Raw genomic sequence first — 144,179 nt, 5'->3', positions numbered from 1 at the left:
TCATGTAGAAGTTCGAAATTCCACTACAGTGAAAACACAAGAAGTATCTATGCTACTTCGTAATTAAAAAATGGATTCAAATACATACATACATACATATTAAAGGTTACACACATAACCATTACGCAAGGAGCAAACTCTACTTCAGATCTTTAAGAGAACTTTTATAATTAAAATACGATCCAAATAAGCTTAACTTGCAACGTGACAGTTACATAAGGAGCGGGTTGATTGCATAGAACATGACGAAAAATCAAACGACATCAAATCTAGTGGCCAAAATAATAAGCATCTGAAAAACTTAGGGAATCTAGAATTGACAGATATGAAGCACAGTTTGAAGGCAAGTACAGGTTGTATAATGTATGCTTATTAGGCTGAATTCAATCAGTACACACGGCAGCGCACGCCACATAATAACACCTGCAGTCCCGCTGTCTCCAGTTTCTGCTTCGGTAACAGCTAGCCAGATAGCTCTGAAGCAAACTGCGCCGAGTCTCGCCGTATTGAAAGTCCCCAGCCAACGTCCTGTTCCTTGCTGTTGCCGTCCACCACGACAGCCTCGCCGTGCCGTTAAACCCAACGGCCGCTTCCACTATTGAGCTCTGGCCCCGGTAGATACTCGCTCGCCGACCAAAACCAGATTCGTACTGCTAGCCTATACTGCGAAGGTTCGCTCGGTGGCGCCTGTATCGTGATCCACGAAGCACAACGCCGCCATCGGGCTGCTCAACCATATATGCCGCGGGTTTTAACATGTGGCGGTTGCGTGACGTCTTCTGGCGGCACATATACAATGTATTTCTATGTTGGTATCGTGAGCTATACTAGGAGTCGGCTGAAACAGGTTATCTGTATAAATAAACTATTTTAGCGATTTTGACAGTTGAAAATTTATGCAGTGTTCAGTAAGTCTTGTTTCGCTATGTTGTACTGTTCACTAAATTAAAGGGGTCTTAAATGTTATGCGACTCACTCTCTATACGCAACATAAAGTTTACAGTAGACAGTAATTCTGTAGCAAATTACACTGAAGCGCCGAAGAAACTGGTATACGATGCGTATTCAAATACAGAGATATGTAAACAGACAGAATGCGGCGCTGCTGTCGGCAAGGCCTATATAAGAGAAAAAGTCTCTGGCGCACTTGTTCGGTTACTGCTGCTACAGTGGCAGGTTAAGAAGATTTAAGTGAGTTTGAACGTGGTGTTATAGTTGGCGGACGAGATATGGGACCAGCATCTCCGAGGTAGCGATAAAGTGGGGATTTTCCCGTACGACCAATTCACGAGTATATCGCGAATATCAGGAATCCGGTAAAACATCAAAACTCTGACATCACTGCGGCCAGGAAAAGACCCTGCAAGAACGGGACCACCGACAACTGAAGAGAATCGTTCAACTTGACAGAAGTGCAACCCTCCCGCAAATTGCTGCAGATTTTAATTCTGGGCCACCAACAAGGGTCAGCGTGCGAACTATTCAACGGAACATCATCGACGTGAGCTTTCGGAGCCGAAGGCCCACTCGTGTACCATTGATGACTGCACGACACAAAGCTTTACGCCTCACCTGGGCTTGTCAACACCAACATTGGACTGTTGAAGACTGGAAACATGTTGTCTGGTCGGATGAGTCTCGTTTCAAATTCTTAGAGCGGATGGGCAAGTACGGATATGAAGACAATCTCATGAATCCATGGACCCTGCGTGTCCTCAGGAGACTGTTCAAGCTGATGGAGGCTGTGTAATGGTGTGGGGTGTGTGCAGTTGAAGTAATATGGACCCCTAATAAGTCTAGGCACGACTCTGGCACGTAACACGTAGGTAAGCATCCTGTCTGAGCACCTGCATCCGTTCATATCCATTGTGCATTCCGACAGACTTGGGCAATTCCAACAGGACAATGCGACACGTCACACGTACAGAATGGCTACAGAGTGGCTCTAGGAACACTCTTGCGAGTTTAAACACTTCCACTGGCCACCAAACTCCCCAGACATGAACATTATTGAGCATATTTGGAATGCCCTGTGACGCGCTCCACCCCCTCGTCCTCTTACGGATTTATGATGATGTTCAGATGTGTGTGAAATCTTTTGGGACTTAGCTGCTAAGGTCATCAGTCCGTAAGCTTACACACTACTTAAACTAAATTATGCTAAGGACAAACACACACACACACACACACACCCATGCCCGAGGGAGGACTCGAACATCCGCCGGGACCAGCCGCACAGTCCATGACTGCAGCGCCTGAGACCGCTCGGATAATCCCGCGCGGCACGGATTTATGGATACCGCTGCAGGATTCATGGTGTCAGTCCTCTCCAGCGCTAGTTCAGACATTAGTCTAGTCCATGCCTCGTCGTATTACTGCACTTCTGCGTGCTCGCGGCAGCCCTACGCGATATTAGGCAGGTGTACCAGTTTCTTTGTCTCTTCAGTGTATAATAGCGAGTCCTGCCGTAAATACGACCCTACTCAGGTCGTCCACAATCACTTTGTGGCGCTACCACTGACAACGGTTCACAGGTTATACAGTATCGTTACCTGGTTGATGCAATTTATATTTGATCTGCAATTCTCGATTCGAATATGAGTGCATCGTCTCTGGTGGACGATCACAAAACTTTCTCGTCCCTACCTGTAGTAGACAGATGGCGCCGTCCCATTCTCGAGCTGGAGGGAGGGAACGGAAAAAAAAGGTGGAGCCGACCTTGGGGAATCGTGCCGACCCTGGAGGGAACAGATTACTGCGAAAATGGCCGCCGGCGTCGTCCGGGGCCCGGCGCCCCGACATTTTCCGCCTGGCAGCGTCGAAGAGCGGCCGATCCGTAGGGCGCCGAGGAGGTCCGACGAGGGGTGATAGCTGGAATGGACGTGGCCAGTGGCTGCGAGATGAAGCCACGGAGGGGGCGACCGCCGCCCGCAAAAAAGGGAATCAATTCGCATAATGCGCAAGTTGTATTATGGAGTCCTTGGCAGTTTTTCAAAGGCGGATCGGCGGCTAGGTGCGGCGGCAGAAAGACCGGATAATTTGGCGACCGTCTGTATGCAGAGCGGGCCGGGATTGAATGGGCGGCTTAGGAGCCCGGCGCGGCAGAGGCGAGGGCGGACGCGAGACGGTAATCCGAAGGCCATTCAGACCGCGGGCGGACCGCGCGCCGGCCGCCTGCGTCCGACAGATAGCCGAGCAAGCGCCGGCGCCGGCCGCTACGACTGCGTGTGGCCTGCCTTCGCGCAGGTCATCGTCCTGTGTGGCGCTACTGCTGCTCTGCCGTACACTGCTGGACAAAAAATTATCAGCACTAAACAGTTCGTGACACTCCTGCCAGGGGCATCGATAACTCGAATGATACTGGAAGTGGGCTACTCAACGATCGTCAGAAACTCGGCATTCTCTCCTCGTCCGCGAGTCTCACAAAGCAGCAGATACCGCCGCTCAAGTTGATACCGCGTTCCTTGATCTCCTGAAGTGTTCGATACAGCTCCGCACTGCTGCCTAATGAACAAGACACCAGAGTACGGAATATCAGACCAGCTGTGCGACTGGATTGAAAAGTTTCTAGCAACATCCCCTACAGTTTCATGCAGTTCCGATAGGTGGCGCCGCTATACGTAGCCTTCCAAATAGCGTCTGTAACGAAGGTGCGTTCTAAGAAGAGAGCTGTCATAGTTTAATTTAGTGGAGAACCAGATCATAGCAGGTATTTATAGGCGCTTGCAGAATGTCCACAGAGACCTTCCAGTGAACAAAAGCACGGTGAGTCGGTGAATGAGGCGTGTGTCATCATCGCAACAAGGTTGCGCAAACCTGTCCGATCACCCGTGTGCTGGCCGGCTGCACACAGCTGTGACTCCTGCATTGTTGGAACGTGTGGACACTCTCATTCGAGGTGATAGTCGGATTACAATCAGACACCTCGCTACACAACTCGACGTCTCTGTTGGCAGTGCTGACACACTCGTCCATCAGTTGGGACACTCAGAGGTGTGTGCCCGCTGGATTCTTTGTCGCCTAACAGGAGACCATATAGTGCAATGAGTTAGCTCAATAAAGGATGCAGTGTTTTTTGTGTAGAACTGGGGACCTAGAAACGACGGAGAGGCTCTGTCCCCACTGTAGCCCTCAGTGGTTCACATCCCCACAACGGACTATAGCAGTCCACTCACCCCACCGCCGCCCCACACTGAACCCAAGGTTTTGTACGGTTCGGCTCCCATTGAACCCCCCAGGAAATGTCTCATACCAGAGGAGTGTAACCCCAATCTTGTGGTAGAGTAATTATGGTGTACACGTACGTGGAGACAGTGTTTGCACAGCAATCGCCGACACAGTGTAACTGAGGCAGAATAAGGAGAACCAGCCGGCATTCACCGAGCCAGATGGAAAAGCGCCTTAAAAATCATCGACAGGCTGGCCGGCACACCGGACCTCGACACTAATCAGCCCGGCGGACACGTGCCGGGGACCGGCACGCCTTCCTGCTCGGGAAGCAGCGCGTTAAATCGCGCGGCTAGCCGGGCGGGCGAGGATGCAGTACATGGATGATGGGGAGTTATTCATGCAGCAAGACATTGGCTCCAACATCGACCAGTAGAGTGGTACCAGGGGGCATACATGCCCTCCCAGTAAGGTGGCGACAACCCGTTGCGTTGAATGGAGATTATGTTGAAAAACAGAGTTTTGTAGCCAAATGAGTGGTGGGTAATATGGTGCATTGGAATCCTGAATAAAACCAACCTGTTTTCAGAAAAACAATATGTCACATTATTTACTGAACACCCATCGTACACCAGTGGAGTGTCATGGGATTATTAATTTTCACAGTATTTAGTGTGTTTGATTATTATAGGTACAAACAAAAGGATGCGAAGAGGATAATGAAACAAAGAAATAACCCTAACAGACCTCGGCCCAGAAGCCAATAGTTTCCCCGATATGACCTATGCACCATTGCAGTCGTGCCAATCTTGTAATATTGTTATGTCCTGTGGCTACGTTTTGGATGATGTTCCTTCTAGTAAAAGGAGGCGTTGGTACAAGCATGATGATGCACTGGAATACTTTCCTGTGGCTCTTCACGAATCGCAGCGTGAATCTTCGACAACAAGTGTATTGGTTGTGGCTCGGCAATATAACAGCCTCCCAGATCTTCCGAGTTGAACTAGTTGGATTATTTTTCTGTGGGGATATTAAAAAGCTTTCGTCTATTCGAGCCCCCTTGATAGTGTCGATAGACTGCAAGATCGCATTTTTGATGGTTGTCAGAGCATTTGGGATACGCCTGCACATCGATGAAGATACATGCTGAAGTCTCCCTTCACACGAACGTTTGCCATGTGGAACTCTTGTAGTAACTGGTGTGTCTTCAAGCGTATATCTGCAGTTTGGATCCTTCGGGACTCTGTTATGAGACGTTCATATATTCAATGTTAATAAGTCGGTCGGCCGCTGTGACCGAGCGGTTCTATGCGCTTCAGTCCGGGACCGCGCTGCTGCTACGGTCGCAGGTTCGAATTCTGCCTCCGGCATGGATGTGTGTAATATCCTTAGGTTGGTTAGGTTTAAATAGTTGTAAGTCTAGGGGACTGATGACCTCAGATATTGAGTCCCATAGTGCTTAGAGGAATTTGAACCATTTTTAATAAGTCGTGTCGGGGAAAATTGGATTCCTGCCCGATGTCAATTAGGATTGTTTGCTTGTTTCATTGTCCTCTTCTCCCTCTTGTGAAGGTGGAGGGAAGGGGGAGCAAAGATTGACCAGCAATGAGGACGCGATCACACAACAGCGGTTCTCTAATGGCTCCGTGATCAAAGAGCATATTTCTGTCTTCGAGAAGTTGAACGACTGGAATAGAGTTCGAGCGTCATTTACTGTGACTTGGTGGCTGCTTTGTATCACGTACCTAAGAAAACTTAAGGTGTAATACAGCATGCTATATAACTTACTTGGCTTGACATAATAATGTATAACTTACTTTTTGAAGTCCAGTCGTAACTTCGCAACGAACACAGCTTGTAGAGTTGGAGGGCAGTCATTATTACTGAGAACCAGATCAAGGAACTGGACTCGTCGTAGATGGTCGTCGCCCTGCTGCATTGCTATTCTAATCACACTGAAACCAATTATTTGTTTGTGATGTAAAATATTATTTCGACACATTCCAACCTGAACCGCACTAATAATTTCGAGGTGCTTTCTGTCTGCTGGCTGCACTGCGACACGATGATGCCAGGGTAAGCAGCTCACGTGATGTTCACAATCTCTATCTATGGTAACGAAACGTAATAATAAGTGAGTTCCCAAAAGCTCACTCGACCACGTGCTTGCTGGTCAGCCGTTGAGCCGCGCTACAGGTATTTACACACGCGCCACTGCGGTTATTTGACATTTCGTGTCGGCGCGTCCAATCAGGACTGGTACAACATTAATCAGTGGCGTGATGAAGCAGCTCTAGAAAAGCATTAACCAAATAAATCAACTTGTGTTTTACGGGCGATTGCTGGATTTCCGCAAATTCGCTCACATGCTTGTAGTGTTCCGTTCGTTTTCCTCCTTCCGAAACATTACAGAGTTGTATCCTCACGCAAACATACTTCGTTAACATGATGTACTGTATAAGAACTATAAAAGGTAATTCGAAACTGATAAACATCTAGAAATGTCAGTGATTACAAAAAAAAAAATGGTTCAAATGGCTCTGAGCACTACGGGACTTAACATCTGAGGTCATCGGTCCCCTAGAACTTAGAACTACTTAAACCTAACTAACCTAAGGACATCACACACATCCATGCCCGAGGCAGGATTCGAACCTGCGACCGTAGCGGTCGCGCGGTTCCAGACTGACGCGCCTAGAACCGCTCGGCCACACCGGTCAGTGATTACAGCTTAAGACACTGTACTCGTTAAACGGACGCAGTTCCAAGTGTTAACTGTAATAAAAACTAAATAAAATTGTCTCTGAATATGACGCAAGTTTTTTATAATGATTAAAGCAGCATAGTGGCATTACAAAGAACTCATGTGTCGATAGTGTCTAGAAATTCACTTCTACTTCTTAAAGCGTCTTCATGGGTCCAATATGTCGCTTCGATCTAACTCATCAGCTGAAATTTTAATTTCTTGTGCCCTTCAGCTGCGAAAACTAAATGTAATTCTTCGGTACGTAGTTATCTATTCATAAGAAAACAAAAGCAATATCTCGCGTGGGCAAGCTATAATATTCATATCATTATATTTGTGCTATGAATGTGATGTACATTAATGAAAATATTGCTATGACTTACCTATAAGAGTAAGTATAACCATCTTAGTTTAGCAAGAACTGGCATCATCTTTCTGCGCCCACAACGGAACCACTCTTTGGCAATGAGAGAGTTGTGCTGCAAGCACATTTATATTACGAGAAATCAGGTTTTCAGCTTCCTACATACATTGAAGGCTGAAAATTTGTGGCGGTTTGGGATTCGAACCCGGATACACCGCTTCCCTCGAAGGTTGCCTTAATCACCTCGGCCACCCGGACACACTTTCCGTCCAACCAAAATATAAATCTGTTACACAAAAGTAGTGCCCCAACCATTGGCTTTACTGCTCCTAGCATTCTCTAAGTCTCTCAGGGGTTCGGAGTATGTGGTACGTCGGCACCAAAAGCGACTAGAGCTGTCCTCGCTCATATGAACACTTATGTTTAAAAAAATATAAACATTGAACGACTAGAGATAGGACGTTCATATTCACAGGACATGCACATTACTGTGTTGTCCAGAAATGATTAGCTTTTGAACCACGTTGGCCAGCGGGTTCAAGGTCAACACCGATATCGCGGTGCGACACCAGCTAACGCCAAAATGTTCCTGCGGCGCTCGTTGTCGCTATAAACCGAACGTAATGAAGCAGTGTGACTTGAGCAGGCGTACACGATGCCTCGCAGATGTATGCGCGAACCGTACCGTCAAATCAGTGAGTTTGAAAGAGGACGCACTATTGGTATGAGAGAATGTGATGCATCCATCTGGGAAATAGCTGCTCGTGTGGGACGAAGTGTTTCGGCAGTGCAACGGGTGTGTGCAGAATGGCTCACGGAAGGCCATATAACACGACGAGATGGGTCAGGTCGCACCACCCAGACCACACCCCGAGAAGATCGATACCTCATCTGAATGGCACTGCAGGACAGATTTGCGCTCTCCTCAGCTCTGACGCAACAGTGGAACAGTGTAACACATCGTACTCTGTCAGCGGTGACAGTCCGTCGTTGTTTATTACGGCATGGGTTACGAGCGCGTCGTCCACTTCTCCGCCTACCTTTGATGAATGTGCAGAAAGATGCTAGACGGTAGTGGTATATGGAACGACGTCCCTGGGGAAAGGAATGGCATCAGATAGTGTTTTTGGACGAATCCAGTCTCTGGTTGTTTGAAAATGACAGAGGGAGCAGCATCACAGTGACTGCATTTGCACATACAGCACCAACTCCAGGCCTTATGATGCGTGGTGCTGTTGGGTACAACCACAAATCACAGCTGGTGTGTGTCCAGGGCACTGTGAGCTGTGCGACCTACGTGAATGACATTCTGCGACACGTAGCCATACCCTTTCTGCACAACACCCCACACGCGATTTTTCAGCAAGACAATGTACGACCGTATGTTGCTGCACGAACGCGTGCCTTCTTGGTGTCACAGGACGTCAGCCTTTTGCCCTGGCCCGCCAGATCACCAGACTTGTTGCCAATCGAAAATGTATGGTATATGGTGAAACGACGGGTGCAGCACTGTGACCCAGTGCCAACTACCACAGATGAACTTTGGTACAAGGTGAGTGCTGCACCATAGGACGCCATTCGCACCTTGTACGCGTCGATACCATCACGCATAAACAAGTTATCAGGGCCCCTGGCGGACCTTGTACCTACCAAGCAACAGCTTACATGCTGAACCAAGGTGACTGAAATGATAATTGTTTCTGCAGAACATACTAATGCACATTTCCTGTGAATATGAATGCCCTATATCCGGTGTTCAAGGTGTTCTGTTTTTTTGTTTTTTTTTTTCTCAACACGAGTGTAAGTTGATATGTGGTGTCGGCTCTGTCGGACATGTCCTACAGAAGACACCACGTATCAATATAAACATGAGAGAGAACGGCTCAAGGTATTTTCAGTGTGGATGCATCCCACCTTCCGAAACCCTGCGGGACTTAGCGAATGCTACGAGCAGTGTGGCCAACGGATCGGGGCGCTACTTACGTATGGCAGGTTGAGAAGTTGGATTGGACTGGAAGCGTGTACGGATGGCCGAGGTGGTTAACGTAACCGTTCTAGAGAAGCAGAGCATCAGGTTCCAGTCCCGGTCTGGTATAAATTTTCAGCCTTCCTCGTTTTGATTTATTTCAATGTCTGTACGCGGCTGTAGATGCTGTATCACCATTGGTATCTGTTCAGCCGCACGTGTCCGGCAGAATAGGCACCACATATCGAGATATGTGTTTCTCTGTAGGTGACTGTTAGAAAGAGCCTGTATCTGAGTTCCAGTAATATGAAGAAACTGAGAAGAATCCTAATTTATAGCAAGAAAAGATTTATACGAAAAATACAAACGGGCGACAAATGGGCAATGAAACGTAAAGGCTGTCGCCAAAGACAGGAATGCATCACACGACGACCACACACTAGGTGTGTGCCTCTAGCCATCAACGACTCTTTTTAAAAGTTAAACAACAGTGAAAGAAACAATTTTGAGAGTTGATTCACTGTCTAACGTCTTATAATTGTAACAAAATCTCGCGTGAGGCTTAGCTGCTGTAGGTGGCAAACGAAAACCTCCGCGGAACTTTTAACAGAAACGTTGTTGTGACAGAACCAAACCGATCACCCAGCGTTTATAGAAATAGCACTCTCTCGCAGAACAGAAATTCCAAAGTCATAAGGAGAACAAGAAGAGTAACTTCAAAATCCTTGATTCTTTTTCGGTCTCAAATCTGGATCACTTTCGGTTCGAATCTAATTGCCATGAAAGCTGATATAACGTCTGTTCGACATGGTACACTTTTCGATCGCTGCTGCAGTTCGAATTCCTCGCGCAGCGCAGCAATCAGTTCGCTAGTTTCATACGAGTAAAATGCCACGGATTGTTGGGGCGGTATTTTCGGCTCTGAAAATAGTTTCACAGAAAGGTATTGTGACTCAAAATAATTAAATGCAGCTTTGCTGTTCATATTTCATAATCTGGTAACAAAAATAAACGTATGCCATAATTTACTATAGACCCTAAAATTCCCGCAGTCAGTGGCGCGTTTCAAGTGGATGGCGATGACGCAGCGGAAAAATTATAATCGGCTTATGTGCTAGAGCTTGAAATATTTTTCTTACCGATTTTGCTGAGACGCTACTAAGTACGTTTGATTGCGATTCTGATCCTGGCGCTAACTTCTTTACAGAAGGATAAAATTCATTTCAAGCTAAAACTCTTCAGTGAGGTACAGTATACAAAGTGGGGTTAATGTGGTATCTAATATTTCATTGCTAGCCTGCTTTTTATGTTCTCTTTGCTCCCTTAGTCAAGCGTTATTTTGCTGCCTAGGTAGCAGAATTTCGTAACTTCATTTACTTCGTGATCACCTATCCTGACTTAAGTTTGTTGCTTTTCTCATTTCTGCTACTTCTTATTACTTTCGTCTTTCTTCAATTTACTCTCAGTCCATATTCTGTACTCATTAGACTGTACATTCCATTCAGCAAATCCTGTAATTCTTCTTCACTTTCACTGAGAATAGCAATATCATCAACGAATCTTATTATTGATATCGTTTCACCTTGAATTTTAATCCCAGTCTTCAACATTTCTTTTATTTCCGTCATTGCCTCTTCGATGTATAGAATGAACAGTAAGACCGAAGGACTACATCCCTATCTTACACCCTTTTTAATTCGTGCACTTCGTTGTTAGTCTTTCATTCTTATTCTTCCTTCTTATTGTTTATTACCCGTCCTTCCCTATAGCACATCTATTTTTCTCAGAATTTCGAACATCTTGCACCATTTGACATTGTCGAACGCTTTTTCCAGGTCGAGAAATCTTACGAACGGATCTTGATCTTTCTGCAGTCTTCTGCTGTATATTGTCAGCAACTTGGATGCATGACCTGTTAAGCTGACTGTGTGATTATTCTAGCACTTGTCAGCTCTTGTGCTAGTTGTGCAGGCAAAAAGGAGATTCCTGGCCAATATAAGTCGACTAGTATTAAATATAGGCCTTAATTTGAGGCAGAAATTTCTTAAAATGTACGATTGGAGCACGTCATTATATGATAGTGAAACATGGACTGTGGAAAAACCGGAAGAGGAGAGCCAGAATGAGGTTTTTCACTCTGCAGCGGAGTGTGCGCTGATATGAAACTTCCTGGCAGATTAAAACTGTGTACCGGACCGAGACTCGTACTCGGGACCTTTGCCTTTTGCGGGCAAGTGCCCTACCAACTGAGCTACCCAAGCACGACTCACGCCCCGTCCTGACAGCCTTTCGCGGGCAAGTGCTCTATCAACTGGGGTGTTGGTAGAGGCAACCAAACTTAACAGAAGTTTGGAAGGTAGGAGACGAGGTACTGGCAGAAGTAAAGCTGTGAGGACTGGGCGTGAGTCGTGCTTGGGTAGCTCAGTTGGTAGAGCACTTACCCGCAAAAGGCAAAGGTCCCGAGTACGAGTCTCGGTCCGGTACACAGTTTTAATTTGCCAGGAAGTTTCATATCAGCGCACGCTCCGCTGCAGAGTGAATTTCCGCGGCTTTGGCGAAGAAGGATGCCGCCGCCGGTGTCATTGTTGCTTGGCCTCAGGTGTAAAGTGGTATGCCCGGGTTTCGTCACCCGTGACAATTGAGTCCAGAAAATTGTCCTGTTCGGCTGCAAGGCGGTGAAGAAATGCGCGGGAAGCATCAACTCGCCGCATGTGGTCCTCAGTCAGCATGCGTGGCAGCCATCTTGCGCACACCTTCCGGTAGTTCAATGTTTCCGTTAAAATTCTGTGAGCGGTGCTTCGGGAAACCTCAGGAACCTGCGTACAGAGATCATCCAGTGTGATCCGCCGATCTTCACGCTTGCTTTGCTCAACCTCCAACACTGGCTCCTCAGAAATTGACGGTCTCCCGCTGCTTTGTTCGTCGTGAATTTCGGTCCGACCAGTTGCAAACTCTCTACACCACTTACGAACATTTTTGACATCCAAGCACGATTCACTATACAGTTCCGTCAATTGGCAATGGATTTAAAACGGCGCAGTGACCTTTGCGTTCAAAAACTTGGCGGTAACATCCAACGGGAACTCCATTCTCAACGGCTGCCAAGCCAAGACTGAGCGCCTCAGCGCGGCGTGCGCATATTTACACACAGCACGTGAAGCACTCTTCATAACAGTTCCCACACAAACAGAGTTCTGTACTTCTAAAAAAGTAGGAGACCTTACTTTTGGGATTACCCTCGTATTTAAGAAATATGTAGCCTATGCCCTTTCGACCGTTCATTAGAGTAACGTGTAAAAATTTTAAGCAAATCGGTCAAGAACGTTTCGATATTTTTGGTTATTGCTTTAAACAATGACTTGTCTTTGTACAGTAGCATGGATTATAAAAGTTCAACTACCATATACCCTTCTTCCTAAGTTCGTTTCGCCACACACCGTACGCTGGTTTGCAGAGTATGGGTATAGGTGTACTAGTTTTGCTTGTCAACCATAATTTACAATGAACACGTCACTTCACGCCACTACAATGGTTCCGGTTTTACAGGTTCCAGGACATGGCATTTGCTTCCGTTCTACGTCCTTTTTTCCCTTCAAAACGTTTCTGCACCGCACCTGCCTGCCAAGGGGACGGGACCTAATCCCCGTAATATTCTCCTTTGAAGACGGGCAGCGCTAGCACAGCAAACGGACAGTCCGTGGTCTGCCGGGGAGACCATTTAAAGCTGCACGCCTCAGCGGCGGTTCGTTTGCCGGAAGATTAGCGAACTCTCATTCCTCGTCTGGTTTCTTGCAGCCGAATCACTCACTGCCTTTTCTGCGACAGTGAAATACGCGTCTCTCAGCCATTGAATGTGACGCTACGACATTTATATACATACTCCGCAAGGCACCTGCTGGTGTGTGACGGTGCGTCCTTTGCGCATCCACAGTCACTTCTCCCCTTTCATTTGCCGGTCAAGAACGATCCGGCAGGAGAACGATTACTGATAAGCCTCCTATGAGGTTCAATCTCCCCAATTTTACGAGAATCGTCTGTTTGATACGCAGAAGGAAGCAATATATTGACTGACTCTTCTAGAAATGAACGCTCTCAGGATTTTAGCAATAAAACACACTGCGTGCAGAACGCCTCTCGTTTAGCGCCTGTCAGTGGAGGAATTGAATGAGCATCTTTGTGTCGCTTTCGCGCTTGTTAAATGAACCTGTGATGAAATGTGTTGCCCTTCTTCTCTATTTCCACTGCAAAAAATAAAAAAAAAGGCAGGGAGAAGTGAAAGCACCAGAACTGTTGCAGATTAAACGGAGATGTGGGGTTGACTATACCACATACATTATGTGATCAACAGTACCCGGACACCCCTAAAAACATAAGTTTTTCATATTAGGTGCATTGTGCTGCCACCTACTGCCAGGTGCTCCATATCAGCGACCTCAGTAGTCCTTAGACATCGTGAGAGCGGAGAATGGGGCGTTCCGCAGAACTCACGGACTTCGAACGTGGTCAGGTGATTGGGTGTCACCTGTGTCATAGTCTGTACGCTAGACTTTCACACTCCTAAACATCCCTAGGTCCACTGTTTCCGATGTGTTAGTGAAGTGGAAACGTGAAGGGACACGCACAGCACAAAAGCGTACAGGCCGACCTCGTCTGTTGACTGACAGAGACCGCCGACAGTTGAAGAGGGTCGTAATGTGTAATAGGCAGACATCTACCCACACCATCGCACAGGAATTCCAAACTGCATCAAGATCCACTGCAAGTACTATGACAGTTAGGCGGGAGGTGAGAAAACTTGGATTCCATGGTCGAGCGGCTGCTCATAAGCCATACATCACGCCCGTAAATGCCAAATGACGCCTCGCTTGGTGTAAGAAGCATAAACATTAGACGATTGAACAGTGGAGAAACGTTGTGTGGAGTGACGAATCACGGTACACAATGTGGCGATACAATGGCAGGGTGTGGGTATGGCGATTGCCCGGTGAACGTCACCTGCCAGCGTGTGTAGTGCCAACAGTGAAATTCGGAGATGGTGTTGCTATGGTTCAAATGTCTCTGAGCACTATGGGACTTAACATCTGAGGTCATCAGTCCCCTAGAACTTAGAACTACTTAAACCTAACTAACCTAAGGGCAGTACACACATCCACGCCCGAGGCAGGACTCGAACCTGCGACCGTTCAGCCGGCCGAGGTGGCCGAGCGGTTCTAGGCGCTACAATCTGGAACTGCGCGACCGCTGCGGTAGCAGGTTCGAATCCTGCCTCGGCCATGGATATGTGTGATGTCCTTAGGTTAGTTAGGTTTAAGTAGTTCTAAGTTCTAGGGGCTGTAGCGCCTAGAACCGCTCGGTCACCCCGGCCGGCTGCTGTGAGTTAACCGTCAACTAAGCAGTTCAACATCGCTTCGGAGCCTCATGGTGTGCTCACCATTGTATACCTCCAGTCTCGCCCCCTATTGCCGTTAGGAGCCAACATTGCGGTTGCATGGTAGACAATATGTGAGACTCGAATGCTGGAACATCATCGGTCTTTTCCGACCTCGCGCTCAATGTGATCCTTGTTAGATAAAACTGAGACTCAATATGTCGCATGAACATCAATTGCATATGAGGAATATGCAGCTGTTTCAATGTTTATGGCTGCATACGCATTTTTTTTACTGAGATGTTAAATGACAATACATAGACTGTAGCGGTAGTCTTCGACATCTCGTCGACAACTCAGTAGGCCTATAGAACCTGGTAGTTCGTACAAATGTGAACTGTTTGGCACGGAGAATACAGTTCTCGTCCATGTTCCTGAGGCGCAGGAAAGTGCCTTCTCATTGGCAGGGTTAACTTGCTGACTGCTGACAGGCGTCAGCTAATTTGTGCGCGGCTGGGTGGCGAGGGCGCCCTCGGTCTTGCTAATCTCCGGCAGGCAACTGTTTCTCGAGTGGACTTACGACCGGGAAGCAATATTGGACGGAAGAATAGCGAATTAATTTCGGGACACGGCTCTTCCGCAGCTTAGCAGCCGGCTAATATTAACCTCTCCCACCCACTCCGCGCTCAAGTGCCCTTTCCGAAGTAGCTGAGGCGGACGCTCCGCCTCGGAATAGCCAAACATTCGCGATGCCACCCTGTACGTAATATACGGTGTTACCTGCAGAAGTTTTGCAAGGAATATCTAATTCCATGACCCACGCCTTTCTCGATGACTCAAAATATTAGCATCATAACTTATAACTGTATCGATCTTTTACTCAATGATAGTTTATTTTACTTCTCCGACTACGTAACTGTACCTAGGTGACAAAATTGCATTCACATTATCGACACCCGTAAAATTTTAGAAGCTGTTATAGTTTCTGCTAGCTCATATTGTAATATGGGATGACGTTAATAAGCTTATAACTAGTTCCAAAGTGTTCTACCTGCAGCCTACAGTTAACTACAGGAGGGCATCGTCCACACGTTTAAATAGTGATGAGTGGACTTCCCATTATTAATATTGTAATTGCCAAATTAATTTGGCTAAATCTAATATTGTAATATGGAAGACGTTAATAAGCTTACTACTAGTTCCAAAACATTCTACCTGCAACGGAATCGACAATGCCAAACCAAAATATTTACCAATCAACGCTTCTGCTTATGGCTGGACATCCTATTGACAAGTAGGTGATAGATTACATTGACGGAATCAACAACGCCAAACCAAAGTGTTAACCACTCAACGCTTCTGTACAATTCTGAAAAAATATATCAACTGTCCAGTTACTTTCGCCTGCGAGTATGGTCCAATTTTTTTTTCCTCAATAAGAAAAGGACTTGTTTGTTGGTTCTTGTTATGCACAGACAATTGTTTGTTGTGTTCGTTATTGCTGCTAATGTTTTTCGATGCCCAGAGACACATGCAAAGATGTCTTTCCTACCTTGTAAGGTATGAAAATGTGGAATATGGTGCAGTTTCCGCCTTCGCTGATTTTATTTCGACGTGGTGGTACCTTTCGTGATTTTGCGCTAATATATACCAAAAAATGATTACTAACAATCGTGACCAACAAACTGACTTTATTCAAACAGCACTTCTGAAAAGTACAAATAATTGGGACACTATGTGTACGAATATCCACGTGTAACAACTATTCAATATCGTCGCTCATCCAACAGACAGCCCAGCCCGACAGCCCATAACTTCGATGATCTGACAGGAATCGGTGTTCCCTCTGCGGCAAGGCCATTCGTTCCTCGATTTAAAGTGGGAAAGAAGGAATATTAGGACGTATCTTCCCTGGTACATCTATCTACACATCGATACTCCGCAAGACTCCTTACAGTGTATGGCGGAGGGTACTTTGTGTACAGCTGTTACTTTCCCGATCCAGTCACAATTGGTTTGCGGGAAGAACAATGGCTGAGCTCGAATCTCTCCACTTTTGCCCTCATGGACTTTTCTCTATATATGCGCAGGATAACAATAAACCACACCGTGATGCAGAATGCATCTCTTGCAGTGTCTGAGATTGGAGTTGGGATGGATATTTTCGTGTCGCTTTCGCGCTTGCTAAATGAACCTGTAACGGAAGGCAATGCCCTTCTTTGGATCTTCTCCATTTTCTCTAACAATTATGTCTGGTATGGATCTCAGACTGAGGAACAATATTGAAGTATTCAAGTATACCGAACGAGGGTTTCTTTTAAATCTACCTTCTTTCTGGGTGGACATCACTTCCTCGGAATTCTTACAATGAATCTCAGTCTACGATATGCCTTATCTGCATTTACTTTATGTGGTCGTTTCACTTTAAATTGCTCCCTACTCATAGTTCCAGCCGTTTTATAGATGTAACTGCTCCCAGCGATTGTTCTGCAATCGTGTAATCATATAACGTGGGTCTTTTCTCTCTGTGTATGTGCAGTATATTACATTTGTTCATCCTGAGATTCAACTGGGAATCCCTGAACCAAGCGCCGATCATCTGCAGGTCTTCCTTCAACTCGGTACAATTTTCTAGCGTTGCAAAGTCTCTGTGTATAACAGCATCATCCGCGAAAAGACTCATGAAACTTACGGCGTTACAATTAGATCATGTATCTATGCATGTATCCATGCTATGAAAAACAACGGTCGTATTACATTCCATCGGGGTCCGCCCAAGTTACTTTTAGTGTTAAGATTTCTCTTCGTTGACAATCCATCGACGAAGAGGTCATTAGATATCGGTTGGACTTAATAACATGTGTCAGCAGTGACGTAGCATCTACGCTCGGCAGTCTCCAACACACTGTCGAATCGCTACACGGAATACCAACCCCACATTAATTACAGAAATTTGGGTACATCACAGAGCACAATTTATACGATATTTGGACCTACCTGCTCTGGATGTAGCAATCCCAACGGAACGTTTTCATTGTTATTCCTCCCATCGTGACGACAAATAATAAACAGCGTCGGACCTGCTAGTTATGAATACTTGCGTGCTTAGGTTCTGTAACTACCGGCGTTACATTCAGGTCACGAACTTTTACAAAGTATTTCTGGAGTAGCATTTCCTACAGAACGGGCACTAATACCGCGATAACAACCGCCATAAATTTATTCAATAATTCTTTCCTGTTGTGGTCTCAAAATATTAACCTATTTCTTCTATTTGGTGTTTCGTATCGGTAGATACGCATTTCCGTATCGATTCTTTTTACCAGTGATATACCTACAAATGCCGTAAAGCGTACTATCTGATCTGAGTCGTATTATGACAGATTTCAAGATAATAGGTATTACGTCTCGATGGCTCTGCGTCTGGCAAAAGTTATTTGTGCATCTGCTGCATGATGTACAGATATGTTTTTATTCCAAAAGCTATGTAGTCCAAAGAATCTAGCGCCAGTTTCAATTCTTTGCTTTACTATCTTATTCATATATGATGCTTGTCCATTTCTGTAGGTCCTCAATCACGGTCCACGAGCGATATGTATACGGAGGATGGCATCTTCTCTCACTTAGTAACCATTTCAGTTGGTAGTTATCGCAAGTACACAAACTATACTCAGGAACCAACGAAGGAGTTAACCCACATCAATGGATACTAACTCTCACTACTCCCGATGGACATAATTTTCCAGCCACATCAAAATATTTAACATTCATGTCATTCGGAATGGCCACTCGTAAATATGTGACCTCTGCGGTCCAGGTATTTTTAATGATCAGACTTTTTTGTCTAGTTAAGCTCTTTAGGTTACAAAGGTTCGAGTCCCGGTCTGGCACACAGTTGGAATCTACCTGGAAGTATCAAGATTTTTGTATTTGCTAGCACTCGACTATGTAATTGAGATTGCTCATAGCTTGAAATAAGTCTTGCCGCAAATGTTTCTGGCCGCTTCCGCTACTGTCATCGCTCTACTGAATTCAAACAGAAGAACGTGTCGCAAATGATCCGATTTCTCCACTTGACACTCCATTTTCTAACATCCATAGCTCCCTCACTATCTGCAAATGACGAAATGACAGTATGAAAACTCAGTTAACAAGAGTGAACTGTTGTTGTTGTTGTTGATGTTGTTGTGTTCTTCAGTCCTGGGACTGGTTTGATGCAGCTCTCCATGCTACTCTATCCTGTGCAAGCTTCTTCATCTCCCAGTACCTACTGCAGCCTACATCCTTCTGAATCTGCTTAGCATATTCGTCTCTTGGTCTCCCTCTACGATTTTTACCCTCTATGCTGCCCTCCAGTACTAAATTGGTGATCCCTTGATGCCTCAAAACATGTCCTTCCAACCGATCCCTTCTTCTAGTCAAGTTGTACCACAAGCTCCTCTTCTCCCCAATTCTATTCAATACCTCCTCATTAGTTATGTGATCTACCCATCTAATCTTCAGCATTCTTCTGTAGCAACACATTTCGAAAGCTTCTATTCTCTTCTAGTCTAAACTATTTATCGTCCAAGTTTCACTTCCATACATGGCTACACTCCATACAAATACTTTCAGAAACGACTTCCTGACACTTAAATCTACACTCGATGTTAACAAATTTTTCTTCTTCAGAAATGCTTTCCTTGCCATTGCCAGTCTACCCAAATAGCAAAACTCCTTTACTACTTTAAGTGTCTCATTTCCTAATCTAATTCCCTCAGCATCACCCGACTTAATTAGACTACATTCCATTATCCTAGTTTTGCTTTTGTTGATGTTCATCTTATACCCGCCCTTCAAGACACTGTCCATTCCGTTCAACTGCTCTTCCAAGTCCTTTGCTGTCTCTGCCAGAATTACAATGTCATCGGCGAACCTCAAAGTTTTTATTTCTTCTCCATGCATTTTAATTCCTACTCCGAACTTTTCTTTTGTTTCCTTTATTGCTTGCTCAATATACAGATTGAATAACATCGGGGATAGGCTACAACCCTGTCTCACTCCATTTCCAACTACTGTTTCCCTTTCATACCCTTCGACTCTTATAACTGCCATCTGGTTTCTGTACAAATTGTAAATAGCCTTTCGCTCCCTGTATTTTACCCCTGCCACCTTCAGAATTTGAAAGAGAGTATTCCAGTTAACGTTGTCAAAAGCTTTCTCTAAGTCTACAAATGCTAGAAACGTAGGTTTGCCTTCCCTAAATCTTTCTTCTAAGATAAGTCGTAGGGTCAGTATTGCCTCACGTGTTCCAACATTTCTACGGAATCCAAACGGATCTTCCCCGAGGTCGGCTTCTATCAGTTTTTCCATTCGTCTATAAAGAATTCGCGTTAGTATTTTGCAGCTGTGACTTATTAAACTGATAGTTTAGTAATTTTCACATCTGTCAACACCTGCTTTCTTTGGGATTGGAATTATTATATTCTTCTTGAAGTCTGAGGGTATTTCGCCTGTCTCATACATCTTGCTCACCAGATGGTAAAGTTTTGTCAGGACTGGCTCTCCCAAGGCTGTCAGTAGTTCTAATGGAATGTTGTCTACTCCCGGGGTCTTGTTTCGACTCAGGTCTTTCAGTGCTCTGTCAAACTCTTCACGCAGTATCGTATCTCCCATTTCATCTTCATCTACATCCTCTTCCATTTCCATAATATTGTCCTCAAGTACGTCGCCCTTGTATAGACCATCTATATACTCCTTCCACCTTTCTGCTTTCCCTTCTTTGCTTAGAACTGGGTTTCCACCTGAGCTCTTGATATTCATACAAGTGGTTCTCTTCTCTCCAAAGGTCTCTTTAATTTTCCTGTAGGCTGTATCTGTCTTACCCTTAGTGAGATAAACCTCTACATCCTTACATTTGTCCTCTAGCCATCCCTGATTAGCCATTTTGCACTTCCTGTCGATCTCATTTTTGAGACGTTTGTATTCCTTTATGCCTGCTTGATTTACTGCATTTTTATATTTTCTCCTTTCATCAATTAAATTCAATATTTCTTCTGTTACCCAAGGGTTTCTACTAGCCCTTGTTATTTTATCTATTTGATCCTCTGCTGCCTTCACTATTTTATCCCTCAAAGTTACCCATTCTTCTTCTACTGTATTTCTTTCCCCCATTCCTGTCAGTTGTTCCCTTATGCTCTCCCTGAAACTCTGTACAACCTCTGGTTCTTTCAGTTTATCCAGGTCCGATCTCCTTAAATTCCCACCTATTTGCAGTTTCTACAGTTTTAATCTACAATTCATAACCAATAGATTGTGGTCAGAGTCCACATCTGCCCCCGGAAATGTCTTACAATTTAAAACCTGGTTCCTAAATCTCTGTCTTACCATTATATAATCAATCTGATACCTTCTAGTATCTCCAGGGTTCTTCCATGTATACAACCTTCTTTCATGATTCTTAAACCAAGTGTTAGCTATGATTAAGTTGTGCTCTGTGCAAAATTCTACCAGGTGGCTTCCTCTTTCATTTCTTAACCCCAATCCTTATTCACCTACTACGTTTCCTTCTCTCCCTTTTCCTACTGACGAATTCCAGTCACCCATGACTATTAAATTTTCGTCTCCCTTCACAATCTGATTTCTTTTATTTCATCATACATTTCTTCAATTTCTTCCTCATCTGCAGAGCTAGTTGGCATATAAACTTGTACTACTGTAGTAGGCGTGGGCTTTGTGTCTATCTTGGCCACAATAATGCGTTCACTATGCTGTTTGTAGTAGCTTACCCGTACTCCTACTTTTTTGTTCATTATCAAACCTACTCCTGCATTACCCCTATTTGATTTTGTATTTATAACCCTGTATTCACCTGACCAAAAGTCTTGTTCCTCCTGCCACCGAACTTCACTAATTCCCACTATATCTAACATTAACCTATCCATTTCCCTTTTTAAATTATCTAACCTACCTGCTCGATTAAGGGATCTGACATTCCACGCTCCGATCCGTAGAACGTCAGTTTTCTTTCTCCTGATAACAACGTCCGGAGATCCGAATGGGGGACTATTTTACCTCCGGAATATTTTACCCAAGAGGGCGCCATCATCATTTAATCATACAGTAAAGCTGCATGCCCTCGCGAAAAATTACGGCTGTAGTTTCCCCTTGCTTTCAGCAGTTCGCAGTACCACAACAGCAAGGCTATTTTGGTTAGTGTTACAAGGTCAGATCAGTCAATCATCCAGACTGTTGCCCCTGCAACTACTGAAAAGGCTGCTGCCCCTCTTCAGGAACCACACGTTTGTCTGGCCTCTCAACAGATACCCCTCCGTTGTGGTTGCACCTACGGTACGGCTATCTGTATCGATGAAGCACGCAAGCTTCCCCACCAACGCCAAGGTCCGTGGTTCATGGGGTTACACATAAAAAACTACAGTCGATGAACAAAGCCATGACAACCGGAATACCAACCAACGTGCAAAACAAAAACTCTACCAATTCACGCACTAACCTAATAGATACAAGTGTAGATGCAGTTCCAGTGAAGCCAACAATGGACACACAGAGCTGTAAATCACCGCAAGGGAAACCGTCGAGGAGACAATTGTGCGGCAAGACTATTACTTTCATACGCAAGGAAATGCTGGCGCCAGAGGTATTAAAATGGGTCACTTCTGTGGCCGCTGTGTCAATGGTGGTGGAATCGCCGTCCACAGCTCTTCTCTTCCATTCGAAGGGGAGGGTGACAGAGAAATAGAGAGAAAAAGAGAGAAGAGAGGAAGGGGGTTGATGGGAGGGAGGAAGAGTTGGAGACCTCCGCAGCCGCGCCTGGTGCCAGTTGGCAGGGTGGCGACTCGGCTGCAGCGGGAGGCGCGGGCAGACAGCGTCAATTTGCAAAACTTGCAGTTCTGCCGCGGCGCCGGACGGCTCCCACCGGGGGTAATGCTGCTGCAAAAGCCAGATGAATGCTCGCAATGACTGTCGAAGGCAATTTTCCTAAACGAAGCTCTCCCAGTCTATCGTAAGCTATTCAGTCTCCGGAGGGTGAAAAGGAAACGTAAGCGGTTTTCCCTCCTCCTCCCAAATCTCCCCCACCTCTCTCTCTCTCTCTCTCTCTCTCTCTCTCTCTCTCACCCACAGTCGCTTGGGTCCCACCTCGTCTCTCTTATCCTACGGTTCTTCTTCTTTTTTTTTTAGCTCTCTTTTAATGCTGTTCTCGCAGAGCCTCTCGAAAGTACAGGGAGCGGCCACCGCTGCACCGGGGAACAAAGGGAATGGCCCAGGTTTGAAAAGTGCAAGAGCTGATCTTTGTGACGTCACGCCATGCCGCTGACGTCGCAGGCAGTAATTATAGGAGCGGCGGTCACCGCTACTGTCGCTCTTCGCGTAATCCGCGCCGAACCTGTCAGTCGTTGGAAACGATCGGCTGTCGCTCATTATCAGTTCTTCTCTTTCGCTTCTCTTTCCAATAATTCTCAACCTCTGGCCGTACACGCGGAATAAAAATATTTTGCACCTACAAAAGGTAGAGGTATCCCAGATTATTTTTAATGAAAGTGCAACTCTTCTTCTGTTTCGTTGCCTGCGCGTGTTTCTCAAATTCCATCGTAGCCCCATTCATTTTTAAAATTTTATTCGATGCCTAAAAATATAAATTTTAATCTAAAACAAGACCCGTACTTTGCTATCTGTAATGCAGTATTCCATTTCCTTTTTACTTTGCTTCTGGTTTTACCACATTCAATTGTTCCACTCGCACAACCTCATATTTCAAATAATTTGAGTGTTTCTGCATATAGGGACTGGACAAAAGTATGGACGTACCGCGAGAAATACATCCCTGAACATGAATGCTGATGCTAGGAAAGCCATTGACTGAGTTTGAGCAAAGTCCTCAATACACTGGAAGTATGAACCATGGTCAGAAGATTGTTGCCCGTAGTTGTGACCGCATTCTGTCGGACCTAAGTGAATTCGAACTTGGACAAATTGTTGGCACTCGTATGGTGGATGCTTCCGTAACCAAGAGAGTGAACTGTTTGATGTTTCAAGAAGCACTGTATCGAAGATTACTACCGGATGCAGCGAAAGCGCATAAATGTTATCCACTAAGTCACACTTCAGATGAAAGTGTGTGTTTGAATGATCGTGACGGACGGTCATTGATGAAGACTGTCACGAAAAATAAGAGGTCGATAGCTGCAGAAGTCACTGCAGGACTGATTCTGATACTCGCGAACACTTTCAGTACCAAGAGAGCTCCATAAGCATAATCACTCGTCAGTGATTCAGATGCCCGTAACAGGTAAACGTGGTGCCGAAGCCATAAGACCTTGCCTATGGAGCAGTGGAAGAAACTCATTTGTTCGAATTAGTCTTGGTTCACAACGTTTCCATATGCTGGCCGAGTTTACGTCCCTAGAATAAACCGTGGCAGGAGTTTGGTGATGATTTTAGCAACCATATCGCGCTATTCCATGGGCCACATTCTCTGAAAGGTGGCGTTACTGCCAAGGATTATGTCACTATTTTGGCTGATCGTGACCATCCCATGGTACAGTGTTTGTCCCCCAGTGATGCTGCTGTGTTCCTTCCTTCAGGACTGTTTTTGCGAGCACGAGGATCAATTGTCGAATCTCTCCTTGCCACCACAGTCACCGGCTCTCAAAGTTATCGAGCCTTTGCGGTCTGCTTTTGAGAGAAGGATACGTGATCCCTGTCCACCTCCATCATAGTTACCTGAATGTATCACTATTTTAAGGAAAAATGGTATAAGATTCGCTTAATAACCATACAGGTCCTGTATTTATCTATGCTCAGACGACTGAAAGCTTCTTGAATAATAATCGCTAGGCTGCTCTTGTAAGTAATTTATCTAAAAACTGTTTCGTATCCTAGAAGGCAGGTCATCGGGTTACATGTGTTAAGCTGTTTGAATGCCAACAGCTTTCATACACCGTATTAGGCATGGTAATGCGTGGTTTATGGTATTTTTATATTTTTGTCCAGCTCCTGTACGTATTCCGCAACTCGCCATATAGTGCTTGTACCAATCTTAGTCATTTCTTTTCCTGTTACAGTCGCAAATAAAGTGAGGGAAAAACTACTGTCTAGATGCTTTCGTACGAGCCCTGGTATCTCTGATATTGTCTTCGTGGTTCATAAGCAAGATGTATGTTTGTGACAGTAGAAATGTTTTGCAGCGTGTTCTCTAAACTTTCTCAACTATATTTCGCGACACCTTGCTGTCTGAAGTGTCTTAGAGCTCGATGGTGAAGTCGTAGGGAGGCACACTTTTGCACTAATACAGAGGAAGATTGTAGGCACCTTTGAGCCGACTTTCAAACTTCTGCAACGCAATGGGAGATAATTACGGGGTTTTCAAAAAAGTAATACTTTAATTGTGTCGCGCAGTGTAGCAGGTCCTCTAACCAACCTACTAACCAAGTGTGCTGCCTATTACTCTCCCCAGTAAACTGATAGAGCGATTTTCAAAAAGAAAACCTTAAGAATCAGTGTGCCTAAGCGGAGAAAGATATTTTAAAAGCGAAACAGTAACTGTAACTGGCTCGACCTATGCACGTCTCAGAGTGCTTGCGCCCGACCGCCTCTCAGGGAAATAACCAACACGAAGGACGCCTAGCGCAGTCGGGAAGCGTCAGCGAAAATTTTGTCTCTAACAAAAGTTATTCCTCGTGACGTGATCACCCACATATTTTTGATGTAAAGACTTCGAAACATCCTGCATAAACGCTTCTAGTACTATGTTCGTTTATGGGGTCATCACCACCATAATTCCCCCCTCCCCAAGGATCCGCACCCGAAGCTGCGAAACTTCTCTCACACAAAAGAACCAAGCCTAGTGTGTATGAAAGTGAATTTGTTTATGGCTGTAGTGAATGTAGCCGGTGACTTGCTCGAAATCACTCTTCATTAGAGTCGAACTCTACCAAAACTATGGTTCGCTGATTTTCGCACAGCATACAAATGACGTAGTAAATGTTAAGATTACCGTTAGTATTGGTAGGGAAAGAAACACAAATGAATGTGTGAAAGAGAAAGTGGAAGTCGAGGACTTGTGTTTGTTTTTTGCTTGTTTTGCACATACTTAGAACAACATGTTGTTCAGTGTTAGATAATTGTGTGTTTTATATCCTTACAAAATAATAACAGCTTTTTATAGGTAATAAAAATTAGTTGATCGCTTAACTTCTGCGCTTTTATGCATTCAAAGCAATTACTTTTGATGCAAGTACAGTTTACATGCACAAACATAAAACATCTATGCATCATAATCAAAGGCGAGAGTTTCCTGCTATTACCGATAAATGTAAAAGTTATTTACGAATAACAGAAACACTTTTTATAGAAACGCGACGAAATATGGAAGCGATGTTTGATATGTTTTTATTTTGCATTTTTTGTTTATTTGTTTACAACATGCTCCATTATTTATGATACTACACGTATGTAATGTGTGTGTGTGTGTGTGTGTGTGTGTGTGTGTGTGTGTGTGTGTGTGTGTGTGGTGCAATGTAAAGTTTGTACTGTATGATGATGTTGATGATGAGGATGTTGATGACCATGATGATGATGATGATGATGATGAGAGGAGGGAGAGAGTGAAACCCGGTGCCGGCACACAGCCTACTCCACGATAGTAGTACGAAAGATACCACCAATTTTAACGTCCCCATCCGACGGGCAGATCACAGTCAACAGCGTCACATGCTCTCATACCATGAGACACTGCGGAGACGTTTGGTATTTAAATCGAGACGTTGACGCAAAGTGATTAGGAACGCCACCACCTTTCCTCCCCTTGCCGTGCAAATACTGGCAGTAAGAATTTTTTTCACCACCAGGAGTCGAACCGGCTTACTCCCAGGACGAGCGCCACTGCACAAGGGTGCGTTAGCGACCTTTGCCACGGAGGCGTTTTTTTGTGTTTCTTTTTTTAATTTTACCCTTTTTTGAGGAAACTGCATTTTCCAACGCTTTATCATAAATGTGTACTGTTTCTTATTTTTACTACAACATCAAATGGTTCAAATGGCTCTGAGCACTATGGGACTTAACATGTATGGTCATCAGTCCCCTAGAACTTAGAACTACTTAAACCTATCTAACCTGAGGACATCACACAACACTCAGTCGTCACGAGGCTTACTACAACATCCCATACGTTTCAAATAAACGAATTTTCGAATTAAACGTGAATCAAACATTGAAAATTTCAATTTTGCTTTAAATTATTCCTAAGTAACACACAGGAGAACTACGTAAAACAAAAATGTTCTGTAGGTTACACCGGCATTTATGGATCCTCACTCAGTTTCTAGACAGTTCACAGCTTCTGGTTTCTAAGGGAATCTAGCAGGACATTGATCGCATACGCAAACAAAGCGATCGACATGTTGTAGCGCCCAATGCGTACACAGCACACCTAACGTTCAGGTAACTGACCATGGTCACTTGGAAAACTATCTTAGTGTACGCTTGCTTATGGTAGTCTACCATTGTTTACAGTAGTTTCACAACTCTCCGCTAAATTTTACCTATAGACTATACACGGATGCTACGGCTAGATCCTGCTGTGGGTACACATTGTGAGATCCTGCCGTATACTGAGGCGTGGCGCGTCAAGCATTTTCACGCTCGAGCCGCTTCAGCGACCGCGGAGGGCAGGCGCAGTCGGTGGGTTCGCGTGTCGGAGCGGGCACGACAACGCTAAGCATTCGGCAGGCAGCAGTAGTTGCGCCCGTTCCTCAAGTTCAGTGAACCATTAATTTCCGCCCGCGGGCAGCTTACCGCTCCCGCCGCCAATAAACTTGCAATTACCGGCGAGACGGGAACGTTTTATTTGAAGGGTTCTTTTCAGTCTTCGCACTGGAGCAGCGCGCGCCCGTGCCACCCTCTCCGCCGACCACCACCTAGTACGCCATGTTGCCGATAATTGTCGGTAAAAAAAACTGAAATTTGCTACGACAATCAGTTACTCATTTCGACGTAAAAACGGAAACGAAACGGGGAAAAAGAAGAAAGAAAGAAACCGTGCGGAATGGGAAAACCGGAACGGGAAGGAAGGTGGCAGTAGAGTTTCTTTCTGGAATCAAACTTCTCCTCTTAGTGCCATATTTTTAATGAGGCTGTGATCCGTCCCAAACCTTACGATAAGGTGCGGTATTTGCTGAGCTGAGTATTTAACAAATAATGGCTGGGATGAGTGACCGCAGCGCACTGTATGGGATTTTTCGTCTAGTGCCTCTGGGGTTTCAGAAGACTGCGCGAAAACTATAATACTCGTACATACAGAAAAATTATACGTATTAGTGGATAGAGCACCTCTCTGAAAATTTTGCTTCGTAATACCCGTCGTGACGTAGCTGCAGAGTGCACCACTAGGGGGCAACCGTGTCACACAATCTAGACAAATCATCCGCTCCGTACTGTCGCATCGAATAAGTTCACGCCTGAAGATAGGCAACCAAACGAACAAACTTCCAATCCGAGCTCTGTCGTTGCGCCTTTCCAGACGGCAGCAGCAGCGATTTCCATGAAATGCGTACACGTACTGACGTTTGTACGTCACAAACTGTGCCCGCGTTGAGCACCTACACTGCCCAGTCACGTTAATGTGATCATCTGTCAAAAGCCTGAATAACTGCTGCAAGAAGTTCTCGAAGAGAGTCAGGCTCGGGAAGGTACCTACAGGGATGTGAAGCCAGTGTCGTGGCCAGATGCTCTAGATTTCGCGGTTGAGGATCCATGGCACGAACAACTCGAGCGAGGCGATCCACAGATTCTCGGTTGAATTTAAATCCTGGGAGTTTGGTGGCCACGGAAACAAGGTAAACACATCTTGGTGCTCTTCGAACCAACTGCGCATACTGCGACCTGTATGACACATTGCACTGTCCTGCTGGTAGATGAAATCGAGCCGAGGTGGACATGGAGGGTGGACATGGCCCCAAAGGACAGATGCATACTTGTGTTGAGGAGATCATCCAGGGAATGCCTCGAAAACATTCCTCAGACTATAAGGCTTCCTCCTCCGGCCAGGACGCTTCCCACCATTGTTGAAGGATTTTTGCTTTCGAGGTTTCAAGCCTTACACGCCAACAGCCATCTGTCCGATGGAGCTTAAAACGTGAATCTTCTGAAAAGGACACCAGCCGCTACTCAGTGAATGTCCGGTTGACGTACTGGCGTGCAAATTACAGCCTTCGTCGCCGATGAAAAGCGGACGGGATGGATGCATCAACCAGGCGCTTACTGCAGAGGTCCATACGCAGCAACGTTCACTAAACGGTCGTTAAGGAGACACTGTTGGCAGCCCCTTGGTGCCACTGGGCGATCAGTAACTCAACAGTTGCGCGTCTATTCTCCCTTACATATCTCTGCAGCCGTCGTTCACCCCCGTCGCCTATGGCCTGTGATGCTTCGCCGACAATTTTGGAAGCGCCATTTTGCCTGCACGGTAATCTTTAACCACTGCGGCACGCGAACAATTTACAAACTTAGCCGTCTCGGAAATGTTTCCTCCCTTGCCCCGAATGCCAATGATCGTACCCTTTTGGATGACAGATAAATCGCTCCATCATTTCCGCATTACGTAAAGACTGGATTGTTTTCTTCTGCGCCCCCCTTCTCCAACATGCTTCATATACCCTCCACCGTTACTGCTGCTACCTGCCGTCTGTGAGTGGTAATTACATGTTGACGCCAACCACAGGCGGTGGTCACAGCAATGTGACTGCACCGTGTGTAATGTGAGTTAAGATCTCGGAGAGGTGTTCTGTCAACTGATATATATCTACATCGTGTAGTTTTCACTCTGTCTTCTTCTGAAACCCCAGAGTTACTTATGAATGACCCTCTACATCCATACTCGCGATGATAGCTCGAACAGGACTAGTCATTCATTGAGAAAATGATTATTTCCGTCTTCTCTCCCTATCACCTACTTCAGTTAGTCCTCGTACGTGGTGGTAAACTTACATCTATGTCTGTACTCTGCATACCATTGTGAAGTGTATGACAGACGGTACTCTGCATTGCACCACGAATTAGGGCTTCTTGGTATTCCATTCACGTGTGAGCTGTGATAATAATTACTAATAAAATGCGTCTGTGCGAGCTTTAATTAAGCTAATCTGCCACTCGCAATCCAGACAGAAGAGATACGCAGGGGACTGATTTCACAGCTTCCTCACCTAACACTGGTTCTTAGAACTTCGCAAGGAACAGTTGACATGCTTATATCAGTTCAGGTTCTTCAGCATTTTAGTGACTTTCTGGTATTGGTCGAACGAACCTGAGACCAACCGTGTTGCCTTTCTTTGTGTAAGTCGCTACCGCCTGTTTCGCACACTATTGACCCGCGTGATCATTTCATCTCATATCCCCACAAATTCTTACCCCCAGGCTCTTGTATGAGTTGACTGATACCATTTGTAGCCTATTGATATTGTAAAACATACATGATACAACATTTTGGAGTTTTGTATAATGCACAATTTTACATTTATGAACACACAAAGCAGGTTGCCGAACGCAGCAACAGTTTGAAAGCTTATCAAGATATGAGTGAATGTTTATGCTAGTTTTTGATATAGTGCTTCGTTATATATAACCGCACCATTTGCAAAACACCTCAGATTGCTATTAATATTGTCCGTCAGGTTATTAATTAACTGAATGATTAACATACCAAGTTCTTCACTTTTGCCACTAAGTCTGTTGCTCCGCCTCCCCGAGAATTAATAATGCGCAGATTTTCGTTTACAGTTTCCATCATTACCAAAACTTTGCTACAGGTAACTCGGACGTTAAGTCGTTTCGTCTCTGAAACATTTTAGGTAACATTTCTCGAACTTACTGAGCTTGTTGACGCATTTGTTAAGGTAATGCACTTGTATTCGGAAGCAGTAGGATTTAAATCCCAGACAGACCTGTGTAAGATTTTCCGTCGTTTCAGTTAGTCACGTCAAGTTCGTTTTGGAGTGGTTTCTGGGACAAGGCCACAGACGACATCCGTTTCTATCGTTCACCAATTCGAATTAATGCTCCTTCTTTAATGCCTCCATCGTCGACGGGACGTTAACAGAGCCTGGATGTGAACTGATAGCATTCTCTCACCATGTTTTGTGAATGCATTACCATTGATCTATAACGCTCAGGACGCTGTGGTTTCACGTCAACATTGCTTAAAATTAGGTAAATCAGCATTATATATATTTATCTGTGATATTTTAATCAATCACTACAACAATTTGTTTAGAAGATGAATTTTAAAAGCACGCTTAATTTTCAACGTCTTTATCTGGGACATCAAGCGTGTAATATCACTCAAACTGTGTCTGGCTTCTCTCAACGTTCACAGAAATATGTTACGGCTCACGTCTTGTAGTTCGGAATACAGCTGAGGAAATAACAAAAAACTTATTTCACCTAATCATTATATACTTTAAAAAAATACCTTCCACGGTGATATATAGCCTGCCACAATTTGATTGATATTACACGTATGATGCGGTAGATGATGTCAGCGAAAATTAAACGTGTTCTCAAAATTCATCTCGGAGGCAGACTGTAGTTAAAATTAAGCTGTCACACATAAGTAAATATAATTTCTAATACACCTTTATCTAATGTTATTCAGTGTTCACATACAACCGCACCGTTCTAGATGTTGTAGATCAAGATTACTTTATTGTCAAAGTATGGGGTGAAAATTCTTCCTCTTCACGTCCAGGTCCCCTTAAAATCTGGCCTTCACTATTTATTTCAGGAATTTCAAGGCGTCTTAATCTGATTCTTCGATGTTTCTGCGTATAATCTTGACTGACAGCAGACTAGGCTCGCTTGTTCCCCATCTCCGTGAGTGTAGAGCAGTATTTCTATTGACTCTCGACATTTTTCGGGCGATCGCTTAATCAAATTCCGCTCTTTCAATCTGTACTTCTACGCCTCATAAAATTGAACGCGCTCCCAATGAAGCCAGTCAATCGGCAAATTTACTTTGTTGGGTGATTCCACGAACGCACTTCCCGCGTAAGTAATTAGGTTTACAATAATTTGCGTAATTAACTCCTGAATTTCCGAGGTCGCATATCGGATGGATTCCTCACTACTAACACAACTGTTCGTGGAAATGTGGCGCCCTGCAAAAGTTCCTACGCACGCGGTTAACGAACGAAACGATGTTACCCATCGGTGGGATAAACGGTTGTGAATTATTATCGTATCGAATTGATCTCATGATGTTCGCAAAACAGGTAGCAAAGTGGATTTGCGAACTATTAGGCACCATCACAGAGTAAATCGCATTACCGTTAACTACGTCGAAAAATATAGAAAGAACTCGTCGTTTGTGTCAAATCTAATAAATCCAATTTACTCGGCTATAAAGTTTCGATTCGTTGCGTGTATTTTTGTCCTTAATTGGCGGACTGTAAACACGAATGTTATTTCCTAACACAGTTTTACGGGCTTGCAAAATGTAAATTGATGGGACGCTCTGTAATTTCGTTTAGATTATTACGTCCCATTATGTACTGTAAATCAGTTCCATATATTTTCTGTCGTTCGTTATTGATAATTTAATACATACTATGCGCGTTATTGAGTTTTGCCTCTGAGCAGCAACACAACAGTTGTCTTTGTTTGCTTTTTTAATTCGCATTATAAATAAGAAACAAAAAAACATTTTTAACACTTCGTCTATAATGTGTTTGGTTCGTAGCCGGAACTGACTACGAAGATTATTCCCTACGTATTTCTTTGCGCTCGTAGGCGTGCCTGAGTATGTAATGTACAAACACGATGGGAAGACGAACTTCCGTACTAGTAACTAAGAATAACAGTTTCGTGATAAGCGTTCAGAGGATATCGAACGTCCGAAAGAAATGAGCAAGTCTATCGGAGAGAGGAGGTGATCTCCTTGGCTTGGTAAGGAACGGCTCGGACGAGTGCATAAGTGCACACATAATTGCGTGAAACTGCCACCACAATATCTATCTCCAATTTCGTTTCATTTTTTTTCACACTTCTGTAGAAACACACAGAATATCTGGCAGGCTATGCAAGAGAGCACGAGGACAAAATTCAGAAAATAAAATTTAAAGGCCGGCCGGAGTGGCCGAGCGGTTCTAGGCGCTACAGTCTGGAACTGCGCGACCACTACGGTCGCAGGTTCGAATCCTGCCTCGGGCATGGATGTGTGTGATGTTTAAGTAGTTCTAAGTTCTAGGTGACTGATGATCTCAGAAGATAAGTCCCATAGTGCTCAGGGCCATTTTTTTCAAATTTAAATCTACAAGGCTGCGCTCCAAAGGACGTGGATAGATGTACTGATGTCACATTCAGTGTTTACGTAGTGGCAGTTTCTTCTTCGTCATTACTTTGGTTTTATTGTAATAAAATATTCAGTGATTCCCAGAACCAACAGTTCAGTGTCAAAGATTAAAATCGAAGCAGACAGGCAGTCGATCACCGATCACTGTCATTCGGTAGACTGTTCTCCCATATTATATTCGAGGAACGTGACTCGTGATAGATTATGGACGACTCTCACACTACTTCGTCTATTCCCAGCGGTGCCGTGAGGCGGTTTAGTAGAGAACGTTTTTCGTATGGGGTCAGTGGTTCGGTAGCTCAGTAGCGAAAACGTGCCTGTGAAAACTGAAGAATCCATATTCCCAGTGAACAGTTTTAATTTATCATGAAATTATGTTCGTTATCTAATAGTGGTGATGTAGGCCTAATGTTAACCGAGAGTGGTTGTTTCAGTCTTTCACTTGATAGAGAATTCGTAGTTTGATTTGTCTGTGTACCCTTTGTTCTAACTTGAAATCATTAGCGATCAGATCATGCCAGCGAGAGAGGTGGCACAGTAGTGACGTCACTGCATTTGCATTTGGGATGAGTAGGGTTGAAATCCCAGAATGCCGATCCTGATTCAGGTTTCCCCCCAGTCATCCTAAATGAGAGCACATGAATGTCGCGATAGTTCCTTTGTCAATAACGCTGATACGGTGAAGTACTTGATCGAAGCAAATACCAAATCCACATCAAACTGTAAGACTGCTGCAGTCCTTACGTAGTCGCGATTACAGAATTTGAGATAATGGGTAGCATTTTAAACACGAACTATACGCTAATCAATCAGAACATTATGACCACCGACATAATAGTCGGTATGGCCACTTTTGGCACGGAAAACAGTGGCGATGCGTTGTGGCAAGGAAGCAATGAGGCCTTGGCAGGTCATTGGAGGGAGTTGGCACCGCATCTACACACACATAAGTCACCTAATTCCCGTAAATTCTGGAGAGGCGAGGGAGCGATGAGCTCTGACGTCAGGTTCAGTTGCGTCTCATATGCGCCGGCCGGGGTGGCCGAGCGGTTTTAGGCGCTACAGTCTGGAACCGCGCGATCGCTACGGCCGCAGGTTCGAATCCTGCCTCGGGCATGGATGTGTGTGATGTCCTTAGGTTAGTTAGGTTTAAGTAGCTCTAAGTTCTAGGGGACTGATGACCTCAGAAGTTAAGTCCCATAGTGCTCAGAGCCATTTGAACCATCTCATATGCGTTCGATCGGGTTCGGATCTGGCGAGTCGGAGAGAGGGTGGGGGGTGGGGAGGGGGGTGGCAGTACATCATTTGGATTTCGCCGCTGTGTTCCTCGAACCACACCATCAAACTTATGGCCTTGTGGTGCAGCGCATTATCTTGTTGAAAAATGCCGCTGCCGTCGGCAAACATGATCGTCATGAAAGGATATACATGTTCTAGAACCAGTGTACGATACTCCTTGGCCGTCATGGGCTCCACTGCACCCATGGATGCCCACATGAATATTCCCCAGAGTATAATGAAGCGGCCGCCAACTTGGTCTCCACCCGCAGAACAGATTCCAAGGAGCTGAAGACGACGGATTCGCCCCCTCCCATCGGCATGATGAAGAAGGTATAGGGATTCATCAGAACAAGCAACGCTATGTCACTACGTCAAAGTACAGTGCCCATTTCAGTCGTAGTTGCCGATTTTGATGTCGTCGACTGCGGAGGCCCATCGTTAGAAGTTTTCGGTGCACTCTGTATTCAGACACACTCTGCCCAGGACTAAGATCTACCATTCTACACAAGGACAGCACGCTCACTGATACTACATGCACTGTGCATGTATCTGCTTAGCAGTCATTCCTCGCCAGGTGACGCTGCTATCGACTGGACGGGTTTATAACGACAGGAGGCCGGTGGTTATAATGTTTTGGATGATCGGTATATTTCGGCAGGACTTTTACTCTATAACTGTTCTCATATTCAACCGCAAGTGATCGCCGCCTAAGGAGCAGTTATGATTTCGCAGCGCTGAGCGCTCAGACCAGCATGGCGATCAGAACAGAGCAGGTCGAACAAAGTAGTGCCACTGTATATACAAACCAGAAGTAGCGAAGGAAGCAAAGTGACGGGAAAGAAACAGCTCAGAAATGCTGATAGAGATTTTTTAAGCACAGCGCAGAGAACTGAGTTTGGGACGGAGAGGGAGGTGAGGGGGCATGGAGTTCCTATGACGGAATACGGTGCTACGTTAGAGAGGATTAACAGTTTTTGTATCTGTCTAACGACTAAGAGCAACTTCCGAAAGCCTCTGCTGCAACTGGCGAGGCGGGAGGGGGGGGGGGGGGGGACGGAGGGGGGGGGTAGAGAAGGGAGGACTTAGAGCTATTCTAAAACCATCAGTTCGTAATGTGTGCATGTAGTGTTACTGACAGTGAAGTCGATGACCTGCTCGGTGGTTACTGCAGTCGACGTTATATACACTGCAAAAAAAGTATCACGTTCTCGAAGCCCCGTAATTGTCTCCCACTGCGACGCAGAAGTTTCAAATTTAGCTTAAATTTGCACTCAAACTTCCTCTGTAATGGTGCAAAAGCATGACGCCCTCCGACGTCAATCTCAAGCTCGACGACGCTCCGGACAGGCGTCGACATGTGCGAAAAAAGGCCACAAGAGTTCATGTGAGGTGTAAGGTAACCATGGTGTCATATTGGAATCCAATTTCACCATAATTCTGCCCAACGCCATCGTGGACGTGTGACTCGATATGAAGGTCGTCACACCCTCTCTTACTGACATTTCACTCCTTCTGTTGACACTTCTGTGATGGAGGTCAGAATCGCGACACCCAGAGTTGAAGACGCAATATTCTTTTTATACGTGGCTGAGGAAAACATTTCAAACACAGCACCACCTAGAACCGACACGAAAAGGCCTCAGATGAAGGCACAAAGGGCGTCAATGCAACCATCCAGATATTGATTTCCACATATCTTGTGGCCGAAAATAACAGTTGAGAGTGCGATGATCAACAGGGCGACGTTCTTGACGACCTTCGACATTAAACTTCCTGGCAGCTTAATGCTGTGTGCCGGGCCGAGACTCGAGACTCTAGCCATTAGAGCACTTGCCCCAGAAAGGCAAAGGTCCCGAGTTCGAGTCTCGGTCCGGCACACAGTTTTAATCTGCCAGGAAGTTTCATATCAGCGCACACTCCGCTGCAGAGTGAAAATCTCATTCTGGAAACATCCCCCAGGCTGTGGCTAAGCCGTGTCTCCGCAATATGCTTTCTTCCAGGAGTGCTAGTTCTGCAAGGTTCGCAGAAGAGCTCTTGGAAGATTGGAAGGTAGGGGACGAGGTACTGGCAGAATTGAAGTTGAGGACGGGTCGTGAGTCGTGCTTGGGTAGCTCAAATGGTAGAGCACTTGCTCGCGAAAGGCAAAGGTCCCGAGTTCGAGTCTCGATCCGGCACACAGTTTTAATCTGCCAAGAAGTTTCTTATCAGCGCACACTCCGCTGCAGGGTGAAAATCTCATTCTGGACCTTAGACATTGCTGACACACCCAGACGTTTCATCATTCACTAAGAACATTGTGGGGCTACATCCCCATTGAACGCTGTTGTAACATTTTGGAGTGTAGCAGGACCGTAATTTTTGCTCGGAACCAAGGGCGCTTATGCATTTTCAGCCTTCCTGTTTCGCACCCTGGCGTGATCACGGCGGTGTGCAACATTGACATGTGTGCGAATAAAATGCAAAGGGTCCGTCTAACAAACTGCAGTTTGGTAACACCCTCGGTGCCACACACACACCTTTCTTGAGAACATTAGAAATGTACCTGCCAGAAAGTGTGGCATCGCACCTGCCTTAGCACCTTGGGGCAGGCAACCCTTTTGACATCCATCAGCTGGGATTGCCGAGCCCCAGGCAACAGAGCAGCTGCAAGGCACCACTGAAGTGAATGGGTGTCGAAATTTGACAGGTACACTTTTTTTGCGCAGTGTGTAAATGGCTGTAGTGAGTACTATCTGGAAAGATTGTCCGCCCCCTGGTAGCTGAGTGGCCTGGGTTCGTTTCCTGGTTGGGTCGGAGATTTTTTCCGGTCAGCGACTGGGTGTTGTCTTGTCCTTATCATCATCATTTCATCCCCATCGACACGCAAGTCGCCGAAGTGGCGTCAACTCGAAAGACTTGTACCAGGCGACCGGTCTACCCGACGGGAGGCCCTAGCCACACGGCATTTCCACTTCCATCTGGAAAGATTAGGGAGGGGATTTCCTGGCAATTAGCTTACAATCATAAATGACACATGGCGGCTCGAAACTCCAACCACGCTTTTAGTAGTCTGTTCCATCGTTTCGTTGTGACACTGCCTATAGCCTCTACCCAGAATTCAGCTGTTGTTCGCCTTTTCATCACAGTTATCGAACAATCCCACCATCTTCTCGTGGTGTAGCCTTTCCGAAAGGACTCGTACCTAATCTTCCTATCACACCGTCTCCTCACCACTTGTTCCGCAGTGATTGCACTACCGACAAGTGTCTGTGCGATCTGTCAGTGTTCCTATATCTATCATACAATGGTTCTACCTTCCCCTAAATCATAAACATTCGTGATAATCTGCACGCGCACTTCCCCATGGCATTTTATGTTGCGACCTCGACCCGAAAAGTTCCAGTAACATTAAAAATACCCAAGAGAGTAGAGTACCACTTTGGCAGCGTTTGGCCAAGGTGTTCACGGTGTGAGAGTACACTTCTTTCCTGCAGCTCATCCGAGAACTAACAGCCAAATTATTCTCACTGGATTCTACTGCTAGGATATGCAGCACTGCAAGCCAGACGTTGACAACACAGGTATCGATGGCAACAGAAACAGCGCACAGCTGGTGCCCGTGGCGGGGGCAGCACTAATGAGGAGGCCCTGCTACTCCGTCGTCGAGGTTTAACGATGTCATCCCACGCTTGTTATTACTGCTGCCAGGACCAGACATCTTGCTCGTGATCCCTTTAATGGCGCGGCCCGCTGCTCCCGAAACAGCACACACTGACGTCTCACGCTACGGCCCCGTCGTAAACGGACACCAAACTCGTCATTCCGCATGGTGTTCTGCACCACGGACACTGCTGGAAGCAACGGAATTGAAAGCGCAGTAGGTATACTGCAATATGTGCCTGTAGCATTTGGCTCTGAGCAGGAAGCTGAAGCTTCGCCTGGGCGACAAGCAACTGCAGAACCTCGATGGATAAATACGGCGTAATACGTATCCCATACTAACGAAAGCTGTAATACCAATAAACAAGTAAGATTTCAAACGCATGCAAAACCCACTGTCCGAAAGTAAATAATTTATGCCGATAACTGAGTTGTAGCAAAAATTTATTTCATCAGCAGCAGGAGCAAAGCCCTTTGGTAACCACCGCTTGACGATGGTTTCCCCTTGATTTATACACACATTACTTTCAACAGTTTGTTGTTGTTGTTTTCTGTTCAAAGACTGGGTTGATGTAGCTCTCCACGCTAATCTATCTTGGGCAAGCCTCTTCAGAACTACTCCAGTCTACAACCATTTGAACTTGTATACTGTGGTCATGCCTTCGTCTCCCTCTATAATTGTTGCTACCACACTTCCCTCCATTATAAAATTTATGGTTCCTTGATACCCAATCATGCATACAGTCAATCGATCACTTCTTTTGGAAACATTGTCCAGTAATCTTATCCCCCCAATTAAAGTTAGTCCTCCCTCAGTATCGCCTTATTTGAATATTATATGGTTAAAATTTATTTTGCATATATTTGAAAAACAAAATAGAAAAAATTGTCTTCCTTTTTGACAAATAACACACGTTCACGACCAAAGATTTTGAAAATCAGCGAAGTGGAACTCATGTGTCCCACAAATCTAATTATATCCATGTTTTCTTGTGAACCTAGGATTTTCAGAGTTAATTTTTTTAATTTTAGAGCGATTTTATTAGAATGCCAATTATGGAAAAAAAGTGTAACAAATCGATAGCTAAACACATTTATTCTCCTGGCAATGAAAACATTATCGCACACATGGTTTCAACATAACATTTAATGATGGCTTTGACATACCACACACCAATGTTTTCTACAAGCTATGAAGTTTTCTGGGGCAGTAACGTCTCACCACATACAAATTACCTACAAACCAGCAGAATTACTGAGGTGCGTAGTAAAGTTTCAAAACAATGTCTATGATGTGTAAGTGAACACAGTTAGTCACTTCAGACATTCATGGATTGGAGAAGAGGTGTTTTAATCTGATTTTCGTAATACAGACACAATATAAACATACGCCCCTCTATTTGATCACTCTCCAAGTTACGAAAGCATGTCGCTACATCCTAACACTAGACAGATATGAGATATAGACGTCCCAACGGTCAAAACTGTGCATTGTTTTAGTGGGACATACGTATACCACCAAACACGAAAGGATAAATTCTACTAATTTTGTTACTCTTGTTGACATTCATTTTGTAACCTCTTTTGAAGACATTGTCTATTCCGTGCGATTGATCTTTGCTTTTCCCCTCTGTCACAGAATTACAGTGTATCGGAAAACCTCAAAGTTTTAATTTCTTCTCCGTGAATTTTAATTCCCTTTCGAAACGTATCCTTGCTTCCCCTAACTGCTGGCTTAATGCAAAGATTGAATATCATGGATAGGCTACAACCAAATCTCACTCCCTTGTTAACTACTGCTTCCCTTTCATGTACTTCAATTTTTATTTGTGTCATCAGATGTATGCATGCATGCTGATTTTGCATATTTTTAACGTCATCAATCAATCTTTCGTTAACTCGTCGTCTCAGTCTTTCACTAACTCTTGGTTTCCATTAAAGAATTTCCTTGGTCCATCTGCCACCCATTTTCGTAGCTGCTTGTCCCGTCCACTTGAAGTTAATTCTCATTACAGCCACAGTTCTGTCTTCCACTCCTGACTGCATTGGTATTGATTTGTCTGTCTCCCTGTCCGTCCTAATAATTCCCATTACATACCTCTCCATTGTTCGCTGAGTAAAACTCAGTCCCTGAATACTTTTCGCATGAAAATTCAGTGCTAAATCTAACTGCAAACTTCCCTTTTCAGACATAATGGGTACTTGCTTTTGGAAACCTTATTAATTTTATCAGGCTTCTGATTCTTTATTTTCTGTCCGTCCATTCTTCGTCTTAAGCTGCCGTAAATACAAAACTCATCAAGTACTTCTTAGATTTTATTGTTAATCTGTACAATTTTCTTCGACATATGAGTTGTAAGTTGATTTAGAATCATTACAATTTATTTTGAAGGCTACTTCCAAATTTGCTCTATTAAATTCTCCCATTCGTTACTGAAGTATATCTTAACTAGAGGAATAATGTGCGCTGTCAGAAAGTGACGAGAAGGTGGTTCTCATACGTTCCACTAACACGAATTCCTTCGTCGTTTTATAGCTTAAGAATCTGGAAATTCCTTCTCAGCCTACTGAGAATAGTTTTGATGATAAGGAATCTCCTTGTCGGAATTGTCATTCAGGTCTGAAGTTTTCACTATTCTCAAGAAGCCTAATGGAAGATGTAGTACTAGCGTACATTCTTGAGTATATTAACATAGGTTGAAACAATGTCTTATTTCTAAAGGATTGTCAGTATTGATTTCGTTGAAATGGCTTCAAAAACGTTCTTGAAATTTATCAGTTTAATAATTTGTATAATTTCGTTCACGACTTGCAAACGGTCAATGGAGTTATTTTTTCTGAAGCCTGTTTCTCCCTTTATCTGATTAAAATCTAATGATTTTCTTCATATGCGGTTGGTAATGATTTTAATAAATCTCTTGTACATTATGCCTGGGAGAGCTGTATGTACATCCATAGCACATCCAAATGATGCCATCGGCAGAGGATGTCACGGCAGTGGCATCATATGGCCCTCATGTTCTGAACACGGACTTCGTATCTTGTACATTAGAGAGAGCACGTTGATACATCTATAGCTTTTTATTTCTTGTCTGTGCTCTTTCTTGCGTAGGAGATGCTGTTTTTGCGAGGTATCTGTCAGGGAGGCATTTGGCAGACTTCTAAGATGTTGCTGTCTAGATCAGTGAGGTATACTATAGATCCAATTGCTTTCCTGTACAGTTTTTACAGGATATGTCAACCCAGCAAGTAGGACAGATCGAAATCACCACACTTCCGTGATAACGTATCCTTAAAACATGAATTTAATTATTTTCAACCTAACGAACATCGAATCTCTGGATACGAGCTTCATTCTAATGTTTTTCGTCTGCTTTCCCAACCGCTGTAGCGCCTCGTCGCAGCCTGGAAATGTCTTTACACTCTGGATTCTACAACAGAAGCGCCGAGAGAAGAAGAGCCAACGGTTTCTGCGTCTCATATGCAATGTACTGATGGACGCCACAGTACGGCGAAACAAAAATACTGCCGCATCTATCCTCGCCGTTTGCTTTGAATATCTAGACTAGAGTAACAATATTACAAATCAAAACACAATTATGTATGTCACAAAGAGAAGTTTTTGTTTTCTCTTCCTTGCATACTCACAATCATCCACAACAACGCGAACATAGTTCTGTGCAAACACTAAACACTATCATGTATGCGGCACACCTGTGACGCGTTATACACAGGTTGAACGAAGACAACGGTACGATTTGAACCCCGCCTTTCTATGCTATTTTAGTTTTTCCGTACAGTGTCTAAACCATTTCCACAAGAGCCTCACCAACAGAACAATGTTGTCTAATCTCGCGGCTCTTCTCCTCATCATCATAAGTCGTAAACAAATGTGTACACAACAGAGTAAATAAGAAAAGAAAAACTTTAGTGAACCTAAAAGAAGCAGTCACTATCAGATCAGTGGACTCGAGGGAACTTTTTTCAGAATGTACTTTATTTAGACGTCGTCCGAAACGAGTGCAACACTAACAAACATAGATTACAAACGGAATTTCACGGAAACATTTGCAAAGTCCTTGTGGTATAGCCTTAGGCAGTGAACTTTCCCGAACAGACCACAGCAATTAAAGACCTACGAGTAACAGCCCAAACGAAGTCTTTCTTCAAAAATTTCCAATTACGACTTTTTAATTTGGGCTTAATTTATCTCTAATGAAGTACCAGCGGAATCCGTCGGGCTTTGTTCGTTAGAAACGACTTGCAAAATTAAAATATTTGTGAGAGCGGATGTTATTAATGGAATGCGTAATTCGCTTCAGCTTCAGTCGTGTACCGCCATTTCGGACGTAGCTTTCGTTTTGTTGCTGAATGCAGATTTCCACAACATTCAAATGAGCTGGAGTGGTTTCGCAGGGCTCCATCCTGGAGACATTCCAATGAAGTAAAAAGTGAATTAACTGGAAATTTTCTCGGTTTGTTTCCGCATTTCACAGACACAAATCGAAAAAGGAAATGATTAAAATACCACTTCTCCTTTTATCTGTACTATCAGGTTATGAACTACACAGAAAAACTGCACTACGATAATTTTTGTATTCACTTTTAAAGTAATGAGTTGTTCGTGTTTTTTTTTTCTTGTTGGACCTATATACCAGGTAAATCAAAAAGAAAGAACAGATTTCAGTTGTTTATTACAGACAGACTATACAGGATAGCCGGCCAGCGTAGCCGAGCGGTTCTAGGCGCTTCAGTCTGGAACCGTGCGAACACTACGGTTGCAGGTTCGAATCCTACCTCGGGCATGGATGTGTGTGATGTCCATAGGTTACTTAGGTTTAAGTATTTCTAAGTTGTAGGGGACTGATGATCTCAGATGTTAAGTCCCATAGTGCTCAGAGCCATTTTTTTATACAGGATAGAAACACACTGCGCATGTCACTGTATAAAGAAAAGTTCTCAAATTTTTGACCACAAACATATATTACTAGACTGGCAAAGGAGCATCATTTACTGAAGCCTGACGTTTGGCGAGTTAAGATGGCGGCGTCAGGAAGTTAGTGTGTGATACTACTACGATTTTCTGAAACGAAATGACATTATAAACTTTACGGGATGGTCTAAATAAGTTCTGCATTTGACCAAATTTTTGCGTACTAATTGAGCTTAACAGCCAACGGCCTTGTCGCAGTGGTGACACCGGTCATTAGAGACGGAGCACAAGCTCGGATTGTGTCAAGGATGGGGAAGGAAATCGGGCGTGCCCTTTCAAAGGAACTATGCCGACATTTGCTTGGAGCGATTTAGGGAAATCACGGAAAACCTAAACGAGGATGGCCGGACGCAGGTCTGAACCGTCGTCCTCCCGAATGCGAGTGTAATGTGCTAAGCACTGCGCCAACTCGCTTGGCAAGTTTCTGGAGACACGAGTGTGACTACAGTTGCTTATAATATGATGACGGTGATCGTACTCTACAAATATTTGTATTTGTCATCATACAGTTTTTTTACATTTACATCTTTTGATGGCTGCAAACTTTGTTTTATGTTTTATACACTAGTTTAGCAAAACAGACACATCTCATAATGATAATACACTCAAGCACCAAATAAACTGCTATAGACATGCGTATTTAAATACAGAGATTTGTAAACAAGCAGAAGACGGTGGTGTGCTCACCAACGCCTATATATACAACAACAAGTTTCTGGCGCAGTTGTTAGATCGGTTACTGCTGCTATAATGACAGGTTATCAAGATTTAAGTGAGTTTGAACGTGTGTTATAGTCGGCACACGAGCGATAGAGCACAGCATCTCTGAGTTATCGATGCAGTGTGGATTCCCCCGTACGACCATTTCACGGGTGTACCGTGAATATGAGGAAACGGGTAAAACATCAAATCGCTGACATTCCTGCGGCCGGAAAAGGGTCTTGCAAGAACGGGACCAAGACGACTGAAGAGAATCGTTCAACGTGACAGAAACGCAACCCTTGCTGCAGATTTCAATGCTGAGCCATCAACAAGTGTCAGCGCGCGAACACTTCAACGAAACATCATCGATATGAGCTTTCTAAGCCGAAGGCCCATTCGTGTACCCTTGATGACTGCACGACACAAAGCTTTACGCCCCGTCTGGGCCCGTCAACACTGACTTTGGACAACTGATGACTGGAAACATGTTGCCTGGTCGGACGACTCTCGTTTCAAATTGTATCGAGCGGATGGGCGTGTACGGGTATGGAGACAACCTCACGAATCCATGGACCCTGCATGTCAGCAGGGGACTGTTGAAGCTGGTGGAGGCTCTGTAATGGTGCGGGGCGTGTGCAGTTGGTGTGATATGTGACCTGTGGTACGTCTAGATACGACTCTAAGAGGTGGCACGTGCGCAAGCATCCTGTCTGATCACCTGCATCCATTCAAGTTCATTATGCATTCTGACGGACTTGGGCAATTCCGCCAGGACGATACCCCACCCCACACGTCCATAATTGCTACAGAGTGGTTCCAGGATCACCTTTCTGAGCTTAAACACTTCCGCTGGCCACCAAACTCCCCAGACATGAACATTATTGAGAATATCTGTGATGCCTTGCAACGTGCTGTTCTGAAGAGGTCTCCACCCCCTCGTCCTCTTACGGATTTATGGACACACCTGCAGGATTCATGGTGTCAATTACCTCCAGCACTACTTCAGACATTAGTAGAGTCCATGTCACGTCGTGTTGCGGCACTTCTGCGTGCTCTTGGGCGCTCTACACAATGTCAGTCAGGTGTGCCAGTTTCTTTGGCTCTTCAGTATTTACATTTTTCATTCTTCGATGGATGTCTACCGGTGTTTGTCCTTCAGCAGCCAAGAAAAGAGTAACAAGACCTTGGTTCAAATGGCTCTGAGCACTATGGGACTTAACATCTGAGGTCATCAGTCCCCTAGAACTTAGAAGTACTTAAACCTAACTAACCTAAGGACATCACACACATCCATGCCCGAGGCAGGATTCGAACCTGCGACCGTGACGGTCGCGCGGCTCCAGACTGTAGCGCCTAGAACCGCTCGGCCACTTCGGCCGGCAAGACCTTGGTCCTGCTTGGATGGATTTGGTAATAACGTAGTCATAGTTCACGCTTCCGAATTTACCGCATGTCGAAAAGTCACGATTCCCACACTAATTCCCTGCTTACATGTCGATGCGTAAATACCCCACCGGAGTTACGTTACGTTGCATACACTCTACAGCATCGCCCTCAAACGGAAGCTTTTTGATCGCCCCTTATAATTCCCTCCATCAGCTGTGTACAGGTGGAAGCAGTCCCTCGATCGCACAGCACCGCGTGATCGTTAAGTTGACCGCGATCTTGATTTGCTCATCGTGCAGGAATGCCGGCTCGTACAGCAGAGTACGGCAGGGCGAGTCTCGCGTGAGGAGCGCCGGGCGCGCTGGTAATGCGTCGCGTGATCAAAGCGACCGACCCGCTGCGGGCCGAGCCAGCGGATGTCGCGAAGTCGCCACGCCACAGCCGCGCTCAGCCACCTCTAATGGCCCGCCGCCACGCAACAACCGACTCGCCTTTGCTCCGTCCGTTTTGCACGCTCATCCGCAAACACCGTCCACCTCGGCGTGCTGTGCACACTTTAGCTGCCTCTCCTTTAACGTAGTTCTCGTTCCTTTTCGGTGTGACCGCCCAGCCGAAGGATGGCTTTTATAGGGACGGTAAAAACCGACCGATTGAAACCGATATCGCTATTTTAGTTCTGAATAGCCAATATTTTTCGTTATTTGTTTGGTCTCGATTATAATAGATACTTTTTTATTGTTTTTACCAATAACCGAGTAAAAATACCGAAATATCGATTAGGCTTAGCAGCAGAGCTAAAATTTTTCGTTTTTAAATAAATCATTCTTAAAAAAGAATAACTTTTATGTGTTCAATTTGCATTGGTTTGAAATATTGCGTTATTATAGAAAATTGTATAAGAGATGAGTGCTGTTTTAACAACAACACCGACAGAGGAGACCAACAAACACATGGCATAATAATTGGTGCAAGCACTGCTGAGACAACACTGCCCCTGTTGCTGTGTGTTGCGGCTTCAGGGGAGTATGTACATCCTATACAAGTAGTGTTAAACAATCAGTATTGATGATCCAATATATCAGAACCTTTGACAGATAGAGATCTGAAATTTTGGAAAGTACAGTTTCACTCATTTTCTGATTACTCAACCAGAATCATAATATACAGGCAAGTAATTAGTTGGTTATGATCAGTAAGAGTAATATGTAGAGTTCACCCACGAACGTCATGTAGATACCTCATGAAGAAGCTAGCCATTTGAACTGCGCCGTCACAATACATATAGGCGTATTCGGTAATGAAATTCGTCTTAAATAATCCATCACAATTTGAAAAGAAAAAAAAACCAGTGATATCCTTTCTTACCCAGTGTTAAAGCTGTCAGTGACTCAGAAAGGAGTTCAGTATCCAGCAATTTTTTTTAAAATCATTTGCCAAGGAACATAAAATGTCTGACAGGTAGTAAAGCAAGTTTTAATCCAATTTAAAAACATTTCTGCTGGACAATTCCTGCTATTCCATTGACGAATTTCTGCTTAAAACTCATAACCAGTAAAAAATTAATAAAAAATTACTGAGTGTAGTGGCATCACTAAGACTAAGATTAACAAAGTGTTCACTAATGTTAGCACTAATATTTATACACATGCTGTAAACTGTCTCTTTCCATATAATTTCAATAAAACAATCGTCAAATCATCTGTGAGAAATGTAGCTTACTAACTAACCCTTTTCTCCAGGGTAGACCAGAGAAGTTCGAGAATACTGATATCTGGTGACTGTGATGGACAGGCGCGATGCTATATTCATTCTCGTGCTCATAAAACCAGTCATGGACGATGCGCGCTGTGTGAATAGGGGTCCGCTTGTCTCGGACCACATATCACCATGGAAAGGACCTGATCACATAATTCTTGGCAATAATTCGCCCTTACAGAATAACCATGGGGCTCAGGGAATACCACCATATGGCTGTCCAAATCTTAGCCAAACCCCTGCCATGTTTCACTCTTGGAACATAAAATCGGCCATAAAAAGTTGGAAACAGTGTGAAACAAAGGTCATTCGACCAGATGACTTTCTTCAATTGCATCATAAGTACCGGTTTTATGGCTTCAGCAGCACGTTTTCATGTTAAAGAGGATTTGCATCACTGACGTATGCTTTTGGAATCCCAGTTCACCCTTCAGTTCCCTGCCTATGTAGCGCCCTTTGTGTTGTTTCGGTACTGACAGAGTTGGCGAGTGCGATATTCAGTTCTGCAGTGACTTTTGCAGCTGTCGTCTTATTTTTCGTCACAATCCTCTTCACTGACCATCCGTCACGATCCCTCAAAAGCACACTTCCGTCCGCGGGTTGTGACTTAGGGGATGATGTTTCTCCGCTTTCCCTGTACGCGGCATGAATCTTGAAACATCAAACACCTCGGCTACGTTGTTTATAGAAGCACCCACCACACGAGCGCCAACAATTTTCCCACGTCCGACTTCACTTAGCTCTCACAGCTACACCGAAAACTGTTCTGAGCATGACTGGCACTTGCAACGAATTGAGGACATTACACAGTTGCCGTTCATGGTCTAATACAATAGCGCAATATGCAAGCTTGGGCAGCCAGCATCTGCATTTCTGTTCAAGCAAACGATGCTTCCGTACTTTTGTCCAACCCCCTGTACATAGATGTCGATCTAGTGCTCGATCGGCTAATGTCAGAAGACCTGGACCAAACAGCATGTATCAGTGGTCACCATCCCTTCCGAATAAACATTAGTTCAGCATATGAACAGACATGCCGCTATTGTTCAATCTTTCTATTTTTAACTGTGAAAACTGACAGTCTTGATAGTCTATAGCAATAAAGACCATTATAAGCATCTGTCATTTTATAAAGCACTTTAACACATATGCTGTGCTATATGTTGCATGTTATCCCACTGTTTGGTAATAAGAAAGACAGCTTACAACTTCCTTTGACTCCCCCTCCCCCCCCCCCTCCTCACCCCCAACGACATCTAAAATCTCACAAAAGAGTGCGAAGGGAACGGCAAGTTGGTCTGTATTTCATACATTCCCGTGCAGGCAGATCTCACTCCCCGCTTTCCCATGATTAAGACACTGGACTCGTACATTTGGGAGAAATGGGAATCAAATACCCGTCGGACCCTCAGACTGAAACTTTGCGTGGATTCCCTAAACAGAGTAAGGCGATTTCCATCCCCATCCTTGTTGACAGAGATTTTTCTCTAATTGTCCTTGTAGTCTTCAGTCCGAAGACTGGTTTGATACAGCTCTACACGCTTCTCTATCCTGTGCATGCCTCTTAATCTCTGCATAACTATTGCGACCTAAATACATTTGAACCCGTTTACTGTATTCAGCTCTAATTTTTATCCTACACATTTCCCTCCATTACCAAACTGACCATTCATTGATGTCTCGGAATGTGTTCAATCAACTGGTCCCTTCTTTTAATGAAGCTGCGCCATAAATTTCTCCAGTTGAATTCAGTTCCTCCTCATTAGTTACACCATCTGCGCATCTAATCTTCAGCATTTTTCTGTAGTACAATATTTCAAAAGATTTATTCTCTTGTCTGAGCTGTTTGTCGTTCGCAATACTCCAGACAGATACCTTCAGAAATGCTTTCTGTGTTATATTCTCCGTCTTCGGTCATCATCAGTTATTTTACAGCCCAAATTTCAAAACTAATCTAGTTTCATTCCCCAATCAGATTCCTCCAGCTACATTCCATTACCCTTATTTCACTTTACTCGATGTTCATCTTGTAACCTCTTTTCAAGACGCTATCCATCTCACCTCGCTTTACACCACCGTATATACGACGTTAAACCCTATTCTTCCAATCTTCCATCTCACTTCTCATATTCGTTTACGTTCTCCTGTGCACGTTTTCAATCCGCTAATCAAATTCCCTCCTCCCCTGAAATTCCACGAATATCTTCATGTAATCAAAACGTCCCATAGACCGCCCTAACAATTAAACAGTCGCAAGGGTCCTATTTTGCCCATATGTCAATGCTCCATTATCCACATAATCTCCTAATGTCATGGCCCGCTCCTTGTATCACCCAAATTCAAATGGTTCAAATGACTCTAAGCACTATGAGACTTAACATCTGAGGTCATCAGTCCCCTAGACTTAGAACTGCTTAAACCTAACTAACCTAAGGGCATCAAACACTTCCATGCCCGAGGCAGGATTTTAACCTGCGACCGTAGCAGCAGCGTGGTTCCGGACTGAAGCGCCTAGAACCGCTCTGTCACAGCGGCCGGCTATCATCCAAGTCCATGTTCCCCCGTGGCCCCTATTCCCGTTCGTTTGATATTGTGACCCCTCCATATCGTTCCATATCCTTCCTTCCGACCGTTACCGAAATTTGACAGTCACGTACAGTAACATCCATCACATTATTGTGGCCAGCAGGATCGTTACCATGTACGCAATATCAACCACATTATCGGCCCCAGGCTTTCTTAACAAACTGCACGAACTGTGAAATTCTTTCATTACACTTTTATCTCGTCTTTTCATTCCCTTTTTACATTTCAGATTAAGGTACGCTAAAGTACAGAGGTTGGTGCTAATACGATATAAATGCGAGTTATACATATACAACTCTAAATAGGTTTAATTTCTTTTCCTGTGTAACAGGGAATTGAAATAAATTAGTATTTGGACACAGTTGGTGAAACAGCTAGTTATAAATAAAAAAACAAAAGCAGGTTGTATGCATATCATCCATCGCTGTCTTGGATAAAGTAAGAGATACGTGCAAGTGATACATCCAACCTTTTAAGTTTTGTTTATAGTGTAAACACAAAGTAAAATTGTTGGTAATTACTGCATCGTGCTACTGTTTGTATTAGTGTGTGTGTGCTTTCACCCACAAAATCTTGTACCAACATTGTCCACCATGTATTGCGTTAACGACGTGAATATGCGAAATTAAGTGCTCTAGTTGTGGTTCTGAATAAGCAAATCACAAAATTAAACAGTGACTGTTTGCTGCTCCCTGAAACTGAATCTAAAATCAAATTCAGTCAGGGAGTTCCACCAAGTGCACGATGGATGAAATGAATTTAATAGTGGTATCTCTTGTCCTTGTAATCTTACTACATCTCCAATACTGCCTCTTCGACGTAAGAGCTAGACATTGATGGAGACAAAAACTGCAACCGCGTCTCACATCTTCTTGAAAATTAGCTTCCCTTTTTTTAATTTTCCACGTTTTGTACTCCCAAATAGTTTAGCAAACTTTAGATTACTTTTCCTCTCAGTGCTTCTGCCGCATTTCCCCATATTTCGAACATCCTAATTCTTTGTACATTGACAACACCTTTCTCTAGCTCAAAAAACGTTGCAAAACAATCTGTTATTTGAACAGGCAAATGTCCCGAGTTCGAGTCTCGGTCCGGCACACAGTTTTAATCTGCCAGGAAGTTTCAAATCTGTTCTTTCATTTATCCTCCCTTTCCTCACTAAGCGCAACATCTGATTTGCTTCTGTTGTGCCAGAGCCTTACCTTCAGTCCAGCACTTCTTCAGCTAGTTTTTAGATAGTTCTGAATAACTTTCTAGTCATCAGTTTACAAGCGTGAGATGTCAGATTGATGTTACGTGCCTAAACCACGTAAAAACTTGCCAGAATTTTGATACCGGTGAAAACGAGTCGATTCATGTCTTATCTCAACGATCTAGGGAAAGCGCCTACGTCCATTCACCAAGATAAGTGCCGATCGCGACAAAAAGATACGAAATTCCTACGAAATGTTGCATGACACGATAAATAGTGCTACAAACGTGTGGTAGCTATTAAAAACGAGGTAAAAATAAACTACATGAATGAATCACGGAATGCTGAAAGACAAGGTTATGACGAATAGCTTACCGCAAAAGTTAACACCAATACTTCATATCCCTTCTGACGGTAGGAATAAATTACTTTTCTTCCAAAATTCGTGACATGCGACCAATGTTCCTTCCGTTTAGAGTTCACGTAACATGTCCTGGATAACGCTCTTGAATAAGTAACCACAGGTACCAACGCCCCCGCTTCTTCCGGTCGTTCGTGACCGGAGCCGCTACTTATCAGTCCTCTAATGGCCTGATAAGAGCTGAGCTCATCCTACTTGCCAACAGTAGTCGGCAGACGCAGATTGCCACAATGATATAAGAGACATTTGCCACTAACAACATATGCTTATTTTTGACCCTAGTGGACCACTGAGTGTATTTGTGATTGGCCACCATTTCTGTCGCCACATACTCATTTCTCTTAAGTTGGGAAAGAAAGTGCTGTATGTCGTTTTCATTGCACATCAACACCTCAACATCATCAGCAGCAGCAGATGGACAGGACGAGGAGCCCCTTGTGTCTGGCCACCTCGTTCACCAGACCTAAATACCGTTGATTTTTAATTGTGGGACACATCTGAAATATATTGTATATGGTGAACCAGTGTCTACTCTGTAGACTCTTACATAGCGTGTCTGTGTAGTCACTGAGGCGGTTTCGGCTACGGCCTGGAACATTCGAAAGTGTGAGGCAACCCAAAACGCGACGGGTGATACTTGCATTGCATCCCACGGCGACCTCTTTTAATAAATTGTACAACGTGGAAGACCTTAATGCCATGTAATCTGGAATGTCACTATCCAATACTAATTGCTTTATCAGAGACTCGCCATCCATTTCTGTAGATATATATATATTTCTTTCATCTCCCACTTAATACTGACCCCGTAAACTGGTGGTGCTCTAGCTTATTTGTGGGTTGGTTACGTTGTTGTCTACAGGTTGCCTGCTGGACAGCGCTCCCCCTGATGTGCCCCCGAGGAACCCGTCAATGAACCGGCTCAACGGGCGCATCGCGAGCGGAGTGGCGGCCGGCAACCCCGCCGACAGGGACGGCGACTTCGAGCCGTCCTGCCTCGTCCGCACGCCCTCCGGGAACGTCTACATACCGACAGGTAGTGGTACCCACACCAGCACGTTTCCCCTTTTGGCTCAATGTCTACATACTATTGGCAGGTAGTGGTAAATCCCGACTTGGTTGGATGGCCCTGCCCATGTTGCTCCAAACGTTCTCAGTTGACGAGAGACCTGGCGAGCTTGCTGGCCATGGTAGGGTTTGGCAAACACGAAGACAAGCAGTAGAAACACTTGCTGTGTGCTGAAGAACCTTACTGGAATGTAAGCCCAGTATGTCTTGCCACCAATGCAACAAAACAGTATGTAGAATATCGTTGACGTGCCGTTCCGCTGTAACGGTGCCACGGATGACAAGCCAATGGCACCCCAGACCACTCTTGGTTGTCGAGCCGTATGGTGGGTGACAGGTTGGTACCCCACTGCTGTCAGGGCCTTCTCCAGACTCGTCTTCGCTGGTCATCGGGGCTCAATTCGAAGCGGGACACATCAGTGAAGACAATACTATTCCATTCAATGTGATTCCAGTACGCAAAACACTGGAATCGTCATTGCATTCTCGATGTCTACTGCAATGCCATATTGATTCGGCACGCTGTATTATTTCCTAATGTTGGCAACGGAAACAATTCGTACCGACCCGAAGTCATCCGACTTCAACCGACTCTGCCTCCCCCAGAAAAGTGTACAGGTGCGTTGTTGTACCGTATGTAGAAATCTAATATGATTCGTACTCGTTTTGTAAGCAAAACAAAGCGTACAAACAAGTGCCGTGACATTTATTTCAAAGTGCTGTACTACTGCCCTGTTTATCCAAAACAATGTACCGGTATTCCACATGGCTAAACTAGTTGCGCATAGCAATATAATGAAAGACTTGAACGAGAAAGTAAAATGACCCAGCAGCAGGAAGGAAGATACGTTTGCTCCGTTGAATAAACTATTGTGTAACGCTGGTCATTCGTGTGTGTGTGTGTGTGTGTGTGTGTGTGTGTGTGTGTGTGTGTGTGTGTGTGTGGAGCTTACGGCCGCTCAACACCAAGGTTATCAACTTACTGACAGAGCAGATAAACTATACGAGGAAGTCGACCAATTAGTACAATTATTTAAAAATCTGTTAGTTGTGGGGGACTGAAATGTGAGTTTCAGGGGGCAAAAACAGACTACATTATTGAGAAATGATGGTCTGGAGAAACAATTGAGGTAGACAAAACTTACTGGATTTTTAAGTCATGTTTTACACACTTCTAATAAGGTGTCAGGTGTGCTCAATTTGAGATAATATTGAACTGTTTTAAAATTCTGTGCCTCATTCGTTTCATTATGTTTCTTGATTACAGTTAAGTGGGCCATTTATGCTGTTGAAGTACCATAAATCAACTCAAAATTCTAATGCAAACTATTTTTTCATTTGTTTAATAGTATTAGTGAACTTATTTCTGTAAAACATTTCAGATATACCAAAGAACTCTGCCCTGGACTACAAATCCAACTCCTCCTGTAGCAGCCCATCGAAAGGAGACATACAAAAGAACTCAGAAAGGTATGTAACATAAGATTTACTAAACAGCCCTAATATTTTTCTCACGAGCTACCTTGATTCATGCTCTCCCAGTGTTTTACTGATATTATTTACTCATTACATGGATCTGCCTAAGTTCGGATCCTCATTAAACAAATTGCAATTGGCCAAAGGAAGGCAAATAGCATTTATACATTATACAGTTCAGTATTATTCAACAAACAGTAATGTAGTTCTTTCATACTGCTAAAAATACCAAAGACAATTATTGTTTTTTTTTGTAAATTTACATGTTGAACCTTGCCTGCATTCTTTGTAGGATATATGCACATATGTGCATCAAAATACTTGTTGGAGACTTCTCCATTATATAAGTACCAGTATGTTTTCTAAATTTATCTTGCAGTATTAGTTTTCATGATGAAAAGTGCATTAAATACGGCAGTGTGCACATAAATATGGTGCTACAGGTCAACGACCTTTATTTGGCATTCACATTTGGCTTTGGCAACCCACAACCAAATTATTACCTTTCAGCCTAACCTAGACAACGGGTTATGCTATTAATCAGTCTATTACCACAACCAAGATTTCAGGAAGGGAAGGGTGATGGGGTGGGGTCCCATATCACACCCCAGCTACTTTACTTTTGTCTGTATTAGCTGATCATGGATAAACTAGTCATGGTGTGCTATTATCATTCAATTTAATATTTTTAGCACAGTTTACCTGCTATATGTATGACACAATTTGTCTGTGCCCAACAGAGATACAATTTCCTAATAATTGCTTATCTTTGTCCACACTCCTTCAAAGATACAATTTCCCAATATATGGGTGTGTTGGCTTGTACCCTCTTCACACTTATATAATGTTGTGCTATAACAGTTAAGTCTCTTTTCACTGAACAGAAGAAACTTACCAACGTTACTGCTTCCATTGAATGGATTATTTAGTTGAACTCACTGTTCCATCGCATCCATTCCACAATGTGTACCCTGTCAGTATATTCAAGATTACTATCACAGAGACTTCTGCTGTGCATAGTATATATTCTGCTGCAATACTGAAGACACCATGTAAAATGTAAGAGTTCCACTGTCCTCAAATGATCAGTGTTAACCACTATTAAAATAATGAATAAATAAAGAAGCTGAGTACTATTTTATTGGCAAATGCCAGGATGGTTCCTTTGAAAGGGCACGGCCGATTTCCTTCACAATCCTTCCCTAACACGAGCTTGCGCTCCGTCTCTAATGACCTCGTTGTCGACGGGACGTTAAACACTACCCACCACCACTATTTTATGCTTAAGTAAACTATGTTGTTCTGTAAAAATGGAATTAAGTTCCAGTACCTTGCACTGTTTCATAATTATTGTATTTACAAACACTGTGAATTCTCATTATGTTCTCTCTGTATTGTTTATTTACTTTCGGTTATATAATATAATTTCCTCAGCATGTGTAGGATACTTCTGTCACTGTCCAAACAATGTTCTTTTGAGTGAATAAAAAGATCAATTTCAACATATTCATGGCAACATTAAAATTTAAAAAAATTCATACTCAGTCATGCTTAAGAAGTTGCACGAATTTCAGAGTCATAAGACTATTCTAATTTGTGAATATTTTAATTGTAATTTTCATGTAAATTTAAATTGTAATGTAGATATTCTAGTTGTGTTAAAACAGAGGTAAACAGAAAATACAGTAACTGAAACAATATAATAATTATTGCAGGTGTTCATTGCCATTTGGGACTCCTGTTCCTGTTCTGCCCGTCCGGAATAACCTGCGCCGCCCAAACTCCAGTCATTTCCCACCGTCACGATTTCAGTTTAGGAAAGGCATCACATCGAAATGTACATGGAAGTGCACAGCAATTGTCTTCATCATTTTGTCAGTTGTATTAACTACTGCACTGACTTACATGTCAGGTAATTAATTTCTTGAATAAAATATGAACTGGTAACCTGTTTTGATTATGAGGTGCTGCGGTGTATGTGTTGTTGATATTTGCATAATATAGTCATATGATTAAGTAATTAATGCCGTTTGGTCAACAGTGTAGCTTTCATTTACTTATTCAGATTATTTACTGAAGACTGAATGCTTCTGTTAGCTGAGAGCCCCCTTTCTGTCATTTGGAATCTGAGGTGACTCCTTATTCTTCTGTGTTTCCCCTTTCACCACATTTGCAACCCTTCTCATCAAATTTCATGATTGTTTGTCTGACAATCGATACTCTTCTCACTAGAATTTTGAACACAGTGATGAAATTTCTCTGTAACTTCTCCTGTTACGAATATTCCGCAGTATAATCAGAGTAACTTCTTTTGTCAATAATAGGATATAGTAACTTCTTTTCCTTTTTAAGAGTCTTTTTACTAGCTTTCCTGTTAATTTTATTTGTTTAACCTGACTTAAGCAAGAACTAATAGTATATAACATTTTAATAATAGTAAATTATTAATGCTGTTTCTAACAGTTGTTTCACTTGTTCAGCTTATATCTCGACTCATTTCACATTCCTGAAGATTCGCCTTCACAGTGACTACAGAATACAGTAAATGTACTGGTAGTGTATCTTATTTAAAGGCTATTAAATGTTGCTTTACAACAGCAGTAAAAATAAATTACAACTGAGGCACATTCTTTTTCATGTCTACAACGAAAAGCTCCATTGTGTAATTATAGATATGCAGTAGGTAAATGTGAGCAATCATTTCACGTGAACTAAGACTCATTGTGTATATGTTGGCAACTGCAAATATGTCTTAAGTTATACCAGGACTTGTGAAACTCATCTAGAAATATACTTCTGCAATTTTTGAAAGGGGAAATGTGCAGGAAATTTTGTTTAGGGAAACCAAACATTATAAGGATCAGTTACTCAACGGTTTTTTGGATTAGGTGTCTCTCCCTCAGTCCAGATAATGATAGCTGTAGGAAACTCAGAAGTATCAGTGTAAGATCAAAAGAAATGCATTCCACTGGTGAGAGTATTAAAATCTTTATGGCTTATTGGTGAAGAATTCACAACAAAGAGACACAATTTGAAGTGCTCCAGAAAAATGGTGAGGCTCACATAATATTAGGTACAAACGCTGGTTGAAACCTGAAATTGACAGCAGTGAGATTTTTGTGGAAAATTCAAGAGTATATTGAAAGAATGAAACTCAAATCCATCAAGATGGAACTTGAAGCTGCATGTGAGATTTCTTGGGCAAGACTCAGCATCAGGGATTGGCAATTGGATCCTTCTAACACCCATCGGACTCATTTCGTGATGTAAATGAAAACTTTAGAGAGAACCTCAGTTCACTCAAGCAATAAGTTCTCCAGTCATTCTGTAATCATCAGTGGAGACTTTAGTTCTCACACAATGAGTGGGGAAAATTATAGTTTGTTAATGGTGGGTGGGATAAGATTAGTAAATGCCTTCTTTGAAAACAGATAGTTAGGAGCTCCACTCATGATGAAAATATAGTAGATCCAATGGCAACAAACATCTTTGAGGATGTCCACATTGAAACTGGTATTAGTGACCATTATATGGTTGTGGCCACAATGACTACCAAAGTACAAAGGACAACTATACCAAGCAGAAAGAAATACATGTTCAGTAAACTAGATAAAAAATCTGTAGTGTCATATCTCAGTGAGGAGCATGAAACTTTCAGCACAGGGCAGGAACAAGTAGAGGAACTATGGCTCAAGTTTAAAAGAATAGCTAACCATACACTGGACATATATGTACCCAGTAGAACAGTTCATAATGGGAAGGAATCTCCATGGTATACAGTCACTGTAAAGAAACTTCTAAATAAACAGATTACTGCATAATTAGATGTAAAACAAAGCATAAGACTGTAGAGAGAGAAATGCTGAATGATGAGAGCAATGCGTGATGCCTTCAGTGACTGATCTAGTAGAATATTGTCAAATGATATTTTACAAAACCCAAAAAAATTCTGGTTGCATATAAAGGCTGTTAGCAGCACAAAAATTAATGTCCAATTCCTCATGAATGAGACAGGAACTGAAATTGACAGTAGCAAAGCAAAAACTGAAATGGTTAACTCCGTTTTCAACTGATCATTTAAAAAGGAAAATTCAGGAGAATTACCCCAGTTTAATCCTCAAACCACTGAAAAGATGAATGAAATAAGTATGTGTCAATGGTGTTGAGAAACAGCTGAAATAGTTAAAATTGAACAAAGCTCCAGGACCCATACTGAATTTGCAGCTGCGTTAGCCCCTCTTCTAACTATAATGTGTCATAGATTCCTCAAACAAAAAACTGTGCCCATTCTTGGAAAAAAGCAGAGGTCACACCGGTCTGCAAGAAGGGTAGTAGAAGTGACCCACAAAACTACCGTCCAATGTCCTCAACATCAGTTTGTCATAAAATCTTAGACTATATTCTGAACTCAAACATAATGAGGTATCTTGAACAGAATGATCTCCTCAGTGCCAACCAGTGTGGATTCCAAAAACATCAATCATGTGAAACCCAACTTCTACTTTTCTCACGTGACACACTGAAAGCTTTGGATCAAGGCAGTCTGGTAGATGCAGTATTTATTTTCGAAAAGCATTACTTTAGACTCAGCACCACACCTACACTTATCGTCAAAAGTACAATCATATGGGATATCAAGTGAAATTCATGACTGAATTGAGAACTTTTTGGCAGGGAGGATACAGAATGTTCTCTTGGACAGAGAATCATCATCAGATGTAGAAGAATATTCATGTGTACCCCAGGGAAGTGCATTGGGACCCTTGCTGTTCATTTGTATATTAATGACCTCACAGACCACATTTTTTAGTAACCTCAGATTTTTTGCAGATGATACACTTATCTGTAATGAAGTACTGTCTGAAATAAACTGGATAAATATTCTGTCAGACCTTGACAAGGTTTCAAAGTGGTGTAAAGATTGGCAACTTGCTTTAAATGTTCAGAAATGTGAAACATTGCATTTCCCAAATGAAAAAAAATGTGGTATCCTATGACTGTAATATCAACGAATCACTGTTAGAATCGCCGAACACATACAAATAACAATGTGGAACATTTTGTAGGGATATGAAATAGATTGATAACGTAGGCTAAGTTGGGGGTAAGGCAGTGGTAGACTTCGGTTTATCAGTCTACAAAGGAAATTGCTCACAAATTACTCGTGCAACCAGTTCTACAATATTGCTCAAGCATACCAAATAGGACTAGCAGGAGATACTGAATGTCTACAGAGAAGGGCAGTACAAATGGCCACAGGTTCATATGATCCATGGGAGAGTGTCACAGAGGTGCTGAAGGAACCGAGCTGCAAGGCTTTTTGAAGGTAGATGTAAACTATCCCAAGAAAGTCTGTTAACATAGTTTCAAGAACCAGCTTTAAATGATGATATAGGAATATACTACAACCTCTTACTTATTGCTCACATAGGGATCGTGAGGATAAGATTAGAGTAATTACTGCACACATTGAGACATTCAAACAATCATTCTTCCCATGCTCCCTATTTGAATGGAATGGGAAGAAACCCTAATAACTGGTACAATGGAATGTACCCTCTACTATGCACTTCACCGTCATTTGCAGATTATAGATGTAGCTGAAGATATAGATGTAGATGGTAGCCGGGATGGTGCTGCAGTTATTGAAGGGCATAAATTCGTCATTTTCCTACAAGACAACTATCTGGCTCCACGCAATAAACAGATACAAATGTAGCTAACTCTCTTGTTTTATTTTCCTTCTTTTCTTTTTGTTTTATTTTATACAATCTACTGTTTGTTGACTTCCATTCATTTTTTAACTTAGTGTGTCTTCAAATGTGTCAGGATTGCTGTAGCTTTGTTGCCTATGAGCTGATGAAGAACTATACTGAGTGAAATATGTTATGACATAATATGTGCCGTATCATAAAAAGTGGGTATATTGAGCATGTGTAGAACTTGTAACAAAACCACAGTGAGTGTGTAACTACTTTACTAAATCATAATTTGTAACTATTGCACAGTTTAACTTGTTGCTATATTTGAACTTTATTCATGAACTAGTGAATAGATCAATCTATAATAATTCTCCAGCTTCCGTAGTTGCATTCCAGTATTCAAGTGATGGCAAATTTTTTTGTATTTCACTTGCATCATTAACTTACTGTATGAGTCCTATAATTCGTATATAATACATACAAGACTAATTAGCAGTTAGAAATAAAGTGCAGTAAAAATGCTATAGTATTGTGTTGAGATAGAGTAATAATATTTTATAGAGTAAAAGAGTGACTAATTTCTTTTGCTTTTATTTTCAGTTGTTAACTTACTAAACTGGTCATATCAGAGTGCCAAAACCTGCAAGGTCCTTGTTGGGGAGAACACTGAGGTATATCCTAAAGCCTCTGCTGAGGTTAACCGCTCATCCTCTCGTCCTCGGCCCTCTCCAGGAGGAGGTAAAGTTCTCTCCACTGCCAATGACGCCAGTCCAGTAGAGCCAGCACGGAAGCGTTGGCGTAGAACTGTCACCCAGCATGCACCACACCCTGCCATTTCTCTTGTTGATCCTCATGTTATAGCACAAAGTGGTGAAGTAGCTCTAGACCTTGATGTTGTGCATGATGACAATATAACTGCTCTTCCGGGTTCTGTGCATGTTGAAAAATTGACAGCCCAAACTGGCACAAATGAGCATGCTGATGTGTCTGTTCCACTGTCTTTGAAACAAGTCAACACTAACTCCCCATCCAGTGAACAGGTGTTTGAGAACAAAAGTGGCAGTGATGCAGCATCTATGGATACTGCTGTCCCAAGTGCTGTCCAAAATGACTATGGTGTTTTTGCATATGGGCAAGATGAAGTGAAGATTGTTAGATTAACGCATGATTCTGTAACTCTGAAACCAGGTGGTAATGAGCTTCCTCCTCACACCAGTCCTGATGCCAACAAACTGAATAATGAAATTCGCGGTAACATACCTCTTCTACAACACCCGAGAGATTTTAATAGTAAAGACATTATAGGTAAATTCATAGAGGAAGACAAAGATGAGGACAAAGACGAAACTGATGAAAACAATAACACTGAGAAAGCACCAAAACTTAAAAATAAAAGTGAAAATGTGTTACCTGGTGTTTTGTGGGATAAGAACATGGAAAATGAGAAACAGCCTTCAGTAGCTGTGAAAGTTAATGCCAGCACAACTAACCTTACTACAACATCAACTCACGAACACCATTCAGATATTCTGGCACTTCAAAATGAAAATGCTAGTCATGAGCATCATATGGAAAATTCATTTTTTTCTAATTTCAATGGCAGTGACCCAGCAGAAGAAAATGTGACAGAAAGTAGCACCTATTTCACTGGCCTTGATGAAAATTTCTCAGAGAATTTGACAGAGCATGAAGAAGTAAGTGCATCCCTGAAGCATGGTTCTTTATTAACACTGCATCCCATGAAAATGAGTGATCCTAACAACTATAGTATAGAAATTCTTACTACAGTTTCTCCAAATACATCGCATAACTATTCTGCAAACAGCTCATCAGACGTGCGCCTTGTGACTATGCCTGTTGTTGACAGTGTTTTACCTAAACCACCAAAACGAGTGCTTGTTAACGTAACAGTAGCTATGCAGGATGAAACTTTTGGTTCGCATCAGTCAGTATATGTATTCTCCATGTCTGTATCTGCTGCAGGCAATGCCACTAGTGATGCAACAAAAGTAAATGTTGTTCATCCTGCTCAAAAGGTGGCAAATGTGCTTCTCAGCTTGAACACCTCAGATGACACCCAAATGCTGTTAGCACATCAGGAGCACTCTCACACGACCCCATTCATAACTACTAGCTCCACTACAACCACCACAACTGCACCACCTCATCTGAATGGAGCCGTGTGTGAGTGCTCTTGCCCATGCTTGGATCAGGAAGTTGATTATGATGACACAGAAATAAATACACCCACCTCTATCAACACTGACACTTCAATAATTGCAGGAAGAGAAATCAGTAATGGGACTGAACCATCAGTTGAAGAACATACTACGCTCAAAGAGAGTTCTGAATATCATCAGTTCTTTTCAACTCCAGCCGTAACTCAAAGCACTGAAAGTGATGAGAAAGGACAGTATACTTCAGATCTCCCAACGAGTACTTCATATGAGGGTAATGAGGGTACTGTTTCTACAATGTATTCAACAAATACTGAAGACCCTCTTCCATCCAGAGAGATAACAGAGACAGAGACTGTTACTGTCACCACAGTAACAACACAGGCAAATAGCGCACCAACTTGGTCATCTACTGAGACAAGCAGCTTAGCGAGTTCTACGAGTCGGGACTGTGGATCATTGCTGGTGAACACTACGCCTCCTACTCCACCCATCTTAATTCTTGAAGGTGAGGCTATATTTCTATAAACAGTCAGTTCCTAACACCGTACTGATAAGCATGTAATAAAACTAAACTGCTTTGTGCTCAGAAAGAAAATTTGGTATTTTTACATTGATAATAACCATGAATAACTACTCCATTAAGCTTGGCAAGGGATTCTGGATGAAGAATATCATAGAAAGCTTATAAGAATTTGAAGTGAGAAGGAAGTAATTATGGTAGCCAATATCCACATAAATGGAAAATAATTGTAGCTTAACTGACAGGTATAGGCTAACACTTCATATCCTTCACATTCTCTTATTACTTGCTTTATTTTGCTTTCAGATCACCCCTTTATTTCTGTTCAAGAAGACATCTTTCATATTTGATCTTTTCATTCTTCATCTCTTGTTCCTCATTTTTATATTATAGCACCTCAGATTTGTTGTTGTTCCTCCTGCTGTTTTTGTATTCCCTTCTTATCACCACACCACATTTCCAGTCAAAATAGAAGTTTTAGTGCTGCTATTAAGAGCAGTGACATGGTTATCTACTTTATTAAATTTTCACAGCTAATGAATTTGCTGTTCTCCTTATACCAACAATTACACAGGAAAAAGCAAGTCACACATCATACATTTAAACCTTTGTTTCTTGCTGCTTTAGGCCACAGAATCATTTGTTGCCACTGGTACAATGGGGCATACCCTCTACCATGCACTTCACAGTGACTTGCAGAGTATAAGTATACTTGTACATGTCTCTTTCATATGAAACATTTCTTTGTCTGACTCGAGTGACAGACTGCAGCATAGTTCATGGTGTAAAGTGCTCACTGTTGATTATCACCTTCTTTCCTATCAAATCCCAAGCAAGTGGCACAATTGTTAAAGGACCGGACTCGCAATCAGGAGCTGCCTGGTCTCAATCCCAATCTGGTCATACTGATCAAAGTTTTCTGTATCTTCTCTTAACTTTAAGGGACTGCTGAAATGGTCCCTTTGAAACCCACCATTTATTTCTATTTTCACCCTTATCCAATTCTAGCTTGTACTCGATCTTTGTAATTGACAAGACATTACATCCTAAACTTCTTTCCTTTTTTTTTCTATCAAACAGATATCGCACCTTTTTCACCAAAATGATAGGTACTAGCAGTATTCCTACTCATTATTAATCCATATCACTTTACATTCCATAAGACGTGCTTGTATTCTTAGCCACTAGCTAAAAAAACTAAACAAAACACATTAAAAAGGTGAATTTAAGCTACTGGTAATTACTGTTTTTCTGTTTGCAAGGGCAGTATGATGTGAAGATTTGAGATTGGTCATGGTTTCAGTCCTAGTGATCAATGGGCCTCACTTCTGTGTATATGGTAGGAATACACAACTGCTCAGATTTGACATGATAATTCGCAAATCAGAACTAACGTGTTAATCGGGCAGCTTTCAAGGAAGAACTTCTCTCGGCTGTCATGCAAGAGCAAGCAATAACTCAATATTTCTCAGTACTAAACTACAAGAGGGATTTTTCCTTACCCTTAAGAAAGGAAAGGACAATATAACAAAATATATTAAAGAAAAGTCACCACTAATTTGAAATCTGAATTGTAGGAAAAGTCATTATTCTTCACTGTTAATATTTTGAAAATACTAATCCTCAAATGTGCTAAAAAGAAAGGAAAAAAGGAGAAATAAATCAACACATACAAAAACAGTTCCCTTACTTTGGTGTATGTAGTTTTTGTGAACAGTATTTCATTAGAAATTTATATTGGTTGATGCCAGTGATTTGAGAAATTGCTCAATGTTATTTCTGAAACCTCTCAGTGATGACTTCTCTATGTTGCATGCAAAATGTGAGTAAATTAACTTTCACTTATTGGAAATGGGCATTGCTTTGGTGCTGCACTAAAACAGAAACAAAGAGAAAAGCCATCGTTTATACTACGGAATCAAATTTATATGATGGCTTTTCTCTTTACAAGTACTTATTTTCCTACACTGTAAGAAACTGCATGCCGCATAAGAAGTAATTTTTTGGTTATGGTTGAATAAGTAAAACTTTTTAGTAGATAGTTGTAAGTTATTATGTTACTACTTTTTAAAAAATTATAATATTCAGTAATTTGTGTAATTTTATCTCACTGGCTTTGTAGTTTGTTTCTGCACATATAAATTTTTATGTATTTTGTAGGCTTCCATTTTAAATTTCTGGGCATCAGTGATGTATAACATAAGGATAACACTACAGCAACTCGTATTATATTTTCAATTCTGTAACAGTTGCTAGAAATTTACTTATATTCAATACTATGCATGCGAGAGCAGCAATTCAACAATGAGTTGAAATTAAGGCAAAACATTAGAGTTAACTCCATGAAAAGTATTTCAAGCCATTTAGATATTAAACTAAAATTATTTCTGTTCACTGCAATAGATTAATCCAGTGGTTTCATATCTGCTAACTGACATAATGGTCTCTTGGTGTGTTGCAATCTGGAGCTCTTGAGATTAATGTGTAAATGTGGTGGTACATTTATATCTCATGGAATATTTCAGGTGCTAGAACTTTTCCGGGGATCACTTTTCCACCTGATGGGACAACTTTTTCTCAAATCTCTCTTGGCCAAAAACTATCTAAGGATATACCTCCATACAGTTACTGGAACATGCAGTTTTATCAGTCTGAAGCTGCGTATGTCAAGTTTGATTACAGCATCCCAAGGGGTGCAAGTATAGGAGTGTATGCCCGCAGGAATGCCCTTCCAACTCATACTCAGTATGACATTCTGGAGGTTCTTAGTGGATTCAAAGCAAGGACGACAAGAGGAGCACATGTAAGTATTGAATTTAGTAACATATAGTTTAGGATTTCAGCTGTATACAAATTAATGCAAATAAAAGTGAAATGCAAATGCAGTCATAAGTTGATGAAAGTACTGAATTGTGAGAAGAAAGTGACTTCATTGGTAGCAATGCCGAACCACAGACTGTGAGTCTTTTTTTTTTATTTAAAATACAAAATGTGAAATTAACAAATCAGAGGAGTGCAATAAGTGCTGAGAAACACAATATTTTACCAACAGAAACACAAACACACTGCCATCAGAATTAGAAAGGACTCGTGCTTCACGTTTTTTCTTCATTTTCTTTGTGATTTCAGAATCCATGGATATGGATGCTTTAGACCCATATTTCCCTCTTTACATTTTGACAGATTACTGTTCTATTTTTTAAAGATTACACTTCTCTTTTTCCCTCTGCATAAATGATAAATATTTTATTTTTTTAATATAATACCTGATGAGCATTTGCACAGTGACTTCACTCTGAAAATGAAGGCTTTAATGTTTTCCAATGAAGCCATTCTGTATTCATATCAATGAATCACGTTCAGATGCCCATGCTTGCGTATGACAAAATATAATCACCCTATAATGTTAGATACAATCTCCAACTGCTAGAGACATAAATTCAGTAATATTTCCTATATGTTGTAAAAATATACCAGTATTATCCTTGCTTCTAACACTTATAAAATAAATCATTTTCCTTTTAGTGGTTTGCATTCATTATTTTGGAAGTCACTGAGGAGCTACAGCAAATGCTCCAAATTCTCCATCAGCAACCAGCTTTTGTGTGTGTGTGTGTGTGTGTGTGTGTGTGTGTGTGTGTGTGTGTGTGTCCATCTTGCATTGCTGTATCCGATTAGTCTTAAACATTACTGTTTACATATATCCCATACCTAATGCTGATCACTGGATACTGACAATGATAAACAGAAAATACAATGATGGAAAAATCGTAGATGGAGTGTAGGCAGTAATATAAGAAAAGATAATTATCAACATATAATTTAGAAAAGAGAATGGGTAGGGGATCAGTTTGAATTAGAGATGGGGGATCCGCTCCTGAACTGATTCATAGAGTTGAATCTTTCAAAGGAGTGAACAATCAGTGATTCAGAAAAAAAGAATGGTAGCTCCAAACGTTCCCACAGCAGAGAGAGAGAGAGAGAGAGAGAGAGAGAGAGAGAGAGAGAGAGAGACGGAGCATATCAGCAGGGCATCTGCTGGTCAGAGCACAGTGCACGCCACACAGCACAGCCAGTGCCGGCCTCTGGCCTGCTTCTGCCTTGGCTGCCTGCATTGTGCAGTGCCCCATTGGATTTTGTGTTTCACATATGCCGTGCCGTCTCTGTCTGTGCTTCCTCTGCCGCGTGCAGTGTCTGGTGCAGCTTAACTTAGCATCGCACTCCGTCGGCGATCGTTTCAGTCGCACGTCCTGCCCTCTGGGCAGTTGATGCGAGCAACAGGACAGAGAGCCTCCTAGCGGAGAACGTAAGAACTACTTGCAACAACCTGCTCGCAAGAGAACGGACGATTTGTCTCGGAGCGGGTGACTGGTGGCCGTTCACCGCTCCCCCCACCCTCAGAGCTCACCCGCTCAACACTCACCCCACCGTTCTCGACTCTAGCCAGAGCGTTCAGCAAAGCAACTCAGGTGTCACTCTGGTCTCTGCGGTCTTAGCTCATGCAGTAATACAGCTCGCGGCTCGACCTGCTTGACTCAGCGCCTCTGCATCGGAGTTCGTCTCTACTGGATATTGTTCTTCGTAGTAATACCGCTATGTATATTACATTATTATGTTATGTATACATCATTTGTTTTTATTTTATTTTTATTTGTTTAAACTGATCAGATTAGGTTCCTCTTACTATAGAATTTTTGTTATGGACACTCGAATTTACGCTTTAATCACGAGCGAACCGATAAGCATATCGCAAAATGTGATACACCAATATTTTCCTTGTTTTATTCTGCATAAGGATATATGCAGCACTTTAGTCTTACAGTCAAATTCATATTTTTTTTTTCTTATTTTGGTACGGATTTTGCGATTTTAGGCATTTTCGGAAGGAAACGTTCACTTTAAAAATATATGGCTTGCGATGTATTTGTACAAGGTTAATGAAATTTTAATACATTATAGCCAAATATATTGTTAACGTAAATCTCAAGTTACAATGTTTTCTGATCACCCAAAAAACCACGATAGTGCAAAATAAATCAATAATCAAAAACTTTGTCATATCATGGAAATTTCAATAAACAACACAAAATTCTTACTCATTATCTGTGTTACTTCAAGATAGGATCAAATAAGATCAAAATACAGGTATAGTACTGGAATAAATCAAGTTTAAAGGGCAATGTGCCTTCCATTTATTTTCTATTGTGAATGAGTGGTGAGTCATGAAAAAGAGCTATTTGATTTCAGGGAGTGAACAGTTCTGATCCGATCTCTGAAAAGAACAGTTTTGCCCATCTCTAGTTTGAATGTGAAAGGGGGTTAAAAATTTTAATATCCTGTGGATGACAAGGTCATCAGAGAGTTGATGGAAAAAATGAATAAACAAATGCATCAGCAAACAGACCAAGGAGAAAACATGCTAAGGTGAAGTAGAAGTAATAGTTCCATACTAGCAGTAACAGTGAAACAAGAAAGAAACAAGAATAGATTATCTTCAACTAACAGTGTATAATGGGATGCACAATGAGTGATTGATTTGGTAATACAATCTGCTTCACCCAGAATATGTATTCTTGATAATAGAACATTTATTTGGCTATTAGATCACATAAAAAGTGCTTTAGTAACTATGCCAGTCTTCTGTTTTGTGCTGGCAGATAATACGAGTACCTACTGCCTGAAGTAGGAGGTGGCAAATGGCTGCAAGGAACAGACTTTGCATTGGTGATGGTAATACAAGCAGTCATACAAGCATAAACAAGACATGTAATTTGGACATTTATAGTACTTGGCAAACATGTTAAAGGGATTACTTAAAAGCAGAAAAGTTGTTTCTCTGTGAAGAAAACTGCTTAAAATACAGTCAGTATCAATACATATTATAAAAAATGGAAGTATGTTGTGTGTGTGCGTATGTTCCACATCTCCTACTAAACAAATGGACCAAGTTCAACCAAACTTGATATACATACCCTTTACTGTCAGGCAACAATCAGCCTGCGTGTAAATCACTTACCTATCACAGTTCAGAAACTATGGCCTGATAAATACTTGGAACGCGTGAAAATCTGCCACATTGTGCATGACGTTTAAATTTATTAATTGTTTCCTACTCTCTGTATTCACAACATATTTCATAGACAGTATCCACATATGCCACTGAATGTACCTACACAAATATATAACTGTACGGCATGTAATTCAAGAAATATGTAGCCATAAACACTGAAATGTGTGAAAAAAGCCACATTGTGCATGAAGTTTGAATACATTTATTCTTTAATACTAAGATACAACTACAGTCAAGTAAACTTAAGGAAATCCATGACATCTGGCAGCACTTTTGACAGCTTTCAACTGCAAAGCACAAACGACTGTAGATGAAAACACAAGCTACGTATTGAGCTGTGGAGAGGAATTGCTAGAGTTGCGCTCTACCAAAGCTACAGTTTAGTAGGTTTGATACAGCACATAAATGATGTAGTATGTATTGGTAGCATTGATAGGGAAAAAACAATAAATTTGTGAGAGAGAAACTCTGAGCAGATGTCTTCTGTTTGTTTTTTGTTTTGCACATGCTTAGAACTGCACATTGTTCAGTGTTAGCCCATTGTGTATTTTATATCCTTATAAAATATAAATTGCATTTTATAAGTGATAAAAATTAACTGATTGCTTAACTTCTGCACTTTCATGTAATCAAGCAAATACTTCTGACGCAAGTAAAGTCTGCATCAATGAATGTTCTTTATCATGATCAAAGGCAAGAGTCTCCTGTTATTATTGATAAGTGTGAACACTGTTCATAAATAACAGAAGCATGTTTCTTAGAACCTCAACAAAATATTGAAGTGATATTTGATACGTTTTTGTTTTGGGTTTTTTTCTGAATTTTACTTTTTTTTAGGAAACTGTGTTTCCCAGTACTATATAGTAAATATGTACCATTTTTTATTTCTGCTACAACAGCCCCAAGTCTCATGTTACATATCAACAATTTTTGAATAAAACTTGAATTAAATGTGGCAGTTTCAGTTTTGCTATAAATACGGTACTGTTCATTTGTAAGTAACAGACAGGAGGATAACTATGGAGAATAAAAGTGTTTTGTAGGTTATGCGGCCCTATGTATATCTTTACACAGTTTCTGGATGGTTCACCACTTCTGGGGGAATCTAGTAAGACACTGATTACATATGCAAACATAGCAATTGAAATGTGGTACTGTCCAATAGGTATGCAACACACTTAACATAAAGGTAATCAAGACTGTTAGGAAACTACTACAGTCTATGCTTACTTATGATACATTCAAACAAAGTTCATTTTTTGTTTTCGTTTCTGATAGAAAATTGGCAAACTGAATACCTGTGCAGTGCTGGTTTTGTCAGCTATTAGTGAATAAAAAGAACAAAACTGGTCTACTAGCATTTAGGCAAGTCTCCATTCAGATGACTCATCCTATGATGAACCGAGTTTACCACACTAACTACTAGAAGAGAATACATTCAGAAGAAAAAAAGGAAAGAAGCTTTGGTTCTTATGTCTTATTGATGACGAGGTCATTAAAGACTGAGCAAAAGCTCTGATTGGGTAAATATGAGGAAGGAAATCAGTAGTGACTTTCTCAAAGGAACAACTGAGTCATCTGCCTTAATAAAAGTAGAAAAGTGGTGTAATTAGTCATTCTGCATCTGAAATGGACTCTGTGTTGAAGAGACTGTTCTACAAGAAGTGTTTGGCATGGGAACTGTTGCAGATGTCCACATGAAGTGGAATTAGTTATCTGCGTGTTACGTGGAGCATTGGTGCTATCTCTTACTATTAAGTGGTCCAACAAATCATTTAGTTTACAAATGTAATGCATTTTCTGAATAAGTTGCCAATCAGACATGATTTTAGTTTGTATTAGAAGTTAATTTTAACATTTATTGGATTTCTCGTATCAAGTGATCATCCTCCCTCATTTACATCCCATAGTGTGTTTCGAGTGATGGATGGTGTATGTCATTCCCCCCTCTAGTATTACATTTCTAAAGGTCATTGATTGTTGTAAACAAACTTAATATGGGAATAAATATACTGTGAGGCAGTTGTCAGTATGCCCAACTATTAAAGGGCTGTCTCCAAGACAATCTACTGTGGACAACGCATGTTATCTTCATTACACGCTTCTGTGCAGCAAACAGTTTCTTCCTCGATGAAGTGTTGCTCCAGAATAATATGATAAGGCATTATGAATGAAAACAAGAAAAGTAAGTCCACTTATTGACAATTTTATCTTCAAAATCTGCTATTACCCATAACAGAAAAGTTGTAGAATTTAGACATTTAAGAAGACTGGTAATGTGTGACTTCTGTTCAGATTTTTGGTAATATAAACTCTAAATATGTAGAATATTCTGTTTTATTTATTTGACTCCCCCTTACTCATTGTTTTTAATTATGTAGCCAGGATTTGTGCAGTACAGAATTGGATATATTGTGTCTTATCAAAGTTTGATGACAGTGTGTTTGCACAGAACCACTTAATAAGATCTAAGAAAATTTTATTTATCTTTTAAAATGTTTTGAATTTCTGCCATTAGGCTTGATTATAACGCTTGTACCATCAGCAAACTATTACAAGTAGTTGGATTGTGATGGCACATTCAAAAACAACACTGATTCCAATCTCAATCCCTGTAGTAAATCTGCTTGATTATTCCTCAGTCTGACAGTGCAGTTAAATTGTTTAGACTCTGTGAGTACTTTAATGCAACACTGCGTTATTTCAGTTAGAAAACCAGTTACAAGCTAGATGTCTGCACCCAAAGTATTTGAGTTTCTCTTGGAACTGCACAACCAGATACTTCTGACATATCACAGAAAATACCACTTAGCAAATTTTACCATTTAAATTTTGTAGAATCTTATTTGTGGACTGAAAAATGGCATGGTATTTGGAAAGACATAGTTGAAATCAAAATTGAGACTAGCTATCTTATTCTGGGATAATTGTGTCAAAAGAAAAATTCAGTTTTGAAAATTACAAGGAGACAGAATGGTTAGCAACTACTTATTTTCAAAACACAAAATTGTAAATAGTGCCAACAGAGATATATAAAGGTAGAAAGATATTGTAGCTTTCAGATCTGCTAGTTTCTTCCTCAAAGAGGAAAGAGGGATAGGTTGGGGATGCTTGGAAAGGAGAGTTAGGTTACTTAGACACCAGGTTGGGAGGGACACACCTGTTCTGAGGATAAGCAAAGACCTATATACACTCCTGGAAATTGAAATAAGAACACTGTGAATTCATTGTCCCACGAAGGGGAAACTTTATTGACACATTCCTGGGGTCAGATACATCACATGATCACACTGACAGAACCACAGGCACATAGACACAGGCAACAGAGCATGCACAATGTCGGCACTAGTACAGTGTATATCCACCTTTCGCAGCAATGCAGGCTGCTATTCTCCCATGGAGACGATCGTAGAGATGCTGGATGTAGTCCTGTGGAACGGCTTGCCATGCCATTTCCACCTGGCGCCTCAGTTGGACCAGCGTTCGTGCTGGACGTGCAGACCGCGTGAGACGACGCTTCATCCAGTCCCAAACATGCTCAATGGGGGACAGATCCGGAGATCTTGCTGGCCAGGGTAGTTGACTTACACCTTCTAGAGCACGTTGGGTGGCACGGGATACATGCGGACGTGCATTGTCCTGTTGGAACAGCAAATTCCCTTGCCGGTCTAGGAATGGTAGAACGATGGGTTCGATGACGGTTTGGGTGTACCGTGCACTATTCAGTGTCCCCTCGACGATCACCAGTGGTGTACGGCCAGTGTAGGAGATCGCTCCCCACACCATGATGCCGGGTGTTGGCCCTGTGTGCCTCGGTCGTATGCAGTCCTGATTGTGGCGCTCACCTGCACGGCGCCAAACACGCATACGACCATCATTGGCACCAAGGCAGAAGCGACTCTCATCGCTGAAGACGACATGTCTCCATTCGTCCCTCCATTCACACCTGTCGCGACACCACTGGAGGCGGGCTGCACGATGTTGGGGCGTGAGCGGAAGACGGCCTAACGGTGTGCGGGACCGTAGCCCAGCTTCATGGAGACGGTTGCGAATGGTCCTCGCCGATACCCCAGGAGCAACAGTGTCCCTAATTTGCTGGGAAGTGGCGGTGCGGTCCCCTACGGCACTGCGTAGGATCCTACGGTCTTGGCGTGCATCCGTGCGTCGCTGCGGTCCGGTCCCAGGTCGACGGGCACGTGCACCTTCCGCCGAGCACTGGCGACAACATCGATGTACTGTGGAGACCTCACGCCCCACGTGTTGAGCAATTCGGCGGTACGTCCACCCGGCCTCCCGCATGCCCACTATACGCCCTCGCTCAAAGTCCGTCAACTGCACATACGGTTCATGTCCACGCTGTCGCGGCATGCTACCAGTGTTAAAGACTGCGATGGAGCTCCGTATGCCACGGCAAACTGGCTGACACTGACGGCGGCGGTGCACAAATGCTGCGCAGCTAGCGCCATTCGACGGCCAACACCGCGGTTCCTGGTGTGTCCGCTGTGCCGTGCGTGTGATCATTGCTTGTACAGCCCTCTCGCAGTGTCCGGAGCAAGTATGGTGGGTCTGACACACCGGTGTCAATGTGTTCTTTTTTCCATTTCCAGGAGTGTAGATTAGGAGAGTGAGGGAAGATGTTGGTGGGTGGTCTGGAAAGGGCATCAGTAGAGACAATTTCATTTCATGACTACAATTGAGAAAATCACAGTTGTGGCAAAGTAAAGTACTAAAGCATTTGAAGACTGGGTAGTAATATATGATGGCGTGGTGCTTCTGAGTTTTCTGGAAGTAGGAGCTGTGTTTGTCAGACGGTGAGAGGATGAGATTGCCTGGGAGGTTTGTTTGTGGACAAGAGCTTTGAGTATCAAAAGGGAGAGGAAGTCTTGGGAGTTGTTGGCATAAGCATTGAGGCATACAGTGTTGGAGCAGATACTGTTGCCTCAGATGCCTGTCCTCACAGCACACATACTCCTGTCATCCTGAGGTCTGAATGACCTTCCCCTCCCTTCTTACATTTCCCAACCACCTGCTCTTTCCCTCCTAATGACAGAACTAACAGTACTGAAAACTAGGAAGTGTTTTCTGTGTTGATATGAATCTATCAGCAGTACTTGGAATTTTGCTTCCTGAAGGAAAGTTATGGCTGGCCATACTGTCTCCTTGTAATTTTATATTGTTTGAATTCATTTATTATTTGTTTAAATAATTGAAAATTACAGTTATTTAGGGCACAAATGTCATATCTGTACAGCAAACTGCACTGTTGAAGGAGGTTCTTAAAAAGCAGGGAAAACTTGATTTATTGTCATGTTTTATTTTGCACAGAAAATTCTATAGTATTCTAATCATTATTCTTCTTTGTCTATGGAGGATTTGATGATTTTATTGTCATCTAAATATTTTAATTCTAATAATAAATAATTTGTTTCTTGTTGCTTAGATGGCAGTGAAAAAGGATGTAACACATTACATGGAACAAGGACACTGGTTTTTGTCACTTTACAATGACGATGGAGATGCACGTGAAGTGTCATTCATTGCAGTTATTGCAGAAGAAATGACACAGAATTGCCCCAGTGGCTGTAGTGGCAAAGGAGAGTGTCTGTTAGGACATTGCCAATGCAATCCTGGATTTGGTGGAGATGACTGCAGTGAAAGTGAGTTTATACTTTTTAGTGTTAATCTATCCTTGATTTTCCATTGTTTAAGTCTATAATAAAAGTAATTATGGCAAATCCATACTAATTTCACATGTAATTCAGCAGTGATTCAAGAGTTTGCTACATCAGGATCTGTTCTTTTTTTTGTTTTGTTTACATCTCAGATTGTTATACAGGATGTATACACCCCAGGACAACTGGGAAATCCACGAAAAACCAAAAAATTTTTTCATCTGAGAAAAACCTGGGATTTTTTAGAATTCCAGGAACTTTTCACTGTTATAATTTTCAGTTAAAATTTTGATTGACAAGAAACTGATGCTCTAATGAAGACTTTTATTTTAGCCTGCTACGGCAGAATAACACCCCAGCAATAAAACATAAATGAGAAAAATTGTGTCATTTTCAACAATGAAACACAGTGTACACACAAGTGTGTACTGATAGCAAAATGTGTTAAAAGGCTTTAGGACAAAGACTGTGCAACACTTCAAAACAACTAACTACTTTCAATGAGCGTGATGTCACAACTGTTCACATCTTTAACAGGTCTTGCGAATGGTGGTTTGAGAAGTGTTACTTTCAAAGTAAATTTCCTTTTATGCAAGATGAATTATATGAATTGTGTTAAGTGTAAGAATGTGTGATGAATTGCACAAATTGTGGAGTGTGTGACTCTAATCAAAACATAACACTTTGAGGGCAGCCACTTAGAAAAATTTTGGGCCCGGAAGACAAGCCATTTTAGTTCTTTCACAATTACAAATTGTACAACAATGATGACATAAAGCATACGTATTCTTAAAAAACAGTATTTGGTGAGTTCTTGAGCAATTTCCCATGTAACTGGCTTTTCTATGGAAAAGTTGAAGTGCATGATGGAATCTTTTTATGCCCAACACAAAACACATGCTTGACTAACTTGACTAGTTGTTTGTTCACACAATTCTGATTATTGGAACAAACAACTTAAATGTGCTTGGAGATTCTTCCAGAGTAAACACCAAATAAACGTACACTTCTTCTGTAATTCTTAGGTGGCAGTAAAGGCTATTCTTGACATTGTCAAGAATGAAGTGACTTGCTAGATTATATAGTGGAAACAACTAGTTCTGAAACACTACTGGTCCATTCGTATTGAATGCAACATTCTTTTATGAGTACGAGTGATGTCAAGTTAAATTTCCTCAGTACAATCCACGAAATGATGTCCTAGTCCAGACCCACCTATCTGGTAGTGTCTGGTCCCTTGTAGCACGATGTCTTGGTCAGAATAGCAGTGGTGAATGGTGGACTGGATGATGATAGCTCCAGTAGCGACAGCTCTGGTGATGATCATCAGTTCCAGGCAAGCAATGTCACTCTTTCTGCTGCTTCAGCGAGAGCTTAAATAATCACTTCACAGAGGATTATTTCATTTTGGCTGACTGCAGAGCAGTGCCGTTGAAGCAGGACACAGTGCCGATCTGTGCACGCCGATTCTAGCTGCGCATGATGACTGCAGTGTTGGCATGACTGCTGGCCTCCTTGCTGACTTGCTCACCCTGCTGCAATATGAGTGGAGCTTCACTCATTTGAATGATGTGGGCAGCAGACATTCTGTCGCTCATGCTGTGTGGTAGATGCACCACAGCATAACATGTATTCAGCCAAGTAACCCACGAACTGGTCGATGCACAACAGTGAAATTTATAGTTGTCTTGTCAGAAATATTCACCTGCTGTGATTTATGCTGTGCCCTTAGGATCCTGCCTAACCAACCCATTGGAAAAAACAGCAAAATTTTTTGATAACCAGTAATATATGTAAAAGCTTAGCTTTTCTTGCAACTGTACTGTATGTATGTTAATTTAAATCATTAATGTTTTGCATTTATGTGTTTGCATTACTTAACAGTGATATTGCTATTGGCTGACTACATCACGTGTGCTATGCTCTGAATATCTGCTGTCACTGGAATGCGAGATCATGTGACATGAGCCATGATTTGGCTGACAAAAGCGCATCGTGCAATGCAATCTCGATTTCAGTGCTTTTGGATCTACCATACTGCGTTTGATGGAATTCATATTTATGCTTTCATATTGTGAAAGTACACAGTATACATGTTGCCACACATCAAAGATCTTGCCAAATTCATTGTTGTTGCTGGGCTCGTTTTACCATACAAATGATTGATAAGTTTAACAGCTCTGATGGGAAGTATATTGTCACTGAACATGGAAAAAAGTGTACTTTTGCCTGAGGTATAGTGTATTTTCATGCAGGAAAATATGTATTTCTAATTGGGAAAGCCGGGATTTTTTTTTCTTGTCCACCTGGACACTTTGTTATACTACTGCAGGTATATGATTGTGACGTGCACAAGGAAAAACTTTTTTTTTTTCTGTCATGCTCATCATTTTCTGATGAACAGTTCGCAGTGTACGAAGGGAAAGTTGGCCCCACATACATTTTGCTTACATCAGTTTACCCTTCCAAGTTTTAGGGCACATATATAATTTCTTTCAAGAGTGGTAAACATTGAGTAGACCTAATTTGCTAGTTTTTTAGTTTCAGTGTACTGCTTGAAAACTAGTTATATAATATGATAAAACTCCTTGTGATCACTGATTTGTGACCAGATAACAATGCCTGTGCTTTCACCATCCATACAACTGTAATTCAACATGTTAGCTATGTAATGAAATGTCAGTAATGACAGTGTCGGGTGGACAGCAATACTCCATGCAAGTTGGCCCTTGTGTCAATGTCTGTATGGAGGAAGTTTTATATAACTGCATGTGCTGTCCCTTGCAGCTCCACAATAGACACTTGTTCCCCATCCTTGAAACATCATGAGTCTTTGCTCCATTCTAATGACCTCAATGTAGATGAGATATTAGACCCTAATCTTCATTCCTTCTATCTAGTTTCTCTGATTTACATATCCCATTTGCCGCTGACATTCCATTGTTAATTTCCCTTTTTGACCTGTCCTACTCTTTCATCATTAACTCAAGATCTATGGTTCAGTTCATTTCCTTCAACAGCACCCTGTCTTTTGCCACATAAAGGACGCCCTAGCTCTGAAAGCCAGCATTTGGTTCCCATCTGTTTGTGAATATAAATCTGTTAACACTTGTTTACTTGTAACTGGCCAAATTATGCCACTTTTCTTCATTTTATTGGAATTTTACAGCCATACAGTTCATTTCTTATACTGCATTCTCTGTCAATCATACTTTGATTGAAAATGGTCCCAAAAGATATTAAATGAATACTGCAGGCTGGATTTAGTGGAAAATAAATAAATATGATCACTTAAAAAAGGTAGTGATGCTTATTTGCACCACCACCAATGTCAGTGCTCTAGGCACTCATTTTTGTGGAACACAAGCAGCTTTCAAACATGCGTGATACATATAGCTTATTCAAAACTGCCTGAAATATTCATCTGTGACCATTGCTTGCTTATCTTAAAAATTTCAGTTTAGGGTCCTCTATTACTTGTGTAATTAATAATACTAAAGATCTGGACATCCTAGAGATAACCAGTGGATGAAGATGCCATGTTGTCTGGACATATGAAGACTTCACACACAACTTTTAGAATCCTTTCATAACATAAATCAGTTTATTTTGGTGGTCCTACACTTTCTCTGTCAATGAAATGGAATATAAATTTTGCTCTCTAGTTCAGCAGGTCAGTGTTATTCAGAATTATAGCACTGCAGCTTAAAATTTAACATATATTTATGAGTACCCAACTAGATTGATAATTTTGTTTTATGTTTGTGGGGTATGCTTTCCATCAAACACATTATTCTTATTAGTGAATATTTTCTATTTCAGGTGTTTGTCCCGTACTTTGCAGTCAACGAGGAGAATATATAAATGGAGAATGTCAGTGCAATCCAGGTTGGAAGGGAAAGGAATGTAGCTTAAGGCATGATGAATGTGAAGTACCAGACTGTAATGGACATGGTCATTGTGTCAATGGTAAATGTGCCTGTGTGCGTGGATACATGGGAAAATTCTGTGAGGAAGGTATGTCAGTTTCAATAAGTTCAGTAAAGTTGCTTTATTAAATGATATATGAAACTATCTCTTGCATCAAATAGCCATAAACATTACTCTCACATTTTCTTGGACTGCAGTCATCGGACTTCAATATTTCATGATCCAAATAGTGTTGCCTTGCTGATTCCTTTAGTGCCCACATTAAAATGATTCCTGTGATGCTATTGTCTGTGTTTTGGAACTGCATTCCTTGTTTGAACTAACTGAATGTATTTTGCAGAAGCCACGTACAAGCAAAGAATGGTGCTCAGTAGTGTAACTCAGTTACTTCTCTCAGTTCCTAACCGACCATTTCACTACAGTCTATCTCCTAGATTGATATCACTGAACTATGTTGGCTATGTTCATAGCATGATCAAATCCTGGATGTGGAGAGAACTTCCATTATGGAAATTTGAGGAGCAAGAGGAGGGCAGGATTACCAGTACATTTTCCGAGCATCAGATTATTCAACATTGCTTTGGGTTAGATTGAAAAATTGTCTATAACATCTTTAAAAAGTGGGTACAAAACACACCTCTAATGATGGACTATTAATAGTATGAGGATATTATGTATGGTGAAACTTACTTGACATTTGAGACAAGTGGTTAGATGATACCACCATCATTCATTTCTGCTTTTTCTTCCTCCCATAATAGTCACGAACATTTTGTAGATGATCTACATACAAAAGAAGAAATACTCTTTTACAGAATGTCTTCTGCAAGACTGCAGCACAGAATTACATTAGCTCTAGATTCCTCCCATAATAGTCATGAACATTTTGTAGATGATCTACATACAAAAGAAGAAATACTCTTTTACAGAATGTCTTCTGCAAGACTGGAGCACAGAATTACATCAGCTCTCCTTTAACTTTCCTACATGAATGCCACAAAATTTTGCAAATATGAACCTGTTTTCCTGCGTTCTCGATATCCACCCAATTATAACTCAAGTCCCTGACGCTATACCATTTCTTTCGTGATGTTCTCTTCCATATTCAGTTCTTATTTTATTGACCTAGCCCACTATTTTCTGTCTTCGCTTCTCCCACCTCCTCCACTTTGATGGCACATTTTCCCTTCCAGGAGTGTCTACATTTCATTGGTAGAAACACTATAAAATCTTATAATTTACTCCACAGACTAGCAGATTTATTGCAGTTAATGGTATCTTTTTCAGTGGACTGCCCACACCCAACCTGCTCAGGACATGGCTTTTGTGCAGAGGGTGTGTGCATTTGCAAGAAAGGCTGGAAAGGAGCTGACTGCAGTCAGATGGACAATGATGCACTTCAGTGTCTGCCAGATTGTTCTGGGCATGGCAACTTTGACCTTGAGACCCAGACATGTAGCTGTGAACCAATGTGGTCTGGCGATGATTGTTCACGAGGTGAGACTACAGTTTTTCCATTATTTCCACAACTTCTTCACATAAATTTTCATGAAACAAGCTGAAGAGGTTTATTACGTAGTACACAGTTACATGTAAATTGTTTACATGGTTCATAAGTGTACATGAAATCATACATTTGAGTTCTATCAATGCTAACAGCAGTCATTCAGACCTCCAAATGTATCAGTGCTAAAATATTATGAAGTGCAGATGATGTGACATAAGTGGACAGTTTGAAACAATATAAATTACTGATTTGCCAGGAAAACTATGATCATGTGTTACATGGGTATTATTTATTATTTAAATACAAGTTAGCACATTAGCACAGGATAGCAGCATATAATTTTTCCTAATTGTGCATATTACATTCGAAAAATGTCTTGAAAATTAATACTTGTACACAAGACGGTTTAGCAAATGTACTTAAAGTTACTAACACTCTCTGAAGACAATGAAAACCAGAATGAATGGCAGTAATAAATCAGTAATACAGTTGTGAGTCATCCACACTCTCGTATTCCACTGATTTAAATGTGCTATCATCCATACAAGGTTAAACTAATAGAAGGAATACTGGTGTGTACTGCCAGAGATAAACCAACTGGTTGAGCCAATATGAAAGCATTTTGCAAACACTGACAGAACTTATGAGAGAATTATTGGAAGCTACACAAAGATCTCAATGAAATGTTGAATTAGTTTAGAGAGCCAGTGTTTGAGGTTCAACTATACAATGATCTTACTGGCACCATATCTATCATGTAAGGTGCATATGAGCAGGGGAGATAAGGATATGTAAAGGGGCACAATTTTATTCTCCTATACCTTCATTTGTGAATTTAAGAGGGCAGATACATCTCAAAATCTTCAAAAAGTCAATATTTCATTTTTTTAAATTTCTGTAATAGTTTTGAAGTTATTAACTAAATAGTAAAGCTATGCCCTCCATCTGTCAGTCATAGCCACATACCCTGAGAGTAACACTCTATTTTCCTTGAGTCAAATTTTGTGTGTCAAAATTTCTCATATTGTTGTATACAGTTTTGAAACTATATTTCTCGTACTTGTAGTCATCAGTTGGAAGCTAAATTTCTCATACTTGCAGCCACCTTGTGTGACATAAACTGTAAACATTTCCTTATGATTTTTAAACAGATCACATGTTTATATTATTCTTATTGCAAGGGTTATGAAAGGTGGAAAGTGATGTGTCGGCAGCTGGGCCAACACCTTGTAGATCGAGATGGCTGAAAATGCACGCTAGACTAACGCAGACGGGCGTGAAGTACTGGAACAGGCTACGTAATTAATGCTATGAAGAAAAGTACGTAGCTGGATTAATACTTATCTTTAATCAATCATTGTGGTACATCGCTCTTGACGATACACAGGAGACTTTAATTACAATCACTGTAAGGCTAATGGCGCCTTGCTAGTTCGTAGCCATTAACTTAGCTGAAGGCTATTCTGTCTCTCGGCTAATGAGAGAGAAAGGCTTCGTACATCTAGTCGCTAGCTAGGTCGTCCGTACAACTGGGGCGAGAGCTTGTTCGTATCACGAGACCTGCCTTGTGGTGGCGCTAGGTCTGCGATCACACAGTGGCGACACGCGGGTCCGACATGTACTAAATGGACCGCGGCCGATTTAAACTACCACCTAGCAAGTGTGGTGTCTGGCGGTGACACCACAGAAAGATAAAAAAAATGATAGGTTTATGCAGAATCGATGGAAAGATGGGAACTAATGTTTTCACTTACCCATAGGGGTACCGCAGATGCTGTGAAGTGTAAAGAATGAAAAGTTTTTTTCTGCAATTGGAGATCGGGTGAGGTGCACAACATATTAATTATGCTGGTGATGGTGATACCAAATCCTTCGTGATTGTTTCTCAGTTAAAGCCTCATGGACTTAATAACCCTATCACTAAACCACACTGTGTTGGCCATGTCCAAAAGAGGATGGATGCACAGTTAAGAAAAATAAAGTTAGGGTAGAAAGCTCTCTGATGGAAAACCTCTATGTGGTAAAAAGTGACTGACATGCTGCTATAAGTACAATAACCTAATATTATGGGAATGTAATTAAGGAATTAAGGAAAATTCTGATTGTTTTATTAACATGACAGCAGCTATACATGGGTTAGGCTATATGATATCACAAACTGGCCGTGCCCAGGGGGGGGAGCCAAATGGGGTGTGTGCCCCAGGCAGTTATTTCGGGGGCACCAAATTCATATTCTTGAAGAAGAAAAACCATGTTTCACAAAGTGCCCGCTTCCAGCGCACATTGGTCTATCGATTATTTTGAAATATGCCCCTTTTAGTATTTGAATATTTTTTACACATTCTAAGTTGAATTCTGAATGAATCATAAGTTGATTTTTGAGTGTGTGCATAGTGTCTGTGATGCTTCTGCCAGGGGAACCCTATCACATCAAGAAATAAAAAACTTTGCCACAGACAAAAGGGGACGGGATTATATGAACTCAGATGAATAAGCACGAATGGGTGAATACCAGTCGCTGTTTGTTTACGTGGTTGGGTATGTGAATGATAAACATTGTTATAATTATTACCAAAATTCATAGAATCAGAGTACCAGAGTGGAAATAAATGTCTAATAGGAAAAACAGTTAAGAAATATTACATATTATCTTCTAGGTGCCATCAAGAAAATGAAATTTTGGCAGAAAATTTTTGCCCGACCTTTACACTACTTCTCGGAATAGTGCAAAAAACACATTGTACAAACATGTAATAACACCAAACACATGAATAAACATGGGATAACTAAACCGGTGATTCTGGCACAGTTGGGGAAGTTAATCGGAGAATAAGTTTTGTCAATGGCAGGAGTAGTCACAGAATTAATGATGACAAAATTGTTTGTTAGAACAAGGAAGGAGGAGAAACAGGGATATCACACAAGTCATATGGACAATTCGAAATTTATACAGAAGTACTACTACTACTTTTCGATCTCATGCTTGAGAAACTGGAGTATATGACTGAAATGTGAAACTACTTCCCAACATAAAATTTTTTGCTTGTAATAGGCCTAATAGGCCTTTGATATTGGTCCCCGTGAATTATATTCTTTCATGTTATTTATGTAAATGAGGTAGATAAAAACACCATTTGTGCCAAAACAGTCTTGCTTATTTGGCTTGTGTTACAATTGCTGCAGTATTAGATAGGCCTATTTCGTTTTATCTAGCAAACAGTGACAAAATAGACGTAATCAAATTGAGAAACCACAAGTCTTGGGTGTTATTCGTATTAACAGCTTTTTCAGTATTAGACAACAACATTTCAATTTTCATGTAGCAAAATGTTTTACAAGCTTTGATGATGAGGTAATAGATTCTTTTGCAGAAAGGAAAGCATGCTGTGTAAAGCTGTAGCAAGATTAGAGAGATAAGAATGCTGGGATCTAAGGATTGAAGAAATGCATATTGTCTTGCTTGTCTCTTGTCTTTACTGGTTTTATGTTTGCTATGTAGACAGTAAAGAGAGGAAATTTTCTGGAGAGTTCTTATGATCCCAGTCACAAATAATCCCACATAGTATTAGTTGTGCTTCTTTTAAAGTGGGAGTAGAATGTAGCTGTCTGACTGGGAGTTAAAGAGGCACCTCAGGACATTTTAATTTTCACTGTCCTGAATATAGGTTTGATGGCTTCCCTTACAAAATATACGTGTTCGAATTTTGAATTCCACAGAGTGAAATACAGTGACATGTGATAGATAGAAGAATGCTGTTTGAAGAGACACGGCACTGCACTTTGAGACACTTAAGACTATACAACATATATGTTTCATATATCAAACTCTTCGAAATATTTGCATCACAAAATGAACATATTTTTGAAAAATCTTTTTTTTTATGTCCTATTTCAAACACTCAAGTGAGAGGGGGGGGGGGGGGGTCGCAGCTATCAAGTTTTAGTCCCGGTTCGTAAATATTGTAGATCCTATGCTGATCACAAATGTTCTTCTGATTCCAACTTGATGCTTTATTTTTGTTCCACGGGAAATGAGTTGTGGTGCATATATCAATGTGCCATGTCTGAAGGATCTGATAATAGCTATAGGCACAAATATACTTTACCAGCTGCAGTGATGGAACCTATCAAGCCTGTGTTCAAAAATTTAGTTACCATGGAGCTCTTAAAAAGATGTGTTGGTGCCAATACACAAAATTTTAATGACTTACTGAACAGAAAAACTTACAAAGGTTGTCTCAAAGCTAGATTTTGTAGGAAAACGATTATTAAGATTGACTAATGATGCAGTGATTACATTTAATGAAGACATGAAATGGAGACTGGATATAATTAAGTAATTGCGAACTGAACCTGGGAAGTTTTGTAAACTTGCATTGGATGAAATGGATACAGTGCAAATAAAGTCAGGAGAGAAAAGAAAGCTACAAACAACGAATGAGGCAAGAAAAAGAAGGTGAATGTTCAGATAGGAAGACAGATCACTAGTCATCATTAGAAGGGACAAGCTACTCTGCTGGTGGTTTTTGATTTACAACAGCAAAGGTATGAAAAATGCATTAGCAATGTTTAACACTCATTTCCCAGACTTCTTGATCTGTTTCCCTCATAACTCAAAAACTAAGTAACATATATCTTTGAATTTTTTTTCGGTATATTTGACTACGTAATATCAACAGAATCAAGCAAAATCAGGTCACTCTGCTGTTCATGATTTGAAGCATAATTCAAAATATTATTTATTTTATTATGTAATTAAAAGAGCTCTGTTTTGTAAGCATTTATTTCACCAATAAAGTAAACCAAAAACAACATTAAAAAGTTTGAAACTACTCTACATATGAGGGAAATGATATAGTATGACTGTTGAACAGTTGCCATTTTGGAAATATTTAAAAGGGATTACACATAGTTTATTTATGGTAGATTATATATTTATTCCACATAAGAAGACAACTATCAACTTTTATTCTTGTAGGTTTACTGTGGTAGGTAAAAAAAATTATTGAACATTGACAAATTTTTGCTGTTTTGAGCTGTACTGCCCCCTAACGTGAAAGAGGATAGCTGATATTGTTTCTGGCATGCGTTGTACTTTGGCTTGCGGAATATATATGTAAATGTAAAATAAATTTTTAATTTGTTACAGAACTGTGTGATCTTGACTGTGGACCTCATGGCCACTGTGTGGGAGATTCCTGTATGTGCAATGCTGGATGGTCTGGGGAATATTGCAATCTAAAGCAGTGTGATCCGAGGTATGCATTAGAAATTAATAAAAGAAACTTTCTTTCCATAAACTCTGTTTGTAAGACAAAAAATAGCTCTGGTGTTACTTAATGTACTCATTCATTTTCATAATCAGCACATCATTTTTGCTTGATGAAAGTTACAATGGTATTTATTGAAAACACAGATGGAAAAAATCAATCAACACTCTGTGTCTTATTGCAAACTAATTAACTTAGTTCAAATTCTGTCATAAATTTTATGTTTTCATTGTAGTAATGTTACAGAGTCATTGTCAATTAAATTACATACTGATTCTATTATGTCAAGAGCAACATGAGGTCTCATGTCTGCTAAATTTGATGCAAAACTGATAGCACACTGAAATAATACCAGGTGTATATCATTCACAGAACTGAAGTCCTGCCTACCACAGGAAGATTTTGATATTTAGTATTTTAAACTGAGACTTAACATCATTTTGAGAATAATCAAATGAACTGTTTAAAAATTATTATTATCCATTGAGTAAATCAGAATGGTTTGTTGCATAAATATAACTCCTGTAAAAACGTAACCATAAGCTTTGTGCTTTCTGATAACAACAAAATTCTTTATCTATTGCCCCTTGAATCCCAGGACTTAACAGCCATTACCTTTGAGAGCCCAGTATGCATCTCATCTCATTTCTTGCTTGCAATTTAATCAGATTGCATTATTTTCCTAATGCCCAGCACAAGCACATGTTTACAATGTGGATTTGATGACAGGAATCTTTCTTCAAAGGAAATTTAGTAAGAAACTTGCATATGTTACTCATCTCAGCATCTTTTCTCTACATTTTAGTACTCCTTCATAAATTAAATGGGAGCGATATCATGTCACAACATCCTCTTTTCTTCTGTGATTGTTTCATCCTTTAAAATTAAATAGTTATTACCTATACTCATCAAATTATTATTATTATTATTATTATTATTATTATTGTTGTTGTTATTATTATCAACTAGGACTTTCCATTGCTGCAGAGAACATAAACACTTCTTTACGAAAATGTCTTTCTTATTACAAAGATGGATACAGACACTAATCACACTCTTTTTAAAAGAACAATATTTCCTGCGACTCCAGATGGATAATGTTCTCCTTTGTAAAATACTGTGGGACTGTGTAAGTAAGAAAACAGACTGGTTTATTGTGGCTCAGTCCTGAAAAATATCTCTGCAATTGTTGTCGGTAAATGTAAGCTAGTGACCAGACACTCATACATCACATAGGAACCAAAATTGAGGTTATCAAAGCAAAAGCAGAACTGATGAACTCCATTTACAAAGGAAAATCCAAGAGTGCTGCTGCCCTATGTAATGTTGGCATCACTACAAAAATGAGTGCTACAGAATAGTAGTGTTAGTGGCACTGAGAAACAGCTGAATTGCTGAAATTGTAAAAGTTTACAGGGCTCAGTGGAATTCCTGTCAGGTTCTACACAGAGTGTGCAACACAATTAAAGGGTCACTTCTTTAATCCCTCTAGTTGTCTGCCAGTATGATGCAGGAGTTTGTAAATTTGGCTCAAATATGTCTACAAGCTTCCTTTGTAATGGTGCAAAAGTGTGGTGCCCTGAATGGTGACGCTTCAAACAGCAAGGTGTTGACACATGAGGAAAAAAGGCCAGGGTACAGAGGTTCATGTGAGGTGTAAGATGTGTTATGATGTCACATTGGCACCAAACTTCACAATGATTATGCCTAATGCCACAGTGGACATTTCACACATTAGGAAGGTTGTCACACTCCTCTTATCCATATTTAACCCCTTCTGCAACAGAGATCAGAACTGTGATGCCTAGCATTGAAATCTTACAGTTTTATTATAGGTGGCTGAGGAAAACATTTCAGACACATCACTGCTCAAAACTGACATGAATAGGCTCCTGGAGGTGGCATTAAGGGCATGAAACCACCCCTTCCCAAGGGGAACTTATTCCCACACATTTCTCAATTGAAAACAATACCTTTGGAGTATAGTGTGACTACAATTTTTGCTTTGGTACACGGTGTGGAGCCACTAGAGACTCTTCAAAACCATCTGAAGCAGCAAAGGCTGTGTATGTGTTTTCAGCCCTCCTGTTTCACGCATTCCTGTGGCATAATCTGGGGTGTTCAATGTTGGCATGTGGATGAATAAAATGGCAAAGTGTCCCTTTAAGACCTGCCAGTTCAACAACACCCTCGGTGCCACCTGCACACCTTCATTGAGCACTTTAAAAATGTACGTGCACAGAGATTTTGACATCCATTCAGCTAAGTGGTGCTCTGCTGCTGCTCTAGTGCCTGAGGGCAGGCAGATGCTTTGGCATATCTTGGATTCCGGCCACCTGCAAGCAGGCAGTGTGTGGTATGCATACCAGATAAGACTAACAAGGGACAAAGAACCTATAGATCACAGCTTTGTTCAGCCCTTGCATCATGCTTAAAAACATGGAACTGTCAGACACCAAGTATCTTACAAAAAAGTTGCGAAGTTTCAAGAATCAGTGAGGAGTCTAGGAATATACTACGACCTCATATAAAGTGAAACCCAGCTTTTACAATTCAAAATAATGGTGTAAAATGCAGGAAAATGTAAAACATGGGAAATAACGTTTTAAGCTATAAAAGTTATGCATAGGATACCCCCTTGCATTTTCGCTCTTTATATATGATATTTGTACATAACAGGCATCAAAAGACTTGTCAGAGACTCTTTTATTATCTAATAAAGATTTACTATCTAATAGAGGTTTATTATCTAATAAAAACCACTGATGTAACTGGAATTGACAACTCTCCGGGAAGTAGCAACATTTGACTTAATTTCAGACATCATAATCGATGTTTTTGGAAAGCCTACAGCTATCATTCATTTTTTAAATAGTGAAATACTGCACTAGTTACATATTTTTTCACGCTTAAAGATGTGTTTCGAGAATTTTCCTCATTGTCAGGTGCAAATATGTACATAAGTATTTTGTGTGGTTTTTGAATATGTGTTATTCTGCCTCTTGAGGTTATCAGGTACTGTGCCTCCTCAGTTATGTAGAAAAACACATACACACAAACTATCACTCACACTGTTTGTATAACATCACAAAAAATAAAATGAAAATACTGCACCTGACAACGAGAATAAATTCTCAAAACACATTTTGCTCAGCATGAAAAAAATTCTTAACTGGCATTGTGATTAAACTAAAAACATTTGAGCAATGCAAAGTGAATGACGGTGTCAACTAGGGCTACAAGATGCCGAACATCGAAACTCTCTAAATATGGTTCGACAAATGTGTCACGATGACCTCAACAGTGCATCTGCATGGTAGAGAGTTTGAAAATGGTTATGAATGGTCATGATATCTTTATTCGAACGAACCTAGTTACTCCCATTGGCCATCGCACCAAGTAGTGCTTGGCAGCGGGTCAAATCTGCAGAGTAGAGCGCCCTGGTGTCAAGAAACTTAACCATGTAATATTTGTAAACACCACTGGGTGGCCAATATCATGCCAGTGTCATTGTTTCTCTTGCCAAATATTTTTTGTAATGCGTAAATCGCGGGAAAATCATAAATATGTTGACGCAAAATCGGGTGCAAATTAACATTGCAGACATAGAAAATTTGATAGGAACAATAACAAATGTCGTAAATGGCGGGAAAGCCTTAAGTCCAGGAACGTAAAAGTGGGTTTATACTGTATATCACTCTTGTAAGGACAACAAAGACTGGATTAGACTAGTTACAGTGTGCGTAGCTCCATACTCGGCATATGATCTCAGATTTCTATCCAACTATCTTGAACTAGTGTTTTTGTACTTTCAGTAAATTATACCAGATAATTCTGCAGAAAATTATGCACAGGTTCTTGTCCATCCGACACTTCTGTTCTGTTTCAACTTATATCATCACACAAACTGCAATTAAAAATTAATTTTCATGGTGATGTGAAAGCTTTTAATGATTAACTGTTGTACAAGATATATTAGTTATTATTGGACTTAAAAATTAAACATTCCATTGTTAACATGAAGTACTGTTTTTAGGTGTAATGAACATGGTCAATGCAAGAATGGCACATGCCTCTGTGTGACGGGGTGGAATGGTCGTCACTGTACTTTGGAAGGATGTCCAAACAGCTGCAGTGCTCATGGACAGTGTCGTGTAAATGGTGATGGTGCCTGGGAATGTCGCTGTCATGATGGCTGGGATGGACATGATTGCAGCGTACCACTGGAACAAAGTTGCAATGACAATCGGGATAATGACAGAGGTCAGTAAAATTATTGTAATGAGTAAATCATTTGGGACTAAAATTCTGCAGTAAATAAATGTGGAAAAAGAGGATGACTGACACTAAACAAACATAACTGCACATCATAAGCTAAGTAATGTGATGTACGTCTATGAGAATAAGTTTGATATTTGAATCTCTACCTCTTTTTAAGTAAATTAAAAAGAAGAAAAGGGTAGGGGCGATAATTAAATCCAACAATTTATAATTTAATTTGTTAGTTTTCTTCAAATTTCTTTGAGTGTTGTCTCATTACATTGTTTCTACATAACTTCCCCATTTATTTCTTTTTTATTTTTTTTATTTTTATTTTTTTCTCATGTCTCTTCATATGTTGAAGAATGTAGTGTTTAACGACAGTAATTCTATTGAATGCAGCATACTCTTTGCTCTGTCTGGCAAATCATAAGGAATGATTAATAACAAATTTTATTTAGATGGCCTGGTGGACTGTGAAGATCCAGAATGTTGCACAAATCACATTTGTCGCAGTAGCCAGTTGTGTGTGATGTCACCAAAGCCTATTGATATTCTGCTGCGCAAACAGCCTCCAGCTATAACTGCTTCATTTTTTGAGCGAATGAAGTTCCTCATTGAGGAAGGAAGCCTACAGAATTATGCTCGTCAGGAATCATTCAATGAAAGGTAGGACAATTGTAACCATTCAATTCATGTTTTGTGTTACATGCTTCTTTTCAAACAATAGTCAAGTGATAAACATGTCCTTATTGTGTGTTCTTCTTCTGTGACCCTTTACTTGAACTTGATGCTCACCAGTTTTTACATCTGCTTTGTTGTGCCCATTGTGAAATTACCGATCCTGTTTTGTATGTTAGTATTTTGTCTATCTGTTCTTGTGTGAGAGAGGAGATACGTGTGTATGTGTCACAGAACTGACAGCACTGATTTTGTTTCTTATTTTCAAAGAAAACTGTGTTTCAGTGCCATTGTTTTAATGTGGCACTAAAAACTATTAGTGACAGTTAAGATTTCGTATTTAACTGTGATCAGGAGTTGTGATTTCGCATTTCTTGTGATGAACTGCACAGAAAACTAAGAAAAATTCAAGATTTACCACACGAGATAGAAGGAAACACACTGGGGAAGCACATTTAAGAATTGATACAGTCCTATTGCAGCTGTTTGTCCCCTGTAATTTTTGGATGAAAACTATCACCCATCAGCTTTATAATTTGATGAAAAATATCGGCCAGATAATATCAGCAGAATTTTGTTCCTTTCAGTACGGTAAAGATATTTTTTTTTGTCCCCGTTTTCCATAAACAACCAGTTTTCAGGATTCAGATACAGTAAAAATACTTTTAGTGAAAATATAATGAAACACAGACACAAAAAACTAATTTTTTAATACACAATTTTAACCATTCTTGATTAAATGGCCGCAAAGTCCTGAACATGATGCGTAAACCTAATTACCCATATTGCCCTTTACTTTAACTTAGGGGTAATTGTAAATTAATTCTGTAAATGATAACTGAGGGTAATATCTTACCACTTTGGCTAACTGTGTGGGCTTGTTTCTCCCTGTGCTGCCACAGTGTGTTCTGGAATCACTTCAATTCAAGGTAAGATCTTCAAGTACGCAGATGGCCTACACATTCATACAGTCAATGATCTGGGGTAGTTTTGAACATGTGTAATGCATCTCTGGTTTTCTTCTCATATTAGGAAAATTAGGGAAAGCACTTACTGTTTTTACAGTAGTGTTTGATAAATTTGTGTTTAGTGTTTGACACTTGTAAATGTTGCATGGTTAATTTTCAAATTTTGACCTACTGTTGTCTTTCGTGGCTTTTAAGTTTGCTTCATCCTCACTCTGTATCTTGTGTTGTCATTTCACATATAGATATTTAGTAATAGATTGAAAAAAGTTAGTCATGATATAGTGACTTATAGCAAATTTGTTTAAACACAAATTAAATAGCTGTAGGTATTATTTGTTTCTATATTAATCAGTAATTGAGTATACAGTTACACAAAATTACTATCATCATGCATGTTACATGACACATGACTTTAACAAAGGAAGTACAGTATGCAAATAGTTCTTGGCTTTTATATGACAATTGTAAATATATATAATAGTAACACAAAAGCTACAGGTTTTTGAAAATGTGTAACAATCAGATAAAATTCTCTTTAAATTCTGCTGTGCTAATAATAATGGACAATAAATATGCAAGAGTAAAAATAAACCAATACTAGATGTCAAAACATAGTCTATCATTTTATTTCATTCTTTTTGATGTGATCCCTAATTGTTTCAGTCGATCTGCTGTTGTGCGTGGCCAAGTTGTCACAGCCATGGGAATGGGATTGATGGGTGTCCGAGTGAGCACTAGTACCCCTCTGGAAGGATTTACACTGACTCGAGAAGATGGCTGGTTTGATCTTTTGGTGAATGGTGGAGGCGCAGTCACACTGCAGTTTGGACGAAGCCCTTTCAGACCACAAAGTCATATTGTCAATGTTCCATGGAATGAGGTACAGAAAATCTTTTTGCGAATAAAATAATATCTTATGAGTAAATATATATAAATTAGAACTGTGAACTGGATATTTTTCTAAATTAGAATTTCAAATTCGTCTAAAGGGAAAGCATACCACAATTATCAAGAATCTAATAGATTTAATCGGGAATCCTGTGGGCCTGGACAAGAAACATGCCATAGCAGAATCACATGAATTTTGTTTGCAGTAAAACAGTTTTGTAACAGTTAACGACAGATCTGATGATGTTGCACTGTATGTGACATTAACTCAGAAATAGGAAACTGAAGATGTGCAGGGCTGGTTTGAGCCCAAGTGATACAAGCCACGCCGGCCGAAGTGGCCGTGCGGTTAAAGGCGCTGCAGTCTGGAACCGCAAGACCGCTACGGTCGCAGGTTCGAATCCTGCCTCGGGCATGGATGTTTGTGATGTCCTTAGGTTAGTTAGGTTTAACTAGTTCTAAGTTCTAGGGGACTAATGACCTCAGCAGTTGAGTCCCATAGTGCTCAGAGCCATTTGAACCATTTTTGATACAAGCCACCACTTTGAGCACCAGGCACCACAATGGTAAGATTTATGTACAGGATGTATCACAATTCGCAGCAGGTGCTTAGGGCACCGAGCTTAGAGGGGTATCCAAGTGCAAGACTTTTATACAGTGTATATCACAGTTAGTAGTGAAAACTGACATTGGTCAAAATGTATGAGGGATACGGAGGGAGGGAGGGCACACCAGATGTTCTTGAACCAACCCTGCAGGTATGTCAAGAAAATAACCAGTGTTGCTGACCTGTCTTACAGTCCTCCTACAATAAGTGAGGAAACAGGAATAATTATGGGATCTTCTCATTCTTTATCAACTTAGTGGAAAGAAGTTAGAATATTGAGGAAGCTGTGCATAATCAAACCAAAAAATATTTTTATTCCGGTTGTTCTGTATACATTGGAGCATTACTAGAAATAGAGCAGCAAGTTTTGCTGTACTAAGTAGTGTAAAATATTGGTTTGTGTTTAAAAAGGGAAAGAGCATACATTAATAGATCAAACAATAAACAGAAAACCGTGTACTGTTAGAACATCACCAATAAATGTAAGGGTTGGCACAGTACTAAAATTAATCCACTTCCACCCAAGCACCTATCAAAGTAACTCGAACAGAAACACAACAGGCACCAACTAATTATGTCACTCTCAAAAATGTGTAAACTCTTTGTTAACTGTGCACCAAGTAAAGTAGCAAAATGAATGTCCAAATCCAGAATTTGTATCAGAATTGTGATACAAGTTGGTATATTTCCTGATAGGCTAGAATTACTAGGATTCGACTTAATGATTTTCTGACTCTTTCTTAGTTTGTGAGTGCTTTGCGTACTTCTCATTGCAAGTGAGAAGACTTCCGGCCACAAACACACTATATTTTGATAGTCTTCTTTCTAGTGTGTTCCTCCAAAAATGTGTAAAAAATTATTATATAGGTTTAAATCAGTTCGAGTTCTGAAGGTATCCAACAGCTTGTATATACTGTACAACACTTAAATGATAATTATGTTATATTGGGAAACAATAAAATTTTAATGTGTGAAAATTATGTTACTATATAAACTTTTATTCCCTTATCTTTTTCATCTTACAGGTTGTAATAATTGATACGGTGGTCATGAGCACTGGCGATGAGAAACCAGTTGCAGCTGTGCCCCATTCATGTGCTGCACATGACTATGATCTTATGAAGCCTGTTGTTCTGGCAACATGGAAACATGGCTTTCAGGGAGCATGTCCAGACAAAAGTGCTATTTTAGCTGAATCACAGGTACGAATTTACCAATCATATTTACATACAAAGAGCACTTTTAATGTGTTTTTGTTGTGTCTAATATGGTATTTAATAAACTGTTGGGAAGGGTTAGAGCTGTGTTAATGACAAGATCATTAGAGATGGCGCAAGCTCATATTGGACAGTGACAGAGTAAGAAATTGGCCATATCCTTTGCACCATTAAATTTAGTTGACTGGAGGATGCCATGGAAAAGTTAAATCTGGATGGTTGAACAAGGATTTAAACTCTACTCATACTGATTGTTACAGTACTCTGTTTCTTAACCACTGTACCACTTTACTCAATGAGTAAACTGTTGAATAATGTAGATAATTTATCTGGTTCCAGTAAAATATGCTGCACTGTCATGTTACGCATGTCAAGTGCGTAGAAAAAAAAAAAAGATTGAAGACAGTCAGTATAAACTCTTAACAACATTGGTCTCATTTCCATTAAACTGTCTCACCAAAATAAGTGCTGTGTCTAATTCCATTGCTCATCAGTGTTAATCATATGTTATTGGGAGAATTTGGAACAAACTATCTGGATAAGTGTAGGTTAATTTATTCTGATTAACTTTATAGTAAATCACTAATAAGTCAAGATTTGATATTACAGTTAACAGACAAACTGATAACACTATACTTTACCACATTTAAATCTTTTTGTTTCTTGGCGAATACATCTTATTACATCACTGCGATGTCACATCCCTTATTGTGCTAAAATTTTAACTGATATGTTATGTTTGTACTCTTCAGAAAAAGGCAATAGTGCCTTTATTTACTGTGGGCTCTTACAAAAGTTCATGTTTCTCCTAACATTACATTACCTAAATCTGACCTGGGAAGGAAAGTTGCTGTCACATGTAGATGTGAATCATGTAATCTGAGCTAAATATTACCAGGTGTTACTTTATTGCTCTTTGTGTACACAGATTCAAATAACAAAATATATCCACATGTAATTGGTTATAAAAACTTCCATAAGACCACAGTCACTTTGGTCAGAGTAGTCTCCATTCCCTCATTAAGTTAGCACTGTATCACCTTCTCTGTTTCTATTACGTCTCCATGAGGCAAAGGAAAATCAGTGTTTTGGAACTTGAAAACAATTCACATTGCTAGTGAACACATAATTCTCTTTTCAACGCATCAGTTGTTAACCATCATTTTTCCAGAATATTATTACTTATTGAATATAAATAAATAAATGATACATACTGTATTCAAATGGAAAGTGCCTACTGGTCAATTATTTTGCATAGATGAAAAGCTGGCATTTTAATAGGTCATAAACAGGCTCGTTTAATTGTTGTCAGTGGAATAATAATACTTATAAATGTTTGTACCACCTAATGAAGGCATACTACTTGGTTCAAGCCGAGAGAAGAGTTAATGTTAACTAGACAAAATATTTTCAGTAAACGATGTACTTTAACAACCAATAACATCACCAGTGGAATTTGCATTTGCCCATTTGTTGTTATTTCTCATAGCTGTTACTCACTTAGTATCCAGGTTATTGTATGTAGGCTTATATTTGTTCTCGCATAAATACATTCTGGAGTATATTTTCTTACAAGGAATCATTGCTTGAAACCTGAAGACATCATCAAAGAAAAAACAAACCTTTAAAGTTTAGTCCTAACAGACACTGCTTCTCACTTTTCAGGTTGTACAAGAAAGCCTCCAGATACCCGGTACTGGTCTTAATTTAGTATACCACAGTTCAAGAGCTGCTGGTTATCTTTCAACAATACAGTTGCAGCTTACACCAGAAACTATACCTTCATCTTTGAAACTGATTCACTTGCGAATCACCATTGAAGGCATACTTTTTGAAAAAACATTTGAAGCAGATCCTGTAATCAAATTTACTTATGCATGGAACAGATTAAATGTTTACAGGTAAACAGAATTATTTTTATTGTTATTATTTTGAGTAATTTTATGAAAAGCTTTTTTTTCAGTTTTCTGTTGGAATGGCCCTTTTCGTTATCTCAGCTCTCAACTATCTGTCTGCCTCTGAAATCACATTCTTGACTGTATGTTTGTGAAACCTCCTGGCAAATTAAACACTGCAGATTGGAAATTTCATTCTGGAAACATCCCCCAGGCTGTGACTAAGTCATGTCTCCGCAATATCCTTTCTTCCAGGAGTGCTAGTTTTGCAAGGTCTGCAGGGAGCTTCTGTGAAGTTTGGAAGGTAGGAGATGAGGTACTGGCAGAATTAAAGCTGTGAGGGCGGGTTGTGAGTCGTGCTTGGGTAGCTCAGATGGTAGAGCACTTGCCTCCGAAAGACAAAGGTCCCAAGTTCAAGTCTCAGTCCAGCAAACAGTTTTAATCTGACAGGAAATTTTGTATGTTTGTTGACTTTTATTCATTATCTGGTTTATTTGTCTTTGAATTTTTTAAATTTTAACTATTTAATTTTTTAAATTTTCCATTGTAATTTGTAGTTCCTTCATACCTGCCTTGAATTCTGTAATCCTTCTAGTCTTTTCTGTTTATACATGCTCTGGCTATTCTTTTTTCTGTCTTTGTTTCTGCAATGTTAGTAGTTTTGAAAGTGATTTCACTTGCATATGTTATTTCTCGTGGTGTAACTATTTTGTAGTGTTTTAATTTTGTACCTATTGAGAGGTTTTCTTTATTGTGTGTATTAATTGGTGATGTGTTGTGGTTTAGTAAGTTTGTTTATTCTGTTTTGCCACAAAGGTTTCACATTAAGGTAATATGTTATGGTATGATTTCTCCAAAGGATTTAAATTTGTCTGTGGTTTTAGTTCCCTGTTTTTCTATTGTAATTTTTTTATGGGTAGTGGGTCAGTTACAGTAATTTTTTGATTTAATGTTGAGGGCTTCCTAAATGTTGTTGGTTAGGACAGCTAGATTGTCAGAAAATCTCAAATGATTTATTTTTATGTTTTCTTTGGGTCTTCCAATTTTGATGCTTTTCAGGTCAACCTGTGCCGTTTTCTCATAATATATTCCAACACACAGTTGAAGAAGATTGGTAACAAGCAGTCTCCCAGACTCATGTCTGTTTTTATGAGTAATGGTTCTGTAAATCTCCTCTGAAATTGACACTGGAATGTTTGTCCGTTAGAGTGGGTTCTATTAGTTTGTATAATTTTGGGTACAGTTCAAAATTTTTTAAGATTTTCAGAATTGGAGACACATGGACACAGTTATATATTATATGCTTTCATAAAATCTGCAAAGGTTATTACAAAAGGCTTGTTTTGTTTCCTTCAATACACCAAGATTAATTGTAAAGTGATAATTTGTTCTGTGTAGCTTCTCCTGTAATATGTCTAATTCTAACTCAAATAACATGTAATCCTACCATGCAGAATTTTAAAGCAAATCTTGTATGTTTAGTCCAAATGAGATACATCTTTGCAGTTATCTGGACTGCTCTTATGGATTATAGCCATGGTCAAATGTTTTGGGAATTTTTTGTCGGTTATGTAAATTTTTGATGTAGCCAAGTGGAGTGAGGTCCAAACTGTGTCAGTGATATATCACACATACTGTGAAATACTTAGTCTTCTTCACATACCTTGTAATTTTTCAGCTCCTTGAGTGCTCCTTCCACCCCTTGGGCTGTTAAAGGGGTTTTGTGTTCAAATTTTGTCTTTATTGGAGTGCTTTCATTAATTATTTACCGTATTTACCCAAATGTAAACCAAACTCAAATGCAAGCCACACCCCTGAAATGTGACTCAAAGGGGGAAAAAATAATAATAACCGTGATTTGAAGAGGCAGTTAAAAATCAAAACAAATATGGCTTAACATATTGCAGATAAAGTACAAAGTCGTCCACCTCAGGTATTTGTGGGGAGTAGTACTTACTCATAGTAATTCATGTGGAATTAAATTTAGCCTGTTGGATACTTAAAATTCCTATTACATTGCAAACTCTACAGCAGTCAGATTGCACGGTATCTCTTGAAATATTCAGAGTGGAACTAGAGCAGCTGGAGCTATTAAGACTTTTACATATTGTACCAAACTTGTGTTTGAGTCATACATCAGTCATTCCATGTCATTCATATTTTTATTTTTCAAGGTTTTCATCCAATATAAGTTACATTTTGGCTTCTGATTTAGAGAACATACACAGATCAGCCAGAACATTATGACCACCAACCTATTATCAATATAAACCCATCCAAGCAATAGCAGCATCACCTGGTGATGAATGACTGCTAGCCAGACACATACACAGTGCATTTAGTATCAGTGAACATGCTGTCCATGTGTAGAATGAAAAATGTGTGCGATCTATTTGAGTTTGACCAAGGGTAGATTGTGATGGCCCGGAGGCTCATCACAAGAATTTCAGAAATTGCATGACTTGTTGGTTGTTCAAGGGATGCTGTGGTGAATGTCTTCAACACATGGTGAAACCCAGGTGAAACCACATTTATACATCGTGGGGTTGGGTGGTCACCCTTCATTACAGATTTCATACAACGTAGGCTGGGCTGACTTGTAAAACAGGACAGGTGGCAAACTACAATGGAACTAACATCAGACATGCTGGAAACAGTACAAGTGTGTCTGAACACAGAGTGTACCGAACACTCCTAACAATGTACCTCCGCAGCCAGTGACCCATGCATATGCCAATGTTAACACCATGACATTGGCAACTATGACTAAAATGGGCACATGACCATCCACACTGAACGTTGGCACAGTGGCAGAGTGTTGCATGGTCTTCTGAATCCTGATACCTTCTTCATCATGCTGATGGGAGGGCGCAAATCTGTTGTCTTCCAGGGAAACATCTCCTAGACACCTTAAATGTGGGACAGGAGAATAGCTGGCGGTGGCTCCATTATGCTCTGGGGAACATTCACGTGAGCATCCATGGGTCCAGTGGAGCTCATGCAAGAACCATGGTGGCCAAGGAGTATCGTACACTGGTCACACACTTCATATACCCCTTCATAATGATCATGTTCCCTGACAACAGTGACAGTTTTCAAAAAGATAATGCGCCATGTCACAAGGCCAGTAGTGTGATGGAGTGGTTCGCAAAACACCGTGACAAATTCCAGTTGATGTGCTGGTCCCTCAACTCGCCAGATCTGAACCCAATCGAACATGTTTGGGGTGTGATTGAACATGGTCTCAGAGCTCATTGTCCCCCCTCCCCGGAATTTAAAAGAATTAGGTGACGTTTGTGTCCAGATGTGGTACAAACTCCCTCCAGTGACCTGCCATAACTTCACTGATTCCATGCCATGACACATTGCCACTGATATCCTTGCCAAAGGTTGACATACTGGCTATTGGGTAGGTGGTCATAATGCCCTGGCTGATTTGTGTAAATTTAGTGAAGAGCGGTCTATATATTCAAGACACTGGTTTGTATCATCTCTGGTAGAGGTTAGACAGGGTACTTTATTAGTATACTTTTTTAATATTCTACAAAATATAATTTGTCTACACAGACTCATTTCCACCACAAATGATTCATACAAAATGCAAACTGCAAGTATTGTCATCACTGCAGCGAATCTTTCTCCTACGTCTGTCAGTGTTGTTGGTTGACTGCGTGATGCTTGATTAGTTTGGGGTATAAACGGACCAAACTACAAGGTCATCAGTCCCTTTTTCCTCATCCAAACAAGTTTCATGGTAGAACAACTCCAAAAAGGAGTTAGGGAAAGTAAAAGGGTGTAAAACTAACATGGAATCACACTGAAAGAGAAAACAAAAGAAGCAAACCAAAAGGAGGAAACATACATTAAAAGGAAAAATGGAGGAATGTATTAAAATCATACAGCAGATCGCCTGGGCTGGCTGATTGCAAGAATAGAAAAGGATGAGCCAGCCACCATGCAACACACAAAAATCTCTAGCCTAGAAGAAGAGAAACACCAAAGCAAACAAAATACAAAGAAAGAGTGATGAAGATGTAAAATGGAGGAAGGATGGAGGTCTGGGAGAGAAGGCCTGATGCCCAACCTTAGATTGTATGATAAAAAAAACCCTCATGAATAAAATGTAGAACTAAATCAGCCATTGAAGCACTGTTGCCCAACACTGTAGGTATGGTGCTGGGAAGGTTAAAAGTCTGCTGCAGAGCAGCTAAAATTGGGCAGTCCAACAAGATATGGACGACAGTCATACGGGAGCCACAGTGACACCAAGGTGGGTCCTTGCGACAGATGAGGTGACCTTGAGTTAGCCAAATATGGCCGATGCAGAACCTGCAATGGACAACAGAGTCCCTGTGAGTGGTTTGCATGGATGACTGTCACACATTTGTTGTGTCTTGGTGTACTGAGGGTGCGCCATTCAGTATCCCAAATCACAAAAACTTTATGGCAGAAGACCAATCAGAAATCAGTCTGGCAGACCGATCTCCAGAGTTGGTTTACCGGTAGCCTCTTTGGCCAGCCTGTCAGCAAGTTCATTGCCCAGTATCCCAACATGTCCTGGGGTCCAAATGAAGGCCACTGAATGTCCACCATTGCCGAGGGCATAAACGGGCTTCTGGATAGTCATTACCAAAGGCTGTCGAGGGAAGCACTGGTCTAGAGCTTGTAGGCTGCACAATATATGGCTACCAACTCTTCAGTGAAAACACTGCAGCCATCAGGCAAGGAACACTGTTCAGTATGTCCAACGTGAGTGTAAGCAAAGCATCAAGACTGTCAACTACTGTTCCATCAGTGTAGACTATTTCTGAGCCCTGGAACTTGCCAAGAAGAGAAAAATTGCCAGCGGAGGGCCTGAGCCTTTTGGGCCTTGCGATAGGTCCAGATGAAGCAGTGGCCAAGGCATGGACAACGGAGGTGTACCTACGTGGACCCGCAGGAGAGGTGGTAGAGGGAAAGTGTCTAGTTCACTAACAAGTGACCAGACGCAGACAGCAAGGGGATTCCCCGTTCTGGGCTGCCATTGTGGGAGATGGATCACCATATTAGGGAAAAGGAGACAGTAATTTGGATGACGAGGTGAACTATGAATGCCACTGGAGCCACAATGGAAAAATGTCAGCTTCCACGAAGAGGCTATTCACTGGGCTCATTCGGAAAGCTCCCATTGTGAGCTGAACTCCACAGTGGTGGATAGGGTTCAGCAGACAGAGCGCAGAGAGCAATACTGAACCATACACCAGACTCCCATAGTCAGTACAGGACTGTATGAGGGCTTTGTACAGCTGTAACAGTGTAGGACGATCAGCACCCCAGGCGGTGTGACTCAAGCATTGAATAATGTTAAGAAGCTGCCAGCACTTGTCCTTAAGCTGACGAAGATGGGGAAGCCAAGTTCTAAGTGGGCATCGAAGACCAGTCCCAAAAAGCGGTAAGTCTCCACTACATCAAATACTTGGTTATCGAGGTAAAGTTCTGGATGGGTGTCGGCAGTATGATGGCAACAGAAGCACATGATGCATGACCAATGATGATGATGATGTGTACAATTCCACATATACAGTTCAAGATACAATGTTTACTTTATTTTTCTTGGCTATTTCACCACTTTTATCAGTATTCCAGTAGAAAAGAAAAATAACCTCTTATTTTGTGCAACAGATTCTCTTGGACCTTCCCTTGATGGAAGATATTCATCATCTTCTTAATAAAGCATATTAATTTTAAAACTTTACTTCTCTTTTGTTTTATATTGCGATGAACATATTTATAAACATTTAAAAAGACTGAATATTCCTAAAGTTGTGTCACTGTCACTGTGGCTTGTTGCAACATCCATTTTACAATTTGTAGGAGCATAAAAAATGTTTCATCGAATGCAAAAAGTAAAATTTAAATGGTAGGTAATATTTTTCTTATACTTTTCAGGCAACGTGTTTATGGAGTCACAACTGCAATGGTTAAAGTTGGGTATGAATATAGTGATTGCAAAGATATAATTTGGGATGTGCAAACAACAAAGCTCAGTGGTCATGATATGAGCATATCAGAGGTTGGAGGCTGGAATCTTGATATCCACCATAGATATAATTTCCATGAAGGTAAGATAATAGTTCGTGTGTTGTAGCAAACACTGCAAACGACTTAAATATTGATCAGTAAGAATCACTGCTAACATGTATGTGCTCATCTTTCAAAATAATCAAAGAACCTACTGAAAAATATATAAACACTTTATTTAAGGATCAGACTGTAATGAATTACAATGCAACATGTGTGAAAATTGATCCAATACACAAGAATGATTCAAAGAATAGAGCTCACATCATTTAATCTCACTAGTAGGAAATTTATGAAATTCCAAATGTAAAATTTCAGCCTCTGATCTTTTCAGGAAACTGAGATCAATATGCTTTGTACTAAAGGGCTACAATGGAATAATGACAGCCATCTCTAAATCCTAGTCACTTTTTATCTCTCTTTAATAATACTGTCATGAATACTACCCTATAGAACAATCAAAAATAAATTCAAACATACCTAATAAACTTTCAAAAAATAATACTCTCTTTTTTCCTACATCCTTTGGCTGATTGCATCACTGAACACATCACCTATCTCTGATTTATTAACAAAATTGTTGGTAATTTACCTGCCATTTGAATGGTATGCTCTATCTGAAACTCTGTATCCTTGTTGCCATTTCTACTATGAAATCAATGGGATTTTTTGTGCCTCAGGAAATTGTTTAAAGGAAATACCATGTCTGGAAGCATTACATTTAGCAATTTGCTTCATGTATCATCCACAGCATTAAATTTTCCATTTCCTTTCACTGCAGTAAGTAAAATACTCTGTCTAACTTAGTTTGACTTCCACAGTAACCTGTGCTCCACAAAGGAAAATCCAGCCCATATGTAGCACATATGTGTTTCCATACAGAAGGTCCAGTTTCAACTGAGTCTCCTGTGGGTTCTTATTGAAAAACTGTATAATGTATTAACTAAATGAGTCACTTCTGTGAAAAAAGGTGTTTTGTTTAGTTAGTAAGATCCACTACATAAAATACACTAAGATTGTGTATCTTTTTGTGACTGAGACAAATTTCTGGTATCTTGGACAATTTATAAAATGTTTTTATCATAGAGTCATTTGATCCTCAACACACTAAATTATTCACTTGGCATGTCATCTACATGCTGTAAAAGTTCCCATTATTCATAAAATTCTATTTTTTAATTTGTTTCCAACTAAGGAACAGAATTTCTCAGAACAAGCCATAATTCCAGCAAAATATTTATGTACTCTTATAAATTGGCAGAAGCACAACTGTTGTCTTTTGTAGCATAAGTTGTGAATCATACCAGTGGCTTTAATTATTTTTAACTTTTCACACAAAGCAAGTAGAGTAGCAATTTATAATTTTAAATTATTTATAAATTATTTTTTTAAAATTTATAAATAAATTTATAAATAAATAATTTTAAATTATTCACTTGGCATGTCATCTACATGCTGTAAAAGTTCCCATTATTCATAAAATTCTATTTTTTAATTTGTTTCCAACTAAGGAACAGAATTTCTCAGAACAAGCCATAATTCCAGCAAAATATTTAAGTACTCTTATAAATTGGCAGAAGCACAACTGTTGTCTTTTGTAGCATAAGTTGTGAATCATACCAGTGGCTTTAATTATTTTTAACTTTTCACACAAAGCAAGCAGAGTAGCAATTTATAATTGTTTCACAATGTGGTACATGTTTATGTAGTTTTGTTCAGTACATCAATTCACTTTCAGTTGCCTAAAGACTTGCCTTAATTTTCATGGAACTGTAGATTAAAAGTGTGTGTATGTGACCAAATCTCATGCTAGAACAAGCAGATGTATGAACATCATTTGAATGCATAATTTTATAGGCATACTGCAGAAGGGAGATGGATCCAACATTTACTTAAAACATAAGCCACGTGTGATACTGACGACAATGGGAGATGGGCACCAGCGGCCCCTTGACTGTTTTGACTGTGACGGCCAAGCATCTAAGCAAAGGCTTTTAGCTCCCGTTGCGCTTGCTGCTGCAGCTGATGGATCAATATTTGTCGGTGATTTTAATTTGGTGAGGCGAATATTGGTTGATGGAACTGTCAGAACACTTGTTCGACTCAAGTGAGTATTGTTTCTGCTCAGACTATAGAAACAAATTAACTCTCTCTCTCTCTCTCTCTCTCTCTCTCTCTCTCTCTCTGTGTGTGTGTGTGTGTGTGTGTGTGTGTGTGTGTGTGTTTGTTTGTTTTCCCAGAATAACAAAATATTATTACTAATTATAGAGATTTTTCTTGCTTCAATATTCAGTCTCTCAGAACATCCAGTTTGAAACTATATTATAAAAGCATGTCAGCAGTTTGTTTTTTTTCCTCCCCTAACAATGATACATACTTTTATAGATGACTCACTATGTGGCATACCTACTTTTAGAGTACAAAGCCAGTTCCAAAAGAGGTTGTGAAGACAGTGATTACTAAATAACACAAAAAAAGTATCTCTAAGAGATTATGAATAATTTGGGTACCTTGTGAAAGTCAATTTCAAGTCCTTGCCTAGTGCGCAATTTTAACTTCCTATAAGTGATCAACATATCATATGCATAGCCAAAAGAAAAACTGTCTCAGGCTGTAACAGTATTGAAGCTCTCAGCACCATGCTAGGGTCTCTGTGACATTTAAAAGTAACAGGATGGAGCAAGGTATACTCAGGAGGGTCAACTGAAAGAGCTCTCACTGCAGATGATAGGTCTTATGGTTTGAGTGCTGGTGCAGTAGACGAGTACTCCCAAAGCCAGTATCCATAAATCAGTGTCATCATTTTGTTTCTGATTACTTATGTAAACCCTCCAATACTGAGTTTGAAAATGTGGTTGTAGTTGACAGATTTGCTCCTTCAAAATCGATTTTTGCTCCCATGTACAAGCTCAGTCATTCTGAAAATGAGCTTGGGTTTTACCTTGTTTTTAAAAATGATGGAGTGACTTTTTGAGCAACAAGGAAGAAGAAGAAATATTAGACAGGGGAAGAAAACGTACCAAATCTCCCATATTGAATTAAAGAGAAACCACCACACTGACGACTAAATTCGGATTCAGAACAGCAGATTTCCAGAGGACGTTCCTGTAAAACAACTGACAAGATCAGAGAATCAATGTCCGACTGGGATAGCTAAAATCAGTCCAGCAAAAAAGTCTTCCAAAATTTGTTTATTGTCTTCCAGAAGTTTTGCCACATGTTAATGTAGCAAGTTTCAACTTGACACAAATTGTAAAAATGCATATTTGTTGTTCATCCATCCATCTATCCAACAATCCAAACCAGTGCCCTATATCTGGCCAGTGCCAGATTCGGAATTGGTGTGGTAGTTCCCCAATGTAGAACCATACCTTTATAGAGAATATTGTTACAGAGGGGTTGGTTGCTGCTCCAAAAGGCATGTCAAGGCTAAGAATCTATGGATCCCTTCTGCTAGCACGTCGTGTAGCTGGAATGGAACCAGCCAAGTATTCACGTGAGTGGATGTGGAAAAACTACTAAAAACCACATCCAAGCTGGCCTGTACACCAGCCCATATAATTAATCCATTAGGCAGATTTGATATGGGGCTGGCACAGCTCCTCATGACCCGGAGGAATGTGCTTTAATGTGCTCAGCTATCCACACATATAATTGTTTTTCACATCAAGCGCTATAAAATGACGAATTTGTTTACAGCCATGGCTTTAATAGATCATATTGGAATTCTGAACACATGATTGATCCATTAATCTGCAAAAACAGTTAGTGGCATTATTGGCAACCTTTTTAAAAAACTGTCTTTGGAGACTCAAAGAGGAAAACAGCTGTACATTTAATGATAATGCAGTTCAGGCTTGGGCACATGTGAAACCCTTAGCTTGAAATTCAGTTCATAGCAGAAGGATATAATACTCAGAAATAAGCTTGAGAATGTTCATTAGAAATCCGTAGCTACCTTATTAAAGCTGCACCCAGAGATTCCTGATTTCTCCTTCAGAAGTAATTTAAATGTCTAAGGAAACATTTCTGATTTATTTTCAGTGCCACGAGAGTGTCTTACCGCTATCACTTAGCTCTGAGTCCACTAGACAACGTTCTATACATATCAGACCCTGAATCTCACCAGATCATACGTGTGAGGAGTGTTGATGATTACTCAGATCCAGAGCATAACTGGGAAACAGCAGTTGGTTCAGGGGAAAGATGTCTTCCGGGAGACGAGGCACACTGTGGTGATGGCGCTCTGGCACGTGATGCAAAGCTGGCGTACCCAAAAGGTATGTACAATCCATTTACACTATTCCACATGATATTGGAAGATTTGTTTACTAAATCAAGTCATTTATAAACAGGTGTTGCTGTATCAGCTGACAATGTTCTATACTTTGCTGATGGAACCAATATCAGGATGGTTGACAGGGATGGAATTGTGACAACAGTCATTGGTGATCACATGCATAAGTCCCACTGGAAACCAATTCCCTGTGAAGGGACATTAAATGTGGAAGAGGTTTGTTGACTTTGTATTATACTGTGTTGGAAATATTTCACCAGATAAGGAATAACTAACATGTAATGAAATTGTGATACAGTGCACTGGACTAAAATTGAGGTATAGTGCACACACGTTATGCATAGTTTACCAGTCTCTCACAGACAGAGGTATGGAAGGGGGGGGGGGGGGGAGTTTCAAGGAGAGAATGAAGAACAGACAAATGGGGTTTTATATTCACTTCACCAAGCAGCTAAAACAACTTTCATCTAACCAAGCCAAGGTAAAAATTACATTTTAAAACTAACATTATTTGTTATTGTGCTATATGAAGGTGCACATGCTTAGAGAAGATAAAATTAGTGCATTACTGAATTAAGATGGAATATATGCAAGCTTGAAGTTGCAGATTATGGCCCTCTAGTTATGCATCAACATGTATAATGTAAATTTATAAATGGAAAATACATATCTCACTTTCATTATTCCTAATGTTGCTTAGTTTTGTTCTGATGCAGCAGTAAAACCTGTGTTATGAATATGATACAAGATTTTGGGTGGACATCATTAGAACAAAGGTATTTCTCATTGCGGAGGGATCTTATGACATTTCAATCACCAACTTTCTCCTTAAAATGCAAAAATATTTTCTTGATGCCAACCTACATGGGAGAAATCATCATCATCATAATAAAATAAAGGGAGTCGGAGCTCACACAGACAGATACAGGTGTTCGTTTTTTTCCACATACTGATCAAGGGTGGAATAACAGAGAATTATTGTGAAGGTGGTTCAGTGAACCCTCTGCCAGGTACTTCAGTGTGATTTGCTGAGTATTCATGTAGATGTGGATGTAGATGAAAGTCATATATGCTAAATTAAGGTAACAGTTTCTGTTAGTTAGTTACAAGTTCTATGCATCATTCTGCACGACAGATTGTATTGATATGGAACAAGTCATTTTTACATTCACATCACAAATTAATTTGTACATACGGTTACATTCTGAACATTTCTAAGGTAAGTGAGACTATCAAATAGGTGCCGTATGAGAGTATATAATAATTAAATACTGATAAACAACGATGGTATTATCTCTCTCTCTCTCTCTCTCTCTCTCTCTCTCTCTCTTTAGCTAGCTATCCATTTATGTTCACAGTACACGTCCACATTCTTGTCTCTGTCTTTCTTCTTCTGAAACCAACATTTCAAACAATAAGCATTAATAGATGCTCTAACCATATTTTGTGTATATTATGTACTTACCTCTTTTTTTGTTTTTTATGTCTAGGTTCATCTTCGTTGGCCCACAGAGCTTGCAATCAATCCTCTTGACAATTCTCTTCACATCATTGATGACCATATGATCCTTCAGTTGGCTCCAGATGGCCGAGTGAAAGTTGTAGCTGGTCGCCCATTGCATTGTCCCTCTCCAGCAGGTGGCTATGACACAGAACTTGCTACACATGCAACCTTGGTAATGCCCCAGAGTATAGCATTTGGACCATCTGGAGACCTTTATGTTGCTGAGAGTGATTCTCAACGAATAAACAGGGTGCGAATCATCGGTACAGATGGAAAAATTTCTCATTATGCTGGAGCAGAATCAAAATGCAATTGCTTAGATAGAGGCTGTGATTGTTTTGAGGAAGATCATTTCCTCGCATCCACTTCGAAGTTCAATACAATTTCTTCTGTCGCAGTTACTCCCGATGGAATATTGCACATATGTGATCAAGCAAACTACAGGATTCGTTCAGTGACAGCAAGTATCCCAGATGCCAGTGTCTCAAGAGAATATGAGATATATTCTCCTGACACTCAAGAGATTTATGTGTTCAATCGCTTTGGTCAGCATATCGCAACCCGCAACATTCTCACAGGAGAAACAAGTTATTTGTTTACATACAATGTAAATACAAGCAATGGGAAACTTAGCACAGTGACAGATGCTGCCGGAAACAAGGTCTTCCTCCTGAGAGACTATTCAAGTCAAGTGAATTCTATTGAAAATACTAAAGGCCAAAAGTGTAGATTGAGAATGTCACGCATGAAAATGCTCCATGAATTAAGCACACCAGACAACTATAATGTTACTTTTGACTATCATGGACCAACAGGTCTTCTTAAGACCAAACTTGATAGCACTGGCCGGAGCTATGTTTACAACTATGACGAATTTGGAAGACTAACTTCTGCTATAACTCCTACAGGAAAAGTTATTAGTTTGTCATTTGATCTCAGTGTGAAAGGAGCAACAGTGAAAGTAACACAAAATAACCGGAAACCAGTTTCAATGTTAATAAAAGGGTCAACAGTTGTTACAAAAGTTGGTAAGTAATTTTTGCATGGATTTTGAATTGTTATGTTTTAAAGAATAGCATACTAATAAAGGAAATTAATTTACTGTATGAGTCCACAATACTGCAAATATTTTCTGAATAAAATCATCTAGATTACTTAATATAAATAGTATAAAAAAAATCTATGCCTGAGATCAGCTTCTACTAACTTTTTCTATTCTTATGTAAATAATTTATTTCAATATATAACAATGACTTATTAAAATGATGGCATGTTAATATTCAAACCTGTCAGCACCTGTTGTATTGAAATTGTAGTTCTTACATTTTTCTTGAAGTCTGAGGATATTTTGTCTTTCTCATAATTTTGCACACCATGTGGAATAGTTCTGTTATGGCAGCTCTCCCAAGAATTTCAATAAGTCTCACAGGGTCTTCTTGCAACTTACATCTGTCAGTGCTCTGTTAAATTATTCCTTCAGTATCGTAGCTCCCAGTTGATCTTCATCTACTTCCTCTTCCCTTTCTGTAATATTTTCTTCAAGTTTATTTCCTTCTGTATAGCTCTTCAGCATATTCCTTCCACCTTTCAGCATTTCCTTCTTTTCTTAGTAATGGTTTGCGATCTGAGCTCTTAATTTTCATGCTGCCACTTCTGTTTTCTCCTAAGGTCTTTCTAATTTTCCTGTAGGTGGCATCTATCTTTCCCCTAATTATGTTGTTTCTGCATCCTTACATTTCTCATCTATCCAGTCCTGCTTTGCACTTCATGTCAATCTAATATTTTAGACAATTATAATCCCTTGTATTGATTCACATGCCGCATTTTTTATATTTTCTTCTTTTGTCACTTAGATTCAATATCTCATGCATTTTCCATGGATTTTTACTGGCTTTTGTCTTTTTCCTGATTTGATCATCTGCTGCCTTCACTATTTCAACTACCAAGGCTACCCACATGTACTCTAGTATGTTACTTTACTCTGTTTCAGCCAATCAGTACCTACTGCTTACTTTGAAACTCTCAACAACCTCTGGTACTTACAACTTATCCAGGTCCTATCTCCTTATAATTTTCCACATTTTTGCAGTTTCTTCAGTTTTCATCAGCAGTTCATAGCGATGCTGCCACTTCTGTTTTCTCCAAAGGTCTTAGGTCTTCCTAATTTCCCTGTAGGTGGCATCTATCTTTCCCCTAATTATGTGTGTTTCTACATCCTTACATTTCTCATCTATCCATTCCTGCTTTGCACTTCGTGTCACACTTTTTTCAGGTGGCGCAGAACATCGAATCCTGATACTAGCAGATGGCAGTGTCACCAGTACAACACCATGGTCCCCTGCTGTAGCCACAGACATAGTGCCATACCCAGTATTATCTGACATTGATCCAGTTCTCGGTGAAAGTTTTCCTGTTCCTACACACCAGAGAACAGATCCACAGAGACAGTGCCATACCCAGTATTATCTTACATCTCAGAAATCCACTTCCCAAACGTTATGCAGTTTAGAATATGGTTCCAGAATATTTGTCTTACCATTATATAATCTATTTGAAACCTTCCTATGTCTACAGGTTTCTTTCATGTGCAACCTTTTTTCATAATTTTAAAACCAAGCATTAATAATGATTAGATAATGCTCTGTGCAGAATTCTACCACGTGGCTTCCTGTTCCATTCCTTTCTTCCAGTCCATGTTCTCTAACGATTTATCCTTCTCTTCCTTTTCCTACTATTGACTTCCAGTCCTACATTACAATTAAGTTTTTGCCTGCCTTAACTATCTGCATAATTCCTTAAGGAACAGTATTACAGTGTGGGACAATCTATGTTATTCTACATTGTATTACTTAAAATATCATGAAAAAATTTATACAAGGCATTTGAACAAGTCACTGATTCATTTATATTTCTGAAAAGATTAACAATTGTCACACTTTTTTTAGGTGATGCAGAACATCGAATCCTGGTACTAGCAGATGGTAGCGTCGCCAGTACAACACCATGGTCCCATGCTGTAGCCACAGACACAGTGCCATACCCAGTATTATCTGACATTGATCCGGTTCTCGGTGAAAGTTTTCCTGTTCCCGCACGCCAGAGAACAGAGGTTGGTGGAGACCTGGCAAACCGTTTTGAATGGAGATATTTTATGAGACGTGCATCAGGCAGTGGAAAGAGAGCTGGAAGTAGTGGTGGAAGCGGTAGTGGTGGTAAATCAGTAGTGCAGGTTGGACGCAAACTGAGAGTCAATGGAGAGAACCTGTTAACAATGGAATATGATCGTGAAACTGGCACTGTTGCTGTTTTCATGGATGATCGTGTAGAACTGCTGAATGTCACTTATGATCGTACTGCACGCCCTGTTAAATGGGGTTCCAGGTTAGTGCAATAAATTTAACATTTACTGTACATGTTCCCTATGTTGAGTATGAATTCTTTCCTCAATGTTAAATGTGTATAGTATTCTACCAACAAGAGGTCATTTCAGACACCAGCTCAGTATGAGTATAATAGGAAACAGAATCAGTGGTTGCACATCACTTCTGAAAATTATCTACATTTGTGAAATATAGGGTTCATATGCTGTCTGTGCTGTTCAAGGTTTCCCACATTCAGTACTGATATAGTTCCATTTCTGTATAACTCCAGCATCCAGCATATGGTAGTAAGTGAATTTAATTCTGTCAAGATGAACATGGGATGTCTCATTATAGTTAATTATTCAATATAATGTTGTACTTTCATATTAGTTAAGACATAGAATGTTTCACTGCCACACAAACAAAACAGGTTATAAAATACAAAATGCCAAATCTAACATGTTGTATCTTATAACTGCAGCTGCCAATAAAATAACACAATATTTTTTTATACGCAAATTACCTTGGGTTCAGTTTTGGGATACCTATTGTTATGTAGGCAAAGCACTGTCTGAATACACCTTGTATTCCTCATGTTAATAACATATATGAGTGCCACAACTGAGTTGTAGTTAGGAGGCTGCCTTATTCATTTTCTTGTTGTCCTATCCCACAAAAGCTGGTTTACTATGAATTTATGGAATGTAATCTCTTTTGTCTTTTGATGTTTAGGGAAGGTTTAATGATTTCTTTTATTTATTTATTTATTATTTTTTTTTTTTTCAAACAAATATCTGAACCAAGATCCTTCGACCAGCATTTATTATTTACATTTAAATAGCTTTCATTATTGACAAATAATTATCTTATAGATTCCATGTGAGGGAAGGGGCTAATGATATTCTTTCACAGTCATGATCAACATGTTTTTGCCAATTCAGTATGGTACTGATGTTAACTCCATATGGTAGATAAAAAATAAAATTCTGAAAGGGTTGTTTTGTTTTATATGGGATTGTGTTTCACAGGTAGTATGTTTTATAAGGAAATGTGTTCAAAATTTGGCATTTCTGTTTCACATCACTAAGGAAGAACAACATCCAAACTAGTTTTCTATATTTCTTTTAAAGAACCTAAATTGTTGTCAGATAATTATTTAAAGAATAAGAGAGCAGATCCTTTCCAACCTCTTGTCAAAAGTTCAACAGCCTACAAAACTGATTTTTCTGTGGAGATTTCCACAGTACATTATTTATACAAGATGCATCTAGAAAGTAATATATGTTTGTGCATTGTATAAAAACATTATGTGCAACCATTATTTATGCTTAAATTGATAGTCAGCTATCAGTGTGTTACATTCAAACAATGGAAAATAAGGGATACAAACAAAATTCAAGCTTTCGCAACCAACGGTTGCTTCGTCAGGGAAGAGGGAAGGAGAGGGAAAGACGAAAGGATGTGGGTTTTAAGGGAGAGGGTAAGGAGTCATTCCAATCCCGGGAGCGGAAAGACTCACCTTAGGGGGAAAAAAGGACGGGTATACACTCGCACACACACACACATCCATCCACACATATACAGACACAAGCAGACATATTCAAACGCAAAGAGTTTGGGCAGAGATGTCAGTCGAGGCGGAAGTGCAGAGGCAAAGATGTTGTTGAATGACAGGTGAGGTATGAGTGGCGGCAACTTGAAATTAGCGGAGATTGTGGCCTGGTGGATAACGGGAAGAGAGGATATATTGAAGGGCAAGTTCCCATCTCCGGAGTTCGGATAGGTTGGTGTTAGTGTGAAGTATCCAGATAACCCGGACGGTGTAACACTGTGCCAAGATGTGCTGGCTGTGCACCAAGGCATGTTTAGCCACAGGGTGATCCTCATTACCAACAAACACTGTCTGCCTGTGTCCATTCATGCGAATGGACAGTTTGTTGCTGGTCATTCCCACATAGAATGCGTCACAGTGTAGGCAGGTCAGTTGGTAAATCATGTGGGTGCTTTCACACGTGGCTCTGCCTTTGATCGTGTACACCTTCCGGGTTACAGGACTGGAGTAGGTGGTGGTGGGAGGGTGCATGGGACAGGTTTTACACCGGGGGCGGTTACATGGGTAGGAGCCAGAGGGTAGGGAAGGTGGTTTGGGGATTTCATAGGGATGAACTAAGAGGTTACGACGGTTAGGCGGATGGCGGAAAGACACTCTTGGTGGAGTGGGGAGGATTTCATGAAGGATGGATCTCATTTCAGGGCAGGATTTGAGGAAATCGTATCCCTGCTGGAGAGCCACATTCAGAGTCTGATCCAGTCCCGGAAAGTATCCTGTCACAAGTGGGGCACTTTTGTGGTTCTTCTGTGGGAGGTTCTGGGTTTGAGGGGATGAGGAAGTGGCTCTGGTTATTTGCTTCTGTACCAGGTCGGGAGGGTAGTTGCGGGATGCGAAAGCTGTTATCAGGTTGTTGGTGTAATGGTTCAGGGATTCCGGACTGGAGCAGATTCGTTTGCCACGAAGACCTAGGCTGTAGGGAAGGGACCGTTTGATGTGGAATGGGTGGCAGCTGTCATAATGGAGGTACTGTTGCTTGTTGGTGGGTTTGATGTGGATGGACGTGTGAAGCTGGCCATTGGACAGGTGGAGGTCAACGTCAAGGAAAGTGGCATGGGATTTGGAGTAGGACCAGGTGAAACTGATGGAACCAAAGGAGTTGAGGTTGGAGAGGAAATTCTGGAGTTCTTCTTCACTGTGAGTCCAGATCATGAAGATGTCATCAATAAATCTGTACCAAACTTTGGGTTGGCAGGCCTGGGTAACCAAGAAGGCTTCCTCTAAGCGACCCATGAATAGGTTGGCATATGAGGGAGCCATCCTGGTACCCATGGCTGTTCCCTTTAATGGTTGGTATGTCTGGCCTTCAAAAGTGGAGAAGTTGTGGGTCAGGATGAAGCTGGCTAAGGTAATGAGGAAAGAGGTGTTAGGTAGGGTGGCAGGTGATCGGCGTGAAAGGAAGTGCGCCATCGCAGCAAGGCCCTGGACGTGCGGAATATTTGTGTGTAAGGAAGTGGCATCAATGGTTACAAGGATGGTTTCCGGGGGTAACAGATTGGGTAAGGATTCCAGGCATTCGAGAAAGTGGTTGGTGTTTTTGATGAAGGATGGGAGACTGCATGTAATGGGTTGAAGGTGTTGATCTACGTAGGCAGAGATACGTTCTGTGGTGGCTTGGTAACCAGCTACAATGGGGCGGCCGGGATGATTGGGTTTGTGAATTTTAGGAAGAAGGTAGAAGGTAGGGGTGCGGGGTGTCGGTGGGGTCAGGAGGTTGATGGAGTCAGGTGAAAGGTTTTGTAGGGGGCCTAAGGTTCTGAGGATTCCTTGAAGCTCCGCCTGGACATCAGGAATGCGATTACCTTGGCAAACTTTGTATGTGGTGTTGTCTGAAAGCTGACGCAGTCCCTCAGCCACATACTCCCGATGATCAAGTACCACGGTAGTGGAACCCTTGTCCGCCGGAAGAATGACGATGGATCGGTCAGCCTTTAGATCACGGATAGCCTGGGCTTCAGCAGTGGTGATGTGGGGAGTAGGATTAAGGTTTTTTAAAAAGGATTGAGAGGCAAGGTTGGAAGTCAGAAATTCCTGGAAGGTTTGGAGAGGGTGATTTTGAGGAAGAAGAGGTGGGTCCCGCTGTGACGGAGGACGGAACTGTTCCAGGCAGGGTTCAATTTGGATGGTGTCTTGGGAAGTTGGATCATTAGGAGTAGGATTAGGATCATTTTTCTTCGTGGCAAAGTGATATTTCCAGCAGAGAGTACGAGTGTAGGACAGTAAATCTTTGACGAGGGCTGTTTGGTTGAATCTGGGAGTGGGACTGAAGATGAGGCCTTTGGATAGGAAGGACAGAGGTTGTGTATGTGCGGATGGATATGTGTGTGTATGCGAGTGTATACCTGTCCTTTTTTCCTCCTAAGGTAATTCTTTCCACTCTCGCAATTGGAATGACTCCTTACCCTCTCCCTTAAAACCCACATCCTTTCGTCTTTCCCCTCCTTCCCTCTTTCCTGATGAGGCAACAGTTTGTTGCGAAAGCTTGAATTTTGTGTGTATGTTTGTGTTCGTTTGTGTGTCTGTCGACCTGCCAGCACTTTCATTTGGTAAGTCACATCACCTTTGTTTTTAGATGTATTTTTCCTACGTGGAATGTTTCCCTCTATTATAACCATATATATATATATATATATATATATATATATATATATATATATATATATATATATATATCTAAAAAGAAAGATGATGAAACTTACCAAACAAAAGCGCTGGCAGGTCGATAGACACACAAACAAACACAAACATACACACAAAATTCTAGCTTTCGCAACCAATGGTTGCCTCGTCAGGAAAGAGGGAAGGAGAAGGAAAGACAAAAGGATATGGGTTTTAAGGGAGAGGGTAAGGAGTCATTCCGTCTGCTTGTGTCTGTGTATGTGTGGATGGATATGTAAGGTAAGTCTTTCCGCTCCCGGGATTGGAATGACTCCTTACCCTCTCCCTTAAAACCCATATCCTTTTGTCTTTCCTTCTCCTTCCCTCTTTCCTGACGAGGCAACCATTGGTTGCGAAAGCTAGAATTTTGTGTGTATGTTTGTGTTTGTTTGTGTGTCTATCGACCTGCCAGCGCTTTTGTTTGGTAAGTTTCATCATCTTTCTTTTTAGATATATTTTTCCCACGTGGAATGTTTCCCTCTATTTTATATATATATATATATATATATATATATATATATATATATATATATATATATATATATATATAAAACTGTGGCTTCAGCTGCCAGAGGCTGCAGGTGTAACAAAGGCTTTGTTGGCCGAAAGCTTATATTGTGACAGTCTTTTTGTTGTGCCTATCTGCAACTCAGTGTCTTACAGTCTTTTGATAGTTGTCTTGATTCTGTCAGTACCTGAAAGATTTCAGAAAAATGGATAAAGCTGTCACCTGTGAAGTGAAAACTGCAATCTGATCTTATGTATAAAATCAGAATGAACATATGATATTTACCATCAAAGAGATTTAGGATGCTGGTGTTACTATTGAAATACCGGTTAGGCAATAGTGTTAAAATTTCAGTTCTGGAAGGAAAACCTACCACTAATGGTGAACGGGAAGGATATTCATTAGCCATTATGAATGAAATGCCAAATTTATTTAATGAATACATGAAGAATTATTGTATTTCAAGTAATTGTTGTTACTATTGACTTCAGTGAACACATTTGGCATATTTCATACACCAGTGCTCATGCAATTGTTAGTCTTCTCCAGAACAGGAAAATTTATTCTAAACTGTTTGCTCACAAGATTGTAGATCAACCAAGAAAGAAGCATCCGTAAGGACACAACTTTTTGAAAGTAATAAACTTGCATTTTCTTATACCACACCTCACCGTAATTGGAGTGTTACAGACCTAACTAAATTAGTTTACGACAGAAGCACCATTTTGAAGGCTAGTGGCATGTGGCTTGTGATTGACAAACAGCCCACTGAGTGTTTTCATTCTTCATAAGTCATCAAAGCCAGGTGATGGAATTTAGGAAAGGTAGGACTCGAATGCCTGTCCAATCATCGTGCTTTGCGTTTTCTGTCAGTCACTTTCAGCCATCGTCAGGATGATCCATTAAATTATCCATGGCTGCCTTCATTTTTAAAACAGTTCTTTTTGTAATATGACAGGTGCCTTGAATTTACATAGGTCTCTTTATAAATAGGTACTGTCAAAATAGTTTAATTAAAAATCACTAGTTTGCATTAATTGTAAAATTGTTACTTCTTTCAATATCCCCTTATACATTTCACATTTATGAAGCATGATTGCAAAAATTTACTGTCATTATAGAATCAGCAATGAGCAAGAGCAGTGAGGGTCAGTGTAGTAACAACAGTTTCTCTTCCTCATTACTGTGTAGTAATGTTAGGGATTCATCTTCCAAAATGTAGACACTCTTTGATAGTCAATATGAAAGGAACAAAGTAAAATATCGTTACAATCCTTGCATGGGGGATGAAGATTATTTTATGCGTTTAAAGTGACCCCCATTAGCAGCTAGATAACTTTGATGTGCTGAACTGTTGACTCAACTATGGCTGTCAGTGGTGCCGGTGTGATAGCCACACAGGACGCCTTGATGGTTTCTTGTATCTTGTTTAGCGCAGCTGGCTTCTGTTAGTAAACTTCATTTTTCATGGCCCTCCATAGGTAGAAGTCAAGAAGTGTAGGGTCTGGAGACTGGTGGGTATTCAACAGTCCCTCTTTGACTTGTACATCACTCTGGTAGATTTTCATCCACGTAGGCTCTGACATGTCTATGGTAATGAGGCAGGGCATCATCTTGTTGTAGGTAAAATCTTTTATTTCCAAACACCTCTCAGAAGGCAGGTAAAATCGATGTTTTTTTCAGCGTATGAAGATACATCTAACCAGTTACGGTACCTTTAAAGAAGAACGGGCAAGTCAAACTGCATGATAACAAACCACACCACACATTAGCACTTGGTAGATTAACATGTTTGTCCACATGAATGTGAGGATTTTCAAGAGCCAAGTATATGCAATTGTGGCTGTTTGCAGTACTGTTCAGTTTGAATTGCATCTCGTCAGATCAGATAATCATCCAGCTGCAAAGGGGTTGGTGACCACAGATGTTAAGTCCCATAGTGTTCAGAGCCATTCGAAGTTTTAGCCATCCCTGCAAACTGTTCATCCTCGCGAAGTGTGCCTTCAAACTACTCGCAGTACTAGATCCTTCAATACGTGTTGTCCTCATTCATAGTGTGAAGCCATCTTGGAATGTACACTTTCCACTTTGCAGCCTTTATAAGTCATTGTAGGCTTGATTGACTTACCCCACTTTCATGTGCACCCTGCTTCACAGATTTTTGAGGTGATCCAGTAAAATGTTGCAACACAGCAGTGCAGGAAGCTGGACTTTTTGATGTTTTTGGTCAGCCAGACATTTCCTTACGCACATCCTGAACGGTACCTTTGGCTTCAAATTTATCCCGAATATGATGAATTGTGCATGTTGTTGGTTGAGTTCTGTATACATTACGTCACTTAAAGGTTGTACCTCCATCATGTTTTCCCGACTTCCAGTACCACTACAATACGATGGCCCAGTATTGCCCAAATGACAATCTTACATCATTCATTGCTGCTCTGTCATCTGCTGGAAATTGCGCGTCAAGATCTTTTGAGAAAAGAATGGGCTACACTACCACACAAATATGTCTTCTGGTCCAAAGACATTAACTATCAAAGAGTGTCTACATTTTTCTGGACCCCTCTGTATTTGCTAACCTTTTCAGCCGCTTTCTTCCTAAATAAACTCATTACTTCAGTCGCAATCACCCAAAAATATGCTAATGCAAGAATAAAACATACCAACATATTAAAAAAAACACTAAATTTTTTGCAGGAATGGGATATTTGCTGGTGTCGAACTTGAGTATGACAGATTTAGTCGCCTTACAAGCTGGAGATGGGGAGAACTCAACGAAAGTTACGCATTTGACAGAGCTGGGCGTCTCAATCAAATTCGTTATGGTGATGGATCATCAATGATTTACGCATTCAAGGATATGTTTAGCAGCCTGGTATGGAAACTGAGTTACTTGTTTTTTATGTATTTCACAAAGAGCTTAAAAATTTTAATGTGATATATATAAAGTAATTAAAAAAAGATATAAAATTTGCATTACATAATTATACACTATTATAAATTTACTAAATATATAATTAATCTGTTTTCATTTTCTTCACAGCCACTGAAAGTCACAACACCACGAGGAAGTGACTACTTGCTGCAGTATGATGAAGCCGGAGCACTGCAATCACTTACAACACCCAGAGGCCATATCCATGCCTTTTCTTTGCAGACATCCCTTGGATTCTTCAAATATCAGTATTTCTCACCAATGAATCGGCACCCATATGAAATTTTATACAATGATGATGGCCAGATTCTAGCAAAAGTTTACCCACATCAGTCTGGTAAAGTTGCATATGTGTACGATCAGAGCGGCAAACTTGAAACAGTTCTTGCAGGTCTGTCATCTATCCATTACAATTACCAAGAAACTACGAGTTTGGTGAAAAGTATTGACATTGTGGAACCAAACTTTGAACTGAAACAAGAATATCGCTACCATGCTGGAATTTTGAAAGATGAAAGACTTAAATTTGGCAGTAAAAGTGGACTGGACAATGCACATTTTCGTTATCAATATGATGGCAATGCAAGAATATCAGGCATTGATGTTGAAATAAATGGAAAAGAGCTTCCACAGTTGAGATTGAAATACAATCAAAATTTGGGCATGCTTGAAGGAGTGACAGATCTGCGTATTTACAGGAACACTTTCAATCGCTCTGTGATGCAGGATACAAGTAAACAGTTTTTCAGCATCACTGATTATGACAATCATGGAAGGATAAAGTCAATACTTATAAACATTAAAACATTTGATGTTTACAGAATGGAACTAGAGTATGACAACCGGAACAGGATTAAGGCACAAAAATTTACAATTGGGCGAGTTACTATCACAGACAAAGTTACTTACAATGCAGATGGACATGTAATGGAAGTTGTAGGTGACAGTAACTGGAAATATGTTTATGATGAAAATGGCAATGTTATTGGTGTAATTGAACAAGGAGAAAAGATCTCACTTGGTTATGACAGTGGAGACAGAGTTGTGCAGTATGGCGATGTTGAATTCAACAGCTATGATGGTCGAGGATTTGTTGTGAGGAGAGGGGAACAGAAATATCGCTATAATTCACGAGCCCAATTAATTCACGCATTTGAAAGAGATAAATTTCAAACATGGTACTTTTATGATGATAGAGGAAGAATGGTGTCTTGGCATGACGAACGAGGCAATGTTACTCAGTATTTCTATGCAAATCCAAGCACACCAGATCTAATTTCTCATGTTCATTTTCCGAAATCTGGACGCACATTCAGATTACTTTATGATGAACGGCAAATTCTGATAACCGTTGAAACATCAGAACAGCGCTTTTATGTTGCTTCAGATCAAAATGGTTCTCCTCTAGCACTGTATGACACAAATGGAAACATAATTAAGGAAATTAGACGTACACCATTTGGAAAAGTAACCAAGGATTCAAATCCAGACTTCTACCTTCCTGTAGACTTCCATGGTGGCCTTTTTGACCCAAATACTGGTCTTGTGTACATAAAGAAGAGACTTTATGATCCAGTTGTTGGCCAGTGGATGACTCCAGCATGGGAAGAAATGGCAAACCAACTCACAACACCAACTGATATTTTCATCTACAGATTTAACAACAATGACCCGATTAATCCCAGGCATGTCATCAATTACATGACAGGTAAGTGACAATGCAATTTATTTATTAATTTATTAGTTTTCTCAACTGAATTTTCCTTTGATTCAAAACAATTACTAATGCACTAGTAAATAAAGTTTCGATAATTCCCTGGAATAAAATCAGAAAAGAAATCTAGCATTATGCTTAACTAATGTGTAGCTACAATAATGAGATCCATAATTTATTTAAAAAATCCTAACTTGCTTAGCAAGTTGTGCAGTAATCAGATATTAGGAAACAATGAACCGGAAAACAAACTTGACACCTTAGATATGCAGACTACCATAAAACAAATGTACTGTTACATTCTTAGAGTCTAGATGCAGCAATACGTGCAGTTTTTTGTTATCTATAGTAAGTTTTTCAGAAATAAAACTACATACCGTATTTACTCGAATCTAAGCCGCACTCGAATCTAAGCCGCACCTGAAAAATGAGACTCGAAATAAAGGAAAAAATAATTTCCCGAATCTAAGCCGCACCTGAAATTTGAGACTCGAAATTCAAGGGGAGAGAAAAGTTTTAGGCCGCACCTCCAAATCGAAACAAAGTTGGTCCATTGTAATATGAGACAGAATTCAGGTCGAATGAATGACGATACAGCTACAGTAGTTTGGTTCGAGCCGTAAGCTTAGCAGTTAAGCTTTACCAGGTAGCCATTGCTATGCGTCAGGCGCTCCGTCCTTATTTATGTGGGTACCCTTCGTTTTTCACGTGCTTCGTCTGGTTTGAATTGATTCCTTATTTTTCCCAGAGCTGATAATTGCCGTTCTCTTTGTTATAGGTGTTTTCGTCACTCTAAGCTGAAAATGCATTACTGTACTGTGTCATGCATTGTTTGTCGCATTCTGATAATGAATGTTCACGACCTGTCGCCGCTCGCAGCATGGTTTGCTTTTGTGCATGCTACCGCCGCTTACAAAAAAAAAAAGAGAGAGAGTAATTGTCTCAGTAGTGAAACAATGGCAAGAGACTGCTATTTGTTGTTATTTACACTGCTGCTTTCTTTGATAATGACCAACAAGAACCAAATAATAAACTGCGTATGATAGATGATGTTCTGAACGAGAGTTTAGCGAAAATTTTTCTCCGTTTGAAAATCTTTGCAGACGCCTCTTTAGTACATTATTTTCTGCACAGCAATTAGAGTCATCTTAGATTTAAAAATCTAGTCAATTGCCGTGCTTCATTTCTGACTGTATCACTATTAGGCATAAGAATAATACGAATATGAACATGGCATATGTGTATACTTCCGCGTTTGTGTTGTCTCACTCTAGTTTCGTAGTTTATTAGGCAGACAGGATTTAAATGAGATAGCAGCAAACACGAAAGAATACATGGCAAAATGTTTATTTTCGTATTATTCTTATGGTGAAGAGAATACTGCATGTGATTCAGAATTCACAAAAGTTCCCATTAGCAACCATATCTTCTCACAGGTAGAAAAAAAATCAGAACGTAGAATTGGCCATACTGACAAACATCGCAAACGGTCTTGCCAGTCGGATTTTCGTAGTACATTGAAAAGCTGCTACATTCGAAGATAAACAATACGGAATTTGTATTTACTTCGTTGGATAATGTATGAAAATGCAGTGGTCGAAATTCGGGGTGGAGAAAAAAGCTCGTCTTCCACCTTTTTTTTTTAATTTATTTACTGATGCAGAGGTTTTGGAGCCAGTATTTATCTTTGTGCCTGTAAAGCATGCCTGTGTAGCGCTACATATATTAGACGGCAGAAGTTAGTTGTGGCGGCACCTACCAACATATTTCAGAACTTCTGCTTACTTTGCACTTGATTCTAAGCCACAGGCGGTTTTTTGGATTACAAAAACCGGAAAAAAAGTGCGGCTTAAGATTCGAGTAAATACGGTAGGTTTAGAAGTTGCAACAAGCCCGTCATTCATGTACAAGCTATTTAATATCGGCACACACACATGTATCTGTTGATTCATATGAAACTGTTTCATTAGTTTACAATATATTTCCCATATTGATTCCTGATATGGATGTTTTACTTCCAGTGAAAGCTGTAACTGCATAACAAAATGTTTTACAAAACAATTTCTGTTGCCTTATAATCGAAAACTGGTTGTCATGTAGAACCTCCTACTCTTTCCCCTAAAAAAGTAAAGTAAAATAAAATAAGAAATAAAGTTAAGTAATAATTGTTATGGTTTTTTTATTTTTTCGTTACTAGATCTAATTGTTATTACTGATGTAAAAAAATATTCCAAAATACTTTTTATTTTCAGATCTTCCAAGTTGGTTAAAACTTTATGGTTACGACATCGACAGTATGCTTGGATCATCCTACACAGCTCGCACAGTGTACCAACCACAAGCAATGGTCACTTCACGCCAACTGTCCCCTGAATTTGGTGTAATGTCTGGATTGCAATGCATTGTGGACAGAGTGAACGAAAAATTCCGGGACTTAGGTTTTGTTCCCAAGCCACTGCTGAAAATGGAGCCAAAGACAAGAAACTTACTCCCAAGAGTAGCGTACAGAAGAGCTGTGTTTGGAGAAGGTGTTCTCATCTCTCGTGTGTCGGGTCGTGCTATTGTCAGTGTTGTTGAAGGCGTCAATAGCGTTGTGCAGGATGTTGTGACATCAGTTTTCAACAATTCTTACTTTCTTGATCTGCATTTCAGTCTTCATGATCAAGATGTGTTTTATTTTGTCAAAGACAATATCTTGAAGATAAGAGATGACCAAGAAGAACTGCGAAGGTTAGGTGGTATGTTCAATATCTCAGCACATGAATCAGCAGAACATGGTACTAGTGGCACTAAGGAACTGAGACTTCACAATCCTGATGCTGCAGTCTTTATTAGGTATGGTGCAGATCCAGAACAAGAAAGACATCGAATACTGAAACATGCCCATAAGAGAGCTGTGGAGAGAGCATGGGAACTAGAGAAACAACTTGTTGCTGCCGGCTTCCAGGGTCGTGGTGATTGGACTGAAGAAGAAAAGGAAGATTTAGTACTGCATGGACGAGTGGATGGCTATGAGGGGGTTGATATTCATAGTGTACACCGCTACCCACAACTTGCTGATGATCCTGGAAATGTAGCTTTCCGTCGAGATACAAAACGTAAACGACGGAAGAGTGGAAATCGCAGGTTACGCTGGCACAGGCATGACTCGTGATGCACAAAATATCCACAATCATCAATTCCTTTAAACATCGGCACTTAATGCTTGGTGTTATGACCACCAGTCTTGAAAGTCAGACAACACAAACAGACACTCTACATCTTAAGTCACAAGTGAAAGGGTCTGTCTTTTTTTTTTTTTTTTTTTTTTTTTCAATAATACATTAGTTTGGAAGCCAGTAGTGCAGTGGTACATTTATTTTGTTCCAACTTGAAGATTCATCAAACTACTGCAGTTATGTGAAACCCCTTGCTACCTGCCCCCCCCCCCTCCCCCCCCAATCGTACCTTGCATCTTATTGGGATGGTCAAGTAAAAAATCCATGACAGTGACCACAAGCTGATCCCCCTGAAAAACTCTAATATCACAAAACGTTTGTAGTGCCAGGATAGAAAATACAAACTCATCCACGAAGATGTTAATGATACACCCATTTAAGAAAAAATGACCTTTCGTAATGCCACAAGTAATTGGGACACTTAATAAAGCTGAGGTCAGTTATTACCATACTTGAAAATTTTGTCCATACTTTCCATATTCAACCACTAGTCATTTCACAGTTCACTTTTTGTAACCAACAGGCATCATGATCAAACTTTAATTGTTGCTAAATGAATAGCTTAGGACTAAGCAGACACTGTTGAATAGCATGTGTGTGAATTTCACAGAAGTAATATGTATTTTTAAATAAGGCTGTTGATGATTTTGTGTGCAAGAACTTTAATATGTGCGACACATGGAGTATAATGGTATTCAAATCACGTTAGAAAAAAAAGCAATATTCCATGTATGACTGAAAAACAAATAATTGTACAGACTGGAAGGAACATTTTTTGAGACTGTAAATATGTTAAAGTTATTTTTTATTTATGGACATGGTGGACATTTTAACACCATTATTGCATTTTTATGAGCCCTTTTCTTGCAGATCACGGCATACTAAACATTAAATAATTTGGAATCTCACAATGGCAATTGTTAATCGCATTTTTTAAAAAAATGAATGTATAGGCCTACAACATTAACACAATTAAGAAGACTGGTTAAGAGTGATTTTATGTAAGGTGAAAGTGTTTCGTACTTATGCAGGCTGGATTGCAAAAGCAGGAATCAGTGTCTTGTGTTGTAAAATAAATATTATGCTGACATGCAGAAACAGGGTAGATGTTGATGCAGGAGGAACAAAATTAAATGTGGTGCAAAATATAAACACTGTGAGTTCCTCAAATATGCATAAATTGTCTGCAAGATTTAACACAACATGACGTGCAATGAGAATACTTCAGGCATGTACATTTGATAGCAAGCTGTTAATAGTGAGGTTGTGGAATATATCCACATACAAAGACTTCAAGGAAGAAAGTGGAACTGTTCCTCATTGTGCTTATGTCTTTGCAATATATAGACAACGGAAACTTTCAGTGTCTGTGATTTTTTGCATTGCACTAGAAATATTGTAGAATTGACTCAACTGCAAAATTTCATAGTGAGACATTGTTTTCCTTGAATGGTTTCCTCAGTGCTGTTAAAGTTGTTTTTGTTGTAAGGAGGAAATAATGCTGGCATTTGTCTAGCCGCAACAGTGACATTTAGGTTACAGAGCTTGTATGTGCTCTAGTATGAATATGAAGAGGCTTAAGCCTTTTATTTTCTACTGTGTATCCATAAAAGCTTCTGCCTTTGGTGCTTAATAATGTGACAGATATGTCTCTTATTGTCATTTCAGTGAATTTTTATCACTGTTTTAATGTGAAATTAATTAATAAATCTTATATGCTAATGTTTTCTTGTAAGTGAAATTTTCGAAAGTTTTCATTTAATGTGTATTATAAAAAATTATATGTACCTTTCATTGTAGATGTTTGATTACGAATTTTTATTTGTCACTTTATGCCCCTATATTTTATTTTTTTAAATGTATCACACTATAATTGTTTGTCAAAAGCAAAACTATATATATACATATGTAATGTTCTGTACAGTCACATGCATGCCCTTTGATTCTCATATGTAAATATATAAAGAAGAGCGCGTGAAGAGTGTGGCGCTTTATGCCATGGTGAAGACAAGATATTTTTTCAGAGGTTTTTACCTGACTAAGAAGGAAGCAATACTTAATAACTTGTAAGTCTCATTTATAAAAACTGTGCAATTCTTATTATGTAACAGGCATCCGAGACAATGCACAAAGGCCTTGGACTGCAACAATATAAGGCCTGTGAGTGGGTCCACGGATTCCTTTGTCTTTAGAACTGTTTATTACTAAGCAGAAATGGGATACTGATTCCTACCCAATGTTGTACTTGTTTGGCCTATGCCCTTGTGTATAGGAAAAGTAATAGCTGAGTGTACTGTATGTTCACTTGGACAAATCTGCATACTAACTGTACATAGACCTTATTATTAATTAAAAAGATGAAAGAAATTTAAACAGTTGACTTGAAAATAATTCCTCCATCTCCTTGGTGTTTTATTTTCTAACAGGTCATGAAGACTGATGACAGAACAGTGAACTACATTTATCCACATCAAATTTCTGTTCTGAAGAAGCAAACTAAAACATTTATGTCCATCAAATTTCTGTTCTGAAGAAGCAAGTTGAAACATTTATCTCTGTCAAATTTCTGTTCTATACCAGCACATAAAAAACTGTTCCATCTTATCCTACACTTCTACATCTACATCCATACTCTGCAAGCCACCTGACGGTGTGTGGCGGAGGGTCGTAACTGCACAGTCCTCCCACCCCTCTTACACATGACAATTAATAGAGCATGATCTGAATAACTGAAAACAAACAAACTAAACTTTCTGCCAGACTCTGTTTTCATTAAATGCTCATGCTATACAGTTATTCAGTTAATAGAAAAGGAAATTGCTACATTATTAAGAAGTCACACATTTAGAATAAAACCAAACTTATATAGAAATAATTATGATAAATGTAAATCAATAACATGACTTTGCAAGAGTATCACTGAATGTTATGATAGTATCAATGGTATAAATAACAGGATAAAGACAAAACTGTGCATTTTGAAAATGAAAATTTATTTTCCTTGACACTATCAAGATGGACAAACCCAGGTACTGCAACTATGTGGCCTTGAAGCCATTGCTTTGGTCAGGCTGCATGCACTAACGTCTATAAGGGGCAATCAAAAAGTCGAGAACATTGCTGCAGCATATATGCAACATAGTCTGACTCTATTGTGGATAGATAAGCACCAATATGTAGGCATGGGGCTAGTATGACATTCATGTCTTTCTGACATCCATGCCGGCCGGTGTGGCCGTGTGCTTCTAAGCGCGTCAGTTTGGAACCGCGTGACCGCTACGGTCGCAGGTTCGAATCCTGCCTCGGGCATGGATGTGTGTGATGTCCTTAGGTTAGTTAGGTTTAAGTAGTTCCAAGTTCTAGGGGACTGATGACCTCAGTAGTTAAGTCCCATAGTGCTCAGAGCCATTTGAACCATTTTTTCTGACATCCATGTGATAAATACAGAAACGTGAACTATGGCGGTGTTATTATCAAATGCATCCAAACAGGAACACTGTGCTGTTATTTTTTTTTTCTTGACTCTTGAAGGACAGTCACTGGTAAACATCCATTGAAGAATGTGTATGGAGCAGCATGTCTGTCAAAAACCGCCGTTGTGGAAAGGCGCACCAAGTTCCATGCTGGTCACAGTTTGACATAAGACGCCCGTCGATCTGGGAAGGCACCCTCACACATTATGGATGCTTGAGCACCTGCCCTAGAGTCCTGATCTCTCTCCATGTGATTAACACGCCTTTGGCTTCCTAAAAAAGGCACTGAAGGGTAGACAATTTCTGTCACGGAGAGGATGTGCAGCAGGCACTTCTTCACACGCTGGATACGGCATTTTACGAACGGTTATCTTCACCTTAGTGTGTCACTGGGATGATTGCCTTAATGATCAGGACGATTTTGCCTGATTGGCATACCAATTCTGGACTGTGCTATCTTCAAATAGAAACTTTTTATCCCTCCTTATACATACAGAAGATATCTTACATAGCGTAGACTGCTTCAGCTATATACACTACAAGTAAATATAGTGACAGGAAATTCTCTACAGAAGAAAAAAGTAATCTGAGGATAATCAACCACTCGTCATAAGGAAGCAGTATGAAACTACAGTGTAGAAAGAAGTAGATAGATTCTTTTGAGGGATAATGATGAAAAAAGTCAGCACTTTCTAGGAATTAACAAAAGTTATTTGATACCACTTTGCCAACTCACAGCAAAACTGTCATCCTTCAATCTAACATAGACATTGGGCTACACTACAGATCAGTATATCATCACATCAAAGATTCTGTAACCATGTTTGTTTCCTTTGCCAACTCATAACCAAATTGTCACCTTCTAACCTACACTAGTCGTTGGGGTACACTACATTTCAGTCTGCAACCACAACCTACATGTCAAAAACTAATATAAGTGTAGAAGAAATGTTGTCTGTGTTCCAGTCTCTTTCTGTTTGTGCACTGTGATGTCACATGCCACATCATCATAAGGTTATGGGATAAAGCCTACATCCGGTGTTGGTAGGTTCAGTTGACCCCTCAACATCTCAGTTGTTTTGTGGTAAATGTTGCCTGTCAAGCAATTTTTTGCATTATCTGACAAAGGCTGACACATTTACTGTTTTGTAATATCAGACAATATTACTATATCCTAGGATTTTCTGGAATATACAGGAAGTGTGCACAGAAACAGCTACACGAAAAATCTGTGCAATATGCACATTTATCTATGCATAAAAGCTGACTTCAATATTTTCCTTTGTGTGAGACCAAATGTACAAGATTCATGTGCTGATTTGAAGTTTTAGATTTGCACATTTTACTGTTCCCATTGCCTCTGCACAATCTTTCGTTTGATCGTGTCAGTTCTCATTTGTTTTGTGATATGTTGCAAAATTTTGAACATTTGTGAGTGCCGTGATAGTCATTTGTAGGCTTAAACTTAATTGTGCTCTTTTAAAATATATGAGGACAGTAGGCTTGTCCTTGTACAAAACAGTCATTCACTTATTTCATTGTAGAATTATGTGAGAAATAGAATTTTTTGAGAATTTTCAGACACTTAATGAAACTATATTTTCATAAATTACCAAAATGATTGTTCTGAATACATAACTTATTTCATAGCAAATCAGCATTTGTGGTTCACAGTTCTTCTAAAGAATACAGCACCCCTGAATTTCAATGCAAATAAATGTACGATTTTGAGAATTTTCAGAAACTAGCATTATCCTGGCATAATCTACAAGCAATCTGTAGTAAATCAGTGTTTGTGATTTAGTTACTGTAGCAGATATTCTAACTAACATATTGTGTTACATCTAGTTTTCCTCTAAAGAGGAGTAGCCCTATGTATTATCTGCATTTATCATAAATTAACTGTTTTTGAGTTTGCTAGTGGCTATAGTTAATCTCAAAACATTTTAGGAAACTAGTAATTTTTACCACAGGTTTTTGTGTTGCCTTAATAGAAATCTTGTTTTGTATATTTACATCAATTCTTATAACATATTGTACCAGCCAAAATGCAGCCACATTGTGAATGCTGTTCTGAAACACAGGATGAGTTGGTCAACAATTGTAATCAGGTGTCCTGACCACTGTCAAATGATTGGCAGCTGCTGTGAACTGTTATGTTGGAAAAGCTCCCTAGAGTTGTGTATCTGTGATACCTGTATCAGAGGTACCTCAAGTACTATCCTATCCTGTTGATTCTGTCTCCCCAGCAGAAAGTGTAGGATCTGTCATTACTCGTCCACTTGACTGTGAGTGACGTGTCGGTGGTAGATCTTGGTGTCCTGTATGGGGTGGATGGGGACCAGGGAGGACTCAGGATGTTGTACCGAACCCCCTAGCCAACAAGTTTGAGGTACTGTCTTTCACTGAAATCAAAACTGAGCCAATGGAATTCACTTCACTTGTTTTGAGGAAACTGTTTTGTCTGATGCCAAGAGGAGACAAATGTGAAAAGGTAAGGGCCTATTAATCGTCAGCAGTTCAAAAGTACAATACCCCTTTTAGGGAAATGGCAGCAAGGGATAGGAAAGGACACCAGGTGCACTCAGTGTGTATACCTGGGGACGACATTCAAATGTTGAAGAAGTTATTCCGGCAGCCATTAGGGGAACATGATGCAACCAACTGTAGACTGTGGCACATGTTGGAACAAATGGACTCTTGAGGTCACACTTGGGTCATACTAGCAACTGGCAGAGAAGGTTGAGAAGACCAGTCTTGTGCATGGAGTTTCAACAAAGCTCACAATTTGCAGCATTGCCCCCTGACCAATCGTGGCCCTTTGGTTCTTAGTTGAGTGGAAGGACTGAACCACAGACTTCGAAAGTTCTGTGACAAGCTAGGTTGAAGGACTGAACCACAGACTTCGAAAGTTCTGTGACAAGCTAGGTTGCAACTTTCTAGACTTGTGTCATAGGGTTGAGAACAGTAGTGTCCCCCTAGATTGGTCAGGCGTGCATTACACATCAGAGGCTGCTATTCAGGTAGCTGACTGTGTGTGAGGTGCATACAAGGGCTTTTTAGATTAGGTGACTCTTAATCCAATCTAGATAACAATAGCTGTAGGAAACCCAGAAGTATCAGCATAAGACCAAAAGAAATGCTTCCCATAGGTGAAAGCATTAAAATCCTAATAGTAAACTGTCAGAGCATTCACAACAAAGTGCCAGAGTTTGGAGCACTCATGAAATACAGTACAGCTCACATAACACTTTGTACAAAAAGCTTGTTGAAACCTGAAATTTATAGCAGTGAGATTTTTAGGGAAAATTTATGTGCATATCAAAAGGATTGGGAAATAGTGGTGGTGTATTTGTTGCAGTAGACCATAATCTCAAATCCACTGTGATAGAGACTGAAGCTGCATGTGAGATTATTTGGGCAAGACTCAGTATCAGGGGTGGGCATAAAATGGTAATTGGCTCCTTCTATTGCCGACCAGACTCACCTCCTCATGTAGCCAAAAATTTTAGAGAAAACCTCAGTTCACTTTAAAAAAAGTTCCATCAGTGGAGACATTAATCATCCAACAATTTAACTGGGAAAATTACAGTTTTGGTAATGGTGGGCATGATAAGACATCCTGTGAAACTTTAATAAATGCCTCCTCTGCAAATTTCCTAGAACAGACAGTTAAGAACACCACTCATGATGGAAATATATTCGATCTAATGGCAACAAATAGACCAGACCTCTATGAGGATATCCACATCAAACCAATATCAGTGATCATGATGCAGTTGTGGCAACAATGATTACCAAAGTACAAAGGACATCTAAACCAAGCAGTTTCTGTAAACTATATAAAAAGTAAGCAGTGTCATATCTCAGTGAGGAACTTGAAACTTTCAGCACAGGTCAGGAGATTGTAGAGGAACTATGGCTAAGTTTAAAAGAATAGCTGACCATTCACTGGATAGATATATACCAAGTAGAACAGTTCATAATAGGTAGAGAGATGCTGAATGATACGCATTTGGCTGTCAAGTGAGCAATGCATGATGCATTCAATGACTACCATAGCAAAATATTGTCAAATGATATTTCACAAAACCCAAAGAAATTCTGATCGTATGTAAAGCCTGTTGGTGGCACAAAAATTAATGTCAAGTCCCTTGCGAATGAGATAGGAACTGAAATTGAGGGTAGAAAAGCAAAAGCTGAAATGCTTAACTCTGTTTTCAAATGCTCCCCTACAAAGGATAATTGCCCCAATTTAATCTTTGTACCACTGAAAAGATGAATGTAATAAATATTAGTGTCACTGGTGTTGAGAAATAGCTGAAATGGTAAAAATTGAACAAACCTCCAGGTCCCAATTGAATCCCTGTAAGATTCTAAACAAATTTGTGCCTGAGTTAGCTCCATTTCTAACTATAACTTATCATAGATCCCTTGAACAAAAACCCATGTCCAGTTCTTGGAAAAATGCACAGGTCATACCTGTCTACAGGAAGAGTAGTATAAGTGATCCACAAAACTTCTCTCCGATATCCTTGACAGCAATTTGTTGTAGAATCTTAGAACATGTTCTGAGCTCAAACACAATGAAGTATCTTGAACACAATGACTTCCTCAATGCCAGCCAGCATGGATTCTGAAAACATCAATCATGTGAAACCCAACTCGCATTTTTCTCACACGACATACTGAAAGCTTTGGATCAAGGCAGTCAGGTAAATGCAGTATTTCTTGATTTCTGGAAAGTATTTAACTCAATACCCCATGAATCAGTACCCCACCTACACTTACTATCAAAAGTATGATCAAATGGAATATCAAGTAAAATTTGTGACTGGATTGAGAACTTTTTGATAGGAAGGATGCAGCATGTTATCTTGGATGGAGAAGCATCGCCAGATGTAGAAGGAACTTCCGATGTGCCCCAGGGAAGTATGTTGGAACCTTTGCTGTTCATGTTGTATATTAATGACCTTGCAGACAATATCAAAAGTTATCTCACACTTCTTGCAGATGATGCAGTAATCTATTTTGAAGTACTATCTGAAAGAATCTGCATAAATATTCAGTCAGATCTTGATAAGATTTCAATGTGGTGAGAAAACTGACAACTTGCTTTAAATTTTCGGAACTGTAAAATTTAGTATCCTATGACTATAATATCAATGAGTCATTGTTGGAATTGGCCAACTCATACAAATACCTGGATGTAATACTGTGTGGATATGGTATGGCTTACAAATCACCCATGCGATCAGTTCTAGAATACTGCTCAAGTCTGTGGTACCCATATAGGAGTAACACAGGATGTTGAATGTACACAGAGAAGGGCAGCATGAATGATCACAGGTTTGTTTGACCCATGGAAGAGAGCCACAGAGATATTGAAGGAACTGAACTGGAAGATTCTTGAAGACAGATGTAAACTCTCCTAAGAAAGTCTATTAACAAAGTTTTAAGAACAGGCTTTAAATGGTGAGTCTAGGAATATGCTACAATCCCCTGGGTTATTTCATCTCAAATCATACAGATCAAGAGTGAATGCATCACATCACTATTTCAAAGTATGCTGAAAAAAATATACATCTTGAAGTTCCACTTGATACCTCTCCAAAACTACAATATTTTGATTTTCTAATGATATGTTAAAACGCTGCAGACCGCTCTAAAAGGGAGTATTTCTGAAAATGTTGTAACAAAAGGGAAAATTGAAAAATTGTAATAAAGAAACCAAAAGTGATAGAGATCTCAATTTTCAATAAATACTTAGTTCCCAGTGCTATGAGACATGATTAATACATATACACTTCTGAGGTTTTTTTTCATTTTTTTAAATAAACTATGAAAATTTGTAACTTTTGTGAATTTCAAAATTATTTTTTGAAAATATGAATAGTCACAGGATGTTACCTGTCTTGTGAAGTGATTAAGTGGAAGGACTGCTAACTGTCAGCTATGATGTTAATGCATGAAATTCTCAAACTGTTAAAATATTTGTACATAAAGATGAAAGAATCTAAAATTTTTTGTTTATTTAGAAATTATTTTCTCCAGAAACCCCATCCTAAATGTTCTGAAAATATCATGGTACATTATTTGATCATTGTATGTAGGGAATGTACATAGTGGGTAATACCTGTCTGTACAAAACGTGAGAAATTTTTTAGGTAGGCCTAGCTCTACTCTCAAGGTCAAAAAATCATGTACACTTAAATATTTAAATTGATCATTGATTTAAGTAAATGTCATGCAAAACTGGTATTTCTGAATCAAAATAATTACTTCACAACATTGTAAGTGAGTGGGAAAACAATTCATAATTCTGTTCGAAAGAATTTTAAAACAAAAATGAGATATAGAATATTTGTACTCAATTTTCTTTTTATGATACAGCATGGAATATGGTAAATTGCTTTTTTAGAATTCACATTGTGGCAGCACTGTTGGTCGAATAGAGGGGGAGGGGGGGGGGGAGGGGGTGTGGTTTATAGTGACTGACGGGAGGTTAGTAATCAGTTGTTGTTCAGTTGCGATAAAGCAGTGGACACGTGAGGTGCCCTCATTTTGTGTCGAAGTGTCACTAGATCATTGCAGTGCAGTGTGCCTTTTGTCTGCAATTTTTAGTACCCCATGCAGGTGAATGCATTCAAAAAAACAAGGGATGTGTCATCGGTATGAAGAGGACCTGAGTGAAGCGTTACAACTCCACAAAATGCCAAACGAGTTAGAGCAGCAGTACTGCAATTTCCAAAATGCTCAGCTTGGAAACATGTGCTTGTTCTTGGCACTCCAAGACACCTCTCCACCAGATTCTTCATAATGAACTGAATTTTCACCAGTATAAAATGTGTGTGGTCCAGCAATTGTCAATACGGGATTATGTAACACAAAGAACATCTTGTGAAGACATGCTTGCAGCCATACCCTGTGACGCAAATGTGTTCTTTTCTAATGAGGCACATTTTCACCTCAGTGGCTGTGTAAACAAACAGAATGAGTGGTACTGGAGTGACACAAATCCCAGGCAAATTCACCAGAGCCCCTGCATTCAGACCACGTCACTGTGTGGTGTGCCATATCATGAACAGGTATCATTTGCCCCTACTTTTTGCAGGAAAATCGTTGTGCTGTAACAGTGAATTCATATCGTTACTTAACTATGCCACAAGAGTTTTTCCAGCCAGCTTTCAAGGCTTGATGTCAACAACGACAGTGCCACTGCATACACAGCAGGTATTACCATGAATTTTTTTAAGCAGACTTTTACTGCAAGGCTTATCTCTCAGATGGGGGATCTCAACTGGCCTGCAAGATCACCGGACTTAGCCCCATGCGATTTTTGTTTGTTTGGGGTTACCTGAAGTCAAAGGTGTACTGCAACCGTCCGAGCATCCTGCAAGACCCACAGAACAATACAGCGGCTGAAATTGCAGGAATACCAGAATACATGCTTGAAAGAGTGCATTAGAATTTCAGAAAATGACTGCAGCAGTGTGTGGATTGTGAAGGTTGACATTTGTCAGATACACTGTTTAAACTATGTAATTAGAAACTTCCATTATTGTCCACAATGAGAAAATAAAAATTTAAGTTTTTAAGCATTCATTATTTTTTATTTCATACCCAAATCAGCAATTTACCACATTCCACCCTGTATTATTCACAAATTATTATTTTCTTCTATCATGAGTTTACTTCTTCAAGATTTCCCATGAATTAAAATTGTTTACAATGTAACAATCAACACTGCACTGTTGAAAAGAGTTCATTTGTTTTTTCATCTGCTTCTCATTCAACTTCTATAGACAAGCTGAATTCCCACACAAACAAGTATGATCCACCAAGAGCAGTACTTGGGAAATGGGAGCTGCACACTGATAATTTGATGATGGCCATTTGAAAGCATTAGCAGGACTATGGGGTTGTCATTAAGGAGACAGTTATATCTTGCAGCTCATGAGAGACACTTATTATCTGTCCCACCCATCACTGATTGTCATACACATAAAATATACAGTGGCTCATTACAGAGTCTTCTGATGTATACTGTGGTCTCTGCATTTCACATACAGTAACAGGCTGCATTTTGTGGAGAACTGTTCTTGCATTGTATGTGCCATTCTGGGATACAACCCAGTAGTGACTTGGTTGAATTCCTACCACAGGCTTCATAGCAGGACAATCTTCTCTCTTTTTTTAAACGGAATGCCCTTAATGTACTTTCATTTAGAATTAAGAGTTTCATGTTTGTTACTAATATTGATATGGTGTGTACAAATCCAGCAGCATATCTTATAGCATCAACAGCTGCCATGCTGGAGATTAAATCTTGTTGCAAAATGTTTACAGAGGCCTCCTACCCCACCACATGCACTTTTTCCATGACCTGTTGCTGAAAATGTCCATTTTTTGTCTCAATTCCTGCACTTCAGTGTTGACCAAGCTCATAAAGCTGAAAACCATTTTTAAAATAAGATGCTGCACTGTCAGTCACATACACATGTTTAGGAAATGCACGGCCTCTAGGTGCTATGTCATCAATTTTCATGATGACAATGTAGCATGCATGTGCACTGTCACAAATAAGATCATCACTGACACTAGAAAAACAGTGTGATGTTCCAAGGAAGAGAGCACCACATGAATATTGATGTGCACTAATGGTAATTTCGAATATCGTCCTGTAAAGTAACAGACCAGTCCTCAGCAAAGTCGAAATGTCAGTATTCTGGGATGTGGCTGATTTTACTTCTGCCATGGCCTGAGTCAGGGCCCTCCAGATATGATGGTGAGCTACTCCTTTCGCAACCCAATGCCTATCCTCTGTAACAAACTTCTCTGGCTCTACTGTCTTCTTCACCAACTCTCCTCCCTTCCACAACACATAGGTTACCTCACTGTCAGTATCCTGAAGGTGTAATGCTTAACAGTCATCACTTCAGCACCAGGACACATTGCACACTCCTGCAACCAACATTCATCTTACAGTTCTTGACATATACACAAAAGCATTATGTCCATCTCTGTGTACTTCTATCCTGTGACACTGCTTACGGCGAAACAAACAAGTTTCAAAGTGGTGAGGGAAATACATGTGCATATTTTCTTCACTGGCTGGCATTTTACCCATTTAGGTCATAAGAAGCAGAATTTTGTGAGACCAATTTTTAAATTCAGGTTCTCCTTTTTCATTAGGAGATATGCTTCTCTTACTGATCTTGTCATATATCTTTTTACCTTTTTCACAATTTTCACAAACAGAGGTAACATCAACCTGGTTAGGACTTTGCCTGCTGCAAATCTTTGTCATCACTTAGGTAATATTCCAGAGCAACAGTAAGCATTATCATCTTGTAACAGATGTCCACATTAAGAATCTTGGCATGCCCAAATATCTTTCTCGTTCTTTATTTTATGAGCTTTTGAAATCAAATAATGTGAGGAAGTGGGTATGTATTTCTGTATCTGCTGCTTAGAGTAGCTACCTGGTATCAGTCAGTGTCAATAACTGTACCTTCTCAGTATAGATGGCTGCTGAGATAGCAGTATTTCGGTTTTAAAACCACACATCACATTCTGTTCACATATCAATGTCTTCAGGTTCTGCAACAAGTGCACCTACATTATACACTTCACAAAATTTTGAATAAGTTGCTTGTGTAAAATTTGTTTCAATTTCTTTCCCTTTTTTTTTTTTTTTTACATGAAGTTTTCTTCTTGCACTTCTTACCTTTCCTAGATGTTTAAGTAGGGATGTAGTAGGGGCTAAAGCAGAAATGCTAATATTCAACGCATCAACAACTTCACACCCACGCATATAAACATCTGCACTGTCTTCTTCAGTTTCACATTTGGATTTGGATGACGGTGATCGTTCCGGTGGTTTGTCACTAAATTCCTTCTTATAGTGAGCGTAGCAATTCCTGCACAGTGGATGCGATGTAAGTTTACTGAAGAATGGGATACAACCCATCGGCTTTGTCCGATGATGACAGAAGTTACCACATATTATGTACTGCACAGATTTAACAGCAGAGATGAATGTTCAAAAACAAAGGAATGCAGGAGAGAGAAAACAGATGGTAGACATATATCACGTACATTCATCTGTCGAACATAATGTTAAGTATATTGCTTCTTTGAGTCCTAGTATCCTACTCTCCAGTTAGCCAATATAGCTCAACTGAAGAGTGGGATACTAGTGCAAAAAGAAAGAAAAGGAGGGTTACAACTAACATTAGTATAGTGTACCTCAGTTGACATATATGAGCTGTATCCCAAACTTCCACAGATATTTACAGATTAACTGCAGTGCGGGATACAAATTTAACGTATATAGACTTTTAACCTTCTCTAGCACTAGTATCCCATTCTTCAGTTGACCTATGTAGGTCAACAAATTTTACAAGTGTTGCTTTTTTCGCCTCCCCTACTACTAGCATCCTATTCTTCCACTGATATTAGTACTAGCGAAGGTGAAAATACTGACACATGTAAAATTTTTATCCCGTACTTCGATATACCTATATAGGTCAACTGAAGAATAGGATGCTAATGTTAGTGAAGATTAAAAAAATGATGTATGTAACATTGGTACCCTGTACCTCAGTTGAACTATGCAAAGGTGAAAAACAAAACTGACATATATAAAAAAAATTTTTGGTTTCGATACTAATATTATCGATTGAAAATAATCATAGTAGTGCTAGCGATGGTGAAAGAATCTACAACAATAAAATTTGTATCCTGTACTTCAGTTGACCTATGTATTTCACCTGAAAAATAGGATATTAGTGCTAGCAAAGGCGAAAAGCTCTACAGATATAAAATTAGTATCCTGTACTTCATTTGACTTACATAGGTGAACTGAAGAATAGGATACTATCGGCTAGCAAAGGCGAAAAATGACAACAAGCATAAAATTTGTATTCAATACTGCAGGTGATGAACCCTGCTTCAAGTCTTCCTTATTCATAGGAATAGATAAATCCACACCTACAAATAACAATCAAAAAATAAAAATTGTTCAGAATGAAAAACAGTTCTTCCAAAGTATCTCAAACTCACTAAGAATGAAAATAAGTACCAAATGAACTGGAATGAACAAATGATTTACCACAAGTCTTTTAGAAACACATTCATTTATTTCAATTTACAATGATGATACTGCACCACATAAGATAACCGATTTATTATCTCCGGCTCAAAAATAAAGACATTAATATACTGAAGAGCCAAAGAAACTGGCACACCTGCCGAGTATCGTGTAGGGCCCCCACAAGCTCGCAAAAGTGCCACTACATGACATGGCATGGACTTGACTAATGTCTGAAGTAGTGCTGGATGGAACTAACACTATGAATTCTGCACGGCTGTCCATAAATCGATAAGAGTGCAAGGAGATGGAGATCTCTTCTGAACAGCAAGTCACAAGGCATTCTAAATACGTTCAACAGTTTCATGTCTGGAGAGTTTGGTGGCCAGCGGAAGTGCTTAAACTCAGAATAGGGTTCCTGGAGCCACTCTGAAGCAATTCTGGATCTGTGGTGTGTCACATTGGTCTGTTGGAATGCACAATAGACATGAATGGATGCAGGCGATCAGACAAGATACATACGTGTCACCTGCAGAGCTGCACCTAGACATATCAATGGTCCCATATCTACATCTACATCTACATCCATACTCCGCAAGCCACCTGTCAGTGTGTGGCGGAGGGTACCTCGAGTACCCCTATCGGTTCTCCCTTCTATTCCAGTCTCGTATAGTTCGTGGAAAGAAGGATTGTCGGTATGCCTCTGTGTGGGCTCTTATCTCTCTGATTTTATCCTCATGGTCTCTTTGCGAGATATATGTAGGAGGGAGCAATATACTGTTTGACTCCTCGGTGAAGATATGTTCTCGAAACTTCAACAAAAGCCCGTACCGAGCTACTAGGCGTCTCTCCTGCAGAGACTTCCACTGGAGTTAATCTATAATTTCCGTAACGCTTTCGCGATTACTAAATGATCCTGTAACAAAGCGCGCTGCTCTCCATTGGATCTTCTCTATCTCTTCTATCAACCCTATCTGGTACGGATCCCACACTGCTGAGCAGTATTCAAGCAGTGGGCAGACAAGCGTACTGTAACCTACTTTCTTTGTTTTCAGATTGCATTTCCTTAGGATTCTTCCAATGAATCTCAGTCTGGCAACTGCTTTACCGACGATCTACTTCATACGATCATTCTATTTTAAATCACTCCTAATGCAATCACTCCTAATGCATACTCCCAGATAATTTATGGAATTAACTGCTTCCAGTTGTTGACCTGCTATATTGTAGCTAAATGATAAGGGATCTTTCTTTCTATGTATTCGCAGCACATTACACTTGTCTACATTGAGATTCAATTGCCATTCCCTGCACCATGCGTCAATTCGCTGCAGATCCTCCTGCATTTCAGTACAATTTTCGCTTGTTACAACCTCTCGATATACGACAGCATCATCCGCAAAAAGCCTCTGTGAACTTCCGATGTCATCCACAAGGTCATTTACGTATATTGTGAATAGCAACGGTCCCACGATACTCTTCTGTGGCACACCAGAAATCACTCTTACTTCGGAAGACTTCTCTCCATTGAGAATGACATGCTGCGTTCTGTTATCTAGGAACTCTTCAATCCAGTCACACAATTGGTCTGATAGTCCATATGCTCTTACTTTGTTCATTAAACGACTGTGGAGAACTGTATCGAATGCCTTGCGTAAGTCAAGAAACACGGCATCTACCTGGCAACCTGTGTCTATGGCCCTCTGAGTCTCGTGGACGAATAGCGCGAGCTGGATTTCACACAATCGTCTCTTTCTAAACCCATGCTGATTCCTACAGAGTGGATTTCTAGTGTCCAGAAAAGTCATTATACTCGAACATAATATGTGTTCCCAAATTCTACAACTGATAGACGTTAGCGATATAGGTCTATAGTTCTGCACATCTGTTCGACGTCCCTTCTTGAAAACGGGGATGACCTGTGCTCTTTTCCAATCCTTTGGAACGCTACGCTCTTCTAGAGACCTACAGTACACTGCTGCAAGAAGGGGGGCAAGTTCCTTCGCATACTCTGTGTAAAATTGAACTGGTATCCCATCAGGTCCAGCGGCCTTTCCTCTTTTGAGCCATTTGAATTGTTTCTCTATCCCTCTGTAGTCTATTTCTATATCTACCATTTTGTCATCTGTGTGACAATCTAGAGAAGGAACTACAGTGCAGCCTTCCTCTGTGAAACAGCTTTGGAAAAAGACATTTAGTATTTCGGCCTTTAGTCTGTCATCCTCTGTTTCAGTACCATTTTGGTCACAGAGCGTCTGGACATTTTGTTTTGATCCACCTACCGCTTTGACATAAGACCAAAATTTCTTAGGATTTTCTGCCAAGTCAGTACACAGAATATTACTTTCGAATTCGTTGAACACCTCTCGCATAGCCCTCCTCACACAACATTTCACTTAGCGTAATTTTTGTTTGTCTGCAAGGCTTTGGCTATGTTTATGTTTGCTGTGAAGTTCCCTTTGCTTCCGCAGCAGTTTTCTAACTCGGTTGTTGTACCACGGTGGCTCTTTTCCATCTCTTATGATCTTGCTTGGCACATACTCATCTAACACATATTGTACGATGGTTTTGAACTTTGTCCACTGATCCCCAACACTATCTTTACTTGAGACAAAACTTTTTTGTTGAGCCTGAAATCTGCTTTTTGTCACTTTTGCTAAACAGAAAAATCTTCCAACCTTTTTTAATATTTCTATTTGCGGCTGAAATCATCGATGCAGTAACCGCTTTATGATTGTTGATTCCCTGTTCTGTGTTAACTGTTTCAAATAGTTCAGGTCTGTTTGTCACCAGGTCTAATATGTTATCGCCACGAGTCGGTTCTGTGTTTAACTGCTCAAGGTAGTTTTCAGATAGCGCACTTAAAAAAATTTCACTGGATTCTTTGTCCCTGCCACCCGTTATGAACGTTTGAGTCTCCCAGTCTATATCCGGCAAATTAAAATCTCCACCCAGAACTATAACATGGTGGCGAAATCTACTCGAAATATTTTCCAAATTATCCTTCAGTTGCTCAGCCACAACAGCTGCTGAGCCAGGGGGCCTATAGAGACATCCAATTACCATGTCTGAGCCTGCTTTAACCATGACCTTCACCCAAATTATTTCACATTCCATATCTCCGTCAATTTCCTTCGATACTATTGCACTTCTTATCGCTATAAACACGCCTCCCCCTTCACTGTCCAGCATGTCTCTGCGGTATACACTCCAACTGTATAAGACTCACACCATTACTGAGCCTCCACCAGCTTGAACAGTCTCCTGCTGACACGTAGGGTCCACAGATAAATGTGGTTGTCTCCATACCCGTACACACCCATCTGCTTGATACAGTTTGAAACGAGACTTGTCCGACCAGGCAACACGTTTTCAGTCATGAAGAGTCCAATGTCCATGTTGAAGGGCCCAAGTGAGGGCTGGCAGGGCGAAGGCATAAGGCTTTGTGTCATGCAGTCATCTAGGGTACTCGAGTGGGCCTTCAGCTCAGAAAGCCAATATTGATGATATTTCATTGAATGATTTGCATGCTGACACCTGTTCTGCAGCAATTTGAGGAAGGGTTGCCCTTCTGTCCCATTGAATGATTCTCTTCAGTCATAGTTGGTCCCATTCTTGCATAATCTTTTTTTGGCCAAAGTGATGTCAGATATTTGATGATTTACCAGATTTGTGATATTCACGGTACACTCTTGCGATGGTCGTATGGGAAAATCCCCACTTCATCGCTACCTTGGGCATGCTGTGTCCCATCGCTCATGCGCCAACTATGACATCACGTTCAAACTCACTTAATTAGTGATAACAAATACTTCCAGAAACTATTCCGCAGGACAGCTTGTGGCTACGTCACAATCAGAACAGCTTACACTCGAGCATTTCCTCACGCTGCAGCGGCTACCAGCCACCGGCCTGATGCCACCCGCCGCCTGAAATCTGGCGCCACCCAGGTGAACATGGCGCAACGCTGTCAATGTTAGTATCAGCTGTCATTTTAGAATTTGAAGTTCTAGTTATCATCTTGCAGTTAAGCATTGGGGATCGCATGCTTGAAAATCTTGAACTATGGTTAAGAGTTGTTAAATTGGGTTGCAATTGGAGAAAGGTGTAACATCTGGAACACAATATTTACTTTTGGTATAATAGAGGGGTGAATGCCGAGGAGGCAGCTCAAAATACTTGAACTGTGTGTAGCGTGAGTGCTTTTGGGGAAAATACGCCAAGAAAAGATATTCTTGTTTCAACAAAGATCGTTCTGGCGTGAATGATATTCCACATTAACGAAGTCTCGACTACTGATATAAGTGATGGATTACCCTTTAACCATCATGCGACATTTGCATTCAACAGGCAAGGTTCAGAAGTCTGGTGAAGAAGTACTGCATGCTCTAATTGGACACAACAAAAATCAACAGAGCGACTAATATTGCAGTTTTGCTTGAACGTCATCAGGTCGCTCATTGAGCATTCCTATGCAATACTGTTACTGGTGACAAGTTATGATTACCGTTAACTTCCTGAGAAGAAATGAAAGGCTGAGCCTTATTAAAAGACCTGAAACTCGAGCAAAGAGTAGTGTGAACATAACATTTTCCGTCTGATAGCTCCAAAAGTGTGTTTTGCACTACGTATTCTTCCCCAAGGATGTGTCCTTCACAGCTGGAATTTGTTGCCAACAATTGAGACACCTTTCGGTCGCAGTGTAATAAAATCGAGCGACAAAACTACATCATATGTGCTACTGCATGATAATGCACTTTGTTGATTTGAGAAACAAAATTATCCAGGAGATTGATAGGGAAGTCATCTCTCAGGCCCTTGTATTGTTAGGGAAGTCATCTCACAGGCACTTGTTCCTCTAATAACGTACTCGTAAAATCTTACCTTTCCCACTCTTGATCGATAAACTGCCAAGGCAACTGATTGTAGACGAAAATGCTCTTCAAACTACACTGGTTTAATGACATCGTTAGAACCAGTAGGTTTCTGCAGGCGTAGAATTTCTAAACTACTTTAGCATTGTCAGATTGTTTTAGATATTGTGAAAGAATATACGTTTGCTGATTAATTTCTTTTTGATGATTACTATTGTGTTCAATAAACTAATGGAAAACGCAATTAAAATATTCACTGTAGTAATACAAATTAAATTCAACTTACTACAGAAACATCACAACGACAGTCTATTGTAATAAAGCATTAAGTGTCTGTAAGATGATTGTGCCTATTTTAACACGAATTAGTAGGATATTACCGACTTTTAACTTCGAGATGGTCGGTATTTACTCCATGTCCTGTGTCATAGTAAGTATTATGATAATGTGGTAGTTCATAGATAAAATTATGTATTCACATCACCAAAAAACATGTGAACTGTGCAAGTAAATGCAACTTTACTCCAGGCGGTACACAATTTGCCCATCAGCAAACGGCAACTGGACTTTCGGATTCTGGGTAGTCCAGGCTAGCCCAGCAGAGAATATCGGAGATCCTTGATAAGCTTCCCTACAAGCACAAAACATTCATTGGAACACTAAATATCAATAAATTGATCCAAAAAGGAAAACTACATAATCTCTCATAAGAAATCGACGGACAAAAAATTCTCATCCTTGCTCCTGAAGAAACATGACTAGGCCTAACTGACAATGAAACCTTGCATTAGGGGAACTAATGCTTCTTCAAGAGCAAAACAACGGGCAGCGAAAGGCGCACCAATCTTCGGCATAACATTTCTCGTCGCAAATCCATCATCAACTCTGTCAAAGAAATCACACCCATCAACAATTGACTTATGACTAAGCGCTTTCAGACCACCAACAAAAACAATACACTCATCAATGCACATGCCCCTACCTGAAATCCACACTGAAAATACTGCGGTGCTGTATAGATGTAAAACGTAGTTTTTCACAATTATCAGATGACAAATGGAGTTTTTCAGATTCCACTAATTATGACTGTATTATTATCTGTTGGTTCACTTTTTCACAATTATCAGATGACAAATGAAGTTCGTCAGATTCCACTAATTATGACTGCATTATTATCTGTTGGTTCATGTGCGCTTTTCTGCCATTTATTGTAACTATTTTTTGAATGTTAGAGCTGGAAGAATATAAACATCAGGTTTTCGCCATATGTAATATTCAAGTTCACCTTAAGTCTTCACATTTTGAGCAACGGCAGAATATCCGTCAGAAAAGGTGACAACAAGAAGCCAGGTCATGCCTGTCTTCTGGCGGGTGTGCCAATGACAGTGATCTCAATAACAATATTGTATAGCAAAGATACATTGCCAAATCAGGCACTGGAGAAGCTCCAAAATTTGAATCACATCTAGTGAATATGCTTTCTAGGTTTTGGTCTGATTAAGACAGTAAAACACAAATAATTGTTGCAGTTATTAATTTATGACATTTCTTTTGCAATCAGTGCATCGATGTATTACAAGTTATTACACTCTAGCCCCTAAACCTAGTTCCAGAAATCAGAATAACAATCATTGACATATAAGGAGGATATTCCGGCCCTTGCCACCCTCAACTTTGAGAATAAGCTATAGTGACTTCCGAGGTCACTCACAGAACACATTAGGTAGTATCCTTCCTGGTAGTATAACTGAAACTTGGCAATAACGCAGAATATGTTTGGTGGCATGGAGAAGAAATAAAAACTTTGAGGTTCGCCGATGACATTGTAATTCTGTCAGAGACAGCAAAGGACTTGGACGAGCAGTTGAACGGAATGGACAGTGTCTTGAAAGGAGGATATAAGATGAACATAAACAAAAGCAAAACAAGGATAATGGAATGTAGTGGAATTAAGTCGGGTGATGCTGAGGGAATTAGATTAGGAAATGAGACACTTAAAGTAGTAAAGGAGTTTACTATTTGGGGAGCAAAATAACTGATGATGGTCGAAGT

The 144,179-nt window shown here is 40.4% G+C and overlaps 1 protein-coding gene across 1 annotated transcript; it reads left to right on the top strand.

Moving 5' to 3' along the window:
• Window positions 1–51,773: 51,773 nt before the first annotated feature.
• LOC124804590 (teneurin-m) lies at window positions 51,774–125,058 on the top strand. The gene is made up of 23 exons (XM_047264778.1): window positions 51,774–51,942; window positions 53,357–53,444; window positions 55,166–55,362; window positions 59,753–61,837; window positions 64,378–64,655; window positions 73,363–73,579; window positions 77,417–77,611; window positions 78,812–79,021; window positions 84,181–84,289; window positions 88,338–88,564; window positions 89,023–89,230; window positions 90,874–91,090; window positions 92,731–92,907; window positions 94,588–94,823; window positions 100,746–100,918; window positions 102,735–102,984; window positions 104,922–105,157; window positions 105,233–105,390; window positions 106,665–107,706; window positions 109,624–110,059; window positions 117,516–117,693; window positions 117,862–119,461; window positions 121,720–125,058. Exons 1-23 carry the CDS (start codon window positions 51,819–51,821, stop codon window positions 122,619–122,621), a joined length of 9,543 nt encoding a protein of 3,180 aa, XP_047120734.1. The 5' UTR covers window positions 51,774–51,818; the 3' UTR covers window positions 122,622–125,058.
• Window positions 125,059–144,179: the final 19,121 nt, after the last annotated feature.

This window comes from Schistocerca piceifrons, chromosome 7 (assembly GCF_021461385.2).
Source record: "Schistocerca piceifrons isolate TAMUIC-IGC-003096 chromosome 7, iqSchPice1.1, whole genome shotgun sequence".
NCBI lineage: Eukaryota > Metazoa > Arthropoda > Insecta > Orthoptera > Acrididae > Schistocerca > Schistocerca piceifrons.
This window is presented reverse-complemented; position numbering and strand designations above follow the sequence as displayed.

Bases quoted from the DNA above. Each gene is read 5' to 3' on its own strand.
- LOC124804590 (XM_047264778.1), top strand. From the start codon at position 51,819: ATGAACCGGCTCAACGGGCGCATCGCGAGCGGAGTGGCGGCCGGCAAC. The intron at 51,943-53,356 runs GTAGTGGTACCC...AAAACATTTCAG, and splicing joins GAACGTCTACATACCGACAG to ATATACCAAAGAACTCTGCC. The intron at 91,091-92,730 runs GTACAGAAAATC...TTCATCTTACAG, and splicing joins TCAATGTTCCATGGAATGAG to GTTGTAATAATTGATACGGT.